A 137,823-nucleotide genomic window follows, 5' to 3' on the forward strand; every position below is an offset into this window, starting at 1 on the left:
TCCATTCCGGAGTTGCTGAAGGTATAGGAGTGGTAGAAAATTGTCGTCCACTTAATAAGCCAAAATCGTCCGGTCCCGATGTGGCCTTCTTCTTTCGTTTGAGACTAGATCAAATCAAATTTCAGGGCAGGTGATGGAGAGCCAGGTGAGTGTAGCTTCGTCCAGCGTTGCTATACCATGCGTTCCATTTGGTGCCTTATAGATCAAAGCGAGGACGACCGTATTGGAATAATGATATTAATTTGCAAAGTGTTTTGCGCATTCCGAAACGTTTGGGTCGCGAAGATTTCGAACGATTGCTTTTTGGGTCGCACCAAAAAGTATTTGCGGACCCCTGGTATAGGCTACTAAGTACTAACGACACTCCAGACTGAAAAGCACAAACTGAACTGAACGAGTGCAAAGTCAAATTTACCTTACAATTTTCATTTTATGTATATTGCAGCTATGTATTTCCTGATGAAGACACACGTAGCCTACGTGTCGAAAACGTTAGAGTTTATTTTTAATTATGTTAATTTTGTGTATGTAATGCAATATGTTGATGTCCCCAAGCCACCTGCCTACCAGAAGTGCTCGAAGTGACAGACCACTTCACCTACCTTGGTTCAACTGTCACCAGCAACCTGTCCTGAGATAAAGAAATCGACAGACGGATAGCCAGGGCTGCAGGAGTGATGACTCAACTCGGGGCGAGAGTGTGGGACAATAATCTTTTGACACTTAACACAAAACTCAAAGTGTACCGTGCGTGTGTTTTTAGTACTCTGCTGTACGGTAGTGAGTCCTGGACCACTTATGTCAGACAAGAAAACCGACTTGAAACCTTTCACCTTCGTTGCTTGAGGCGTATTCTTGGTATTTCCTGGAAGGACATAATACCCAACAGCAACACCACTGTTCTGGAACGTTCTTGCTCCCTGAGCATGCACCTTCTCCTCTGCCAGCGATGTCTACGCTGGTTGGGGCATGTATCCAGAATGAATGATGGGCGCATTCCAAAGGACATTCTGTACAGTGAACTTGCCACAGGGAAACGCCCAGTAGGACGACCTGAACTGCGTTACAGAGACGTTTGCAAACGCGACCTGAAGCTAACTGACATAGACCCTGCCAGCTGGGAACTGATCGCAGCAAACCGCAACAGATGGCGCTACGAAGTCAGTGCGGGTCTAGCAAAGGGTAAGTCGAGGCGGAGGAAGCAACTAGAGCAAAGAAGACAAAGAAGAAAAGACAGACAGCAGCCTCAGAACTCCTCTGATTTCATATGTCCAAACTGTGGACGAGACTGCAATGCCAGGATTGGACTTCAGAGCCACATGAGAAGCTGCCGTACCCAGAGTGCTACCATCATCTGAAAAGATGGAAGGATGCCTACTACTACTAATACAATACCGTATGTTAAACCCGCTGAAATGAAATATAACATGGTGAAAGAACAATAAAAACATTAATCAAACACAATGTTTATACATCGTCAATGAGAATCGTGAGTCTCAGTTATGGGAAGAAAACTGAGTGCAATGGAGCCAAATGTAGCCTACGTTGTAGCAATGGGCACAAGTGACAAAATAAAACATGATTGTTATTATTTACAAAATGAAATTGTTCATCAGGCATTTCAATTATAAACTTATGTTTTGCGTTAATAAATATTAACTATGCTATAATATTATTATTTATTAACTATGCTATTAACTATGCAGAAACTATGCTATTAACTATGCAGAACAGTAATATTTATTAATTATGCTCTGACTGTAGACTAGACCAGGTCTATCACAAGATATTAAAGTGATGACTAGCAACTAGCCCCGCGCCGTTAGCTCAGTGGTTACGAGCCCGGCTCAAGATCACGCGGCTCTGGTTCAACTCTCGGGGTGTGCGCTTGAGCAACGCATTTCAGGACGGCTCTCCATTCAGCGGCTCTATAAGTATGCGAAACTACCAGGAATAACCTATCAAGGCTTTGTCAATCCGAGGATAAAGATTCAAAACCAACCAATCAACCTAACTTTTTATATCCAACGTTTCGTCAGGCAGCACGGCAATCGACTGGCTTTATCAAGGGGCTGAAAGAAGTAAAACTACCTGCCGATTAGCAGCAAACATTAGCAAGCAAACGGCACAACACAGAAACATATTAAACAAAATGAAGAATTTTGTAGAATACAAAGTTTAAAACGCACAAAATTGCTGCCTAATGTGATATATTATATTCGGAAAACTTAGGCTACGGTACTGCTTTTGTAGTGCTGTGTCGCAATGAAACCTCTTGTATGGTTTTTAAAATATTACGACAATTTGCTTGGGCCGCAAGGTTTTACAAAACTGATTTTTTTTTAATTGGTCGCCTTAAAAACCACTGATCTAGACCGAGTGGCCCGCCACTGGTGGTAAAAGGCAGAGCCCCTTGACCCCTGGAGTGGCGAAGAAGGTTCACACGAGGAAGAAGAATCGAACTTCTAGCCCTATGCAAAGCAGCTGACGGGGAAACCATTACCGGTACTTAATTTGCTTTGTATCATCTGCTTTTCATGTCACAAAAACGTGGCTTACGATTGGCTGATTGGTTTGTGGTTTCAGTGGCTGGGGCAGAAATTTGCCATGAAGTGGCCACCTTATTTTTGCAGCGTTTGCCATCAGAGTTGCCAGTTCCACAATTTTCCAGCGGAATTGGGCTAGTTTTGTTTTGGAGTCTCGAGATTAGCAGTTAAGCTTTCTTTGTTTGGTTTTGTTCCATTTTCACCAAATTTTATTCAATTTTGACTATTGAATTTTTCTTCTTTTAGGCCACTCTTGTTTGCCAACTGCCTTGTTTTTGCATTTCTGAGAAGAGTTGTTAGATTGGCTTTTTTAAGGCCAAATTTCTCAAATTTGGCTTTTTTTAGAGTTTGTTGGCCTTAGAAATTATACATTTGGTCTTTTTCTAGATTTGGCTTTTTTAAAATTTATTCTTCAAAATGCATAATAATCAATATTTCTCATATATAATAAAATTAGTTTGCGTTCTTCTGGTGACTATATGCTAGGTTACCTCGTGATGTTAAAGATGATAACTAGCTTTTGTATTTCCGACGTTTCGTCAGTCAGCACGACTGACTTTATCAAGGTGGCTAAAACAGGTTAACACAACCTGTTCAGCAACGATGGCACAACACAAAAACATACTGATAAAATGAGTAAAGTAAGGGCGCGTTCACACTATAAGAAAACATCGCGGCAGCAACGCGAAGCAAACGTTTGACGAGAAAAAAAAGTGTCTACACTACAGTTATTTCAACGCAGGCAAAGCAAAACGAATGCTCATACCTTTATGACGCAACAATGCTTTTTTCAGCCACTGTAAAAATTGTTTGATCAGTGTCAATGGTGCCACTACTGGTGTTTTTCCACTAGATCTAGTGTTTTTTTTCGTTATCTAGTGTTTTTTAGCGATTTAGCGCTATGTTGATGTGCATAACTTTGGACAGTGTTCAAAGTAGCCCTACCTATTGTTTTGTTTGGCTGTATCAATGTGTTTTTAGTACTTTTCAAAATGGACTATGTTGCACCCAATGATGACCAAATTTGAGATATTTAGCATAAATACTTTAAAAAATACACGCAAATAACTGTGAAATGTGTTCGAAGTAGCCCACCTTATGGTACGCTTAGTCGCTTACATTTCGGGTGTGGATTATAATGGTAAAAGACGAGGGACCATTTTATTTTGCTCCTGCAACCTTTCCACTCGGGCTTTGAAAGTAAAACACAAGGGCCTTATCCAAACAGGTTATTTGTGCAGATTAAATTATAGCGACATAGCGATTCTATTATATTCGCGCAGTCTGAATTTGGAAAACTGTTAATCAGTGGGCAGCTTCGACTTCCAGCAGATAAACCGCTACACGGTAGGCTACAAACCAACTATCAATGCCGTTTGTATTTGTAGATGAAGCTTTTCCCCTTAGTCAAAACTTAATGTGACCCTACCCTGGTTCAGGCTTATCTCATGATAAAAAAATATTCAACTACAGGCTGTCGCGTGCGCAACGAATTGTAGAAAATGCTTTTGGCATATTAGCTTCAAAGTTTAGATGTTTTCGTCGTCCTCTTCTAGTTGCTCCTACTTCTTAAATTGTTAAGGCAGCCGTTGTTGTTCACAATTTTCTCCGACGTGAGTGTGGTACACAATATCAAAGTCCGAATTCTACTGACCATGAAGATAGCAATGGGACCGTGCACCTAGGTGAATGGAGAACGGAGGGCATTTCTCAAATGCGTCGCATCGGAAGACGAAGCTCATCTGAAGCCATGAATGTACGCGAATCTTTCAAAGATTATTTCAGTAACGTTGGAGCAGTTTCATGGCAAAATGAAAAAGCTCTGAGCACCACGTAGCTTAAGATGAATTGTAGCATGAAATAACCATTTTCAAGTTTGTTTCATCACAATGTATTTCAATGAAAAATGTAGAAACATCAGAAATGGCACACTAATATAATAGGCTACTAGTTACAATGTAATGATTCCACTTGTTGTGTGTACGTTTTAACCAGCTCCATCACTTCGTTTTGGAAATTCATCCTGATTAGTTTTGGCATTTGTCTGGCCTCTTTTGCTACAAAGTCAAAGAAAGAGCCGATGGAATCATGTTCTTGTTCTGCAAAAATGAAAACAGATACATTATAACATCATCATCAACCAATTTTGATTATACAGGCCATGAATTAATCCTCATGTCGAGGGTGTGGCCTGTCTGTCTGTCGAGAACGAAGTCTTCCCCTCCACACCTCGCGATTTATTGGGTTGGCAGAGTCCATGTTCAGGGCTACAAGGTCACGTTTTACAAGTTCTTCCCAAGAAAGTTTTGGTCTACCTTGACCCCGCTGTGCTGCGATGTTGACACATCTGACCTGTGAGATCCAGCTTGAGCTACGCTCAACGTGACCAAGCCATCTCAGTCAGCCTAATTGGAGGACTTCACTGATGTCTTTTAGTTTAAGCTTTGATAGAAGAGTCTCAAACTGAATGTTGTCTTCAGGCTTGACTAGGCAGGTCCATCTTACCATCGCTCTGTCATTACGTTGTAGGCGCTTGACGGTGCTTGCTAAAGTAGCCTACGTTTCAGAGCCATAGAGCATGACACTCCTCATACAACTGGAGTAAACTTGCCCTCTGGTTGCAGCAGGAAATTGCTTGCTTGTGAGGATAGGTGTTAACAAATATTGTTAACAATAGGTGTTAACAACAAATTGTGTTAAATTATTTCATGTGCTTTCAAACTTGTGTGGAGTTCTCGAGGTTGCAATGCCAGTTCAGTATATTTGTATTTCTGACCAACAAAGCGGAAAAATAAACTTCATGTTCATAGCCGGGGTCTAGCTAAAAGTTGAGTAGGCCTACTGAATAGAAATTAACTACTGAACATTTTGAAGTTTATTATGGCAAAGAAAGGTAGGCTATTGTAGTTTTAAAACAGCAGATAGTTTGGTTACCTGCTTCCTTCTGTATGTCTTTTAACTCCTTCATGCAAAAGCTAGCAATGGATGTCGTACAATCGCTTAATTTGCGTTTGCGACCGCCAGTTCTTTTCTTTTGCTTTGTACAAGTATCTGTGAAAGACGTAAAACAATATGAAGACGTGTTTGGTTGGTTTTTGAATCTTTATCCTCAGACTGACGAAGCCTCAATATGCCCGTTTCGCATACTTGTAGAGGCTTTTGAAACAGGACTGGTTACCGAGATTGACAGAGTGAAGTTTCCTATTCCTATAGTTGTTGGCGAAGAAATGTTCCATCCACTAGGTGCCGCTGAATGGTAAGCAGTCCTGAAATGCGTCGCTCAAACGCACACCCCAAAAACCGAACCGGCGCCGCTTGATCTTGAGTCGAGTGCTAAGCCACTGACATCTGTTAATAGGTCCATAAACACACACAACATAACCCACAAACGATTTGCGATGAATTCAGCATTTACAGGCCGCAAGGCGTAGCCTACTTCAGCTTATTTACCTGAACTCATACGCTGGTTCAATGAAATTGGCGATGATTCTACTGAAGCAAGCTCGCTGTCCTCAAGAGAAAGAGTGACATTTTCATTTGGAGCCTCCGATGATTGGCTGTTGTCAGGCAATGAATTAAAAACTGACTGAGCGTCAGCTTGTATGTCTCCAGCAATGTGGCAGTCAGCTTCATTTTCTGTAAGAGGTGATTTTTCTTGAAGATCCTCTGAGATTCCAAACGTCAGATTAGAAGTAGTTCTGTGAAAACATTTGTATACTTTCAGTGCCATGGGTATTTGGGTAAGGCTACTCGAAACAAAAATATTTCGTTTCGAAGCGAAATTCCTTTTCTTGATTTCGTTTCGAAATAATTTCTGAGTAAAGAAATTCGTTTCATTTCGAAGTCCAAGCCATTTCGTTTCGTTCTGTGTTCGAAACGAAATATACAAGAGTTTGGAAACATAAAAAGTGCCAAAAACTCATACATCAAAGTGAATTCGCATTAAGGCTGTTCGAAACAAAATTCCTTTTCTTGGTTTCGTTTCGGAGCAAAAATCTTTAAAAAGAATTTTGTTTCGAACAGCCTCAGTATTGGGTACGCAACAAAACATTTCAGTGACATAGCAGGCTTATCCTTGAGCAATTAACTTTCAGTTATGGCAACATACGTTTGTGTGAAATACATATTGATTGAGAGAAATGTAGACTACATACAGGTACAGATTGATTTATTTTGCACCACATAGGCTAAGCAATGCCTGAATATACTTACTTTCTATATGCCATGACTGGGTCAAGAAAACTCATAATGTTGAGCAAACTCCACGGCTTGCTAGTGGCAGCTGCATCGCCAGATCGAGGGATTTTTTTCCTTATTCGTCTGTATTTATCCCGAAGTGATTTCCACACTTTTAAACAGTCTGAAACTAAACAAGCATATTTTCATCTAACATGATACATATTAATGACTCATCCATACACTGACTTGTCCTGCATGTTCGGTCCTGTAATAGGCTATCATGAACTAGGGATGGTAGAAGAAGGGGATTGCTCACTCAAAAGTAAGGTGGACAACTGGAGGGTCATAATGTTATGACAAAATTTGATACAACTACAGCTTAAGGTCTACTGCCATATGTCGCATACTCAGGTGCAGTTTATATGATCTGCCCACGTGTGTACAGAGTGTGTATCGCCAAAATAAATGTAGGAAATGTGTGATATCATGTTTATTTAAGAAAGTCATGATAATGCAGGGTTAGAATTTACGCAACACCGGTAATGGTAGGTAGCCTTACATTGCTGCAGTAAGGTTTTGCAGATTTTCTAGCACCCAAAATTTTACCTAAACATAGCAATTCATTTGATGAGAATGAATTTACCTAAAAGCAAAGAAAACGTTGTGTAGTTCTGCTAATTTTTGAACTTCTTAATAACCCTCCAGCTGTTTATTTCGCAAGAAAAATCAGTAAAGTGAGTCGTCCCGATATTCCACTGTCCCTATCATGAACAGTTACATGGCTAAAAAACAAGTATCCTATCAAGCAAAACATTGAGTAATACGATGAATCTGATATGTCTCTTACGATGAATCTGATATGTCCTTAAACTTAACTAAAGTAACTGTGGTTACTCAATGTTAGGAGAAATGCAGATGATAAATTTTACTTGGATCCATGTATTGTAGGATGCAACCATAGAGGTCTGGTCTGGGTTATGTTGGTTTAGATCTCACATTGTTATTATGCACTTCAAATACAATAAACTACGAAAAGCAATAATAATACTCTAAATATACCCCAAAAAACACTTTTACACTATGTTATATTGGGTGGTCCTTATATGTAGTTATAATTCAAAAGTTAGCAAATAAGGACCACTCTAATATTACAGTATACCGGTACTAGGTACTACAAGACTCACCATCAGGGCAATTACATTGAGCCGCAACTTGCACCCAAGCGTTCTCACGGCTGTTGTGGTTGTGGTAGGACTGTGTCTTCAAATCCCAAAGACATGAAAAGTCTTGTACGGCCAAAATTAAAGTTTCCAATTTTTGGTCGTTGTTGAAAAATGTGCTCATTTTTTTACTGAGAGTACCGTAACAACTAGTAGGGCTAGCTACAATAATGTTATGATCTAAATGATACCCTTTCTAAGTTACTGTTCTAACTACAGATTCTAACTAAAATAATTTGGATATATTCCTGATTCACTGGTCATGAAACTGAGCACTTTGGGTACAAGCTTGCTGTCCTAGGTAGCCTTACCACACTCATTTTATAATAATTTTCCTTAACTACAGTCCTAGGTAAAGCCAAAATAACTTACTGAGACCCAGCAATTGCCTTATCTGCTACAGAAACTTTCCCAGGCTATTCAATATCCCTGTATAACTACCAACTTCAAACAGGGTAGTTGTCCAGACTCCAGCCTAAGCGAAGCAGACACCCGAGACTCAGAAAATCAACTTTCGAGCCAAAAACACGCATGACGTCACGCAGAAACCAAGCGCAGCTGAGCAGAAAAAACGCTCAGGATTGATCTTTGTCACACGCTCACTTTGTGAAACTGAAGCAAAGCAACTACAAGTGAGCGACACCAGGCGACAATAAAACAAACAAAAGGTTCGCTTTGCTGCGGCGAAAATAACTGTAGTGTGAACGCGCCTTAAAGCAGCAAGAATCAGAATTAAAACACGCAACGATACCTAGAGGTTAAACTAAATGCAGGGAATGCCTAAAACCAGTAGGCTACTTTCCAACAGCGTAAATTTATCTATCTATTGGGCCACTGTCAAGAAACGTTGAAAAAACATCAGACAAGACAGAAAACAATGGGATTAGCAATAACAATGGTAGAGAAAACGCACTGAGAATGGAAAAGGTGAAGCTAAAGTTAAAGTAATTTTTTGTACACAGAGGGGAAATTCTGACCATCTTTTTGGTTAAGAGCATGTTGTGCCTTCTGGTTTATGTACCATTTTTCTGTGAACAATCTTTTTGTATAATCCTTTTCAGTTTTAAGAATGGTGGCGTTGGTCCAAGTAATTTTATGGTCTGAATTTATAGAGTGTTTGCAAAGAGCGGAATGCTCTGGACGTTGAAATTTAATAGCTCTTTGGTGCTCGTTGATTCTAGTTGCTGAACAGGTTGTGTTAACCTGTTTTAGCCACCTTGATAAAGTCAGTCGTGCTGACTGACGAAACGTCGGAAATACAAAAGCTAGTTATCATCTTTAACATCACGAGGTAACCTAGCATATAGTCACCAGAAGAACGCAAACTAATTTTATTACCAAATGCCTGGTGAACAGTCTCTCTCTGTTTTTATTTCTCATATATCGTAACCTTACCAGATGAAAACCATATTCAGCATTGATCAATACATATTGTAGCCTATACTTGTTCAATAGGCTACTTGTAATGTGACGCCAGCGCCAAGTCAGATTACGCTCACCCTCTAAGTGCCAGATGTCACCACTGTATAGCGCTTCCACTTTGGTGGTAATTACCACAATTGTGGAATTTTCATCATGCTTGTGGTAAAAATGTGGTAATGAAAAATTTGTGGTAATTTAGTGGTAGTATGGAAATTTTGTGTGAAAATGTTGCGAAAATGTGGAAATTATAAATTTTATAAATTTGACATAAAATACTATCAATAAATAAGAGCATTTAAACAGTTTTCTTCTGAAAACAAACAGATATGCAAAAAACTACTTATAATACCATGCGACTAGCATGTTCCGCTGTTTTCGGTTTGATTTTGGAATGCGTCCTGAGTCCTGACTTTGAACGTAGGGTGACCATGTGATCATATTCATAGTCAAGATGTCTTTCAGATTCTAGCTGCGGTGTCAAGTACCTACAGTACTTTGCTTACTTATTTCGGGCGTTTTAATAACTGTTAATAACCGTTAGCCTACTGTTAATAAACTGAGCAGTTGTTTTAGACCTTATTTTACACTATGTATTGTAAATATAGCCAAATAATAGCGTTGCCAGATCAGGAATTTTGTCCCAATTTGAGAAAAGTTTAAAGCTGTTAAAAAACAAAAATTTGCATTTTGGAATTTTTTTTAGTTCTGGGTAAAGATCAAAACCCTAACCTTACTCCTAAGTCTAACCCTTACCTTAACCTTCCCTAACTTGATTGATTGAATCTTTATCTTCGGACTGGAAAAGCTTCTTGCAAAGCTTAATCCTGGCAGTTTCGTATACCTGTAGAGGCTTTGAATCACTGACGCAGGCCCGGTCGCGAATTTTTTTTTCCCACGAGCTTTCTGTCTCATTGATTCTAGTCACTCTAAAAGTAAGATTTTGCCGCTGAATGGCGAGCAGTCCTTAATGTGCGTTGCTCAAGCGCACACTCCAAGAGTCCAACCAGCGCCGCTTGATCTTGAAGCTTTTTTGTGCCAGAAGTGACGCGCTAACCAGTTGAGCTATCGGGGCGGACTATCTTTAATCCTAACCCTGGCAACACTTAATTGAAACCATGGCAACAAGTGGGTAAAAATAGCCACTTTGTTAGAGAGAGAGAGAAAACTTTTATTTTGTCTGTTGCAACAATAGCACGGTAACGGTACAATTATACACAACATGAATAGAATAGCACCATAGCCATCTAGGTACCACAACAGATAGGAAGCAGCGAAAGACTATATCAGTCATCGAGTCAGCTGCTTCCCTGTTCTTAATGTGACAAATGTCAAGCATCGGTAAATTACGTTTTAGTTATTTTTCCAGTTTCCCTTTTGTTAGTTTGCCGTTCACTACGTGTTTGCGCCAACAATTAAAAATAAAATTGAAAAAAAATTAAAAAAAAATTACAAGTTTCCTGAACTTTTTACTTTGAGTCTTCGTAGGCAAGTTAAAAAATGAATTGTGATGTCACAAAAGACCCCCGAAAGATAAAAAATTAAGGAAACCGGTTCAGCGTGACAGCACGACTTGTAGAAAAAACAAAGACACAATTGAGCGCAATAACATATAAAGTGATTAGTGAATATTAGCCTATCTGTAATTGATGTAGGCCTACTACTTTTTATTCAGACAAACTTTAATCATTTAATTTCAGTTTAAAACGGTGGTATTAAAACAAATGAATTAGGTTAAAAAATGCTACGCAATTAAACATATGCAGGTTTGAAAACAAAATGTGGTCTGTTGCAGTTAATGGATCAAGCAGCCTAATTAAGACATCAATTAGGCCTACTGTAACATGGGGAAGCAAAAATGCTTGCTTCTTGGAATTTTGTGTTTAGGCCTACGTTATCTTAAATATGTTTTTGTTTTTTTGGTGCGTATGTTGAAGCGCGGGAACGTTTTAACGTTTTATTTTTCTGTTGTAAGCTTATTTTAAATGGCAAAATCGTCATTTCCGTAGGGTGACAATTGACTTGTAGACCGTATGGTCGTTTCGTTGTCTCCCTGTCGGTATGGGAACTTGTGTAACTTTGCATTGTGTATATTAATTGCATATTTTAAACATGTACCTATGTTCCTGTTACTGACAAATAAAACATTGATTGATTGATTGATAGAAAAAACAAGAGAAGGAACAGCTCGAAAGATCAAATTTTCAAAAATATTATTGTTGCGTCATAAAATATGAAAATTAGGCAAAAATTATAAAATCAGTCAGACCGAGCTGATTACATTCCTATAAATTAAAAATTGCGCAGAACTACAAACTATTGGCCAACAAAACAAAATTAAACAAAAACAGGGTTGTAACATACGGTAGCCTAGGCTACAATGAACAGTCCAGATTCATTTCTTTAAAAATTTGATTTGGTAACCATAAACAACATTCTTTTGAGTCGATGATTGCAGCACCAAGCCTGGGTAGGGTTTGAACTTGGTTGAACTTGGTTTTCTTTGCCTGCCTTGCTCTTCTTTGCTATGAGCTAAACGCATCAAGACGTGTTCCCCTTACGACCATCAGCACTCTTGATAACGCACCATGGCCGATCTTCATAGCAACTGTCCATACAATTCTTAAATATATCAGCTAAAGCTATGTGGGCTAATAAAGCTATAGCCTAAATATATGTTGTTTATTTGTTTGTTTTTTTTTGTAACATTTTATTTTTTATTTTCCCTTTATAGGCTATCTTCAATTTTTCTGAAGGTGTTGCGACCGTGCCAAATTTCTTTCAAATCAATAACTTACTTCGGTCTCAAGCACGTTTTAACGTTCGCGTTTTGTCGCTTCTACCTTTTTCTCGACCTTTGCTATGTTGACGTGTATTGTTTTGATATGATGGTCAGAAATAAAAACAACTGAACTGAACTGAGTGAAAATGAAGGTTGACTAGGGTTGGGTGGAATATAAAAAGGACAAAAACATTTCTTGTGACTTCTCTTTACTTTGTCTTCAATATTCAATAATAAAAGTGGCTATCCATGAGCGATCCAACTCAGAATATGCAAATAGCAAAATGGCTGCTGAATTCACTGGTAGGCCTTTATACTGTAGCTACTAGCTAGGCTAAATCAAGGTTTCTTTGAATTGTCCCTTCTTCGCGAGTTCTTTATCGATTTTGAAATTTTTTTGACTAAAAGGACTACAATTAAGTTCCTTTCTCAATTTGTACAAATCTAGCTATTCTCCAGGCCTAATTTTTTCTTGATTCCAACTTATATATTTAGACCTGGAGAGCAAAAACTTTGCTGTTCACTTTGAAAAAGCTGGAGGAAAAAAAAAAGTAAAATGTTAATGTAAAAGTAAGTTGAAATACGGTTAAAATCGGTAAGAACATCACAGTAAAGATGTGGTAATCTGAGGACAAATGTGGTAATACAAGTGGTAATCTAGCTTTGTAAAAGTGGAAGCACTGCGGGCACTGTAGCGGATTAAAACTCATCCGCACAGTTCTTTTATACTTGTTATTCTTCGGGCTACGTTCAGAAAATATTTAAAATCCGCTACAAGTCATAAAATATCAATAAATATAAATATTAAAGACATTACTTTGATAGAAACAGGTACATATCCATTGGCCTTTTTCATCTAATACTTTCCTTGTTTGGCCTTTTTTGTATTATTTTGGCTGTAAGACCTTTTCGTAGCCTGGCAACATTGCTGCTTAATGCTGATATTCAACAAGAACAAATCCAAGTTCGGATTCTGGCACAACAATGCTTACTGTATTACATCTTGTTCGAGTTTGGCTTATTTTTGGCCTTTTTTCTACTTATTTGGTCTATTTTTTTGGTGAGTTTAGTCTGTTTTGCAAATTTCAGTCTGGCAATTTTGTTTCTGAGACTTACAAATTTAATTTATCCTTACTTATGCCAATCAAAGTAAAGTGGACAAAGTATATACACCGCAAGTTGCGTACAGTTCACAAACATGAAGAAACGCTCAGTGTTGAACAATTCCATCTGATTATAGCCAAAAGCAGCGAATCCATTTAATGATATTGTGGTAATGCATTGGGGATTTTTATCATGCTTTTGCTAGGCTATAAGCATAGATGCTATAAGCCAATGTGCGTATTTGTAAACATCAAAGTAATTGCGTCAACTTCACAAATTTGTAAATATTTTGCAATTGATTATAGAATATAGACTATACTGTAGTTGTAATGCCATATTTGCTGTTCCTGTTGGACTGTTGCTAAACTAGGGTATAAGATAGCTTTAGAAAGCAAAACAACCAAGGGTTTTCAGGCAGAGGCTGTGACCATCGTATGTCACTACTAATGTAATGCGCTTAAGCATATATTTTTGTGAAAAGTCAGATCATACACCAACTCAGCACCAACAAGAGAAAAAAAATGGAAAAACCGAAACACTAAAAATATATATACATTAATGAAAGGCTTTTTTTAAAGGCAGTGGCTATTTGACCGGCTCCGGTCTTTGAATCTGAAACACTATTTGACCGGTCATGACATCATTACACATGCACTTTTTTCTTTTTCTCTTTCAAAGCAAAAGACGAGAAGAAAAGAAAAAAGTCCCTATCGTATATAAGTTCTAAATTCGACAATTGTATTCAACTCAGTCAGTGGCGCTATCGATAGTCCTCGGGCTGGTGTACCAGAGGGAATGAGTTCGATACTACCGCAAGCGACATTTTTTTTTTAAACTAAATTTTGACCCGAAGTGACACAATTGTTAGGCTGCTATATACATTTTTATGGTCAATTTTTAATTTCAGTAGCCTACAGACCATTTTTTTATGTCTTTTCAAAATATGAGTAATAAAGTTAGAGTTTTTTTAATTAGTTGGAATTTGAGAATTTCTCTGGGTAATTTTCGTTTGTCGTAATAGGATGTGACCGTGTTTGCTGAACGGAACGACGCATTACATTTTTGCTCTCAATAAGTTAGAAATTGAATAGTTTTATTCAACTATATAAATCAGCGGCGCGTACGATGTTTCTCCCGCTGGTATCTTTTACTTTGAAAGAGAAAAAGAAAAAAGTGCATGTGTAATGATGTCATGACCGGTCAAATAGTGTTTCAGATTCAAAGACCGGAGCCGGTCAAATAGCCACTGCCTTTTTTAAACTCAGTAACTACCCGTATCGTTAGTATGACAGCCACCAATGCTATTCTACTCGTTTAACAATGACAATATATACACTACAGCCATTTTTCCTAACAGGACAAGTAAATTTCAACACCAAAACAAGTTTGGCTCAGTACATTTGAGCAAATATATAGTTATGCAATTAATTTAAGGTCGTATATAATTTTGTTTGGCAAACTGCCCTTTCAGCTCAATGGTTAAGCGCCTGACATTGTACACAAAGAAACCTCAAGTTTAAGCTGCGCTGGTTATGCTCTTGAGATTTCAGGACTGCTCTCCATTCAGCAGCACCTGGTAAATGGAATAATTCACAAACAATGTTCAAGCAAAAATTTCGCTTTGCCAAGTGCCAATCTCGGTAACTGGCCCTGTGTCAAAAGCTTCTACAAGTATGCAACACTTCCAAGAATAACTTATCAGAGGTGTTGTCAATCCAAGGATAAAGATTCCAACCTACCCAAAGGAATTCTGCCTTAATTGGAGAAAATTTTACGGTTGTTGAAAACAAAAACTTGTATTTTAGTCTTAGGCAAAGATCAATACCTTAACCTTATTCCTAACTCTTACCTTAACCCTTTTTAACTTTAATCCTAACTCTGGCAACACCTGATTTTAACCATGGCAACAAGTGTGTAAAAATAGCCACTTCCAAATTTTTATTGGCAAACAAAAATTCACCCAGGGGAATTCTTAAATTTCAACACAATTTTTACAGTCAGTATATACTAATTATACTATAATAAAACTTTAAAAATCCAGCTTTCTTACAATTGAAAATAGATAAAAAAAATTCTTCATTTGGAAAACGTAGAATGATATACAGACGAAATCAGCTAATCATATCACCTATTTGCCAGACCTTGTGATACAATTATCCGATTGATGCATTTAACCAAATTTTTCAAAAAAGGTTTATTGAGAACAACAGGTGTTAAATTATAAAATTGTTAGCAAATTTTACGTAGTAAAGTTAATGTTGACATATTATTCCATGTGATTTCACGAGCCGTACTGCTTCCATGCTGGCTCATGGCAGGTTGGAAGAGAGTGGTTTGATTTTGTGACACCATCACTAGGAGATAGTCTTACTGGACTAGAGGGCTCTCCTGCCCTGGTCGAGAGATTACGTTTTGTCTGGCCTCTACCTTTCGACCAACCTGGCATGGGTGACCCTACCAGGAGCAGATGCTCCTGCCAGTACAGCTCTAGAGGTCATCGAGCTGTACTCTTGGAAGCAAATAAGCCATGTTGATGCGCAATCTGCCGCAGGCGGAGATAACGACTGATGATGAAGTTAATGTTGCACCATGTGATAATGATGTATTTTTGCAGCAACAAGTAGGATATTTTAGTTTGTAGTTAAATTACCAACCTGCAATGAAAACACAGTTTCTGGGTCTTTCACGAGTCGCTTTCTCTTCAAAATCGTTATTACAAAAACCTTTTCTGGTTTTTAAAATACCTGGTTGCAGTGTTTATACTCCTCCATACAATAGAACTGTTGGAGAGAATGAAGCAAAGCAACCTATTTACAGATATGTCGGTAAAAATCATAAGAAGTACAAAAGACTTCATGTATGTGGACTTACAGTGACTGGGGCTCTTGGAGTATTGGAATTACCTATTCCTGAAAACCAGCTGCGCACTCCACCTCAATATAACCAACCTTATCCATATAGGTTAATGATGGACAGTATTAACAATATTGCTTGTGGATATGGTTACAGTTTATTTTCTAGTCGACATAAAGATTCCATTAAAGTTTGGGGTTGTGGAATTAATACGGACTCTCAATTGGGCTTCCATAGAAGTCGGAAAAAGACATACAAAGGTGCTAACCTGTCAAAAAAATCTTATCAATACCTTATGGAACCATCACCTATTCCGCTTCCGATACCAGATCCTCAGAAAACAAAAGTGATTGATATTGCATGTGGTCGTGCTCATTCCTTAGTTTTAACAGATAAAAATGGGGTTTTTGCAATGGGTAACAATGCATTTGGGCAATGTGGTCGGCCAGTTATAGATGGTGAACTCTATGAACACAGCTCTAAAATTAATTTAATATCTCATGAACAATTTTCAAGTCCTGTTGCAAAGATAGTTTGTGGCATGGATCATTCACTGTTTTTGACTGAAAGTGGTCAGGTTTATGCTTGTGGTTGGGGTGCAGATGGACAAACTGGCTTAGGAAGTTTGGAAACTACCGGTGAGCCAACTCGTCTCGGAGGAGACTTAGATGGAGTTCGAGTTAAAAATCTTAGTTCTTTTGCTGACACAACTTTAGCTGTCAGTGAAGATGGTGAAGTTTTTGGATGGGGAAGCTCTGAGCATGGCCAATTAGGTTGCATTACTGAATCTATTCAACTTCTTGAACCTACAAAACTACCATTGAAACAGAACAAGATACAACAAGTGGCTGTGGGTGCTACTGCTTGCATGATTTTAGATGAGGAAGGCAAAGTCTGGGTGTGGGGATACGGAATTTTGGGAAAAGGTCCAAACTTAAACAGCTCTCTTTGGCCCAATGTTATCCCCCCTAGTTTGTTTGGCCACTCTGACTTCAATGATCAAGTCAAAGTGGTTGATATCCGTTGTGGTCTTGGAAACATGGCTGCTATAACTAACTTTGGGGAAATGTATTCATGGGGTAAAAATCGCAATGGTTGTTTAGGTATAGGCAGTTATAGAGATCAGTATTTTCCTTGGAAAGTCATTCTTGGCTCAGAGGTTATTGATGTTCAATGTGGAGCTGATCACACAATCATTTTATCAAAAAGTTTGCTGTAATGGAAACGTATTCTAAAGTCAAAATATTGAATCGTATATCCTGCTCTCCAATCAGCTGCACCTGGTGAATGGAATAATTCACAGACAACAAGAAGCGAAAACTTCACTTAGCCAAGTGCTAATCTTGGCAGCTGGCCCTGCATCAAAAGCTTCTACAAGTATGCAAAACTGCCAGGAAGAACTTATCAGAGGCGTTGTCAATCCAAGGATAACGGTTCCAACCAACATTTGTGTATTTTTATTTTGTTTACTGTAGCTTGCAATACAGGAAACAAGAGACGTTAAATCATATTTATAGATAGATTTTACTTTCCATTTGTGCTAATCTTCTGGTTTTGATGCACACTACTAAACTTTGATTACATGAACTATATATATACTTTAAAAAAAATTCTTGTTTAAAGTATATATGTGATTTTTTCAAGTTAGTGTACCATACGTCATCTTACTGCTTTTCTATCCTTAAAACGATGTCCAATGCAAAATGTTATTGTTTTCATATTATATTATGAGCAGTTTCTTGGTTAATAGTTGTTTTGGACTGATTTTTTGTCTCTGCATTGCTAGAAGGTTGACTTGTTGAACCAGAGCTTCAAGTTTTATTGGAAACTTTCTAAGAAACAACAATTGCTAACCATGTGACCATGTTGTAAATTAATGAATACCGTAAATTATTGTTTCACATTAAAGTTGCAGAAGTTTAAATTTTCATCTCACATAAGAGACATCCCATCGCTGTTGAATCTATAGTTTCTCACTTTGTCTTGTGTATCAGCTAAAAGGGTTGTACCCTCACCATGGATTGTACACAGCAACAGGCTTGAGTAGAATTCTGGTTTTTGCCAACTTGTCAGTTATATACAATTTTTGTTTTTTATTTTAAGATTTTCAAACCCTTTATGTTATTTGTACTGTAATGGCAAAGTATGTCGCCACTATTCAACATGTCTGTCATTGGTAAGTGATTGATTTTATGTAATAAATGTCATTTCATCACGTATACTATTATCAACTAAACCCCTATGTTGCGGTAATTTAAACTGTTTTGCATTATAAATGCTCTGATACTGAACTCTTACAGTCTTAAATTAATACAAAAGATAGCCTATAATAGGGTAAGTTTGAATTCACGAGGCTCCAATAATTTGTAATTTAATTATGATCAAATATTTTATTATTTATGCCATGTAACTTTTTAAGTTTGTTAAACCTTGTTATTTATGCAGCTCGTTAAATGTATTCAAGCCGAAGTTAAACACAAGTTTTGCAAGCGTGTGGTTAGATCGGTCAGCGGCCAACAAAGCATCATGCATCGCAGTTCCAATAATGAATGTTACAACTTCAGCCGCATTGAATGCTGAGCGGGATAAAGAAGGACTGAATATAACAGAGACCTGTGTCAAAGTAAATTCTTGGCTGTTTTATTCATTTTAAAGCTAACTCAAGATTTTTGAATTATATATTATCTAATGCTTTACAATACATTGACTGGATTATATTGTCTAGAGCAGTGGTTCTCAACCTTTTTGTCTTTGCAGACCCCTAAATAAATTTTATCTGAAATTTTGGCCTGTATCGCACCTACTGATGGAATCAAATGTTTCAATGCGACACACTTAGAATAATTTGCTGAACTCGCGACGCACTTATGACGATTGAGGATATTGACGAAATTATGTTATGAGCTAATGTTGGCACACAGGATCAAAAATCAGTAACCAATATGTTGATCTAATATTTTTCTATAAATTTTATCAAAAATTAATAGAATTTTTGCGACCGTCACAAAGAATTTCTTCCTTTTTTCATTTGTAAACAATATTAATTCGTTATAATCACAGTCGTTGCAAAACGGTGAGTGGTGATAAACTGCTGACTAACGTTTACATTGTTAACTAAGTTAAGCAAATTAAGCATTGATCATAAATCTGCTGTCACGAAAGAATTAAGTTGAACATAGCCTTATTAAAAAATGTAATTCATTTATCTCAAATATAGTTACTATTCACTAAAAACCCCTACAGCCTGTTTTTAGTGAATGGTAACTATTTGATGTAATTCGCTCTGCTTGGCTTTTTGCTTGGCATTGAGCACTTTTTGTATTTTTATAGCATTTACTGTTTAATTCATTTATATGATATTTTTTTAGTTAGGAAACCAAACCTTCATGCGACGTCCTTTGAAATTTCAAACGACGCACCAGTTCATTGCAACGCAGCCTACATTTTGAGAACCACTGTAATACATAAATAAAGGCGCAGACGTTGAAGCACAACCAATTTTTAAATTTCGTAATTTATCAATCATGCTGCAAGCGCAGAATCTTCCATTGATCCTGGTTGAGAACTATTGGTTTATAACATATAGAATTTTTGTCTTATGCTTCGTGTATTCGAAAATAGCATTATTGTAGGACTTTTTACAAACTGTTTCAGAATTCAGTTAATTGAAATTATAAATGCGTATCAAGCACTACAGGAGAAAAATCAAAGTTTACATTTAAATGGCTCGGCACTGCAGTGTGGGTGCTGGAAAGTCCTGCTCCGCCTTGTTTACCCCCTAAGTTGGTCCTAGGTTTGTTTCAAGCTAATGAAAACTTTTATTTTTATCAGCAAATGAAAAAAGTTGCTTCGCCCGGTGAATTTTTGAGAGTATCTGTGGATGGTGGTGGTTGCTCTGGGTTTACTTATAAATTTGAACTTGACAAAGAAAAACAAGAAGATGACAGGTAAAAGCAAATAAGTACCGTATAGCAAGCGAACAAACGGAGACGAGAGCAGTCTCATTTGAAGGACTTTACAAATAAATAAAAATATGTCTGTTGTACTGATTGTCACCTTGTCCTCTGAATAAAATTATTGCTACTGCATCTTAAGTCCTGACAAAATCGCACTTCTGGATATGATTGCTTGACTCTTTATAGTCGCACCGAGAAAAGCTCCTGAATTGAATAGTTATTTTTGACAGTTCAGCATAGACAAATAATATATAAAGCTGGATATAGCTTACTAGAGTAGTTTTAAAAAATTGGATATTTATTGTCCAAAAATAACCGTTTTGGAGCAAGCAACATCTGTGTATATGCCATCAAATCAAACTGTTCTATATTACTCCGCAAGTTATTTTGTTCCGTTTGAGACAATTCTTTATTTCATGCTCAAAGTTTCATAGCTTGCTTTGAATATTTCTTGTTGCTCATCACACTTAAAATAGATTAAAACCTCATACTTTGAAGGGTTTTTTCTTGTGATGGTGTTCAAGTCGTGTCTGACGAAGCCTCGTTGGAACTCATCAAAGGTTCATCGGTTGACTACGAAGAGGAACTGATAAAAAGCGCATTCCGTTTAAAGGACAATCCCCAATCAAGTTCTAGTTGTTCTTGCGGTGTTTCGTTTTCTATTGATTTATAGCAGCCTGCGAAAATGTCAGTACCGGTCTACACAATGACTTCTTTACTGTTTCGACGTCACATTTATCATGAGACGTTCAGTTCGTACTCTCGTATATGACAACAATATAGTACGGGGTAGCCTACTTTCTGCAAACTCAGAATAATGTGACTACCAATTCTTCTAAATGTTTTAAACTGCTGCAGCCCAGAGCATCAAGCAAGCTCTTGCTCTATCGTTGAGCTCAGCCAGGTTTTGTGCAGAACAATTAGCTTTCTTACTTACTTCGAGCAGATATTGCTCTTTTCTGCATTAGCAACCTGTGTTTCCTAAGGAATACTCCTAGTGCTGCGATTAACCAGCTTGCAAATCAAGTTAAGAAAACATGCCCTGTATACATAGAAAATTCAAGCGCTTGTGTTTTAATGTCCCGGTATTTAACACAACGTGTTTGTTTACTGTGTGCAGAACAAGCTTCGATTTCCATGAAATATTGTAGTTTAATTGAAATGCATAACTTTTAAATATTATCAACTCTCATATCTGTCTTGAAAGGTTGTGGTATTTTATTTGTAGTACTAGCGTATCTGATTACAATTTATTTTCTGCTTCCTGATATTTTACCGTTGAAAATTAAGAGCTTGCGCATGTCACTGTATGGATAAGGATATAGATAGAACGAAGCAAACAGTTTGTGGCCCACAAGGTCCCATTAAACCGTTGCGTAGTGTGCAGCCTACTTCGGTCTTAAGTATCGCAAACCCTTTATGCACTTGCCATTGCTGATTTGAGTTCTCCCGACTTCAAGGGCTATTTATTTTTTTCTCTAATATTCAAATCTCATGTCATGGGAGGTGTCAGAACTACCACAGTGCTAATAAGTTTGCGTTACGCAGAAGTGAAAAGGAAGAAAAGTGCGTATCATATTTAAACAACCGAGCTATGGATTGTGTGAAGCAGGTAGCTTTTCAATTGGAAGATCGGATTTTTTTCTTCCGTATGATGGTTTTGATGCAACATCTTATAATATGTGATCAGTTCTTAAAGGGCGGGGAAACCCAAATTAACTTTTTGCGAGTTTTTTGTTTCAGCGTGATGTCATTATGTACAACATGCGTTTTAGCAAAAAAAAATCCAAATTTTGTTGCCCTCGTCTCGCTAAGGCCGCTTTTGTTTGATACCCGTTTGCGAGGTCTCGCGCGCATCCAGCCACTATATGTGCCTTGTGACGTTGCAGCGTCACGGCTGGATGCGCGCGAGACCTCGCAAACGGATATCAAACAAAAGCGGCCTTAGCGAGACGAGGGCAACAAAATTTGGATTTTTTTTTTGCTAAAACGCATGTTGTACATAATGACACCACGCTGAAACAAAAAACTCGCAAAAAGTTAATTTGGGTTTCCCTGCCCTTTAATGCACTGTTCTCCAGTCATGGCAAAGAAGATTTCTGTTCAGGGAAAGACCGAAGAAGAGATGGCTAGAGTTGGTAAGAGAAGACGTCAGTGTAAGGACTCTGGATACAATCCACCTCGACGACCGGAAGCATGAAGGGCTTCAAAATGCAAGCGGAGACAGACGCCAGGCCTCAGCTACTAAAGAAGGGACAAATGAATGCTGACCAGTTCTTAATGTCATGGAAGCAATCTATTGACGTTCTTGTCTTTCAATTCACTTCGATCTCATCTGGACTGTCCGGCTGCGCCTGACAAAACTGGATTGGTGAGTTGACTCAGGTTAAAAAAACGCGGCCGGCTGATTTTATTACTTCCACAGTGGAATCTGGTTTTCTTTGTAAGTCTGTGACCATCATATTACAGAATGTTATTCAAAAGCTAAAAACAGCAGCTAAAAATTTATTCAAATTTTGTAATCACGTTGAGAGTAAAACATTTAAATAAACGGGAGTAAAAATGTGCACATCGCGTCAGGACACTCGCTCATCTTGACCAGCGTACAGTGAGATGGACGTTGTTGGCTTCGTACGATTTGACATCTCCACTCGATTCACCTAGAACATGCCTGGCATTTGCATGAAGGAATTGGCATAGGCCATCGGCTTGACGTTAGGATGTGGCTGAAAAACAATATCTAAGTTGATATTTTGAGTTTATTTGATTTGGAAATGATGGCACCGTGTTAGAAATATTAGTAAGGGGAAGGAAAAATTCAAGAAATGAAAACCTCCGTGGTAATACATGGTATTGTTACGTAATATGACATTGTTACGTAATATAATATGACATATGACACACAACCGATTATTATTGTATACTTTTCATGTTTGTGTTTGTGACAAATAAATGAACTAAACTGTAACCTATGTTTTTATCACTGTTCTAAGAGACGGGTTAATCATCTATCATGTAAAATGCTGCTTCGAAGAATTGTTGCATCATGATTTGTAGTACCGCAGTTTACAAAAACTCACCACCGCGTCAAATTGAGTGAATTCCGGTTTCATATCTGGGGGTCTTAAGGTAATAAACGCTCCTTTGTTGCCCATTTGGTCGCAGTAGTTTGGAGCCGAAAAGATGGTCACCAGCCTCTTGTTATGCTGCTGCTCGTATCCTTCGGTCTGCAAGAGATCACCAAGACGATGAGTATTATCCTGATCATTTTATAATCCCTGGGATACAGGAAGCTTTCTTACCTTCACTTCATGGCTTCTGATTATGTAATCCAAGCCATTGTCTTGTAGAAATTGCTGAGTGACGTCTGGACCAAATTGAAAGCTTACACCTCGCTTGCTGGCTCCACGGCCTTTCTGCAAAAAAAAAATGTTCAACGTTAGTCCATTTCAGGTTTTCTATACTATTTAAGGTCTCTTGTTTCCCGTATTTCGAGGGTTGGCGCCAACGAATTTCTCTTTTGTCTGATGGCATTTCTCCATGATCATACAATTTAAAACGTACCACGATTTGTGGATCCGACCACAAGAGGTCACACATCGTCCCGCTATCAGGAGGTTGTCGGTTCCTGTCGATATTGCGAAGGTCGTTCAACGTGACGCCTTCCTGCTCACTGAGACCGCCATGCATGATCTACAAATACAAGTTGAAACTTCCGTTCAAGATAGGCACTGGGCAGTGTAAGCGAAAATATGGGCTGTTTAGAGTGTTTAGGTATCATGCAATCTTCTTACGCTATGTGATATTTAAACTGACTGCACATATGTATACCAGCAATTGCCGCATAGGTTGATGACAAACGTCATATTTGTCGTCGTGTGGGAGGATGCACAAGAAAATGGGGTTTCATTTAGATGCTTGAACACTCGAACAGTCTCTAGAATAGAAGCTAAAAACGCGCCAAGTTACAGCAATATGCCGGTAGACAATGAAAAACACGTTTTCTGTAAAAAAAGGGTAACCAGAGCAGAATTTACACAAGTTGTGTGTTCACAACTGCTTTTTTTGCGTCCAATGCTTCGATGGCTGTGTGCTCTCTAGATACAAATCAGTCAAAATAAAGCAACAAGTTAAGAATAATGACTCACTAGAACCTTCCCGTTGACGCAGTACGACAGAGGGAGCCAGTTGAACACTTCACTAAACAAGGCCATCATGTTTCCACCATATTTCTGTTTCACTTCACCTTCGAAGCCATACATTTGATTCATGTTGTCCGTCTCGTGGTTACCTGGCAAAGCAAGTTTGATGGGAAAGTGGTCACAAAAAGATTAAATATTTTTAGGCATTTTTGGAATCTACCCTGACTGAATCCATTCACAGTAGCGCCATATTTGATTTGCTGCTTTGAAAAATCGTTAATAAAAAATTATGATACTGTATAAAGCGCCCATTTTGAGATGTAATTATGATTCTTACGACGTCAAAAATATCTTGTGTGCTGGAGAGTGCTAATCTAAGAAGTTGTGAAGACACTGAAACTTTTGGTATGACAAGAGGTAGGGCGACTCTCATATTTTTTGTTTGAATCTGATTAGAAATGGTCCACATTTTTCAATGGCACACATTTGAATTTGAAAAGGAAAATGATCTGTCCCACTGAGCGCCATCCACATATGCTACGAAAAAACATGATGACCGAAAGGAATTCACAGTGGTGATGACGCAACAATTACTAACCTCTCACTAAGTGAAACTTGTTTGGATACAATATTTTAAAACCGAAAAGTACAAGAATAACCTCAACCGACCAAGAACCTCGGTCGACGAAGTCACCGTTGAATAACTGAAAGAAATGGGTCAAGGAATACTTGTGAGAACTGCGAAAATTTAACACGGATGATTTTTTAATATTTACTTCCTAAAAGCTTAAACGATCAATAAGAGGCACGTTTGCGATGCAGCTTTCATTTTCCACAGCAGTCTCTAATTGGAAAGTCATAAGTAAATTAAATTGAACTATGCAACAGTTAACCCTAGAGTAGTACATCGATCATAAAGCAAAAGGATACGTAAGGATTTTCTTCAGATGGAAGTGCATTCACGTCAAAAATGTGACATAAATCGAAGTACTGGCCGTGTATGTCACCACACACGGTTAGTTTTTCACCCTGCAAATAAAAAAAACAATCGATGAACAAGTAGCTCAAGAAAAAGAAGTTCTTATAATTACACTAATAATTTCCAAACAACCGCAAGTCTACGAATTTAATAAAAAGAATTTCCAAGAAACCCAAAGAAAAGTGACAATTCTTTGCCAAACAGCAAACCAGTCGTTTTTTACATTAATTTATCGTCTGCAGACGTTGAATTAATGTAAAAAACGACTGATTTGCTATATGGATTTGAAAAACGCCGTGTGCCGCTGCAATGTCTACAGACAGAAATCATTTTACCGCTGTGCTTTCGGCTTATATTACTCAGTGAAACGCAAAACATACTGCTTGTGTGCTATATTGGGTGTTGGCCAGACATACCTCTTCAATTGTGATATCCACTAACGAAGGCAGGCTAGACAGTATTTTCTTTACTTCAAGGAGTATTTGATACGCGTACCTAAGAACAAAGCAAACCTATTTACTGAACAAATATCACAGAGGAATATACAACATGTGCCCAAGCAGCAAATGCGCCGTCGCACGGCTATGCTTCAATCTCGTTTGTGTAATCTGAGTGAACCAATGCAATATTAATTTTTCTTGGAATCACAGGTGTAGTGAATGGAAGGTCAATGTCGGGCTTTGAACAGTTGGCGTCCCGTCCGATAAACACATGTTTAAAGGTTAAGGTTTAAAAAAACATAATAGAGAATTTTGTTTGTATTGGTAATAAAACCAGTTTTTTTTCTGTATTACGATGCATCACATGCAGATATCGCGCACCTTGTGGTGACAGCTGAATGCAGGGGCGCCGGAAGCGGGGGCGGAGCCCCCCCTGCCCTCAAATTTTCTGTGGATGGGGGGCAATGGTGCCCTTTTAAGGTCGTGTAAGCTACTGCACATTTGCAATATAACAATTTCTGCTATTCGCTTCTTTCATTTTTGCCTTAAAATAATATTCACGACACAAAATTCTGTATTACAGTAGGTTACATCATTATAACATAGTATGATGCCCTTCCGTGCCATTGTTCTTTGCATACCGGACACTTGTATGATTACTCGATAATGAGCTGATAGATGAGCATTATCGCTATATCTTATCTTAAAACTTAAAAAAAGGCCTTTCAGCAATAAAAGTGCCCTTTTTTCATAATCTTGCCCCCCAGTCAAGAATCGTTCCGGCGCCCCTGGCTGGATGAATAGGATTAAAGAAATCAGCATCATTTCTTTCCCATTACCGTACAGGAGGAAAGAAAGCACTGAATAGAACATGCGAATGGTGTACTGTATACCAGGAAGCAAATAAACCTGGAAGCGGAGAAAGAACCTTGCGATGTTTAAAACGTGTATGAAGGTTGGGTGAGTAATAACGATCAATGTCAGTAGCTAGCCAGCAGGCAACAAAATCAAAAAATGATTACAAAAAAATACCGTAACTGCGTTTAAACTCAAGCCAATTTACCGTTTATGCAACTTGTTCTGCTGCTTAAACGTGTCTATGAGGTCCGACATAAACTTTGGGGTGATTCCTTCATCTTCAATCTTTGGTCCGACATAGCTTGTCTCAACAGCTGCAATAAACAGTAAAAATTAAAAAAAGTGCAATTATAATTGTGGACATAAGAAATTTCACCAATTGTGATTGCTAGAAATACGGTACTTAAATTTGCTTACTTAAGGTTGCCAAAATGAAAACTGACATGAAATTTGACCAAATCAAACCAATAGGCCACCGAACAGATAGAGCAAGCTCTCAGACATCTAAAAAAAACTGCTGCAAGTGCAACTTCAAAAACACAATAACGATCTTCAGTCTAAAAAAATCCATTGAATGAAACCCGTTTTAACCATTACATTCCAACAATTGCACTGCTTGCTTACTCATGGAATCCAGATTGATCGTGTCTGCAATAATTATTTTGTCATTATCACCACAAGCAATGGCATTTTCAAATGCTTTTTGCTTGACGATTTTACTGCATTCTCTATATTTCAGCTTCGCATCCTTGTCTCCTGGTTTCACCTTGGTCACCTTTGAAAGAAATGCGCATAATAATAATATGCACATCCACGAACAACTTGAAGTGTGGCCTGATTTGCCACATTTTGAATACGGTTACCGTCAGGCTAACATTTTATGAGATTTTTGTAGTTTTTGCTGACTCGTAATGATGTAAAAGCTTTTTGTTGCCTTAAGGGAGCAGTACAAAATCAGAAAAAAGTAAGTTAAAATACGTTCAATTAGACCAGGGGGTCGGCAACCTAAGGCCCGCGGCCCCAGTAAACAAAGATTTTGATGTTGAAGAATTTGTTTAGCTGATTCCTGTCAAGGGTATTACTACAAGAACAGACATTTTGAAGCCATTACGTCAACGCCTTGAAGTCATCAGTCTGAATATATCAAAACTAGTATCAATATTCAATAGGCTACGGCCCGCCAAGACCATGTAAAGTTTGGCTTTGGCCCGCTGTTAGAAAAAGGCTGCCGACCGCTGAATTAGACTGTTAACAAGCGGTTAACAGTCTGATTTGAGATTTTCTGAATCAAATTGTGTTTGTGTTTCAAAGCTAGGTGAAGGAAAAACCAAATTTGTCACCTGGAAGAGACAGTAAAAAAGACGTTAAATTATTTTTAGAAAATTTGATTAAGACAGTTACCAAAGTCTGCAGAATGTAACAAACCGGACCATATCTCTAGGTAACAATTGCACATCTTACATATACCACATGAAAATAATAGACAACTTTGTTCCATAATTACACACAATCGTAAACCAAAAATATATACACATTTTAAATTTTAAAAACATATTTTTTCAAAGTGCTTATTTTTTATCGCATACTGTAGTAGGCGATATAGAAACAGCCCATAATCTTGCTTATAGACAAACAAGTATCATCGTCAGTAATTGAGAACTGAAAAAAATCATCAAAACTCTGCAAAAACTAAAATACAGATATCATAAACGTAAAATCTAAAGTATAACCTCACAAACAAAATACTACTATTTTGTTATACGAGCAGGCATTGCTGTACAATTGAACATAAATTACAATGACCAGTTGAAAACAAAAACAATGTAGAGAACTTATTATTTTAGTAAATAAATTTGCTTGTATATATACAACTTACAGCTTCAAAGTCACGTAAAGCCCGCTTAAACTTCCCAAGTGCCATGCTTGCAGATGCTCTTCGATAATATCCCTAAAATAAAGCATTTCCATTTTTAAAACAATAATTTTGCACAATATAATGCATATATATACTGGAATTTGCTAATGCAACACACACACATTGCCATGGGACAGATATAAAAATAAAACGTAAAAACAAGCTGCATTGCTGCAAGACCTTGACCGGATGCTTTTTCACTGTTTTTAACTGACCTACATGGAATCAGATACCAACAGAACATTGTAACAATGGTGGAGTGCGTTTTGATTAGTGATGGAACAACCTCCAGTTCCGGCCAAACTCCGGCCCTTTTTTCAACTCTGGCTCCGGAGGTGATAGTGGCTCCGGCCGGGAACCGGAGGTGATGTGCCAACTGTGTGTATGGCTGCAGTTAAGTTCATGACCTTGGATAAATGTAATGCTATGTTTCATTGTGGTACCGTATTGTAGTAATGCAAGAATACACAATTACACATGTTGGCTGTAACATTGGTCTTAAACGTATATGTAAGATTGAAAATAGGTTCAAAAAAGTGATTCAAAAATCTTCAAGATTTTAAAAACAATCCTACATCAAGTGGATAGAAAACATGGCCAAGTTTAAAATCTATCTAAATGTTTAGCCTACTTCCTAAATCAAGGGTCTCAAACACGCGGGCCGCATTCGGCCGGTGAAGACTTTTGGTGCGGCCCGCGATGTGGTTTTAAACTTTGAAACAATTAACAAATATATACAGTAAATATTCCTTATATAGATTTATAAAGACAAAATGCACTCTAAAATTGCTTAAAAAATCTGAAAAATGCCCAGAAGTCAAAAAAGGCAGTTGCTGGCTGGAAACAAACGGTACTTTTCATTGGCTGAAGTTGAAAACACAGCAGTGTGATGAAGGATGAACATAAAACTAACAAAAGCAACTCACAAAAATTCTAAGAAAATACCAACCGTTCCATTGGTTTGCACATACCTTAATGTACGTTTTATCATTTTCGATAGCTTTACTGGCATCTTCCAAAGCATAGCCATAATTTTCTAGACGCAGGTTAGCAAAACTTCTATTTGCATAAAAAACAGCAGACTCCGGGTTTAAATCGATGGCTTCAGTATATAACCGTATTGCTTCTTCATAGTTCTTTTCTGTAAAAAAATCAATACATTACCTTATATATATATATATATATATATTAAAACAATGAAAACTATCAATACTACAAAAAAGTGCTCAATGCTAAGCAAAAAAGCAAAGCAGAGCAAATTAAATCAAATATAGTTATTACTATCTGAAGCCTTTACAAATTGTTTCACCTAACGGATCATCAGAAGGTCTTATTCAAATAGAATCTAATAAAATCTAAAATTATCCAAATAGAATATATATATATTAAATTACAAGCAAGTCTTTATGATGCAATCCAAATGTTACAATCCTCATGCCACAATACCCAAAAGATGTAATAATAATAATAATCATGCTTTTATTTGCGTCCATTTATATAACATACAGTACACTGCGATCACAGATGCGATACAACAGACGACAGGAAGCAGCGAAGTGACATATAGTCTTCGAGTCAGCTGCTCCCCTTATTAAGTGTCTTTGCCAAGACACAGCCACATGCTCTAGAGCGGTGTCGAATCTACGTCTTTTCAAAAATCACGCAGACATTCTCACCACTCGGCTACACAGCCGACAGGCAAGACGTGGTTATTTTTGGAGTTGCAATGTTTAGACGCACCACCTATATACATACATTACTGAAATAGTAACATTAAATTTCTAAAGATTATTAAAATGCGCACCATGACAATGCGCTTCCGCAGAGCGAACAACACATATACTAAAAAAAATTTACAAAGTTATATATAATACTGTAGCGCGATTGAGGCAACAGAAAGTGAAACATAGAGTATTTCAAATAGTGAATAATCTGAGGATATGCATTGTCATGGAATGTCATGGTGCACGAATGTCAGTGAAGCGATCAAACTTTTGTTACAAAAGGAATGATTGTGTGTATCCAATGAGCAAAACACCAAGTAATTTATGCTAAAGGATCAGGGACGGTCTAAGTATAGGTTTAGAAGTCTCATGAGTTCTGATCTTAAGACCGATGATTAAATGTAAAACAACGCAATTGAAAAGTATCGCCTTAATTAATGGGTCGAAAGTAAACTTGTTACTAAAATGACTTTTTTCAACACTGGTTTAAATCAATTCTTAGAAATCTACTATATACTCAATTCTAAATGAAGTATATAAATGTATTATTTTCTCTTTCAAGATAATTGTGATCTGAATAAGCAAAATTAAACAAAAAATCAAGCATATTGACCTTTGAAAGATTTATTTGCTTCATCTTTTAGTTTTTCAGCTTTTATTTTTTCTTCATCATGACCATTTACTGTAGGTGTATCAACACTTGAACTTTCCATAAGAATTGAAAATCTTATAAGTAGCAAACAAAATCAACCTTACACTCTACAACAGGGGTAAGCAATATTGTTTAATGCAAAGTCACACGCAGAAACTAGAAATACCACAAAGCCACAAGATTGGTTTGCAATGTAAATTTAGAAAGCTTTCAATTGAAAATAAAATTAGTTGCTGAAAAGAAATGGAGAAACAAAATTTATTACACTTTGTGTGAAGTTTTTGTATGCTCAGTTAGCAACTGAATATTCAGTAATTTATATATATATGACGTATTTTTCTTGTGTGCTTCGTTATGTTCATAATTGACAGTAATCCATATAAAAGGCAGCATTAAAGATGGAAGTGGATGACACCGATGTCGTCCCCTCATACATCGCAATGCAAAATTATTTAAGCTGCCAGAAAAGACCTAATGTGCAACGGGCTCTTGGATTTCAACTCAAGCGTTAATGCCCATGTTGCAGAGATCAACATGGACTTAGATCTAAATCCTGCTGTATATGATTTCAGCAACAAGATTTGGATATAATGGATTTCTACTATTTTGGATATCACTTCAATGTCTTCCTAAAAACTATCAAAAAAGGATTGTTCTTCATTTTAATTGCAATTTGTTTTCAAACGAGCTTCTGTCTGAAAGATACTGAAATTTTTTTAAATGTTAGCTTATTATGGGATTTGGATTTTACAATGCTTAAAATTTGGACGTGGATTTTAAATTCTAAAATCCGTTCATTTCTGCCATGTTATGCCTCATCGGGTTGTGCAATTACTTACGTCGTCAAAAAAATTTGATACAATGCAATGATATAAAAAACTTTTTTCACTAAATCAGAACTTGAGGATAGGACGAGATCAAACAAATGAATTGAGATTTTGGATTTTAAAATGAGACGCTATCAAAAACAAGAATAAGCTCTTCGACAGTCATGTCTATTCGTACACTCTTCAAAGAGTATACTTTCTTCTGCCACATGAACTTGTTCAATTAGGAATAAAAAAGTTGTTTTGTCATGCCAAGGTGTAAGTCTCACAGTAGCACTTCCTTGTTTAAAAAAAATCCAATACCACACCACATGTCCACCCTGAGACGTTCGGGGCCACAAAAGCAGCAGTTGTCGCAAAGCAATCAAAGGCTAAAGGACAAATACGGCATTTCGACTCAACTGTACAAATAGTGAAAAATGTTACGGACAGTTGGACAAAGAAATCATCGATGCTTCAAAATGTTAAGCTTTACCTTCATTGACCAACTAGTCCATGTCCAAAGTGATTAACTACAACAGCCATAAGCAAAGAACAAGTATTGATGTCAGCAAACACGATTTATATAATATGTTGAATGTTGATGGGATGCTTTCTGCTGTAAAATACCTTTCTATTAATTGTTTTCTATATATACATGCTTTGGTACGAAAACACAGTGAAGTAATTCAGCTTCTCTCAGTGTTTGTAATAATGTCTTCACGCAGTGCAGCTGATTACCTGGCAATATTGCAGGCTGTAGCAGCAATATTTACAACACTGGAAAAGTAGTACGGTAACCAATGATGTGCTTGATTTTTGAAAGAGCGGCATGAAATGTTTTCTGCTGTACATTTGCATGGATGTTCAATTGTTCATTTCATTTCACACAGGCAATTTTTAGGAAAATCCAGACTTAGGGATTACAAAGCGAATATATGAAACAATTCTGCATAGAAGTATATTTGTAAGATCATGGCATTATGTTTCCTCCCGAAACGTAAGCAAAGAACAAGAGATCCCAATTCTAAACACTTTGGTTTGTTGGTTAAACACTTGCCAGACGACTTTTTTAAAATGATATTGTCCTCTGTGGGGAGAAACATATCATGTGTGCGACTAAAAAGCAGTTTAAGCTATTGAAGTCAGCAAAAACAAGGTATATATGTTGATGGGATGCTTTCTGCTGTAAAATACCTTTCCATTAATTATTTTCTACACATGCTTTGGTACGAAAACACAGTGAAGTAATTCAGCTTCTCTCAGTGTTTGTAATAATGTCTTCACGCAGTGCAGCTGATTACCTGGCAATATTGCAGGCTGTAGCAGCAATATTTACAACACTGGAAAAGTAGTACAGTAACCAATGATGTGCTTGATTTTTGAAAGAGCAGCATGAAATGTTTTCATCAATGTTTTCCGCTGTACATGTGCTTCGATGTTCATTTATTTGCTTCGATGTTCATACACGAAATACCAATCAGAACCAACAATGACAAATGACATTGAGGGTATAATAAGTTGAAGCTAAACTGCCAACCAAGCACATCGTTTTATTTGTTGATTTCCATTTTGCACTAAGAACCCTTGAAAATTCCCATAGGTTTAGAGTTACTTGATCAAGGAAAATTGAAAAGGCAGCAAAGAAAAGTATACATACAAACAGTTGCATGAGCACATATTCTACTTTCCACAGGACCAGTTCTGCTCGCCTTGGAGTGACTAGAGTACTTTAAAGTGAAGTAACCTTGTTTGCCCATTTTTTAGGTCCTACTGAGGCATGACTGTGCATTGGATAGATGGAGGCACTCTCCAAAGAAAGAAGGCTGTATTGGCTTGTCGTCGGCTGATGGGCGTCATACGCATGATGTCCTTGCAGAAGAAATGCAAGCCATACACTGGGGGTTCCAGATTGACGGGAAGGTGTCCATGACGACAACCGATAATAGATCTAACTTCGTCAAGGCGTTTAAGTAAGCTTTTAAACTGTACATATGTACATAGTGATAAGTGATGTAACTAACACATTGATTTAACAACATTGAAGCTTTGTATGATGAAACAGTGACTGAAAGTATGGTAGTACTATTCCATGATAAGTAAATATTTTTAAACAGGTCTTTCATTTTTTCAGTGAATTTTCCTCAATGGAAGATGCTGACGGTGCATGCAGTTCAGCTACAGAAGATGCAGTTCAACCGACATGCATCGCCAATGTGTTGGAGCAAGTTGTTGCCAATGCCAGCATTCTTTCAAAGCTAGCTGCGCACACGCTTAACCTTGTTGCGTCCTCGGATGCAAACAAGGCTTTAGCATGTGCTGTTTATAAGAAACATCATCGGCCTGCATTTGCAAAAGAAGTGTGGAATAAGCAATCAAGGTACACAACAGCTTTAAAAAATCTATCATTTAATCCGCTTGCTTGCTGCGTTGAAGCCGAGACCATCTTGTAACGTCAAATCCTATTTAGAAGCCCGCAAGTAGCCGACAACCTCAAGGAGGAGTTGAGAGTGTTGCTCGTCATCCAGGACCCAGGTGGTTACCAGATGGAACTCCGTCTATGACGCAGTAAGCCGCCTGGTGGCCTTGCTCAATGACCGAGAGAAGCGAGCTGAACTGGAGCATGTTTGTTGAAAGTTGCAACTTCCTGTCTTAATCCACGGTAAGTCTTCGCTTACTTTCTAACAAAACGCATCCCTGACAAAATGTTTCTTACTTTCAGCCATTCAATTTTCATCAGCCCTGCTTACAACTTAGAAGTTACAACATAGTTTATCTTATTTCTAAACAGCTCATTTATTTCTAGCTGACGTCAACTTCTTCGGCGAATATCTCCATGTGATGAAGCCTATCTGACAGACTTTAGACATTCTCCAGGGCGAGTCCAAGACGTATTACGGAGTCTTGCTTCCAACCATTACAATTTGCGTGAAGAAGTTGACCGAGATCAGTGATCTTGTGACCTTTGAGCAGTTGAGAGTGAAAGTCCTTGAAGGGGTAAAGAAACGATCCAACAATCAACAAGTGCTTCAACGACATGAAATGCGTTATGGCATCATATCTTCTTCCCTCCTTCAAGACGTCGTGGCTACAATTTCTGCACTACGTTTCCACATATGATGCTGACGCACTGCGAGATAAAGTCAAGACAGGTGTAATTCGACTGTTGCGGGAAACATCAAGCCAGGTTGATACCGAGAAGAGTGATACCAACACCAGTTACACAGATGCATAAATGGCGCATTGGCGTCGGCAATAAAAATGCCCAGGCCACAAGAACGCTTGTAAGGTTAGGGTTAGACATTCCTCCAAGTCGTTATGCCACAGCCATAATAGATTTGCTCCTTAGTCAACACCCTGATGGAGCTCTGCGAAAGAGGCGTGTGAATGGGTATCAAAGCACGAAAGGTATCAAAGCACAATGAGTATTTAGATTAGAGTTAACGATCCAAGTGGGTCAAATTTTACTTTTCCATTTTTCCAGTGGTGATCCAGTTTCCAGTCTTGTTTTGAAACTGTTCAGACAAGGTGCTGCAACAATTTTCTTGGGTATATAGCTTATAATTCCATTCCATTCATGAAGTTATTTCATATCCCAGTTTGTGCGCATTTGTTTTTCATGCAACAGCTCGAAAGGAGCAATAGCCTATCCGTAATTGCAAGCAAAGTGCTGCAATAAACATATAAAGTCTCAGATACCACCTTGCACCTCTCTGTCTTCAAGATTCATAGTTTGGACAGCATCCTTTATCACTTGGTTAAACCGTTTAACACCTTGCAAATAAGAATGACCATAAAGAACATGAAGAAAGGAAGTGCACCATTTTAAGCTTTGCAGCTTTCTGTAAAATATATATAGGAAAACAGCAACACAACTGCAAAATACAAATCTGGGTACCTTTGGTTCCAAAAATGATCAGTTACGGCACATCAACGTACTCCAATTTGCAAAGAAGTGATTGATTGAATTTTTATCCTCGGACTGGGAAAGCTTCTTGCAGAGCTTAATCCTTAAGTATAATTACAAAGACAACAAGTGGCAATTTAAATATGGCAGAGCGCTGAAAGCCTAACTTGTTGATCAGTTTAATTCACATTCTTTTGCTGCACCTAACCTGGCAACACATGCTACAGGCCTAACCTTTAAAGAACAGCATGCACATAGCAAGCTTAACTCACACAAATGCTAATCTAAGTCTTCGATACTTCGGTCCAGACTCCAGTTGAAAATAAAAATTTATTGAAAACAAACCCAAAATCCAAAGGTAAAAAATGCGTTGCCTACGTTCATAACTATTGAGGGGAATTATAATTTTAAAAGACTTTCAAGCAGTGCAAAATAAATAAAATAGACTAAAATAAAAAGACAAATACCGGTACCATTTTAGATTGATTAAAACTTAATAAGCTTGTGAAAAATATTTTTAAGTCAACCAAACTCGCCACAAAAATGGACTTGTAAGAGGAAGAACATCATTTATGTTTGGCAATTCGTCTAAAAATTAGAAATCTCCAATGAAGTCAAAGGAAATCTTATTCGATTCAATTTGATTTGTCCTTGCAAAAGAAACGAAGTTGTGAAAATAATATACAGAAACAAAACCATCAAAAATAAAAAGTGGCAAAACCATGATGAACCCAATTTCCAAATGTGTATGCAATGAAAATCGAAAAAAGCAGAGCCCCTCGACGCTACTTAGGCTATATCAGAGCCCCCAGGAAGATGATGACATTCTGTTGAGAGGATAATTTGGGCCTGGTACCAATGAGATCTCTCGCCCAAATACGTTTTTGTTTTAAATCTTCATTAAATTTGGACTGGCGAAGCCTTGATAAGTTATTCCTGGTAGTTTTGCATACTTGCAGAGGCTCCTGTCGCAGGGCCGGTTACCGAGATTGACAGAGTAAAGTTGCCGATTGTTGAAGTGTTGTTGCCGGGAAATTACTTGATGCACAAAGTGCGGGTGAAGCCGTCCTTAGAATGTATTGCTCAAACGCACACCCGCGTGATCTGGAGTCGGGCTCTTAACCACTGAGCTAACGTGGCAGACAAAATTAAGACACTTTTGGAAATACGCACGATTTGCAAAAATGTTTAGAAGTTTCTTCAAGTGCCGGGCTTTTTGGAAAAGTTCCGGGCCCACAAAATTATACCAATCCCAGGTCAAAAAGCAATACTGGACCTCCTATCAACGTTACTGGCACTGGGCACACTGGTCTCAAGAAGTAATCCAGACATGAGACCTTCGTTCGATCATCGACAGTGCAACTTTGCTTGGAACTAGATACCTAATGCAAGGAATGAAATTCACATTTTTTTTCTTATAGCTCATGCTTCTCTTTCTTTTTTCCTTGTAAATTGTGTAATCATTTACCTTTTCGAAACACATCGTTTTTTCTTGAAGCTTTTGTTTTTGTTTCTTTCGTGTTAATTAATGTGGTCATGTGTTATGATCAACCGAATGACACGGCTGTCTTTATCGGAGTGAGAAATACGAAGAATTAAGCGATCGATCGTCTTTAACTAAGCAAAAATTAGAAATGATACGATCGTCTGTAACAAAGCAAATGCGCTTGAGCAACGCACGTAAAGGACTGCTCTCCATTCAGCGGCATCTAATGGATGGAATAATTCACCAGCAACAAGACTTCAACAATCGGAAACTTCACTCTGTCAATCTCAGTGACCGGGCCTGCGTCAGTGATTCAAAGCCTCTACAAGTATGCGAAACTGCCAGGATTAAGCTCTGCAAGAAGCTTTCCCAGTCCGAGGATAAAGATTCAATCAATCAATCAAGTCAATATAAGAATGAAAAAAATCGTCTAGAAGCTGTTTGTTTGTTTGTTTGTTTATCTTTATCCTGCATTGCGGGAAAGCGGACTTGAGCGCTATGCATCGGTGTGCGCCTTCCGACATACACCTGACCCACGCTGCAGCCGACGGCAATGTCTGTATCCGGTTGTCTACTTTACTTATGACTTAAATTTGGTACTACCCATTACTCGAAATCGATCACTAGGTAGAGGCAATTATCGTAAAGTTTCTTGCCCAGAGAAACAACAGCAAGTGTGGGTGGCTGGAGTCGAACATGCAGGCTCTCGACTGCGAGCCCAACGCGCTAACCACTCGGCCACGGCTGCCACTGAACTGATGTCGAAACCCTTCAGTTTCTTTCAGCTGAAATGTAACACACCGCATGTCGGTTCAGGAATCCGAGTAATACACGGACGCAGCACTGGAAATACAACGCAGAACAACGCAATTCAAGTTTAAAGAATCCTGAAGGCCATAGCCTAAACCATTTTAAAATAATATACGTGGTTTATGTTTGATGTCAGAACTTGCGATAAAAACGTTTATAACTCTAAAAACGCTATTGATTTTCTGTGCAACCCCTCTGGTAGGCCACGTAGCGATATAGCCTACTACAGGGTTGGCGCGAAGTTATTTTTCACTTTATACAAGGTGTTCCATTCCAGACAATTGTTCACCTAATCAAACGTCATATAAAAACCGTTCAGGTCTACTGAATCTTAGCGTATTACGTCATGGAATTTTTCCTAAAAATGAGCCAAAATTGCACCATCGTTCGTAAGACTTGTGTCAAACCTGTTTAAACATGAAACATTGCATCATCACCTTTGAACACCTGTTTGAATTGCGTGACAATGTCTTTCACTATTGTGTCACAGTTACTGTTTACGTGAGTTTGAGATATCGCAAATTATTCTAGTCATTTTAAAATGGTTGCTTGAAAGTTAGTCGCATGTTTAACTGTTTTGCTTAGTGCTTGTCAGCTGGACGAAAATTTCCGTCTTTTATCCAAGTAATCTGTTCTGTAGTGACAAGTTTTTAGTGGTGTATCGCGTTGCATCCCATTTTCGACAGCTTTGAGGCTATTTTTACAGAAATACAATTCTCGAATAGACGTTTCCTGAAGAGTGTTTCTTTTCGGTCATTACATACAGACGAACGGATCTGGGAATCTTATGTTACAATTTTCCCACGAAGAGATTATGGTTTACCGCTGTGACCACAAGGATCAATATTTTACAAAAGTGCTCCTTTACTAAAGTTGTTTTACTAAAGTTTTTTACTCCACCAATAAGAACAGTAGGCCTAATTGGTTTATCAACGCTGGAGGACTCTACAATCAAGTGGCTGATCAAAGGTTTGATTTGGTTTTTGAATCTTTATCCTCAGACTGACAAAGCCTTGATAGGTTATTCCTAGTAGTTTCGCATACTTGTGTACCGACTGCTGTCTTATATTAAGACAGCAATCGGTACACTTGTAGAAGCTCTTGACGCAGGGCCGGTTACTGAAATTGGCAGAGTGAAGTTTTCCGATTGTTGAAGTGCTGTTGCCGAAGAATTATTTTATTCACTAGGTGCCGCTGAAGGAAGAGCAGTCTTGAAAGTGCGTTGCTCAAGCGCACACCCCGAGAGTCGAACCAGCTCCGCATGGTCTTGAGCCAGGCGCGTAACCACTGAGCTAACGGGATCGTAAAGAATGCCCAGACATTTTACCCCGATGTAATGTAGTCTAAAAACAACTTCTCATAAGAAAAAAGAAGAACATTTTACTAAAGTAAACAATAACCGTTATGGATTTTTTGGTTTCTGTCACTCAGATTAGCCTTAGTAGCAGTGCAAAATAAAATGATAGTGAAAATTTACCAATGCCACCAGACCCACCAGTCACTTTTACCTGTGTATCAGTGACTGGTGGCAGCTAACTTTGACGACCTATTGGTTTTTCGCATCCTTGTTGTACGAATTATTTGTGTTTGTTGTTTTCTGTATAGGCCTAATGTTATTTTTCTCTGATAAAACAAATTAACTCGAACAGCGAATGAACAGGACCGATCCAGTAGCGGCGCCACGGGGTGGACTGGGGTGGACATGTCCACCCCACTCCTATTTAGGGTCAATTCTGTAATTCGTCGAGATCCGATGAGAAAACTTGGAGGTGTATGCAGGGGGTTAGGGGTGCCTAGTGACTGCATCATAAATTAATTTCAACTTCTTACGTATGAATTACTTTTGCAGCATTGACATACCGTACGAAGAAATGAAGAATCTTCATTGTTATCGCTCTGTTGTATTGATTGATTGCAGGCTAGTCTAATTTTATCATTTTGAGGTGATGGCTTTTATCACAGCTGAGACATAAGCTTTGTAAGACTTAATAGGCAAAGGTTTTGATGGGGCCACCAACATGTCAGGAAAGGGTGAAGGTGTACAGCAACACCTAATTGCAGCGGGTGCCAAACTGTCGGTATATTGTTTTGCACGCCGATTAAATCTTGTGCTTGGGCACAGTGTTGAAAACGTAGCGACAGTCAAAACAATTTTTGAAACAATTGGTAGCCTGACATCTACCACTGTTCTCCCAAGAGACATTTTTTTCTTTAAAGAGCATTTGAAAAAGGAGGGAATCACATCTAGAAAAATTGCATTGCACTCGTTATCTGATAGGCTACTACAGTAGATGGTCTGCACGTTCAGATTATCTGGACGGGTTATTAATGTAGGCTATATCCAGCACTGCTGTCAATGTTCCAACAAATGTCAAAAAAAGGTAATGGTGTAGCTACTGGTTTGTTGTTCCGCATCAAGCAAACTGAATTTGCTACTGTTAGTCTTATTCCTCATAAATGCTTTTCGCTAAGTAAACAGGCTTCAGATTATTTAAAAAGTGAAGAAATGGATCTCACCACTGGGGTTACTGCTATTAACGACTTGAAAAGAGCATTTGACTCACTGCGTTCAGAGGAAGATATTAACAAATTGGTTTTCAACTCATCGCTGTTTGCGGATAGAAATCAAATTAGGCTACTAGTGAAACCACCACGCCGGCTCAGTGATGTCGCTACCCACCAAGCCATTTCCGAGATGGTCAGATATGATTGATAGGTTGCAACAGTCTTCCGTGGAGTGAATCTGAATCCATTACAGAAAAGTTAAGAAGAGATTTTTCTTTATCCTTTGACAGAATGCTAAATGAACTTAAAAAGCGTTACTCGGGTCAAGCATGTGAATTAATGTCAAATGCAACTGCATTTTATTTCACGCACATGTCTCCATCAAATTTGCCTAAAGTTGAATATTTAGTCAAATTCTATAACTTCGATGAAAATCAGGTTGGGCAGCAATAGGATCTTCTTTTCTTGAGGTCAGCTAATTGTCACAAGTGGAAACTAGAATTTAAAAAGCACCAAAGTGGATAGACCAAGACCGCGTGGTTGTGTTTGCCTTCACTTTTGAAATTGTGTGGACAAAACGATCTTAAATCATTTGTACAGCGAATTTTTTCAAATTATTGCTACTGTTGCTACTTTGCCCATGACTGTGGCATCTTGTGAACGTATCCACAGCAAAGTTAAGACAATAATTTATTATTATCTGCAACCTGCCATGTCATCACAAAGACTTGAACATCTGGTGCAGATCAGCAGTGAGCGAGACATTGCCGATGACACTGGTCCTCAAAAATTGGTGAAAGCTTTTAAACTGACCTGCGATCGCAAAATAAAACTTTTGTGACAGTGATTCTTAACCTATGGCTATGGGTATTATTGGGTAATAGCCAGGTTTTTTTAAATTCTCTTTAAAGGGCCACCCAATAAATTTTTATGAGGCCGCCTATCATTGCAGCTCCATGACATAAAATAACGACATGCTTGCTAACATCAAGATCGTAGTCGGCAATTCTATGGACTGCAAAGGAAATGTATGGGAGCGTTTGGCCCCATTCTATTCTTTTATTTATAATTTAGAGTGCGTTCAATGTAAAACGAGCTTTTGCCCCTTTTCATTTTCTTTTTGTTCATTTTTCAATAAACTTCACAACCGAGCTGCAGTGAGTCACATCGCAATCGGTAATCTTAGTGACCATACTTTACGGTAGTATATTACCTCGAAATATTTTTGTCCACCCCACTCATTTTTGGCTGGCGCCGCCCCTGGACCGATCTATATAAAAACGTCACAAAAAAAGCAGTGCTCACTTCTGAGTGCTGCAATTTTTTATAAATTGCCGTTGTGTCATCTATGGTTGAATCCGTGCCATTTTGTGGTTATATTTGGACGAGCAGGCAGATCGCAAAATAAAATCTCTTTTTTAATCCCAACACAAATTTGGCGGGGATGATGTTAATGGCGGCAAAACTCTGCAGTGTTGCCAGAAGCTTTGGTTTGGAACTTTGGAAGTAAGTGAAAAATTAATTTCAAAACTTATCAATAATTTTCATGTTTAAAACACCTGAAAAGTTTTTTTCAACCAACTATATGACTCAATAATTTTTTTTATAACATATTATTTGAATGAATAACTTATAAAAGTATGTCTATTCATACCTGTGCTTGGTTTAATTGTAGTGAGTTGCACAAGATTAAAACAACTTTCATTTTCATCATGCTATTGCTTAGTTTAGATCCTAACAACACAAAATTTTAATTCAACTAACTTCACGACATACACAAAACAATTCCAGAGTATTATGATTAAAATTTAAAACTTTCATCTTTGACTTGGAAAAACTCAATTACTTTCTATGTTGAAGACTTTCAGTTTACGATTTGCAAAATTCAATTGATATTTTTGAAGCCTGCAACTAAGTACACAAAAATTAGATTTCGACCAATCTTCAATTTAGGCCTACAATATGGTTATCAGAAACCTACAGTTACATTTTGATTTGGTGTTTTTATAGCGGTGTACGTAATTTTCTTAAATGTTCAAAAATTCAACTTTTACCTTTCATCAAATATGGCAACATTTTTTCTTGTGACCTTATTTCTGAATTGTGTTTGGGGCCTGGGGGTGTAGGGTCTCAGTGACAGACTGACAGTGTGTGGTTATGATTCTTTTTCAGCTAGTTTTCACTAAAAGACAAATGAAATTTTTATGGCTCACTTGCTACTAAAATGTTATTTATAGTGCAATTTTTAAAGTGAATGGTCCTGTCACCCTTTCGCATCGGTATGCATTTGAGGAGCTGGTGTACAAGTCCCCTTGGTAACTCATGACAAAGACAGGACTCGACCAAACATATAGGGTGAAACTACTTTACCTTTGCTTTACTGTTCACACACTTAAATCCACATGTTTTGGTCAATTCCTCTTTGTCATGAGTTACCAAGGGGGGGGGGGGGGGGACTTGTATACCAAGCTCCGCAATTGATTGATTGAATCTTTATCCTTGGACCTGGGAAAGCTTCTTGCAAGACTTTATCTTAATCCTGGTAGTTTCTCATACTTGTAGAGCCTTTGAATCACTGATCCAGGCCCGGTCACTGAGATTGACAGAGTAAAGTTTCCGCTTGTTCAATTTTTGTTGCCAGGAATTATTCCATCCATTAGATGCCTAGGAATGGAGAACAGTTCTTTACGCGCATTGCTCAAGCGCACACTCCGAGAGTTGAACCAGCGTCGCTTGATCTTGAAGCTTCTTTGTTCCAGAAGTCACGTGTTAACCGAAGAGCGATCAAGGCGCACTATCAAAATTGGCACTGCATTGTTATTTAATGGATAGTGTGCATTCAAATTTTAAAGGTTGGCCTGCGTGCTTATTTGTAAAAAAAATGGTATTTTTTTAAAACATTTTGTGACACTTGAGAATATCTCACTCTACACTGTTTGAGAAACACTTGTCTAAGTTGTTTGGTCAGTTACGGTACTGTAGATCAGGGGTCCGCAAATAGTGGGTCGCAACCCAAATTTGGGTCGTGAGACCATTCACAGTGGGTCGCAAAACGGTTTAAAATTACCATAAATATAACTTGTATGGCAAAAATAAATACAATCATATAGTTTTTGTTGTGCTGAGTTTCGTACAATTTGGTAGGTTACAAGAAAATTTATACTTTTGATTGCAGTACAGTAGTTAAGCCCACGGTTATATATATAGCCTGGAAGACAGCTTGAGCCAGGGCATAAAAACTCTTTCAGCTTATCTCCAGAACTGGCGACTGAAACTTAGCGAAAACCAAACTTTGGCGGCAGCTTTCCACCTATACAATTAGGTAGCTGATCATGAGCTACATGTTCAGAACAATGGAAAACCTCTGACCTTCTGCCCCGAACCAGAATATCTTGGGGTGACACTAGACAGATCGTACACATACCGCCACCATTTGATGTCACTGCGCAAGAAAATGACATTCCACGCTGCACTACTCAAGCGCCTGGCAGGCCACAGCTGGGGGGCGAGGGCTGACACTTTGCGTATAGCAGCCTTAGCCCTTGTCTACTTTTCAGCAGAGTACTGTGCACCTGTTTGGTGCTGCAGTGCACACTACCATAACATCGGCACTGCCATAAACAGCGCCCTGCGCACAGTTACCGGATGCCTGCGTCCCACACCATTGGATAATTTTGCCATTCTCGCTGGCATCCAACCTTCTGAGCTTCGTCACGAAGAAGCCACTCTGTTTCTTGGCCGACGGGCACTAAAGCCTAGCCTAACCATCTTCTCCACCACAAGATCTCTGCTTCCCCAAACCAGCACCCCAGTCGACTGAAGTCAAGACAACCATTCGTGCCAGCCACTCAACTTCTGATCAACGCAGCAGATGAACTTCATCTCTGCGGCTACTTGGGCGGGGCGTCTTTAAATGTAGCAAACCCCGCAAACGTAGCAAACCTCGCAAACCACAAGGTTGCCAGATGGTTTTTTTTTTTATTGTTTTTTTTTTTAATTTCTTGGCGTTTTATTTATCGGGTGCAAGTTTTTATTTATTTAGTGTTGATGTTCTATTTTCATCAATAAAAAGATATAAAAATCTCTGTTTTGTTGGTTATGGTTAGTTTTGATATAAATACGTTTAAAGCAATGCCTTTGCGATCAACATTTGTGAGATATTGAAGGCTAATATGAACGCAATATTTGGTAGTCAGACATTCAGGAATCAGTACTCAATCCCTTAGAATTAGACCATGGTAAGGTGAGTTCACTAATCACTGGTTCTCTAAACACCGAGCTGCAGACGATAGATAAAACTTAACTTTTGCAGGCGACCGTAGTTTTGCCCTGGGCTACGCCGTGTGACACACAACCAAGAAGTTCCTAATGACAAGTTTTTGTGTGTGTTTAGAAAGTAAGGGATATTTTGTGAACGAAACCGGTTTTTCCAAAAGTTTTGGTCATTTGAAGTAAGTTTAAAATATTTATATGCTTTGGATCCTTTTTGGGCTACTTGCAAAAAAATTGGTGTGTTTCTGGGGTTGTTCTGAAACGTGTTTTTGGCTGGGTATTTTTGTAGAATCTGGCAACTCTGCAAGGCTTGCTTCTTTAAATGTAGCAAACCCAGCAAACTTCGCAAATCTTGAGAAAGGTTTCTACAATTCATGGCCGATGAGGTTTTCAACTGTTCATAGTTTGCATAAAATAGATAGGCCTACTCTACAGACAACCCTACGATTACTTGCTGCAAGTCTAAATCTATCTTCGGAGCTGGTATACAAGTCACCCCCCTCGGCAACTCATGACAAAGAGGAATTGACCAAAACATGTGGATTGAAGTGTGTGAACACGAACAGTAAAGCAAAGGTAAAGTAGTTTCACCCTATATTATATGTTTGGTTGAGTCCTGTCTTTGTCATGAGTTACCAAGGGGGGTGGAGGGAGACTTGTATACCAGCTCCCTATCTTCTTTAGGGAGACTATGAAAACCTTTTGGGGAAGGCTTTCAAATGCAGAAACCTTTCTGTTTGCGAGGAATTCGGAGTTTGCGACATTTAAAGATGCCCGCTGAGAAAACCTCACAACTATCAATTGACAAATGCACAAACCTTCGTGAAAGTTGTAATTGTACAAGCCTTTTGAGGTTTGCTACATTTAAAGATGTAGGCCTTGCAGAGTTGCCAGATTCTACAAAATTACCCAGCCAAAACACGCTTCAAACCAATTTTTTTGCAAGTAGCCCAAAAAGGAGCTAAAGCATATAGGTACTTTAAACACACTTCAAATGACCAAAACTTGGAAAAACCGGTTTTGTTCACAAAATATCTCTTATTTTCTCAACACACACAAAAACTTGTCATTAGGAACTTCTTGGTTGTGTGTCACACGGCGTAGCCCAGGGCAGAACTACGGTCGCCTACAAAAGTTAAGTTTTATTTATCGCCTGCGCCCTGCAGCTCGTTTTTTAGAAAATCAGTGATTTGTGAACTCACCCCACCATGGTCTAAGCCCTAAGGGATTGAGTACTGACTCCCAAATGTCTGACTACCAAATATTGCGTTCATATTAATTTACAATATCTCACAAATATTGATCGCAAAAGCATTACTTTAAACGTATTTTTTCAAAACTAACCATAACCAAAGCAGTGATTTTGATATCTTTTTATAGATAAAAATAAAACATTAATACTAAACAAATACCATATTCAAAGGGGTTTTGAAAAACATACACCCGATAAATAAAGCGCCAAGAAAAAAAAATACAATAAAAAAATACCATCTGGCAACCTTGTGGTTTGCGAGGTTTGCGATGTTTGCTAGGTTTGCTACATTTAAAGACGCCCCTCTCTAGTAGCATTCCAGTGTAGTCCGGGAACATCTTGAGTTTGGGCTGGTAAAAGGATAGAGTAGACCCTCGGCTCCAGAGGCTTGCACGACGACGAACTGCACGGGTAATAGGTCCACCCGCTTATTAAGCCCAATTTGGTCCATTCCGGAGTTGCTGAAGGTATAGGAGTTGTAGAAAATTGTCTCCCGCAGCCAAAATCGTCCGGTCCCGATGTGGCCTTAATAAGTTGGGACGACCGTATTGGAATTGATATTAATTTGCAAAGTGTTTTGCGCAAAATTATATGCTTCCGAAACGTTTGGGTCGCGAAGACTTCGAAGGATTGCTTTTTGGGTCGCACCAAAAAGTATTTGCGGACCCCTGCTGTAGATAACGGTATCGCAGCGGGGCTTATTGGTAGGGGTGTTCAATTTCGATTATTTGAATATTCGAAATTCAATTTATTTTCGATTTCCAAATTTCGATTTCAAATATCACAACTATTCACCAAACTGCAAAATGTGATTTTATTGAAAGAAACGACATGAAAATTCGCTAGAAAACGCAAACAAAAGCCATGAAAATTTGCGAAAAAAGAACACAAAATAACGTCTACAGCTCCAGGCCCATGTTGGTGTTTATGAACACAAGCTGATCGACATGGTCACCGGTCAGTCGGGAACTCAGCTTCATGACGGCCAGGCCAGCTTTTGAAAATGATCGCTCCGCTGGAGCCGAGGTTGCTGGGATCCCAAACACTTCAAGTTCATTTTCACAGCGAGCGATTCACTGCCGCAACATTTTACTGCAGAGTGCAGAGGTTTCGACTCGAAAGTGACATCGAGTATGTTTGCAAGCGCATAAAGCTAAACGCACGCTCCGTCTACGTAGCAAATTATGTTGTTTTTGGGTGCATTCAACATCTGATGACATTGAATCGACACAAAATGGTTGATTTTTGCTATGTCCCAGGCAGCAAAATCCGTCATTTTTACATTGATTGAACGTTTGCCGACATTAAATCAATGTAAAAATGACAGATTTTGTTGTCTGGTGTTGGATTGTAGCATCGCGACTTGTTCTAGTGATTATTTATCGCGAAGCTGTTGCGGTTTGCATTCAAAAAGTGTTTTCCTACTGCCGATCGCTAGTTCATCTATTGTTTTATGTATCAATACAGCATAAAAAGTTGCCCTCACACAGAAATATGCGTAGGGGCCTGGCCCCCACGCAGGCTCGTAGCCAGGGGGGCCTCGCCCCCCCCTGAAAAAAATTTCGCCCCCTCTTGGCAAAATCTCAACATTCTCGGGCAACAGCTGCAATAATAATAATAATTTTGCCCATATCAATTTTTTCGCCCCCCCCCCTAAAAAAGTTGCCCCCCCCCCTTGCTCTGTGGTATGGCTACCCCTTGCTCTGCGGTCTGGCAACGGCCCTGCTCCCACGACACGGCTTAGGCGCCTATGGATTCGGTAAAAAATGGATAAAACTGCGACAAAGCTCAGCCTACACTTTCTGCTATTGCACAACCTAGCTATCTTCATTCTTGAGAGAAATTTGTGAAATTTGGCATTAGAAATGCCAACCTGGCATCCCTGGTGCAGGACTGGCCGTTGGACCCGCAAGAGCGTGTGATAGTTACGTGATAGACGATGCGCATGTGTCGAAGTCTTTTTTCCCTTGCAAAATCCGACAAGACAGCTTTCGCGCCATTCGCGTTACTTTCAACCTCGTTCAGCCGAAAAGGCGGCTATAATTTCGAATATGTCCGATACGAAAAACGAATTTCGAATATCACCTTAATTGAAACCGAATCGAAATTGAACACCCCTACTTATTGGTTTTTGATTGTGGTAATTGTTGTTTATCATAGATATACGGTAATACAATAAATTTCAGTTAAATAACTTCCTTCGTAGTAAGTCACTTTATTGGAATCAATTTGTTTTTTTAGTATTTTTTTGTTATTACCGGTAATTTTGCAAGAACTGGATTACCGGATTGTTAATCTAGTTGGTTTATTTTTCAAAAACAAGAACAACAGAAATACGATATAACGAAAATACACACAAGTGTTTGTTTATATGGTCTACAATTTAGTTACCACCCAAAAAATAATAATTGGAGTTATCGCAGCAGCCTACTGTACCTTTAGATACTCATTGTTAGGCATTGTCAGGCGTTGTCGAGCAACATCAGGCAATGTCAGGGTTTTCAGCTCCAATCAGATTAGTTTTGGAGGTTACAGTTAGGGTTACAATTATAGGTAGGGTTAAATTTATGATCTGAATACCCTTGTCAGTTTTTTAAAATGCTGATGCATGACAATGCCTAGTGTTGCCAGTTTTTCTTAGCTTTTACCTGTTAAACTGGGCAAGTTATATTTCCCAGTTGCCGAAAATTTTTAGGAATTTGAGAATTATGTTTTCATTAAATTTTCAGGTTTCCTTTGATTTCAAAGCAACTTTAATAAAACAAATCTTATTTCTAAATTACAATATAGGCTATTGCAATTCTCATAATGGGTACCGTATTTGAAGGGGATGCAACCTAATTCGTACCATGAACAATTTGTACCGTCAGTTCGTACCTTGAAAAGATCGAGAGAAAAAATTAAAAAAAGCCGAAGTCGCTGATTGCAGTTTTCGCAAACATTTTAAAATTTTTCGCATAAACAAAAACTTTTAGGATCATTACCAGAAATTTTAAAATGTTTACGGAAACTCCGATCAACCCTAACTCTTTTAAAATGTTTGCGGAAATTCTGATCAATCTTAACCCTAAACCTTTTAAAATGTTTGCAGAAACTGCGATCAGCGACTTCGGCAAACTCTTAGGATCATTACAGGAAATTTTAAAATGTTTGCGGACACTGCGATCAGCGACTTCGGCTTTGTTCTATTTTTTCTCTCGATCTTTTCAGTTTGTTTGTTTGCGGAAACACCCTAACCCTTTTGAAATGTTTGCAGAAACTGCGATCAGCGACTTCGGCAAACTCTTAGGATCATTACCAGAAATTTTTAAATGTTTGCGGAAAAACGGAAACTGCGATCAGCAATGTTCTATTTTTTTCTCTTGATCTTTTCAGTTTGGGTACCTTTTAAAATGTTTGCGAAAACTGCGATCAGCGACTTCGGCTTTTTTAAATTTTTTCTCTCAATCTTTTCATGGTATGAACTGACGGTACGAATTGTTCATGGTACGAATTAGATTGCACCCATTTGAAGGTATATACCGGTGTATGCAAAGTTACAGTATATATAAGTTTATTCAGTCTAACCTAATCTGTTACAACCAAAAACTAGTCGTCTTATTTATTATTTGTGTTGCTTCTTTTCAGTGGATACGGCATGGAAGAACAAACTGCTGACCATATCATTCTTGAATGTTCTGTTTACAAGGCACCAAATGGAATGCATGGTAACATGATGTAGCTGCACTAGATGAATCTACACTCACTCAGCTTTCCATCACTTGCCTTGAAAATCTGAACAATCTTGTCTAACTCGAAAGAAGAAGAAGCTTTGCTTGATGATTTAGCTGTTTACACTTTTAAGCTGTAGTAGATGGAACTGACTTGCATGAAAATAAATGTATTTTTATTGCATGCATTGCAACTGAGTCTACTCTTTGAAGCATTGTTGTGGTTTTGACATCTGTCTGAAGATATTTCTTTCCTTTTCAGGCCAACTTCACCCCCACGTAATTAATTTATTTACAGAAACTTTAATCAGACCATATAATATATTGTAATATAAAATATATGCTTTTTTTCAGGTTGTATTTCACATTCTTTTAAATTTGAATGTTAAATGATGAAAATTGGTTGAAACTTTACCTATAAATATGCCACTTTTGGGAAAGAAACTTTTTGATCCTGAAATTGAATCAAAAACAGAAGACTGCAATAAAAGCTTTTGTATACCACACACCAAAGAATTATTCCAGTCAGAAATGTATCCTTTTTAGTTACAACCAACAGTGCTGATAGCCGTTTCATGCACACATATTTATGTCGTTTTTATTGTGCAATCATGCACACAATAGCAACCACAATGTTCCACTTTAAAGTCAATTTTAGAAAAAGTTGAATATTGTGCCGTGAGGCCAGATAGTGAATTTTGTCCCAATTTAAGAAAACATTTAAAGTTGTTAAAAAGAAGAAATTGTGGTTTGAAATGCTTCATGTGGTTACACAATTTTGGGCACCCTAGACCTAGTTGCTTAAAAACACAGTCTATTAAAAACAATCTTCTAAATCGCTGTTGGTAGCGTACTTTATTTCCCTTAGCTATATTTTCGTATCAGTGAGTTCCAAAATCGATTGAAATTATATGAAAAGCACATTTGGACTTGCCAATGCACTGGTCACATAAATCTTACCCATGAAGAAGCAATGAAATCTGAAAAGGAATGCCGGGAACGGTAAAATAGTTTTTACTGACTATTCATATTATTTAATGTGAGCTACGGATATGGCTTGGTAAACCTGTGTAGTGTGTACGATAATTTCATCGTATATACCAGTTAGACAAAAGTTGTTAATTGACCTATGAAGTTAGATATGTTGCAATATTTGAGTTTTTAGCAGATAATGTTTGAATCATGGGCGCCGACTTTTATTTTTGCACGGGGTGGCGGATAGCACAATATGGCAACCTAAAAACTTTCAAACTGCATGTTTTTGTTTGATTTTTACTAAGCGTGTTTCGTAAATGCAATTGTCTTTTCATACCTGATTTGTAGCTCGATAATTTACAAAGCAACTTTAAAACAAAGCGCAGGAGGTACGTCGTAAATTTTATTGTTACGTTGCTGCTCTGACACTTAAAATTTGGCAAAAGTATTTTGCGAACAGCAGCTCTGTCAATCCAAGTGTTAATCAACTGGTCAAGTTGTAACCGTGAAGCTTCTGCTTGATAAACATTTAAAATTAGGACGTGGTTCAATCGCTGTTGCGTCATGGTAGATCGCAAGTAGGTTTTTATGGGGTCCACGTCTTTTAGGCGCAGACAGTTAGGCACCGGTCAGATAGGCGCGCACACTGTGGCGTCTGGATATTTAGGTGCGGAGCACTGTGGCGCCCGTTCAGTTAGGTGCTATTCCTAGTAAAGTCTGCAGATTGTATCAGCTTGGCAGGTAGGGCAATGCTTTTCACACAAAATGTTATATTGAACAGAAAAATAGATTGTTTTATTAATGCGCGTGTGGAGATGAGGTGCGAGACAATGCTCTACTACTCTTGATATTAGCACATCTCCACAGGACATTTGCTATTCATCCTGAACATAGGTTGCAGCCAGATGGAACTTTACTTAATCTGTTATCTTTCGCAATTACTTCTACTCGGGATGGATTGGTCGTGTGGCGAGTTCGTATGAGACAACGCTCTACTACATGAATACATTTCTATTTGCAATATGAACCCTGGCTACACGTTGCAAGCATAGTGGTGCGACTTTGCTCGTTATTAAACCTAGTCTGGGTTTTGACGGAAAACTAAGTTACTCTTCACTCTAGCCTACCACCTGCTTGAATATAGGCTACGGTACATTTTTTACTGATGTTTAGTGTAGTTGTTATTTGACTCACTATAAGTGATCTCGAATAATTTATTGATAAAACTGGACTAACAACAAATAAATGCCGAACACGCGCATTACAATACAATCTATTTTTCTGTTCAATATAACATTTTGTGTGAAAAGCATTGCCCTACCTGCCAAGCTGATACAAACTGCAGACTTTACTAGGGATAACACCTAAATGAACGGGCGCCTCTGTGCTCCGCACCTAAATATCCAGACGCCACAGTGTGCACGCCTATTTGACCGGCGCCTAACTGTCTGCGCCTAAAAGACTTGCTCCCTTTTTATGCGCCTGAGTGCACTAAACGATCGCTCCGCCTCGCAGGTGGTGGAAGGCAACGATAAGTATATTTTCACAATGCAGACCACGTTGGAAGCATTAGTAAAATTGTTTCATTGCTTGCAAATAGATCAAGCAGTTGCGACATAGTTGCAAATCGGACAGAATGCTCTATCTTTGCATCTATCGTATTCTAGCCACGGGAATTCGCTCTCCCACGATTTTTGATAGCTTCTCCCTTCAACAGCGATTATCCTGCTCGTGCTCGGTTCTGCCACCTCCCTGATCGTGCTAACGCCTTTTGGCAGTGGCACACTTTCGTTCAGGCGTTTGGTCACTTTCATGCTGGCTGAAATCCTGACTAGACGCAACAAAAAATGACCTGCAATTTTGAACGCTTTTTCGGTGGCATCTTTAAGCTGAATAAAACTGGAATGTCCGCGAAAACTTTTACTGGACGACTTTTTGTAATTTTTTCTATGATGTAACAAGCAACTCCTATGTCAGACCAATAAATTCCCGCCTCAGACTTTTACAGGACGACTTTTCGTGATTTTTTCTATGATGTAACAAGCAACTCCTATGTTAGACCAATAAATTCCCGCCTCACAGTTTGTCACGCATTGACACGCAATATTACTGCATGAAGTAGATAACAAAGTATAAATTAAAGCATGAAGTAGAAGTAGATAACAGTAGGCTACACTCCAATTAAAATCGGAAAATAATTCAAAATGCAAAATCTTGAGTATATAATTGAAAAAGTTTGCTTTTATTATTGGGAATGGGCAGGGAGTGTAGCTTTCCTCGAATAGAATCATGTAAACGTGTAAATTTGCAGAACATTTAAACTGCTACTTTACTGAGTGCACTTTTTAAATAAAACTCAAAAAGTTTCGAAAATTGCATTTTTTTAATGAAATTTGAAAATAGATATTCATTTACTTATTTAGGGGGTGGAGCCATCAATCATCGAGATAATTTTATATCCAAGTATTTTATAGCTGGCATAATTTATAGCGATATCATGAGCAGTTTAAAAATTTTCAAAAAAGATTTTTGAGGGAGGCAATGGAAAGATCGTATTTTATTGATTAATAAATCCCATTGTAAACCTAACAAATGGAACAATGACTTATGACAAGTAACAAATAAAACGATCGCAACAACAACAAGGAAAAAACTCGTAGCCACGTGTTGCGTAATCTTCACGTAGCTTGCTTGATGTTACGCGAGTATCATGCTTGTGACAAAAACAATCATTTTCTTCGCAATACTGTATTGGTTCACCTATTGCTTTACGTTGACTTGAAGCGAAAACCAATGATCAAAAAAAGATTTAAACGTCCGTTCAAATTACATTTATTTGCAGTAAGTAATGTAACCTAAACGGGGTGGATGCCGCCCCGTCACAGCGGTAACGGGGTGGAGTGGCCATCCCGTAAGTCGGCGCCAGTGGTTTGAATAATCTAACATAATTTTTTTGTAAGTTTGCTGTGGAGTAAAATTTGATGAAGCTTTGTTTTGATCAATTTTTAAAAAAACTTAAATTTTCAATTTTATAAATTAAGTTTATCAGTTAGATAAGACCAGGCACTTTTAGTCAAATTACTTCTCTGTTTTGCTGTTTCCACGTATGTCATATATATACTGTATATATACTGTATATATATACTGTATATATACTGTATATATATATAAAAGATGCTTTTCTTTTTCTTAGCTTGTTGAGTTGGAATGTGAGTTATGTCAGTGAATGGAGGAGCCTTTTATCAGTATTTTTATTAGTGATATGTCTGAGACTTTCTGCAACTTTGCGTGTTGTAAGAATGTGTTTCAATTTATGTTACAACTTAATGCACAGAAACCTTTGATTTTTTCTCAAACTCAAAAAAAGTACTGTCTGCAATTGAGGTTCCAAAGCAGCCGTTATAAAGTTGTATAAATTTTCATAGCGCGTTTAAGCTTTGTTACATGTTCATATTTACAGGTTAGTTCGGTTTGGTGAAGTATGGGAAAAGCCATTGTTTAGTCTTGTTCACCAATCTTTTTCTCCATTGGATAACATCGTTGCTGAAGCATATTCAATGTTTATGACAAAACTTATGCCTGATGAAAAAGTTACTTTTACGGTGGTGAGTAGCCTAGGCAACAAAAAGGCATACACTTCATTGCCATCTACCATAACCAGAGCTGTATTTATATATACGAGGGCAAGGGTTCCAAAGTAACCCTGCCCCTCTTTCTTCAATTCCTGATAAACAGTCAGCTGGCTATTTTTAGTTTGTTTTTGAATATGTTTTTTTATATTTGCTTAATGTAATTTATTTAAATATAAAGTTAAATGTATAACAATTTATTTCATTTTTGGTTCAGATCTTTGATAGAGTTTGAAATTACTTTAGTTCCTCGGTTGCTATCCAATTATTCATATATTGTGATTGTAGTTATTTTTGTACAAGATCCGTTTTTTTCTTATTATCTTAAGGTTTCTGTTTTGTTGCAAATTAGCCAATTAAATCATGCAATACCATTTTGATTGTGGAGTATTGATTTGATTCCAAACTGCCTCAGGCCTTACAGGGTTAATATCTGGTCCTGACATCAACATTGCATCATTTGATCATAAATGGCCCAAAAGGACTTTTTGTATTTTATAATTATTATTGGTGGGAATTTCCTTGTAAGTTAAACAAATGCTTGCCTTAGGCCAAAGCAAGGAAGGCATTTGAAGCTACGGTGGTAAAAGGATATGAAGCTAAAGAAGAAGATGATCAGAGTGCGCTTTCATCATCTGGTCCTTCTAAGGAGTCCACATCACCTTCTAGTGATAAAGAAAACAAAAGCCGGCAGGCATTGATAACAGACATTTTTAAGACCGGTGAGTTAAAGTGTTTTTATTAGTATTTCATCAGTTTGTAGGGTAACTACTACTAAAGTACGGTATAGCATAAATATATATAAATAGCTAATGCATAAAGAAGTTAGAACTACAGTATGGTATAAGTAGCTGATGCATACACATTACACAATGAAATATGAAGATTACATGCCGATTTAACTTGTAAACCGTTCTATTGCATTGCATTTATAATTTAATTTCCAGACCATAAGGTGATAGGATGATATGTTTTCGATAATTTGGTAAATTGTGGCTGACTCGGACCTTCACTAATTCTCCCGTATTTGTTTTTACTAGATATGAGGCGCTCACAGAGGTGCTCAACTTCTTTACCAAAATGTGATCCTTCAGCAAAAGGAAAGAAATTGAAACTTCTTCCTGCCAAATATGATATTTTACTTACTAATGAAAACAAGGTCAATCGTTTGTTGGGTTACCCAGGCGTCAAACTGCGCCTTTTTTTTACATTGATTCAACGTTGAACCAATATAATAATGTATTTTAATGCCTGGTTGATTGATATTTTCCCTTTTAGATGGATGAAAACGTTTCAGTTCAAATATCGAACTGAGTAATGAAAGCAAAAAAAAAAGAATATTGTCTGTTTGCACAGCCGTACGAGACCAAACCATTTTGGGGGGGCAGAACGTAAATTTGCCCAAATGTGCACGCTTTTATAGAAATTGCCCAAACATAATGTATGCAGTGCATGATAACAGTGAAAAACTGACATAACAAGATCACCAGCAGTGGCGTAGCCAGGAATTTTGAAAAGGGGGGGGGTTTGATGACGTGTTTCGCTTATGGCGACACCCATCGGCGGGGGGTCTGGGGGGCTTCCCCCAGAAAATTTTGAAAAATTACTTTGAATTTGGTGCATTCTGAGAATATTTTCAATAAAAATGTGGGTATGAATATTCCTGTAAAATGGTGCTGTCCGGTGGCATAGCAAAAGGATAAGATCATGTTTTCTTCGGCATTTTTCGGAAATAAAGCTACAAGTCTCTATGTTTTCTTGTTGCTAATTCCTGGCTGAGATATTTGAATGTTTGGTAATGGCAAAACTCGCTCTTTGCATATTTCATTTAAAATTAGGCAAACTTTGTTTTAGAGGCATAGACTGAAAGCATCATTCTCAATATCGTGACGTCACACACGTGCCAAAGGGGGGGGGGGGTGCAACCTCCAACCCCCCCCCCCTTTGGCTACGCCACCAGCTACCTAGAATTTCTTACCAAAGGAATCAAGATAGAAGAACTGAATTCCTCTTTGAAGATACCTTGCTTGTGCAATGTGCATGTGCATTGCTCGATGCTTCTGCACTTTGGCATGGTAGATAGGAGTAACAAATATTGTTTTACACACCACAAATATAAAATAACCCCACTTAAATATTCAGTTGTGATGTCATAAAAGACTCAGAAAAATAAACATTGCAGGAAACCTGCTCAGTGTGACCATACGGATTCAGAAAAAAGTACATAACAATAGAGAAATTTAATTAAATGTAATAAAACACAGACATACTACTTCTGTTCAAATAAACTTTGTTCTGAAATCAATTAAAGTAGTTTTGATGATACGAATTTTAGTACAAAAAATAAAAAGGTCTGGCAGCACTACTTCTAAAAATTTAGTTAGGCTAGGTAACTTGATGACAAAAATTAACTAATGTATTCTAAGGATGCATACAGACGGTGACGTAGGATTCAAAGATCCCAATTAGTCTAACAGTTCGTATTTACATTTTCAATGTCTGAATATTGAATAATATTGAATCGTCGGATTTGCAGAAGGCGTCTTTGGATTTTCAAAAAAATCGCCGAATAGTGCCGTAGCAGACCCTTTTATAAAAGTAACCAAACAAAGCTAAGCTACACCTTAACATTACTTTTAACAGGTAGGCTATAACATTTTTTTGTTAAATGTTGTGGTGTTGCTTAGCTAATAGCTATGTCTGTTTATGGTTGAAAAAGTACTGTAACCTCTCCACCCGAATTGTTTTATAAAAGTGTTCACCTGATTTATATAAATTCATATTTTGTAGTCGCCCAAATCAAGATGATGCATTTATAGATATTATAAAAAAAATCAAAGACTTTGTAAATTTTGATGCGAGGCAACTGTATCATGCCAATTGGGCAGTTTTATAAATAGACTATGATCAGATAATTTCATATTTTTTTGTTGCCCAAATCTAAACGATACAGTTATGTAAATGGGAAAAATTAAGGCAGTGGCTATTTGACCGGCGCCGGCCTTTTAATCTGAAACACTATTTAACCGGCTCCGGTCTTTTAATCTGAAACACTATTTAACCAGCTCTGGTCTTTTAATCTGAAACACTATTTAATCGGCTCCAGTCTTTCAATCTGAAACACTATATGACCGATATCATATATAACCTACATTACTGTGGTTGTTCACGAAAAAGCCACTGCCTTAAATTAATGAATTTGTTCATTTTGGGGAAATTGCCTCACGCTAATTTGGGCAGTTGCATAAACAGACTAATCAGTTTTATCAAATAATTTCATGTTTTGAGCTGCCCAAATCAACACGATGCATTTGTGAAAATTAATAAAATTAGCTATATATATAGCAAATTTTGCGTTTTGATTTGGGCAGTTTCACAAAAGTATTAGAGACATATTTTGGTGGCTGCCCAAATTGGCATGATGCTGTTGGTTAAATGCATTTCGTACTACAGTTTGATCACCATGCAATACAATACATCAATATTGTGTGGCCAAATGAAGATTTTGCGGCACATTTCTTGTGCAAATAAGAGGCTGTACTTAGTTTGATAGGTAAAAGATATTAATTTATAGTTTTTCTTAATTCATGCAATTTTGTAGCTTTTCATATAGCAATTTTTGCCCTAATAATTGCAAGATTTTGCCCGAATTCGCGACGTTTTGAAACAACAGGGGGGGCGGCTGCCCCCCCTGCCCCCCTGGCTCGTACGGCTATGTCTGTTTGCATTTTATAAATGAAAACAGTCAACGATAAATCGTGTAGACTTAAGACTTCACTGCTTTTCTATGCGATTGTGGCAGCTCAACTGCAGATGTTTTAACATCAAAATCTGTTTCATTAAGACATGTAATTTCGCAAATTTTACTCAAAACACAGTTTGACAACTCTTAACCTATGTATACGTCACGTGACACAGATTGTGAGCAGAGTTCCTTGCGAGCATCTGCAGCGTTTGAATAAACCGCCGAGTAGAGAACTCATTCGGCTGTTCATTCGAGCGAACGCTGTACGACTGTTTGGAGGAAGAGAAAAGTTGCCTTGGCTTGTTGACGAGATTATGGTAATTTTTTGTTGATTTATCATTGAATATAATGTATGTTGAACTCTTTCGAGTTCAACATAGTTTTTTAAACCTGAGTTTTTTAAAAGCGACTGCATTTTAACATTGCATTGATGTCGGAGATTTTCATGGAATTTTTCACTAAGACATGAACATTTTCGAGTCTCACTAGACTTTAATTTTGTCAACGTTCAAAACTGTTTTCAGGCCTTCCGTAGGTAGCCTATGTTTGCTCATTGCTCAATGCTCACGTCATGACACCACCATCCTGTAATGTGTCGATGGCGTAGTAACTAAGCTAACTCCATATCATTTTTGCGCACTTTTAAGTTATGCCTATTACGTATTAGAATCCACTGTACTAAGCGTTCAAATCCTTTTGCAAGAATGTGCGCGTTTCATGTTTCAGTTTGTTCTGTGGGTTTTAAAATTGTTTGACTGCTAGGTAATATGCTTGAAATTATTGGTTTAACCTATACCTGGAACTTCTATGGCTTGTGTTGTGGTAGTTTTCGTATTGTTTAGAGTTTTTACTATTCTACACAGCAGACAGTCCTTCAACATTAGGTATAAGATATATGCTTTTAGTTTATTAGTAAGATAATTATAAACTTTAAATAAATGTAAAAAAATTTGTAGGTTTTTCGTCATTCGTTAACTCCGCGGATTTCCTCCGAAGAAGAAAAGCGGATGATAAGAATTTCTACCCTGACATCAAACGAATATTATAAAGAGCAAGCGGAGGGAACAAGTTCCCCACGCGTCAATGATAATTTATTACCGAACGGGACAGTTCCTTCTGAAGACGAAACCATATCTGATGGCAAAGATGATAAGCCATTGTCTGCCTTTTTAAAAAATAAAGTCACAATCAAGTCGAACTCACGAAAACGAAAAAGCAATGACTCCAGTGATAAAATAAAACGACAAAAATCCAGCTCAAAACCGCACCTTTCCAAGGGAAAGGACGTTGCCGGAAAGCGAACACAGTCTGGCATGGACTTTTACTTGAAGAAGGCCAAAAAAACCACTGATGGTAATTCAAGTACCAACCCGAACACAAATCTTTCCCCTTGTATTGTCCTCAGTGATAATGATTATGTATCTGATCAAGCCTCCAATGATTGTGTTACTGTTTCTCCCTCTAAACAATCCAACTTCAAACCAACTGATAGATCATCAAGAAAAAGTTCTGTGCCTAAGAAAAAAAAGCAAGCAACCTTGCTAGAACTGACAAAGAAGGGTGGAGTCAAATTACTGGGCTCTCCGTCTTCTAAGCTGTCAAAGTCTACTCCGTCTAAGCCTCGCAAACCAAAGCAGCCTATCATTGTCTTACAACTCCTTGCCCTGAAGAAAGAAAAAAAACTTCGTGTACATAAATACAATCAAGGAATTTTAACGTAAGTTATCATTGTTTTTATTCTTTTGGCTTTATTCTCACGATGCGAGTTCGCCGATGCGGATTTATGCTTTTCACACTAGCCCATTGTGGGCAGCTTTTTCATTCTCACAGCTTTCATATTTTCTCTAATGCAGTTCCTCCATCTTCTTTTAAGTCTTCCTCACTCCCATGACTGATCACTGAGCATTTCCGCTTACGTAACCTTCAGCGTTGCTTGAAACGTGTCCTTTTTATCGCAGCTGTGTTTCTCTAAGTTTCCCCCACATAATAATAATTTATTTCACACCAGTTGGGTGAAAAATAGCGTCAATAAAAAGTCTCCATAATTGGCGATATTCAGCCCTGCCGCAGGTCTTCCTGGCTCTCCATTCCCCAATGTATACTTGCTACATTCATCGCAAAACATCATTTTCATGGTTTGTTCTTGATTTCTTGTAGTATATAACTAGTAACTGCGTTTTTTTAGACTTCTTTTCAATTTCCAGAGCTTGTAAAACTTTGACCGAAAAACAGCGCGCTAATCTCCCTACAGAAATTGAGCACGAGATTTTAAGCAAGTGGGAATTTTTGGAAAGAAAGAGAAAGTTCAAAACAATGACGGATGAAGAAAAACGTAAATATCTCATGGAGCAGAAAAAATTGAGAAGAAAGGCGAAAAAGGACAAGTTTGAAGATCAACATTTAGTGAGAACCGGCGTAGCTAAGTGAGTCTTAACTGTTTCCGCCTAAATTCTCTGAAGAGCATTCACATTAAATTAAAAAAGAGAGGGGTTTGCGATTCACATTAAGTACTGTTTTTATAAAGCAAAAGACTGAATAAATAAATGGAAATTGTGTTCTGCTCTGGACATGTCATGATGCAATATTACACCTTACACAATAATGTGTGATTGTGTGTGTTTTTGCGTTCATTGCATATGATTCTGTCCGCGTTTGTCAATACGCTTGAGCGCAACGACGCAAAGGACACACCGAATAATTGCCCAGATTTTATGTTCATAATGCCGAGTGCTAAGTATAACGAATTGCAATGCAACCTTGTATGACCTATTGATCTTACTAGATATCGAACTCATGTTCACAGACTCAAGAGGCGGACACTCGATACATTGGGCCACTGTATTTTCAGAATGTCAATCTGTCTTTAAATATTCATCTGCATATAGTTCAGTTTATTGTTTCGTCGGCGGTAAACAAACAAAAAGTGCATAGTCTAACAGCACAACAGGATGGCAACGAAAGACCTGTAAGGTCATCTATAGCTACTTTTTCTTGGCGATGCCGATCCCATCAAATCTTCAACATGTGCTTGTTTGTAATTATGTCGATACTAAAAGCTTCATGACAATCTTGCATCAACAGAAACTTACCTGAGATCGGTCTCGTGAGTCTCCCGGAAAGCTTGCCAAACACTTCATTCGGTGACGTTGCCATGCTTTGTGAGTTTCTCCATTCCTACCACACCCTCCTCAGTCCCAAAGATCCATATTTTCACAAGCAGTTCAACGTAGTGAGCGTATGTGACGCTGTCAGTGCAGGGAAAACTGGGTAAGCATGGCACTTGGAATGAGGTCCGTTGGATGAACCATGCATGATTACTATTTTTGCAGATGGAATAACTTCTTTAGAGTGCTCTGGGACCGAGTATGTATTGCGTGGGTTGTATTTTTCTGCGCTGTGTTGTCATTTCATTCCCATCATAACTTGCCTTCCTTTCAACAGATTTGGATTGACCAGAAAAATTTTAGAGTTATTTCTTCGAACACTGCTGGCTGATGACATAGCAAAAGATTATTGCGAAATCGAATATCCTTTGAATAAGGTAATGGATAGATTTTTTTGTAATAGGTTCAAGTGGAATAAATGACAAGTTGCAGTTTGTTGTAAAAACAGTATTAAAATAAGTAACTTCTGTTATTTTACTTAACTTCTTAAGCAACTTCTAAATTGCTATAATCGTTTTGTGTAACTTGTTTATTTTTTTCAACTGTTTCAACTTTTCTTCTGTGCAACTTGTTTCTATTTTCTTTGTTTTCTCCAGATCTCGGTGACTCCGGAAGTCTCTTGTGAGTTGGTGAGAGTTTGCCTCCGCCAGCATGATGAGGAGCCAGGTGATGTGAAAAGTGAATCAAGCTCCGACATCGATGTTGTGGAAACGGGTCTGCAGGACTCTGTGAGTTTTAGGGAAGAAAGTGATTCTTCTGAAAATGAAACTGTGGCATGGTTTATTAAGAATATTTTAGTTTTCAAAAAAAAAAAAAGAAACTTGATCGAAAAATAAAGAGCCCAAAATACAGGAATTGAATTCTTGTTGGCAAAGGTTTCGAAAACTAAATCAACTGTTTTGTAGACAATCAACTTGTTGCAACAAAGATAATACCAATTTGTTAGTTAATTGCTTTTTTGTGAAAAAGGCAGCTCAGAAGTTTCAATGCCCCACTGACGTTTCGTGCGTCGCATCAAATGCCATCCTTATGTACATGACTCCATGCCAGAAAGGCATCACACAAAACTATAGCAAACCAACGAAGCGAAGCTTGTTACTGTTCCATTGCAAAAACTTTCATATTACTGCTTTCACTGTTTATTTCTTTAGGGTTATTATATGTTACAAAAATTTATAAAAGAAAAACAAAGAAAAAGTTAAATGAAGAAACTTCGCTTTTCATCGCAGACTTCAAGACGCTTATTTGATATGGAGTTGTATGAAATGGAACCTATCGAGCAAGTGGAGGTTTTATCAACTCTTGCCTACCGTGTGATGAACACCTACGCTGTGCAAGCCCACATGGAAGATACGAAGGTGAAGGCAGCCAGTATATGGAACAAAGTGGCCAAGCAAAAAAAGGAAATAAAGCAAGAAATGAAAGAAAAAGAACTCGCCGAAGTAAGCAGCAACTTGTCTTGTTTGTGCAGGAATAGTAAAGTTAAAGTTCCCACCATATTTGATTTGGTAAAGTATCAGATAGTCGTTTTAATTTTCCGGTCATATGTCATACGCATCATCAACAGCATGGAATAGAATCAACAGAAATTTTTATTATCAGTATGTACTATGTTGTTTGAGCCCCGAGCAGGATGCGATGCCTCCCTTGTGTCCCCATAGCTCGTAGACCCTGTGGATAACTTGTTTCATCATTTATTGTCCTTGGGCTGTTCGAAACAAAATATTTTGATATATTTCGGTTCATTTCGGCGCTTGCTTGTCTTTATTTTATTATCTTTTGTCTTAATTTCTTTTCTGAAGAATTTTATCACATTTTAAACCGTTGTCGATACAGCAAAGCTTTATCTCATTTCCATTAAAAAATTCTTTTAACAGCTCGTTTCTGTGTTGGTAAACTGTCTTCAGCAAGCCAAATCTGTTCTTTTTACATTGATTCATCATTTGCAGACGTTGCAAGCTAGGTCGTTTGAGGAAGTGTTGTTCGATGAATGATGATATCTTATCATGATGTGTGCAAAATTTAAGATCTATACACATGTTTTTTTAATGTTTGAAAAACTCAAAAGTTAATACTGTAATCGTTTTTCTGCCCCACCCGATACATGAAAGCTTAGTCTTTTGTAGGTCTTAAATCGCCTTTCCAACGACGTTTTAACCATGCTCCAAATGATTTTTTGCGTTTTTTATGTTTTAACTGCAGACAACAAGAGTTTAGTGTCATTTTGATTTCTTAGTTTTTCTTTTATTTGAAGAAAAAAGACCAGGAACAACAAGCTGATCAATCGGTGGAAGCCAAGAGCCCAGATGCTGAACAAGTAAAAGAGTCATCTGATCTAGACATCGACCTAATTAGCAGGTTAGTACTGAGATCCAGTTTGTTTGAAAAATAAGCCATTAATGAAATAGCCACCTACATTTGATGTCATTTTATCTTGGATAAACCTTAGTTTTAATAAGAATTTTTTGTTTAGAGTCAAGAAGAGAAAAATGCTATCAGAGCAGCATCGCCGAGAGGAGGAAGAGAGAAAAGAAAGATACAGGAAAGAGCAAGATGAGATAATAGAGAAGCAACGCAATGAGCAGGAGCGTGAACGAGCCAGCCGACAACTCACTGAAACAAGAATGCTTGCCGATCACGTCAAACGACGCGTCGCTCTCGGAACCGATCGCAACCACAGCAGGTTTGGTCGATGTCTGCATAAAAGTTTTGTAACGTTTCATTAAAAAAAAGCTTTATATGAACAGGAATTAAAGTTTTTAAAGGATTTGTAACTGGTTTTGATGGATTAATTATTTAAATGTGATTAATGATTTTTTCAAGTGATTTTTCTTGCGATCATCTCACGTTTTTGAGACAGTACTGCTACGCATTGTCATTGGTATAGTTCAGGGATCGGCAACCTGCGGCTCTTTAGCTCCTCTGAAGCGGCTCTGCATTTGACAAAACTGGGAATTTAAATTTCATTTTACTAATAATTATAAATACGGCCTTGTGATGGCCCAAGCCCCATTGATAATGTATAAAAAATTTAACAGTTTCAAAGCATTGTTTACTAGTTCTTTTAGAATTTAGATGATGCAATTGTGAGCTTTCACTGAATTATACTGTCTGCAACAAAATAACAGATTTTTTTACCATCTTTGCACTTCAAGTTTCGACTTTATGAGATCAATCTGCAGCTTTTGCAGGAACAACACGAAACATTTTCTATCCAGCTGAGTAGCCGTGCACAAATCAAAACAGAAAAATGTTTTATATGAAAACCAAGGATTCAACTTTGCATGGACGGACACTGGACAGGCATCTTTGCATTCATTGCGAATAATATTGGCATATCTGTAGTCTGAAGTAATACTTTAAAAAAAAAAATCGAAAACAACAAAAATATGACTCACAGAGTTTCAAAATAGGCATAGAGCATTTGTTGCAAAGTGCCCCAATGAAGATGAACGACAGCAGTTTAAAAACTAATGCAAAAAAGCAGAGTGAACAAGCTTTCAATAAATAGAAAAGTCCCATGTCGTACCGTAGTGCTGCTTGTTTTGTGGCAAAGAGGTTGTTAAGCCTGGAAAGCCGTTTACCGACGGAGATTATATGAAGAAATCGTTCCTCAAAGTAACAAGAGAAACTGTTTTCTGATCTTTATTTCCAAAATAACACGAAATACGTAAATCACGTTTTGTGGTATTTTGCTTGTCATATTTATTATTTACGGTAAAATAAAGCAGAGTGGCTCTTTTGTTAAAAAAGTTTGCCGATCCCTGGTATAGTTACAGTAGCTCAATTTTTCTTACTGTTTTTTAAAGGAATTCTTTGTACTTTCAGAAATGTTTGAAATATTCTACATACCAGCGTTTACTTTATGCTTGAATGAGAACCACACAACTCTTGTGGTGTGTCATTCATGACCTAAGATGTTGTTAAATATTTTTTTTACAATGACATTGCTTTATGTTGCACCATACATCTTTTTCATGCTTGTCACATTCCACCCCAGGTTGCCATTCCACCCACACATTTCGTTTCATCCTTGATGTGCGTAGATTTTGATATGATTTGTCATTATGCTGTCCGTGTACCAGCAACGATTGCACTAAACTAAACAATCTCTATAACATGATTCTCATGCGATAAATTCGCTTATTTAATTAAGCAATATGGTGAATAAAACGTCATGTCGCAATATGAGCCACTACGTCATAGTACGTGGGGCACTCATTTCCCACCCAACCGATGTCTGGCCGACCTTCTAATTGTATTCTGACTCACCAAACTTCAATCGATGTTTTCAGGTACTGGATGTTTTGTGACGGTGTTCCTGGCCTCTACATTGAGAAAGGTTGGATCGGTGACCACATCAACTACCGCACCATGTCTGGTGGCGGGTTCGATTCTTCTCCATCTTCTCCTGTCAAATCGCCAAAGAAAAACAACACTTTTAACCTCAGTATGACTGAAATCTTTCTATTTCGTAGCAAAAAACTTATGTGTTGTTTCTCCCATTTTATGTTGATTCAACGTCTCCAGACGCCAATAAAGCCTCAACGTCAATGTAAAAGGGAAGAGTTTGCTAACTGGTTTGGGAAAGAATAAACTATGATTCTGATGAATCACAAAGGAATTGTTTATTGCAAATGTACAGCTTTTTGAATGTATATGTTCGTAAATCTACTCCACCATTCCCACACTTTCAAAGGCTCTAGTTTTCGTGTTGTTTACATTACTACACGTTGCCACTGACATACTTTTCATGGTTTTATTTAAACTTTGAGTCTCACGTCTCGTGCTTGTTTAATTTAAGCACAATCCAACAGCACGTTATTGTTTAACTGCACATTTATATGAAGCATTTGGTTGCAATTCACGCACCAAGGAGTGCAAGGACTTCCAGATACCAATACTTGATTTTTTCACAAAGCGTCAATTTTTTTTTAGCTTGCGATTTGTTGAAAACCCCAACCAAATGCCCACCTTCTAACAAAACCACAGGGTGTTCCTCCGATGAGGATGAGCTCCCCCTATCACGGCTCAGTACTCCCTCGAAGAAAAAACGTAAGTGTTCAACTGTTCAGACAAAAAACTACAAATTTATGTCAGTAGGCTAATGTTTCAAGCACAAACACCACATTTATTCCGTTTGTTATCCTTGCTGTCCTGTCAGGGTATTTATTAAATGCATCTCACCTAATCAATCATTTCTACCTTTAACATGGTTCCACGTACAATCCTTCCAATAGTCATATTTAAAGCGTGAAAGTAAACTACTGGTATAAGTTGTATCACAGAAAAAAATCACGGTTTATTTTTTATTGCAGGTGTAATTTTTATTAGACTATCCCAGTATTCCTAATAGGACCACAACGAAGTGTTGCAAACAAAATTTATCTGTATTTTTTCGCGTGAATGAAGTTTGTTAAAACCTTGTTGTTACTAAGTTTTGTATGTTTACGATACAGCAAAGCTCCATCAAACCATAAGTTTCTCTCCACAGCAAGATTTCGGAAATCTCGAGATGAGGCGACATGGCCGAAGCCAGGTCTAAACATGTGGATGTCGGTTGACTCACAAGAAGCCCTGGATGCACTCATGAAGATGCTGCTCCGGGATGGAGTCAGAGAAAGCAAACTCTTGAGCGTTCTCAAAAAGAATTATGACAATATCAACAGGTTCACTGCATTTCTGAGGAAGAGTTTCTTTTTGGCTCAAAATTTCATGATTTATCGGCGCTTTTGCGGCGAATTAAGTTTTTTTCAACGTCAGGCCTATTTGTTAATGAAGATATTTTGTTATTTTTTCTATTTTATTTGAAAAATAAGCTATAAGTTAAATAAATTTCTTCTTGTTTACTGAAAAGTTCACGAGATTCAAGATTTTTCTTTTCTTTTTTCTAATTCTGGTCAAATTGTATGTCAAGGTGAATCTCCTAATTATTAAAACAGTCAATAAATAAGAAAATGGCCAGGTTCTTGCAACGCACTTCCTTGTTCTGTGAACTATTTCTGATAATAATCGACGACTTGTGTTGGTTTAAAAAACAATTCTATCATATAGTCCAGTGGTTCCCAACCTTTTTGACCTTGCGGCATCCTATCAAAGAGATAAATAGTTTGCGGCACCCTGTCGAAACTGGATCAATTTTGTGAGGTTTCTGTATTTCAAATAGGCCTAATAGCGCGCGTAAATAAATGTATTTATTCAAAATTAGTCAGTGTGAAATTTGGGCTTGACTTCTTGCAGAAAGTTCCTTAATATCTGGGGGCACTATTCGATAAAGCCACCCGCATATCTTCCTCGACTATAAGCAGTCGTTCTCGTTTTTTAGTTTTTATGTTCGTTTATACGGAAGATCCACTCTCACATAGGTATGACGTGGAAAACTGTAGAAAAGGCACAATAGCTTTCTTTTCAACGCAAGGATATTCATTTTCAATTTTTATCCAGAACTCGTCGAGAGTCATCTGCTTGTGCATAAGCTTAAAATTTCTATCGTTACGAATGTCAATTAATTCTTCTTCTTTAACATTCAAAACAATACGAGAGTCCAGTAAAAGTGGATATCTCACCTATGCGTAATTTTCCGTGGACAAGCTGGGGAAATACTTCTAAATTTTTTCTTCCAAATGATTTTAGGTGCTGAGTTATTAATGAGACAACTTCTTTGTTCTTCATTTCAGAGAAATGTGAAAGCATGTCAAAGTTTTCGTTCTCCACTTTTAAGGACCACATTTGCAGTTTTTCTCTCAGTGCTTTCATTTTATCGGTTGAAGTTAAGAGAGTTTCATTTTTGCCCTGCATTTTCACATTTACGTTATTTAAATGGTCGAAGCTATCTACTAAATACGCTAATTTGGAGACCCAATTGTAATCGCAAAGCAATTCACAAAATTCCTTTTGCTTTTCAAGGCTGAAAAAAGAGAGCATTGCATCCTTCAACTCATATAGTCTAGTTGAGAAGGAGCGATTTTCCTGGCGTCAGCACTACCTGACTGCTCACTATATAGAACAGCGAGCATTGTGTTTCGCTAACCATACCGGTGCAGCCTCCACACTAGCCATCAAGATTTTCCCAAAAACATGTGTTTCTCTGCAGTCGAGTGTAGCAAGAACTCAGCGATAGACACGTGTTTCGCCATGAGGTTGGGCTCATCAGTACCGCACCACTTGTTCTTGCTACACTCGACTGCCGAGAAACTCATATAGCCTACTCGTGACAATGCTTTTCCTCGCGACAAACATCTTACTTCGGACGGTATGTAACAGAAGATTAACATAGTTTGCTGGCATTTCCTTACAAAGCTTGGCAAATAGTCGTGATTTAAGTGGTCTACTTTTGATGTAGTTGACCATTTTGACAACTTTGTTTAACACTTTTTTAGGTCTGAACCTAATGTTTTTCCGACAAGAACTTCGAGATGAAGAAAACAGTGTGTTGTTATAATATCACTATTTTGCCTGCTTGCTAACGATACGAATCCTTTAATTGACCTTGACCCAACCATCGGTTTACAATGGTTCACAAACAATCGTGCAACTTTATAATCGTGCTGGGCCACACAATCCAATAATCCATCACTGCAATTTGACTTTGTGCGCGTGAAACGCAAAATAAAATTGTGAAACCTGGCAATAATGATGCCTTTCAAACGTTTTTTGGGAAAGAAAAGCAACGAGTCAAAATCTCTTTCACGCTGTTTTTCCTGGGCGAGAAAACGAAGGCTTACCGCCAGCCCAGCGACTTCCCTACTAAGCGGAGCCGGGAATAACTGCGAGACGCGAAACTTAATACCCACTGAAACTCGGTTAGAAATAAATAAATTCCGCACTTAACGAGTTAAAGTTAAAATAAAGAGTGGGCCGCACTATTGCAATATCTCGCGGCACCCTTGAGCATTGCAATTGGCACCCCAGGGTGCCGCGGCACCCCGGTTGGGAACCACTGATATAGTCTAATACTTCTATCATTTAGAATGAATTTACACAGGGCGTAAAATAATTATCGATGTCAATCTACTATAACAGACTACTTTTTACAGGTCAATTAACAAAAGGATAACACTGTACGAACGTTCTACTGATCCCCCAGTGCGTCGCACCACACTGCCCTCTGACGGCGATGAATTGTTGAGAGCAAAGGCCACTAAAAACTTTCAGACGTTAATTCGTGAAGCTTGTCGCGGAGGACTTGCAAACATTAATGAACCAGACGTTTTCGAGCAACGTGTCGCAATGCTAGAGAATGTGTCCGAATTCGCTGCAATGCTTTTGGAATTCTTTGAAGCTATACCAAAGACGTAAGCATCATACTGCATTAGTTCTTCAAACTCCTGGCATAGATTCTGACTGCGGTTTATAATTGAATTTTCTTTGCTTGTAATTGTGTGACGAAATAGTACAGGACAGTATGACCAGGCGAGGTCTAACTGTTGCTGATGAAAATGATTAGAGACATGGGACGGTCATTATAGAAACTGCGCAGCCCTGATGATACGGGACGGTGTCCAGACTCTTTCCGGCAAATGCATGTTAACGATGTTTGCTCAAAAACCGTCTATCTTACTGAGCATGATTGTTGAATTGTCAGACTGGATTTATTATTTTGTTCGCGCGTACAGTTGCAAACGCTAGTTTCTCTGCAATCAGCATCGGTGACGTAACTGGAGGTTTAGAGTTTGTACCAGGAAGCGCAGCTGTAACTAAAATGGGTTTGCTGGTCCTTTCATAGGTGCCGTACTTTTAAATGAAGGCCCAGAGGCCCTCTTAAAGAGGAACTTTCTCCCCGCTTTTCTCTATGTGAGTTACGCCTCTGGTGGTGATCAATTATCCCATTGTACAGTTGCAAAATTCGTTGCATCTTTTTCAATCTTGAAAATTTTACATTTTCTTGGCTAAACCGCATTTGTGTTTTCTTTTTTTTGCAATATTACCACATTGTCTTTATTTCTTTTTCTTTGTAAAGATGTTTACTGAAGTACATGACCGGAGTCTCGGACAAGAAAAACAAAGACACCGACAATGCGGATGCGGAGCCACCATCATCCCGGGAGAGGGTGAGAATATCATGATTTTATCACTAAATGGAGTTCGCTTGATTGTCCACTGGAACAATGGTTACTAAACCATATTATCAAACCAGGATTTCGTTGTTAGCCTTCGGGCAACATGCACAATTACACATCCATTTCCACCTAAAGACTTTCTTTTATTGTCATTGAGATACGTGAAGTGCGCTGATGTCGCTGTGCGAACAAAACACGATTATGTCATCACAGAGTGAATAGAAAGTCCTTGAACTTTTTTAATAATTATGTTAAATATCTTGCTAAATTCTCCAAAATTTGGGTTTAATTATACGGTTGAAAATGAGCCAAAGAGAAGCCATCATTCAGCTGTATCGCGCGGGGAAACCAACTCTCAGGTCATATCCACTAGGGTGCCACAGGCGCCCCTCAAAAATTAAAATTGCGTCCAATACACCTGAACTTTTTTTTATATGTGACACTTGGTAAAAAAAGCATATGTGAGAAATTTCAATAAGTTTTGATAAAATTTGGACGTGCAGATTAAGTTTAAAGTTTTTAAAGGTAAATTTTCACAATTTCAATAGTAAAATCCTCTCTAAATCATCAAAACTCAGACATTTCTTCTCAGTTACGGAGTATTTGAACTTCGAATACTTTCTGGTGAACTTACTCACTAATTTACAATCGTACAGACCATGTGTCAATTGTATATGTTCAACAATTTATGAAAAATGCCTAAAAATATGAGGTTTCATGCATTAGACAATTCTTCCCGCTTGCTGGCAAGCAGATCAATTTCCTCGTGCGATTTTGATGTAACCTATGAAAACAACCTGATGCGCTATCAGAAAGAGTTTGAAAATTGCTTTTAAAGCGTTGAAATATGGAAATGTTGGGTCCACTGCTGCTTTCTATTTTGAGTTCTTCCCAAACATGCGTCAGTATTATCTACCCAATATGATGCCTGCATGCTGCCCAAAGTAGGTCTTTTCCAAGATGATCTTGTGTTTGGATACAGGCCGCAGTTTTGTGGCCCGTATTGCTACTTGTGGTGTCAAACACCATTGCAGCAAGACATGCAGTACAGTTCTAATTGCTTAACAATTCCATGCTTGCATTGGCTATTTGCTTTCCTTTTGGATCGGATGTTTGTGCAGGCAAATAAGGAACACCAAGCAGTTTTGAGCCTCCAATACCTGATAGTAATATCGGAAGCTTATCAACTTGCTTATTAGGGTTTGTTAGTGACTCCATCATTTTACCATCCCAATGAATGGTTCCAACTTCAGGAGGTATCCAACCTTTTTTAACTGCTTCAAAAATATTGAAAATCGTTTCAACTCTATACCTTTGAGCCGTCATGTGGTTTAAGTTTACGCGAATAGATTCACCAGAACAACTCTTGATTAACGAGTGTAGTGTTGCAGATAATGCAGTTGGTGTTATTCTGTTTAGTAAACTTGTGGCCACTAAACCAGGTGATCGTAAAATGTCGTGTGGTACAAATATTGTGGTACCGGTTTTTACAACTCGACGGTGACTCCTTTTACTTCCTGTGGATGTAGAAGGCTTGGCAGTGTTAACTGCAGTCACTTCATCACTGGTATCATCGCTAGAAGAAAGTAAAATGTTACTTTTGCTGCTGGATTCAGCCTCTTGACGTTTTATTTCTTTTTCTTTCCTTTGCACTTCTGCTTCTTTTCTAGAATGTTTTCGTTTCAACATTTTACGCAAAGCATTGTCTCTCCCTGCCATTGACGCCTCTCTGGTAGTTTGCATGCTCCACAAAAATTCTTTATCTTCCTCAATTGACATCTTCTTCATTACATCGCGAGGCCAGAAAGGAAAGGTCAATTGAATTTCTTTTTAAATTCCTTAATCCTTTCCGATTGCTTTCCATCACTCCTATGGAAGTATTCGATCTGAATTTTGAAGATAAGACTCATTTCATCTCGAAAACATTGAATTTTTTTGAGGCATTTTTTTTTGGATGAATTGTTGGAATATTAGCTTTGTAGTAAAACGTTAAGATGTCCTTCACTGTCTCGTTTGCTGCATCTACTGATATTTGGATTTTCCTTTTCGTGGGATTTTGAGATTCAAGCTCCTGCAGGCAAGAAAGCTTAAAATCACTTGATGATAAGTTGGCAGTTTACTTTCCTTGATTTTCTGATCATCTTTCGTTGGAATAGTAGAAAGAAGAAGATACTGTTTCTCAGCATTCTGAGACTGGCTGTTCATTATTGTAATACTAACCAGACCAATTTGTAAAAGCACTACCGTATCAATTATCATTAGTAGAATAACCTAAAAAACAATACAACCATAGGTTTTGCAACATTATTAGCCTTTCCTGCAAGAAGCGAAGGTAACATAATCCCTTTCTTACAGTAGGCTACCTGCCTTATCTTTGCTGTCTGCTATATTCTCCCAGATTAAGTCACAACTTGTATGGGTTTAATACTAAGCTTTCCTGGGCGCTGCAATACTGATTCAACAGAAGAAGAAATACTAAAGCCATTATTCCAAGACCCTGAGTGAGGTCAAGCCAGCTATGTTGATTCAATGTTGCAAGATGGTGAATCAATGTAACAGGCGCGGAGCTGTCATGCTTGACCTCAATTGAGATCTTGACATACTGGCACTGGTCTCCTAACCTAATTCTTGAATTTACCTTGTTTCAATGTTGAGAAAAAGATGAGAAATAGCAAAAAAACTGATGTTCAAACTAGGGAAATCCCCTAATTTTACTGTATTTCAGTTTAGACTTTCGTTTTCAATCTGCACATCCAATTTTTGTCCAATCTCAATCAAACTTTGCAAAGTGCCTTAATATGTGAAATGTCACACCAGAAAAAAAGTTCAGGTGATTTCGGCCACATGAGGGCGCCTGTGGCACCCTAATATCCACCGTTTACCAAGTTGTGAATAGATTTAAGGAACTTGATACATCTGAAGATCGTCCTAGGTGTGGAAAATCTGGCATTGCTCAAACAAAGAAAGTGGTTAAGGCTGTCCGAGAAAGGGTGAGGAGAAATCCAAACAAATTCATCCGTCAAATGGCCAAAGACGTGAATGTGACCAACACTTGAAATGTTGACCAACACAATGAGAACCATTGTGCAAAGGATCTTCAGTTGTCTCCTTACAAGATGAGAACACGGCAGTTCCTTACACCTCTCCAAAAGCAAATGCTTGAAAGAGCACAGATTCTTCTCAAAGAACTGAAGGCAGGCATGGCAAGGGATCATTTCATCAGACGAAAAACTCTTCACAATTGAAGCTCAGTTCAATAATCAAAATGACAGAATTTATGCAAAGTCTTCAGCAGATATTAAAGATTCTGTGAGAATAGTTTACTGCCGTCAAAAACCGTTTTCGGTCATGGTGTGGGCTGCCATCTCCAAAACTTAGAAGTCTTCTCTGATTTTCGTGGAACAAGTAGTTAAAATGAATTCAGATCGCTACATCAACGATATTTTGGTTCCAGCCCTTGAAGAGATGAAGAAACACTACAAAGATCAGCCCTTCGCATTCCAGCAAGACGGTGCACCATTCCACACCTCAAAGATTCAGGACTGGTGCTCACGTCAACTTTCAAGATTCTAGAATCTAGATCAAGGAAATGTTGCCTTCCTCATCGCCTTATTTGAACCTCATGAACTTTTGTATGTGGTCGTTATTGGAAGTAAAGGCCTATTCCATTGCTCACCCAACTGTTGATGCTCAGAAGCAATTACTCCTGCGGGAATGGGCCAAAATACTACAGGATGAGCTACGTGCCTCGGTCGAAAACTTCCAACAAAGAATTGAGAGAGTTATCCAAGTGAAGGACGGCAACATTGAAAATAAATAAATTTATTCCTAGTATTGTAAGCTCTCATTGTAATACCTTTTTGATGAAATTTTATTTATTTCCTATTAATAAATCGTTTATAAGTTGGTCCAAGTACTTTCTGTTCACCCTGTAATTCTTGACGAATAAAAAGCTTCATTTCTATGTAGATTCGCGCCGAGCGTCATGTCGCGCAGTGGAGGCAAGCTGTCGAGGAGACAACGTTGTTTTCCCGCTTCTCGCTGCTCCTGGCCATCCTCAACAACTCCATCAATTGGAACATGTACCACTACCGCCGAGTGTAAGCGATTCAATAACTTAATCTGCTGTTTGACGTATGAACGTTTGGTGTACGCATGGCCTTTGGTAAACCGAATGTTGTGTCTGTTCTTAGTTTACTACCTGTGATGTTGAGCGTTTCCAGGCCCTTGTATTGAATTCATGTTTGGAGATGGGCTGACAGTCAAAGCTCGCTATGCCGAACCAACGGGTTGTTTTGGTACTGCAGTGTCTCTAGGCAGAGCTGAGTTAATGTTTTTTTTTGTATTGTGAGTGCGTGGCCGGGTCAAAAGATAGAAAACCTGTATTTTACCGAAGCAGCTTATTTGAGAAAATAAAATTGAAAAAGTCGTAAAGCGCGGGATACAAAGTTCCACCCTGCTTTAAGCTCAGTTTTGCATCTTGGCTTGAAGCGATATTTTTCCTTTTTTTGAAATGTACTTGCGTACTTGCATTTTAGTTGCTTGTGAAGTAAAGATCATAGTCATACTGAATGAATCAACAAGTGAATAAAAAAATAACAGTTAACCTCTCAAGTACATGTAGCTCCACACAAAGTGAAATTTACATGCCTTTTGACTCTTTTTTATTTCTTTAAAGGGGCAGTAAACCCCAAACCATACTTTTCGATTTTTTTCTTTGTAAGTGCTCTAGAGATGTATAATAAGTGGTTGTCGTTGAAATTTTTCCTTAATTTCATTGCGTTTCCTTTGTAGGGCCGTTTTAGTTAGCCCTTAGTTTCAGAGCGACGCGTGCTCACTGAACCGTGCCATAATCGGACGTGACGTCATAACGGTACAAGCTGCTCGTATGTTCATGCAAGATGCATTTGAAATGCAGAGTAAGAGATCGCTTATGGTGTCGTTTCCAGCAAATGCAATGAACTATTTATGTCGATTTTAAGCAGCTTAGTAGTTGATAAAATGAACACCGAAAGCAACTAGCTTCAGGCAAGCACAATATTAGTTTATAAAGAACTAGGAACCTTTTCTCAAGAACTCTGATAGGTATACTTTAGTGTACAAGTACAAAAATCACTCTCTCTATGCACACGGCAAAGCTTTTCTTGAAGCAGACTTTGAATTGTGACTTCTTTTTATTTCAAATCAGGATAATTTAAATCCAACATATTTTCTATGTTCACTTGAAAATTTCGACCTAACAGCCGAAACAACGCATGACGGCAGAGGCACACGGATTGAATGACAAAGGTAACCCCAGATCCACCGAACAAATTGTCTGTAGACAATGTGCCTATAACGTATTTAAAAGCAACTTTTGGTTACATGAATATAATACAACATGATTGCCCACGTTTAGGTATTGCATTTGCTACATCATTTAAGACGGGTTTTGGTTAGAAAACCGTGAAAAATAAGATGCAATTGCATCAGAAACATCTGGATGCAAACGTCTAAGCATAAATGCATGGAAAGAGGTGTGCTTTCCCATTCTTCTCGGTGTTCTGCCAATGTTTCCCTTTCACACAATGCAATCTTCAAAAGGCTCTTGGCATGATCTTTAAAAAAGATAATGCATTTTAAATCAATAAAAATGTATGGTAGTCACAATGATTGCTGCACACATTTCACTTTACCGCACATGCTTATCCAGTCAACGAAATCAGTCCTTTTTACATTGATTCAACGTTTTGCAAACGTTGAATCAATGTAAAAATGACGAATTTTGCGTCAAATAAATGAATAATAAAATGACAAAATTTGCGTCAAATCCGTCATTTTTACATTGTTTCAACGTCTGCAAAACGTTGAATCAATGTAAAAATGATTGATTTTGCTGACTGGGTAATCACATACTACAACTACACAGTACACATATTATAAAGTAGCAGTTTTGGAATATTGCTAATTTCATAAAATTATGGTGTATAGATAACTTATGGTAAGTGGGGTTTTCTTTGATCGTTTTTAGAGAATAGCCTCATTCCTTATGCTTTGCTTTCGGATAGCTAACCCGAAACCTAGCGGTAGACCTGCTGCTATTCTTGTTGGAATGAATAGCAGTTACAAGTTGTCTATGCATAGTATTATATAAAAGAAATGCAGTTACAAGTTGTCTATGCATAGTATAAAAGAAATGCAGACCAAAATGATGTTTGCACTTACAAGCCAATAAAAACTTATCTTTTATTACATCTATTATAACAAATCCGTAACAAAAATGTTGACCAATAATAGGCCTTCCCATCCCGCCCCGTTAGCTCAGTGGTTACGCGCCCGGCTCAAGTTCGACTCTCGGAGTGTGCGCTTGAGCAACGCACTTTCAGGACTGCTTCCCATTCAGTGGCACCTAGTGAATTCTCCAGCAACAACACTTCAACAATCGAAAAACTTCAACTTTGCTAATCTCGGTAACCAGCCCTGTGTCAAGAGCCTCCACAAGTATGCGAAACTACCAGGAATAACCAATCAAGGCTTTGCCAGTCCGAGGATAAAGATTCAAAACCAACCAAGACACAAGCAGTTTTACAAATGAAACTCATTTTGGCAGCATGATTCTCAAAAGCAGCAAGCAATGTATGATGTATGAGGGGACGACATCATCGCCACCCGTTATTTCATATGTTAGTTTATTATAGAGTTAAAATTTCTTACCTTTTGCCACACTCCTTGGCTTCATGGCATCCTTTTGACAAACAAACACGAAAATCCGATATGTTGTATTGTGTTGCGGCATAACAAATAACGATTTTTGTTTGGCTTGACCCATCAGTATACCAGGACAACTATGAACACAAAAAGCACATTACAAAACAGCACAATACAACTCAAGATTACAAGACAGTAGGCTAATAAAGAAAACTCACATTTATGTACTGTTACATTACCGTTGCATATCGTGCTAGCCAGTAAATGAATAAACACCAGTTTGTCAAGGACTTGTTTTTGTTAATATACTTGGTGAGTTATAGATAGGTCATTTTAAAATTACATGTAGCTAGGATAGGAATCGCTATGCCAGCAACTAAAATGTAATAGGCTTAGCCGGAAGGTATTCTAAATTATCATATATGAAAAACAATTTCTCAAGGATGGTACAGTACTCCCCATTCCCCAATTTATGTACGGTACTTTATAACAAACATGTAGTAACATTATTGTTAACTCAAAATTACTTCAAGAACTTGACGTTTCCTGACAGCCGGTCGTATGGATGGATTGGAATTTTGTTGTGGAGTTGTCTCCCCACTGGACCTTGACTCCAAAGGTTGCAGAGTTGTTGAAATGGATTTTTTTGAAAATAATTGAAGGGCATGCATTGCGGTTTAATGCTGTGTGGCAAGTCCCATGTTAAATTGAAGATTTTGAAAATCTGTTTCCTTGAAATGGAGTCGGCATTATTATGCTGGTCTCTGTTGCTCCTGGCCATACTCTTGTGGTGTTTACAAACTTGTCCCATTTCAATTTTCTTGTATGAAGAACCACCAGATGAACACTGAACAGTCATACACAACACATCGACTTGTCATGATGAGTATAAAACTGTAACAGGTTTAGCTTAATCTATTCAAGTAAGGTATGGCACTGGGAAAGCATGTACCGTATATTGAGGTAGGCATATTAGTTTAGCCTGTCTGATAGGCCTACAAACATGTCTGATAGTACACAAACATGACTAAAGATGAAAAATAAATAAATTTAAGCCCCTACAACCCTTGACTGTCTAAACCTCTTGTTACTAAATCCCATCAAAACCATTCTGTAGCACTGAAGCAAAATAATCGCATTTGCTTGTTTCCTGCAAACAGTGCAAGGCCTAGTGTAAATGTGTAGTATGGTCTCTAAAATGATGTAATCTAGTATCAAAGCTACAATAAACTAAATCTGAGCTAAAATTTTTACTTGTGATAATCTTATCGAAACATTTAAATACATGCATGGCTTGTATGATGTCAATGTCAACAATCTATTCACACTGGACCTGAAAAACATTGCTACAAGAGGACACAGCCTTAAGCTGGAAAAGCCAAGGCCCAAGACCAGAAAATTTAGTAACTTTTTTACTTGCCGTGTGATCAATGGGTGGAACAGTCTCCCTGAACATGTGGTTACTTCGCCAAGTGTAAATTCGTTCAAAGCTTCGTTAGATAAATTTTTCCAAAACCGGGATATTGTGTACACCCCACAATGTTTCTAATTTTTATGTTGTGTTTTGTGTAAGCTTACCACAGTAAGTTTTGTTTCCAACATTTTTAACGTTACCTTCTATTTATACTGTTGTTGCCAATATCTAATACTGTAGTGTACTATTTATTGTTGTGATTGTGTAGCCTACTGTTATTACTGTACCAACACTAGTGTTCAATTACACTGTTAGCATTAGGCATTCCAGTAGTCACTGCCTAATTGATGCATACCAATATTGCTTTAGTACAATAACAAAAATTTTGGTATTGTTTTTGTGTGTCTTTTTACCTTATATAGCTGTTTACTTTTGCGTGTGTATCACTGTTGATACCTCTGTTAATCTTAATATTGTTATTATCCTTATTAGTTGTTTACTGTACGTGATTGAAAGATGAATAAGCACTCTGCTTTACAACATCTCATATATTATTATTATTATTATTATCTACTGCTGCAACGCTTCAAACCTTATCTGCAGCTGCACTCAACACCTTAAACCAGCAAAATGTTTTTGCCAAAGTCTGGTTATGACGTCACGTAAGCAAATATTTTATTTTGACAACAGTTGAGGCGGCGTGTGTTCGAATTGCAAAACCAAAACTTTGTTTTAAGATTGCGCGAGAACAAATGGGTACTTTTTCATAAAAACAAGTGCAACGTGTTTTTGAATATCCCCTTTATGTATTTCAACTCTCAATTTGCATTTGAAAATGGGGTTGTCTGCCCCTTTAAAAGTAATGTCTAAAAAGACATTATTGTCCAAAAAGAATGTCTAAAAAGACATTATTAAAAGTAACTACGGACAAAGGCCAGTGTTTCGATCTTCCGATCAATTCGGATATATCAGTTTGTATTCTCTGTGGATCCTTCTCTAGTACCATGGGCCAATCCTACAGATGTTTGCTGGTACACCCCTTCATTTTCTTTGAATTTTAGAACTGAATGAAGTCCATTAGCCCATTATAAATTGCCCAGTATATGACGTCATAGTTTAAATTGTGACGTTACAGACAGATTATGAATACTTTTGGTTTCTTGAATTTTGCAGTTACTCTCAAAGGCGAGGAACACGGAATAGGAACTATGCCGATATGAATGTGGGTGAAGATATTAAAGAGGACCAGGTGGACTCAGAGGGGGAGGGTAAGAGATGAGTTTCATTGTTACGCATCTTAATTAAATCAAGGTTTTGTTTTCATGAAAAGCTTATCTTGTTTTTGCTTGTCTTTGAACAGAAGACGAGGATGAATCGGACATTTCAGACGAGGACTCAGAAGAAGAGTCTGAGGAAGAAGACGATGGACAAAGAAGATCTTCCCGGATCCAACAAAAAAAGAAACTAACCAAATATAAAGAAGACGGTAACATATATACTCGCGTATTTTAACCCAACATCTATCTATTAAACAATTTCTAGCTCTTTCTGAAACTAATTTTAAGCGGTATGTTGACAAAGACTTACAAATATAGGCCAACTTTAAGCTAGGAAGTGAAGACCTCAACAAAAATAGAAGTGAAAAAAAGAATTATTATGTAAATGCTAGTTAAAATGACTCTCTTAAGCATCTGGAACAAAATTCCTTCTAGATTAAATTGTGTATGCGTAAATTTTGTGTTCTCATATAGCGCTGTATTCATCGCAGCTCTCAGCGCTTTTCAAAGCAGACAGTGTCAGTGCAGCCGTATAGAGGCGCAGCCGAGTATATTATTGTTCTGAATTTATTCCTTTTGCTAAGTGCCGACTGCCAAGCAGAAACTAGATTCAGTACCACTTTTGAAAACTCTTTGGTATGACCTGACAGGTCATCGAACTCATGTCTGCCGATTCAGAGCCGGCCACACTAACCACTAAGTCATCGAGTCGATGGGTGATGGTATTTTTCTAATGTAGCTACTAACCTCAAGTTCAGCAAACGTTTCGAAAACTATTTAATACCATTGAAGATGAAGACAGTTTAGTTTTCGAAACGTATGCTCAACATGAGTTTAGCATCCACATTTTGAGCTCTTTGTTTTTTTGATGAGATTAACCAGGCGTTTTTACCATTTTGCTCCCAAGTTTTGTTGCTTTCAAGAAAATCTTTTTTTTTTCAGAAATTCCTGCGACTCGAGCCGGCGCCAAACGAAATCGAAAAGTCAAGTTCAAGGCCGAAACCTCCGATGAGGAATCGGATGAAGAGTCGGACATGGATGATGATAGCGACGATGATGATGACATGGACGATCGGTCGTCTGGAGAAGAAAAAGAGGATGACGATGACATGGATATGGACGAAGAGGAGGAAGCTTATTGCTGTCGTGATATTGTCAAGAAATTAATGAAATACCAGTACACGGAACTGTTCAGGTGAAGCTTTAATGTAATGTAGCTTCAACCTCATTGAATCGTCTTATAAAACCTTTCTGTTACTGATCACCTAACCCAAGCAAACTGTCAGCTTGAAGCGGTTGACTGTCTCATAATCAATAGTATAATATAAAATGCCTTGTTATCCACGCAGCAACAGTTTACCAGCATTTTTATTAATCAGAAATTGATTACGCTATATCCCGACTCATCAGTCTAACAACGTCAAGGTTTGGCGTTGTTAGACTGATGATGCTATAACAGTTTTGATTAATAAAAATGAAGCCAGCAAACCGTTGCTGCGTGAATAACAAGGCACTTTAATAATTAAATATTCATCTCATTTCGGAATTTTTTTCACCGTGTGTTAGCAACTACTGGGTCGCGGTCTAGTCCGCGAGGCGTTCGACACTAGCCAAGAACGATTGTATTATGTTATGTGAATGCAAAATACTTCGTGTTCTACTATCCGCTTGAAACAAAGGAATGTGGTTTTGCATGAAAGTTCCTGTGGCGCTGGCTTCCTGATATGAGAACTTTACTTGGCCTTTGTTTTTACCAATATTTTACTAACTCTTCTTGTTTTCTCTTTAAGGGATCCTGTTGATGAGGAAGAGGTTCCAGATTATTATGAAATCATTCGCAAGCCGATGTGTCTTCAAAAGATACTTGAGAAAATCGATCTTTCCCAAGATGAGGACCTCACAGTCGTTATGACACGTACGGCAGAGGACAGCGTTTACACGTTCAAGCACCTCATAGACGACATGCGCCTTATTCTAGACAACGCGGCCAACTATAACGCCCAGGACTCGTATGTCGTGAAGCAGGCCAGCAAACTAGAGGCCGGTTTCATTCGAATGTGCGAGAACAAATTGAACGAAGACCAGCATGATTACTTGGCGAGTCGCTTCAAGAACGCAGTGAGCGGATGAATATCCGGAGATCCTTCCGTCGGTAGCAAGGTTGTTCCTTTTTTGCCTCAATCCAACGTTCCTAACGTTGTTTTGATGTCAAATGAACGTTTGTTTGTGTTCGGATACTGTTCACCAAGTCACGGCGTGTCTGCGCACTGACGTCTTTTTTTTAGGAAATTGTTTCTTCGTGGTTGATGAGAGTTCTGTTCCACCACTTGTGCCGTTTTTTACATCAACTCTATGTGTTCTATTGTTGTATAAACAAACAAAAATAGCTAAAACATTAAAAAAAAACTTATAGAAACCAACAGCTTTGCGAAAAACTGCCACTCTCGTTTCTGTTTCCTTTCCGTAACCTGTTTGGTTTTACCGATTACTGGATTGTGTTTTTTACGTTTGATCAACGTGAAATATTCTCTTTTTGATTCACACTGAATATTATACGTTTATAACATTTAGTTGTAGTGTAGTGTTGCTTTGTACATAGTGTACGTTCATATTGTATTGTACCAACTTTGACCTTTCATCATCTCCATCGAAGTTGGTGTATGTTGTATTACGTCAAATAGACGCAAATTAAGTTGTCCTCTGGTGTTTCTTGGGACTGCGCATGCGCTGTTTTTTTATGGAATTGCACTGTTTGATCTGAGTCAGACACAGAAACCAAAATGCTAACTGTACAATGGACATGAGTTTAAATTCCACGTTTTGGACTCTGTATTTCAGATGGACTGAGCACTACGACTATCTTGCTCTTAAATTGCACCTTTAAGTTTCAATACTGGGAGAGTAGTCCATGTCGTCTGCTGGATTATTCCAGGTGTAAACGCCACGTTGATGTGACATTATTCACACGATCAATCGACGTAGCAAGTGTTTGAACTGGATTGTCGACCCACATGAAGTACCATCTCCTCTACTATTCTGCAACATATACCAGTAATTGTTTGATTTACTAAAAGACGGAAAAACAATCGACGTTAAAATCTTTTTGTTAATTTTTAAATGCTTGTTGAAAACATGTGTATTTTTAGTTTAATTTGTTGAAGATGTAACTCTAAATTTGCGTGACTTTCTCTGCTGTATGCAGACGTCGCAAGACAAATAATTAGAACTATCAATATCCGTTTTGCAAAATAAAGGTGAGCACTGCTCGTGTTTTATGTCAAAATTTACGCAAGTTGAATCAAAAATGTGGCCAGTGAGGATCATTTAACTGTACTTACGTTATTGTATCAGTCTATTCCAGTTAGCCAAGCGGATGTCATTCAATTTTATTTGAATGCGACTGCGTGTATTACTTGACTCAAGATAATGTCATTGAACAGATTAGGTATAGCTTACTTTACCAGACCCCAACTTTACCAAAGCAATCGAAAGTGTGCAGTGTGACTTTACGCAAAACATTCTTTGCATTTTAACGACACTCTTTCACTATCGTTGTCAGAAATTTTGAAAGTTTCCATTTTTTGTTAATAGAATTATTTATGTGATTTTTTTTTTTTTTTTTTTAATTAAATAGTCCAAACGAAACTTGGATTGTAAGCGTCGTAAATCAATTTTTGATGCTCAATTGCAGCCATTCTCTGCATTGCTGTCTGCCCATCGCTCAATAATATGTAGCCTAAGCAGTAGTAGCCTAATGGTACCCAATCGAAATATCTTTGTTATTCCAGCCTACTAAATGCGTACAAGCAAGCATTAAATCTGACGAAAGGTATTTCTGTGCTATCGTCATTTTTTTATGATGCACCAAAATTTATGGTAATAAAATACGATGACATTGTCATCGCTACTTTTAGTTGTCTAGTGTTGAAAGATGCCAACGATAGAAAGAAGTGGAGGAGCCACTTCCGCTCCGTGAGCTCAGTGGTTACGCACCCGGCTCAAGTTCACGGGGTGCTTGTTCGGCTTTCTGGGTGTGCGCTTGAGTAACGCATTTCAGGACCGCTCTTCATTCAGGGGCACCTAGTGAATGAAATAATTTCCCTGCAACAACACTTCAACAATCTGAAAACTTCACTCTGCCAATCTCGGTAACCGGCGTGTGTCAAGAGCCTCTGCAAGTATGCGAAACTACCAGAAATAACCGATCAAGGCTTTGTCAGTCGGAAGATAAAGATTCAAAAACCAAACCAACCACTGCAAACAACTGGTCGACCCTAACGTGTTGGAATGAAGTCCAGGCTTCTTTGAAGCAAACGTGAGAGAGAGTTGTCTGCCGTTCAATAAATTTTGACAATCAAGACAGGGTAAGGCTCTGTATCAGCAAGACTTTAGTGGGGTTGAGATTATGCCCCAAAGTGTCCATGCGAATGTGACTGCCACGTGATTAACAAACCATCACACAATTACTGTGATTTCCAGTTTAACATAGCCTATCCCTTAGCCTAGTATTCGACGTGTGAGCTTCTGGGGCCGAGGGTCTATCTTCTTACCACCGTAGATTCACAATGTTACCGAACTACACACAGGAAGGCTACTAGAAAGCAGCCACTATTTTATTTCAATCATCCAAGACGCGCAGACCTTCCACTTCGTTAGGTGACGTGAAGATGGTACAGCCGTCGATGATCTGCGGTCTATTCCTCGGCACCACATTTACAGGAAGAGGCCATCCTGGATCTGACTGGTATTCATAGCCTACCCCTTACAAAAGTTTATTGATTTGGGACCATGGTTGTTTGTATAGCCTTGTCATTGGGTAGCCACTTTAACATAACAACTTTTGTAAGAGCCAATAAAGCTTTGAAGCAGTTAACCAATCATAAGTACATGTAGAATAGCGTTTCAACCGTCGTCGTGTGAGCCTCTGGGGCCGAGGGTCTATCCTTTTACCACTCCAGATTCACGATGCTCCCGGACTACACTGGAAGGCTACTAGAGAGCAGCCAGTCTTTGGTTTCATCATCCACGACACGCAGACCTTCCACTCCGTTAGGTGGCTTGAAGATGGAGCAGTTATTGATGATGTGGTCTGCGGTCTGTTCCTTCGGCACCACATTCACAGGAGGAGGAAGAGGCCATTCCCCATTGGTGCATAGTTGAGCGGACAAGCCCGACGCCCGTACGAAGACGGTTGTGGCGCACCCATGCTTGTCTTGGTAGTGTTAGACCGATGGGGCGTGTGTCGGGGATGAGCGAATAGAGTCTGGTGGCGGTTGACTTCCATTCAGAACTCCATTCTTGGTTTGCCCAAGCAGCCGCAGAGATGTCCTGTACATCATCTTCGTTGATAAGAAGTTGAGCGGCTGGCACGAATGGGTGTCTTGATTTCGGTTGACGGGGGTGCTCGTTTGGGAGAGCAGAGATCTTGTGGTAGAGAAGGTGGTTAGGCTCCAGTGCCCGTCGACCGAGGGACAGAGTGGCTTCTTCGCGACGAAGCTCAGCGGGTTGGATGCCAGCGAGAATGGAGAGATTGTCCAATGGTCTGGGAGTGGGACGCAGGCATCCGGTCACTGTTTCAACTAATCAGAAGTGAGAAGTACAACAAAAGAACGCAAGCAGTTCTGATAGAAAGTAAATTAAGTGAACGTTCTGCCGTAGCCATAGTAACCTAAATTTCGATGACGTAGGTTCGATTCCCACCTCTGTCAAAACTCTTTTTTCTTCTGTAATCACCAAACAAAGTTCAAAGGGGTAGGCACTTTTACATCACCCACTCGTCGAAGACTGCCTGCTTTTCAATGTGAAATTGCTTTGTGTTTTAGTCACAATTTCGACTTGTTAAAGTGGCTACCATTAAGATCCTTTTTGCACTCAGTTCAGTTGCAGAAGAAAAAATAGTATTAGCAGAGGGTGGAAATCGAACCCACGAAATCGAAATTACTACTCCTCTGCCCTAACCATTAGGCAACGGTGGTTGTGGTGAAGCGTTCAGTTAAATTTTTTTGTATCAAAAGTTTTCGATCAGAATATCACGTGTCGAGTCACATGACTGAAATCAGCTGAATCGCGAATGAACATGTCACGCATGATTGCGTACCTTTTCGACGAGTGGATAATGTTAAAGTACCTACCGTGCAAAGGACGGATCAATCCTGAGTGTCAGCTAAGTGCTAGAAAGGTCACAATTGGACGGTAGCCACTTAAACATGTTCTGATTGGTTGGTGGTTTCATTGGGTCTTACTGAGAATTGACATGTTAAAGTGGCTACCTATAGTCACTGCAACCGGATAATTCAAACGGTAAAAGGCTCAAAGTTCCAGACAGTTAGGCTACATTTAATCGTGATGACGAATCCATAGTAAACGTTCCTGAGAATCCACGTTATGATGGCATTGGCTTGTATCGTCAATTCAGAAAGGTTAAGATGTTTTCGTTTTCCGGACCACAAGCATTATTATTGTTACTTTAGAGGACCTTGTAGGCTAGTTTGGGAACCACTGATTTAGCCCATTCATTGCCATCACTTTTTTTTTAAACCAACTCAGCTTTTAGACGTTTATCATCATCAAGTTCCTTCTCTCGCCGAAGGTCTGAGGAAATGAAACGCCAAGTCCTGACCACTGACCAGCCTTTAATAATATCAAAAGTTCAAATTCTTGGTGGTTTGCCCCCTATTTCGTTTTCCATTCATGTCTCCTTTAGACGTTAAATTGATGTAAATAACTTTAAAAGTCAAACGTTACTTTCTGGATCCGCCTGACGCAATTTTTTTTACAACGAATCGCAAAAGATCTCAACCTTCCACTATAAAAAAAAAAAAAAAAACGATTTCCCAGCCATCAAAACCAGCTTTTTCATATTGAATCAACGCCTGTAGCATCAACACAAGATAACTTTTCAATAGAAAAAAAAAACAGATCATGAAACTGAAAGCTGGTTTTTGTTGATTTGATGCCACCAGAACTGGAGGAGTATAAAAACAAGAAGTGTAACAATCAAGAAATCATCCCGGTTTTACACTGATTCAACGTATGCTTGCGAAAAAACGAATACTTTGCCGGCCATAAGATTGAGTGTCTGAAGCAAAAGTCATGACTGAGCAGTGAGTCACGCTTTCATTGTGCCGCCTCGATCTTTCCTACAATCATGAAAGCGCTATCAATGCTTTCATATTTCATCGCCCCGGTAGGCTACATAGCTTAATCTCTACGCCGTTCATCTCACATAAAATTACGCTATGTTTTGGCAGAAGAAAATGCTACCAATATTTTATTGATTTTTCGCCAACCACAGAAGAATTTTTGAAATATTAAGTGTTGGAATTTATAGAAATTAAATTAAACACAAGAGTAAACATCAGCGTTGTTCAACCTTTTGTGTGCGACGGAGTTCAGAAAAAAACGCTTCACACGTATTGAAAACTAAGCTTGAAAAACACTAAACGAAAAAATACATGGCTTAAGTTGCAAACAATAGCCTACCAGGCAATAGCTAGTTTACACAGAAAAACCAAACGGAAGTTGGGCAAGCAAACGTGTCAATTTCTTTTATAATATTATTGGGCAGTAGACTATATCGCTGCCCAGATGACAACGGTGTCTCGTGTGAGAATCAAGAATTTTGGGAAAGCACTTAATGGTTTTCAGCGAAACATTTGCTTTATTGTCCTATCTCTTTGGCTTACAATTAACAGGCTTTTTGAAACAAGGACAATTCATCATTTTGAACTCAACCATTTTGATGCAAAATTTGTTGTTGATACAAATAGTTCGGTTTCAAAATAAAAGCAATTTCTTTTCGTTGTAAAGTTAACGCACAAGAATTAAAAAAAAACGTTTCCAACATGGCAAGGGCTGTTCAAACATCATGTGACTTTTCTTGACTCCTCTTCTATTAGGAAATGGTATGGATTTCGAAAAAAAGTTGGTGAATTTTTTAATTGTTGCCAATGCCAACAACTACCTGAAACTTGCCAACAACTACCTAAACTTTGGCGATAGAATAATCATTTTGAACTTTGGGTTAGCTGGCTGAGGTGAGCCTATCTGGAGCTTTTACAGTCCGCACATTTCCAAAGTGAAGCTGTCATCTTTGGTGCAAACTTGACAAATTAAGAGGTTTCTCAAATCACTATCGGGTAAGTTGAGCGTTTCCAATTCTATATTAGTGGATGTCGAACGCATTGCGGGAGTGACGCAACTATAAGAGACCAGTTCAACATTACACATTCCATGCTACATTATGTTACAATCTTCAAGCGATGAGCGAATTAAAAGTTGCCTTTGATATTCCCCGTCTACTCAACGGCAGCTAACCACAAGGCAATTTGAAGTCTTTTCGCATCTTGAACTATTAGCCTGGGCCTGCTTTGAGAACCCTTGGGAAAACAAGGCTAATTCGATTTAAGATCACAGCAGTCATATTGAATTCCACACTACCTTAGTAAACAAACGCAGCTACATCAACGTTAATTTGATGTATAAGCACAATTGTTAGACGTATAAGCAAAGGATTTTCGTGATGGGTGTTTTATTAATATTACAAGGGTGCAACGAAAGATAGTGTGTTTATGAGCGTTTCTTAAGTTACAAACATAGCCTACTGAGTAAAAAACAAAACAAAAACGGGCAGGACACCACAGAAGTGGTTCACCATTATCAGATCGGTATAAAAATAAGTTTGATGTTGACGGCAATGCGCGAACCGAAACGGAAAACAAGCACAAGTTTCAATTTCATTTCAAAACAAAGTGATAACATAAAAATGACTTGTGTAAATTATTATGAGCATTCAGGCTTAGGGGTTGGTCGGTCGTAGAAGCAATGGCTGAGATGAAGCTGAAACAAGTCATTGCTGACCCGGAGCAAAAGTGGAAATAATTGACAGGTTATGAATGCACTTTAAGTCAATAGTCGTAAGTAATCCTAACGCATAAAAAATCTGAGAAAAAATAGACAAATTTTCTCACTCAAGATATTAACTTATAAGATTATACGGCCCAAAGACAGGCGAAGCCGCAAAAGGTCAACAATTATTTAATTGCTTGCAGAGCATATTGATAACACAAAATCCAGACATGAAGTTCATTTACATTTCAACGCGAACACTGGACAGCGAAGTCGGAAAAATTCTTTTTTGGTTTATCATTCCAAGTAGCAAAATCCGTTCGTTTTACATCGATTCAACATCGGCAGACCTCGAATCGATGTAAAACGTATGGTCTTGATTTAGTGAGGTAACCACAATTCCCAAAACAACTCAGCGATGAGAACCACTTAACAAGGATCTGAAACTGCTTTCACTGATGTTCACATATTTATTACAATTTTCAAGAAAAGGCTACTGTTATATCGACTGTGCTGAGGTCAAAGGTCGAGAATAATAAGGCAGAACCTTACTGCATCTTTAGATTAAATTAAAAACGTTTAAAAATTGTCTTGAAAAAACCCAGCAAAATGGGCTGTTTTAACTTCCGACCACAGCCATTCCATTGTTTTGTGATTTGTACAACGTCAATACATTTAGAAAAAAAAATCAATCTTAACGAACTGCATGTTACCGTTGACATAAGGAGAAAACGTCATCATTTTTATGATATGATAATCAGGAGAAATATAAGTTATTGGTACCCCTAAGCACATAATAAACAATAATACTCATCAGAAGCGTTAGAATACACAACTTGAAACTGTGAAATAAATATACGAATACTGCGCGCTTTGTTGTTGCGTTCTTTCATCACCGCTAAGAAAGCAAGGTTTTATTTGAATTAAAGCAACGTTTTTGATCAAGCGAAGGCCAAGTGTTGGCTTTTGCTGATTTATTATTGGCTGGCCTGGAAATGCTAATTGATTGCGCCTTCGTCACCGCTTTGAAGAGATCTGAAAGAGACTTAAGCCTCGTTGGAGTTCGCTCACAGTTGGCGCTTTTATCGTCATTTCTTTGATGATATCTGCGGAAAGAGATTACAGCGAATGCCATTAAGTTCCAGGTTAAATGGACAAACAAATAACTCTGAAGAGAAATTCTAGTTCAAGTTTTATCATCATCATGTTGAATAACGTTGTTTGGAAAAGAAAACTCAACAAAGCAATTTTTTGTGAACTTGCTTGGAATAGGAAAATAACAGCACCAGCGGCAGCAATTAGTGCACCTGGGTCAAATCACTGAACTGTAAGGCAAGGATAGCGATACTTCAAATCCGCATCAACCCTACACATGATGCGAATGCGTTTCAAATGTAAGCTGCGTAAAGCAAGCTCCGTTTATTTAGGAAGTCATCAAAGAAAACACAATCATTCCTTTGAAAATAAATTGAAAGTCAAATCCTTGTGTGGGAGTGGACTAACCAAGATAGATCCGTTTTATCCGATGGATCCAAGTAAAACAGTGTTTCTCAAACAGAAAGTCATTAACACCCAAAGGGCCAATAAGAGTTAAGAAAAAACACAAAATATTCGTTCCGACCAATGGGGTCCATGCAAACAAGTACCGAGCCGTGCCGTCATGCTGTATAACTTAAACTTGATTTGAGTTAGAAAAAAATTAAAATACAATCGTTCCATCAATAGACACGATGGAATCACTTGTTGGCACGACTGTATTATATTTTTTTCTTGTAAACAATGTTACGCTAAAATGGTAGGCCCATACTTAAGGAAGGACAAGAAAATAATGGGCTATGGCAGTATTCGATGGAGTTCTCCAACAGACAAAGCCACATCAGAACGAATAAACCAATGCTGAACCAGCCCTTCATATGCAAAGAAATACTTATTTCCACAAAAAGTTGAACGTGCAATAATGACTGCTCTGCTGCCATGGACGTTGATAAGGACTCAATGTTCATTGCTTTATTATATCATAGATCTTATAGCTTTCAAGAAACTGAATAATCAAATGTCTTTCCTTTTTTGCACAGGACTAAAACTTACTTTTCGGCGTCTGACGATACAAATTGATCACAATCTGTCAGCACAGGGACTGCCATCGATTCAAATATTCCTTCCAATGAAGAATCACTGGCAGGGACGAACCCCTCTGCGCCGTCTGACGAGCTGTAGCCAATGTAGGGGGTAGGTGAGCGGCTTCGGTGCTGTAAAAATGAAAAGAACTTTAATATGAAACTGAACTGGTAAAGACTTACCGCTTAGTTTTTTGAAAAAGGTTAAGATTCGCTTTTAAGAATAGTGGTGTTTATTGTATTGTTCAAGGTGTGTTAGTGTTGTTCAGGGCGCTAAATTTGATAGATCTTAGTTTCAGATACAACTAGCAAAAATTTGAATGGTTTACGCGAGCAGTCCACCCAAGACAAAAACCTCTGAGCGATTTTACCACTTCAAATAAACAAGAGTTTTAAAACACAAAATAGAAAAATTAACACGCTTCCACGAATCTAGCCTTTTCTGTAACAAAAAGAGCGGTACCTAGTCTGATCTATTGTAAGGTGTATTACTTACACCACAAAAAGTCCTAAGTATATCATGGATCCCATTCAAAGTTTTGTAGTTCTCATTACAATGCATGAAAGTTTCCACACAGACAAGGCAAGGTAATAAGATAATTTCATGCGTCACAGAACTAACCGTTCATAGATAGAATGATCGATAATTCTTTCGAGGGAGGCCTCGAGAGGAATTGATACAACACAAATAAGATTTAGTACAGATAGATTTTATTGAGTAATTCTATTTCAACATCAAATGATTTCACAATAAAAGGTAGAAAGTGGAAGTAATGTTATTTGACAGCAACCAATCCCACAACAATGCATGATATAAACGTCTCAGTTGTGTGCCTAGTAGTTACAAAACAAATCATACCAGCTCGAGCAAGTTAACCATGTAATTAAAAAGTTAAAGCTTAATAAGCATGATTAAATTGACAAAGAGAGCACAAACCATTTTAATATCACAGCTGCTGCAATAACTGCTGCATAGAAGCTATGACTGGTCTAGTAGACTGGTACAAGTCAAACAGAAATACACCCTACAAAAAAGGTAAAGGGTCCTGTAGAAAAATGAATTGCAGTCCAGCAAATATTGTGAAGTAGAGGGCCAACGAGCTGCTGAGCAGTGTAGTATTAAATTTGCTTTTGAACTACGTTCAAAAAGCTTGTTAGTGACAAAAAGCATGTAACTACTATCTAGAAATTAACATCAAATAGAAACAAATCAACGTGAGTTAAACTAACCTGCTGCGATGAATACATGGCTTCTCGACTTGACATGAGAAGACCGGTGTGGCAACATGATGACGACGACCCGAATATAGACCGTGTGCTTGTGTCTGTTAGGTTCCCTGTGTAAAGAGTAGGGGAATGCACGGTTGATATGATACAATCCCTTGGTTGCGAAGGCAGTTCTTGGTTTTTTTCAATGTCTTCAAAACTGTTTTCGTCACTGTTATCTGGTGAATCGGGTAGGTATCCACTGGCCAATGAAAGTAAACTCGATTTTATGTTCGAGTGAGGCTTTATTGTTCTTTGATAATCAAGGCTGGTGTGTTTCTTGTGAATGCCACGTGCTGGGTGACTCTGTTGTCTGACAGTTTGGGGTAGTACAGTTCTAAAAGTACCGTTCTCGTTTAATTTAACAATAGTAGAAGCTGCGGAAAAAGTCATGCCGCAACTCGGTCGCGGCTTGGTCTGTACCCCGATAGAGACTGTGGTCTTTTCTAGAGTTTCGTAAGCTGGCGGTAGGTCACCGCGACCTCGAAGGTACGCAGTGGTAGTCAATGCACAATCACCCATGGCTTGATGTGCAGTCATGCAGTCTTGATATTTGGTTTGGGCTGATGAACTAAAATAACTGGGTGTGACTGACAATGCGGAACAGGCATTGCAAAATCGCTGCGAGTCGATGCCTTGCTTCATGCTGATCGTTCGTGTTGGTAAAGGTAGCGCGCTTCTCGTAACAAAATGGCGATTTTTAAGAGAATCACGGTTTGAAACAAACGGCTGAGCGACTGTGTCGACGTGGTTTGGGCTTGTCACAGCGGACAACCTGTCCACATCTGCGCAGAAACGCTGCGAAGTTTGCGATGAAGACTGGCGGCAATCACAATGACCGAACGGAATATGGGCAGAGTCACATGACACTTCGCCAGATTTACTGTTCTGCGACGGAAAACCGTAGGAAGAGATGTCACAAAAAAGTTCTGGATATTGCAAACGATCAGAAGGTTCATCGTATCTGGCACACCCCAGTGCAGTGGGGCTATGTACATATTGATGTCCCATAAAGTTTTTGTATGCGTATGCTGATGTGTATGGCGAAGCGGCGTCATATGAAGTGAAGTACTGCCGATGGTTAGAGGAGGAATGGTGTGTGGCACGTGGAACAGAGAAGCCAGGGGGGCTCGGAGTGCTCCTTGTTTGGTGTCTGCTGTTGCGTGAAGGGGACCCTGTAAGAAAATGTTTTTGTAACAAACAGGTGTGTTCCACTCAGTAAATCGTTGTTTTTATATTGATTGAACGTCTACAAACGTTAAATGAGTGTAAAAATATGACTTACGAGCTTCAGTCAAAGTTTGCAGACGTTGAATTAATGCAAAAACAATAATTCACTTGCTGGGGTTTTAAATGAAAACATTTTAATGGGCTAACAGTATTTCACAAATGTTGTATATTTGCTGAACCATAAAACAATGAAATACACTTTTCTACAAATTCAAATTTTGAAAATGTTCCATCACTCCTTAAAAATCAATTATTATTAAACGCCTCTTTATGGGCGTATCAAACAAACATTGAAAGTAAGATCACTTCTCATATTTCCAAACAAAATATCAAAGATTTGAGTTAAGAGAGTCTTGAAATTTTCTTGAATTAAAACCGAAAATGATGTCGGAGTGTCATAGTGCCTACACCATCATGGAAACAATGCCACGCCACAGTAGTACAGTGTCATAACACAGAAACACATGTTTGTAAAATTAATATACAATCTAACGTTTACTGGTGAGTGAAAACCTTGTAGGGTAATAAAACAACCTTATTTCTAAACATCAAATAAACCCTTACTTAAAATATTAAAGTTGCAGAGAGGGCATGTCAGCTTGTCTTTCAGCCAAGGATCGACACAACGCTTGTGGAACTCGTGGCCACATGGGATGATCCGCAATTCCTTTGTAACAAATATAGTTGAAAGTGTCACTCACCGCTGGCAGTGAAGGCAAAACCGATTAAGCAAAAACAGTTCTAGTGCGATCGTTTGACCTTGGACTGAATAAGTTTATTATTTTAGAGAAATGCAGTGATTTTTACCCATACAATTTATAAAGCGCAAGTAAGCAAAGGTCTTTTAATAATATTGTAATTACTTTAACTTTGCTGAGCATCGTTAACTCCAGGAAGTTTGTTCGCTGCGACTTTGTGGTTGTGTTGCTGAGCATTAAAAACACAAACAACTTGCTCGATTTTTCTTGAAACAATCCAACCGTGGTTAAATTGGGAGGGGTGAATATCAATCCACGTGTTACTAGTATCACCATAAGAAACAAAACATATGTAAACGTTTAAAAAGATCTTACTTGTCCTTCACCAAATTCTTCAAGACAAACCGCACACAACGGTCCCTCGGATGACAAGCTCGTGACGTCATTTTCAAAGGGCCAATCACGTGTTTTCGAGCGGGTCTTGGTGTACCGGCGAGAGCGCATGTGTTGTAAGGCGTCCACAGCCAACTCGTGGACTGAAGGTCTCAGCTGCGGGGTGAAGAATTCAGTTTAGTAGCATTAAAATTTCACGAAGAAACAAAAATATTCACTATTTTCTCGGACGTTTTTGAATGCAAAATGGGGAGAAAATTGGTCACAATGTTAAATATACAATCAGAATTTTTGTCTATTTTTGATTGATACAAACGTAAAATTGTTATCAAATTTTGTATCAGCTTACCTCGACGTTTCTTCTTGAACACTTGCGCTGTAAAAACATTTCTGAATTACGTTTCAAAGCAAAGACAACGTAACTAAATAAATTTGAACGCAGAAAATGCAACAGTTCTGTAAAATTTAAAAAAATTGAGAACAATGAATTGCGACGCTATGCCTACTTCATTAGGTATCAACAAAGTAAGATCTTCAGGCGCAATGGTAAAAGCTTTACAAGCTAAACAGTTCAGATTACGGCTCTGACTTGATGAAGCTTATAAGTCCGCAATTTAGCATTCCATGAGAGCAACCCAAGTAGCAAAACATCACATCGGTTCAACGTGTGCAGAGGTTGGATCGACATAAAAAAAAAACGGATGTTGTTAGCTGGTTAGTTACCAAACGTACGACCGAGATGCCTTCCCAGCTACATATGTGAGCAATGAATTGATTCATATATACTATACACTATTCTATTGGTTTAGTACCTGGGCAACGATCATTAAAATGATGACCAGAACGACAAACATACACCCAAGAAACATGGCAATAGTAAAAGAAAAGGTTGATTGATCTTCCTGCAAGTCAAAATAATGGTGGCTTATTGAAATATTAAGATCACCATTAGGGTGCATCATTTCCTCTTCTTTTTGGAAATTCAACTTGTGCCATTGACAAATGGTGACTACTGACTATTTCAGGTTAGATTCAACCAAAAAAAATATGTGGGTCACCGGACCTCTCCTACCACCTCTTCACCCCTCTAAGTCTGGTTTAGTAAAATCGCTATAACTTAAAAATGAAACAAGATAACTGTGATAGTGTTTAGTACTAAATTTATTGTAACTAATAGATTTAACTGAACTACAGAATATATGCAAAAAAAACGTTTTAAAAAATGTCTACATACTTTGTAAGAAAAGCCATAGAAAGCACTAAGCAGGGACAAATAACGAAATTAAAACTTCGCCACACCAAAATAACAAAAATTACTACAAACTGCATTAATAACTTATTACGGTAAGTGGTCTTTTTTGTAGCTTGGGCAATGGGCATGTTACATTTGCTTCTTTTCACTAACTGAGAGTATTCTTCCAGTTTTTCTATATATTTTGATAATTGATAGCTATTAATCTGTAGCCAACTTTATTCCTCACTCAAAACAGTTATAAACAACAGTCATGATTTTATTTTTTATCTATTATTGATTTTTGTTTTTATTTTATTGTTTCTATATATATACTACATGTTTACATTCTTGGTGGTGCATGTTCTTTTTTTGCAGCAATTCTTTTCCACTGTTTTTCATTGCATCTTCCGTCTTTAGCCGATCTTGTCTGCCTCATCTTTCACCTGTTTTCCATGTCAATTTTTGACATCCTCGTTTCTTCTTTCCACCAACCTACAAGTCTGAAGCCTTTTAGAGAAAACGGTGGAAACCGTAATCGTGCCTCTTCACTAAATCCTGTTCTTTATTATATTTATCAGAAATAAAATTAAACACTTGCCAATCTTGTTACATCTTGCATGTGACCACTTTTTACACTCCTTGCATTGCAATAAATTTCGCATCGCTATTTCACAATGTGATGTACAATTGTAGTAAGTACATGGATCCACGTTGTTCTTTACAACTGTTTCTTCTGTTCCGCTTACTATCGCTTTTGGGTGATTTTAAGATTTACTTCCATACCCTTGACCTCGAATGCTTTCTTCTAGTTTCAATAATTTTTTTCGTTCCTCCATTCTATACTTGCCAAGACAAGATCATCTGCATATAAAATTTCACAGTATGCCATCCTTTAATCTTCCACTCACATCAACAACGATAACAAATATGAGAGGTCATAGTTCATATATCCTTGGTATAGGGGTATACCCCAGGTTGGATTTTACAAAAATCTCATCTGAATAATCTGATCCTACTCTCACCTTTGTTTGTGCACCCTCATACATCAACATTTCCTTAAGAATACATCATCAATATCACCACCGGCTCTTTCCAGCACCTTTAATATAGGATTAGGCTACCTCTTTTTTCATTGCCCATTCCAGAACTTTTCTAAGGACTCTGTAAAAGCCCTCTCCAAAACCCAAAAAACATATACAATTATACATTATATACAAAAAATTTTCACCACAAGAAAAACTAAAATCATTAATGCTGTTAATAACTGTTCTCAGCGAGGAATCGCTATACTGTTGTACAAGTGTACACAGAAAACCTAAAGAATACTTTCCAGGAGATAAAAAGAAGCGAATGTGACATACCCAACCGCCCAGGTTAAAAAAAAGTTTATGTGCGTAGTTGTTAATACAGTTTGTAGTTATCTTCACTTATTACTTGGGTCTGCTACTATTCGGGGAGTTCGATTCGGTGAGAGCCTTTTTCGGAGAGTTATCTATTCAGTAATTTTTTGAAATTTTTTTTGAAAATTATCGGGTGCCGCAGCCTAATTATCATTGCCGCTTTTACATCGTTTTAACATCGCTAAACGTTGAAATAAGAACCTAACCCTAAAACGGCAATGATATCATAATTAGGCTACGGTACCCGATAATTTAAAAAAAAATTCAAAAAATCACCGAATAGGGAACTCTCCAAAAAAGGCTCTCACCGAATAGGGAACTCACCATTTGAATCGGACTCACGGAAACGGGCCATTCCGTATCACTTTGGTATGGCAAAGTTTTAATTTCGTTATTTGTGTCTGCTTTCAATTGCTTTTCTTATACCTTTTGTCCATAAAGTATTGCTTAAAATATTATATATAATATTTGAACTAAATCCAGCAGTTGTAATGAATTCAGTACCAAACACTTAGTGGTTAGGGGGTGAGGAGGTGGTGCGTTCAGTGACCTCCATATATTTTTGATTGAATCTGACCTGGAATGGACACCATTTCTCAATGGCACAAGTTAAATTTCCAAAATGAGAGGGAAAAAATGGTGCACCCTAGTCATCATGCAACTGCAAGAGATTATCTAGTTTTAAAATACATACCACATACCCTCCTTCGAGTTTTGTTCACGCAATCACTGTTTAAACCAGTGCTGCAGAAAACAAATGATATTGCAACAATAGGCTAGCCTACAAACGCCTTAAAAATTTCAGAATACATTCACAAGAATAAGATATTGCATAAGCTATATATTTCAACTGGAACATGTTGGTGATAGTCTTAATTACACATAATGTCAATTCAGCACAGATGCACTGTAAGGTTTTACAGTGCGACCCACTGAAACCCAAGTAGATACAGGGTGCAAAGCCGACCGTTGCATTATGGAAAAAAATTAAATAGGCTACAAGTTTTATAAAATTTTAACAATTATAATAAAATTATAAAAATTTAAACCCTTACAATCCTATTCTTGTTCCTTGATATCACTTATTATTGGTAATAGATAAATTCAGTACGGTAGTGACAAAAAAAGTGTAAACAAATAGCATAGTTATTAAAAATAATTCAGAAAAGTTACTTCTAGTGACGTCACATCGTTTTCAATTTTCACACGCGCCAAGACGCCATCTTTTAGAAAGTTGATCAGTTTTGAAGCTTTGGGGCCTTTGATCAATATAACAGGCTGTTCAAGCAAACCATGATAATCTCTGTTCAACTAAAACAACAAAAATATTTTTAACGTATGCTGGGGTGGTCTATACATGCAGAAATTAATCAACAAAGGCTTAGTTACATCCGTTAATTCACTCAAAAAAAATATTAAAAGTATTGCAACACTTCATCTGGTATTACTACAGCTATTAGCAAGTTCAATGTAATGCAGACAATGGTTCGCTTACGACAAGGTTTCGAATTCCATTAAATTGTTTTAGAACTAGAGTACGGTACGTGAGAGTGGGGTTGCAATATTTAAAAATGGTACCCGGTCATTTGGTCGACAGGACGTTTGGTCGACAGACATTTGGTCGACAAGACATTTGGTCAACAGGACGTTAGGTCGACAGAACGATTCATTTTAGGGTTAGTTAACTAGGGTCTGCTACTATTCGGCGAGTCCGATTCGGCAAGTCCAATTCGGCTAGTCCGATTCAGCGAGTGCCCTATTCGGCGAGAGCCCTTTTTGGCGAGTTCACTATTCGGCAATTTTTTGAATTTTTTTTTTTGAATTATCGAATACCGTAGCCCAAGCCTTAAAGCAGCCGGTGGCCTTGGCCGCTAAGTAGTGCTTGAATGACCGCCAGTGCTACCTCCTCAGTCGCCCAAGTTTGGCCGCCGGTTTCTTCTAGCCAATCATTTAATTTCGCAATAGAATGATCGTGGATTAAATTTCGAAAATATGTAGTATTAAAGAGTGACGCAGAATTAGGTCAGCGCGTCATAATCACCACTGTTGTATTGCGCGAACATTTGCTATTGTATTGGATATATCCAGCTGCGATCACCAGCGCTGTAAGTCTTGTTTGCAATTTCCCATGTTTATTTTAACAAAGTGTTAATCCGAAGTACTAATTTACATCGGCTGACAATATTGTCGTTTTTATATCGATTCAATGTTGTTGGACATTGAATCGATGTTAAAAAGGAGAATTAGGTTAGTTGACATCCGAGGGGAAAACACGTGTCTTCATAGTTGAGAACGCTGTGGACTAGTGACTTCACACCCTCAATGGTGACATCATAACGGAATATATGGTCAGGTTTTATGAAAGGCGGTATGCAGTTGAAACAATTTATTGAGCTGCGAGCAGTTAAAACAATTTAGGGTCGTTAGGTGGTCCCGCAATACCGGATTACAATCCCGATAAAGCAGTTATTGCTTGGTACAACAATTCTATTGCAGGACGTCGCCCAAACTTCAACAACGCTAAGTGATCATTTTAACATTGTTGCAAGTTTAATTCTATTTACTTCTTCTTCTTTCGTTTGAGACTAGATCAAATTTCAGGGCAGGTGGTGGAGAGCCAGGTGAGTGTAGCTTCGTCCAGCGTTGCTATACCATGCGTTCCATTTGGTGCCTTGTAGATGGGACATTCGAGAACGACATGGTCAGCAGTTTGTTCCTCCGCGCCGCATTCGCAGGCCGATGAGGGAGCCAGACCCCACTTGTGCATGTTGGAATGGAAGCGACCGACTCCGGTTCGGATTCTGTTGAGCTTGACCCAAGTCGGCCGAGGAAGGTCCATACCAGGGGGGCGCGCCACCGGGTGGGGCATAAAACCATGTAGTTTGGTGTCGGTGGCGCACCATGCTGCATTCCAATTTTACTTGTGCTATCATTCCAATTTTACTTCTATTTACTTGTGCTATCGTTATTGTACTTTGGCCTCCAAGCACGCAGATTTGGCCGCCAAGAAGGAGCTCTCGGTAGGCCACGATAGCTGCCGGAAAAAAACACGAGTTTTAAGACCTGGTAGCCTAATTGACATTGCCGCATTTACATCGTTTTAACGTCGCTAAACTTTGAAATAAGACCCTAACCTCTAACCCCAACCCCTAACCCTAAAATGGCAATGCTAACTAGGCTACGGTACCCGTTAATTTAAAAAAATTCAAAAAACCACCGATTAGGGAACTCGCCGAAAAGGGCTCTCGTCGAATAGGGCACTCGCCAAATCGAACCAGCCGAATTGGACTCGCCTAATCGGACTCGCCGAAACGGGCCATTATGAGTTAACTAACCTTAACACTAACCTAACCCTAACAACTCTAACCCTAACCTAACCCAAATGTCCTGTCGACCAAATGTCTTGTCGACCAAATGTCCTGTCGACCAAACGACCGGCTACGTTTAAAAATGGATATGCAACCATTGTTATAGCAACAGTCCTTCATCATGAAATGTGTTTCAGTTTTAAATGAAAAAGTGTTCCAGGTTCTCAAGTCAAAACTGACTGTTGATGGAAAAAAAACTTGGTTGTCATTCTCAAGGTTACAAAGTGAAGTCAAAAGCATGTTTTAAAGGGCTTTTTAGTTTTTTATATACATTTTCAAATATACCAAAGCAGTTTGCAATTAAATAAAATCAGAGCGAAATGCCCTCTTCTTATGTCAAACAGAGTAAAAACGAGTGTGGAATTTAGCATTTAGTTGAAACTATCTTCAAAAAGATGCTGAAAGTGTTGAAAATACACTTTGAAACGGCTAGGAAATAGTCTGGGGGAGTGTCAATGTTTAATTGCTTATTAACTGGCAACCGACAACATTGTAATTAAAGCACAATGGTATAATATACTAACATACTATTACTGCAATTTTAGATATAAAGCTTCAAGCACTACACTGTTGATACAAAAAATATGCAACATAAACATTATTAGTACATACCTGATGTATCGCATTGGGATATTTCGTAACATCAAATATAACAGCAATAGCCCCTCTCTTAACCATCGTTTGTGCCTGCAAACATTTAAATGTGTAAAGATTTTTATGCATTTCATTCTAGCCTTCAATCAGGAATGTTAAAGGCACAATATACTGTACATTAGGGAGGGCCGTCGGAAACAGATCGCTTAGCAACTCGAGTTTCTTAGGAGGTTTGTCGAGTAAATGGCGAAATCGAAAACCATTTTTTAATTGAACGCCAGGAAGACGGCGCACAACAGGGACCTAATCGGTAAATCACCCCATTCCAGGGGTATTGACAGGGTTGCCATACTGTCCTTATTTCTAAGATTTGTCCTTATTTTGAAGAACTCTATCTTAGAAAATATTACTGTCCTTATTGCTAGGAAATGTCCTTCTTTTTGACTTGAGGCCTTATTTTGTCTTATTTTTAACAATTAGTGAATAAACTTAGTGGAATGACAGCCAAATCCCTACTACAGTAAAAGTAAACCTAGACCTGAGTTGTCTTGAGATGCACAAAGTATTTTATTACGAACAATGAGTTGCTGGAACACATTGTTTCTGGCAAACAATATGGCATGTGATATATAATGGCTCGTATAAATGCTGAGATTTGTTCAAAATCGTTTGTTTTACTTTTTATGAAAATTTAATTTTTCTGTTGTCCTTATTTTGGGGTTCATGTCGATGGCAACCCTAGATATTGCAGTGGCGTATATTCAGAGTTTGTGCGCCGCACACCCATCAAACATGGTTGATTCATCAATCATCATACAGTTAAACATGCAAGTAGGCTACTTGGTAGCCTATATAAATGGTGAAGGCAGGGTATACAAGTAGCCTAAGTACTTGGTAGCCTATATAAAAGGTGATGGCAGGGTATGCAAGTAAGTAGGCTGCTTGGTAGCCTATATAAAAGGTGAAGGTTTGGTATGCAAGTAACTAGGCTCTTGGTAGCCTATAAAAAAGGTGAAGGCATGGTATGTAAGTAAGTAGGCTACTTGGTAGCCTACATAAAAGGTGAAGGCATGGTATGCAAGTAAGTAGGCTACTTGGTAGCCTATATAAATGATGAAGGCAGGGTATACAAGTACGGTAGCCTAAGTACTTGGTAGCCTACATAAAAGGTGATGGCAGGGTATGCAAGTAAGTAGGCTACTTGGTAGCCTATATCAAAGGTGAAGGCATGGTATGCAAGTAAGTAGGCTACTTGGTGGCCTACATAAAAGGTGAAGGCATGGTATGCAAGTAAGTAGGCTACTTCGTAGCCTATATAAATGATGAAGGCAGGGTATACAAGTACGGTAGCCTAAGTACTTGGTAGCCTACATAAAAGGTGATGGCAGAGTATGCAAGTAAGTAGGCTACTTGGTAGCCTATATAAAAGGTGAAGGCATGGTATGCAAGTAAGTAGGCTACTTGGTAGCCTATATAAAAGGTGAAAGCATGGTATGTAAGTAAGTAGGCTACTTGGTAGCCTATATAAAAGGTGAAGGCATGGTATGTAAGTAAGTAGGCTACTTGGTAGCCCATATAAAAGGTGAAGGCATGGTATGTCAGTAAGTAGGCCACTGGTAGCCTATGGAATTGGTAAAGGCATGGTATGCAAGTAGGCTACTTTGTAGCCTATTTAAAAGGTGAAGGCATGGTATGTAAATAAGTAGGCCACTTGGTGGCTTATATAAATGGTGAAGGCAGGGTATGCAAGTAGCCTAAGTACTTGGTAGCATATATAAAAGGTGATGAAAGGGTAGCCTATGCAAGTAAGTAGGCTACTTGATAGCTACTTGGTAGCCTATATAAAAGGCGGGCATGATATGCACGCAAGTCGGTTTCTTGGTAGCCTATATAAAAGGTGAAGGAACAGTATGTAAGTAAGTAGGCTACTTAGTAGCCTATAGGGCCTATAAAAAGTGAAGTCAGGGTATATGGACGACACAGGTATCAGAATCATAAGTATCAGTGCTCAGTGAAGGCAGAACAGGTAGGGTGTTACCCTACTGACTGAAGCAAGTACCATAATTGGGTTCTGTTTCAGTAAAACATATAATCATAATAGTGAAGTGAAGGGATATTTAAAACACAATTCGCAATTTATTACAAGTATCTCGGACAGTAATTCGTAATAGTGCTAGTGTGGTAGCCTACCAGTCGTATTTTACAACCAGTCGTAAAGCAATTGAAACCAGTCGTAATGACAACATACTAGTTGCTCCGGTAGAGTCAGCAGAAACTCACTGAGCCATCAATTCTACGCGATTTCAGCATCCAACAGCTCACAGAGCTTTTCGTCGAGACCGATGCTCCTACATCGATTGACAGTTTTCCATGCTGCACACAAGCAGTTGAGCGCGCAGTCAAACTCGCCACCGAAGTGAGCGATGGAGTCATCGGCCATGATAGTAGTCATATTTTACGTCGTAGACATGAACTTATTCTGACGCGAACTGCTGCTCGTTCACAGCGTCCACGTTTTTGCGTCAAAGAAAGATTACGTTCTGTGATTGTTTCTGACTGTTTACGTCGTTTTGTGTATTTTTTATTTTTTTAATTAAGCTACTTTTTTTTTGTAAAAACAATATTTTTTATTTTTATTTGGGTGATATTAATTTTTTTGTGCGGCGTCTTCCCGCGGCCCGATCTAAAAAAGGTTTTCAGATTATTTGTTTGTGACCTAAGCCTCCTATCTGAGCCGAGTTGCTAAGGGATTTGACAAAAAAGTGCATTGACGGCCCTCCCTACTGTACATTGTACAACACCAAGTCAATAGAACTGCACTCCCAAAACAATCTGGTAAAGGACGCTTTAAAGACATACACAAGACGCATGTGTTCATAAAAGCTGTCAATGAATTGCAGCTGTTTTTTAGAAATACCGTTTCATGCATATCTGCAGCAACATGCAATATGTCAACAAATTGCTGTCCAATGGTAGGCCAATAATTGATATTGCAATCGGCAATTACTTATATCTTAACCGTAGTTACTTAACAAAAGCTTATAACAATACAGGGAGTTTCAACTGCATAAAAGACTTCCTTCGCTGTAGAAAAGACCCTAGAGTTAGGCTAGTCAATGTAATCAGCTACATATTATATATTATTATGTTCTCCGTTCCATGCAAGTCTTAACAGTATATTATATATATATATATGTAAACAAGTTAATTTGTGCACCACTGAGCACAAATTTTTTAATAGCTTTAGCAAGACATAAAATCAGACATTAGCAAAAAGGTTACATAAAACTTATTTTAGAATTTTAAAATACAAAAAATGAAATCAAATCAGCCATATGTCATATGCCAGTAAATTTAGTAAACTCACTGAAAGTGTAAAATATTTGTTAACAAAACAAACACAGATTTTATGGTTGTTACTCGGTTATATACTTAACCAACACGACGATGATTCAATAGTTGTTGCTCAAATAAAATTGACCTTTGAAATCATGCTGACAAATTTACTTTATGATGGCAAAACACTAACTAGAATACTAGATCATAGGACAATTATATACTAAACTTTTCTGATTTGTATTGAAATTTTTATTGGGTATCCCAGACAGCAAAATCTATCATTTTTACATTGACTGTGCTGTGCTATCTGGATAAGTACACACTACACAATATTATTCTCTGGATCCAGCATAAAGGATACCATATGGGATCACTGACAGCTAATTAATATACCATATTATTGCACTTAAGAATGTTTTCAACATGAAAATTGCATGGTTATCATTATCACTAACTAGTTTGATGGAAAGTGACCCAGACAACAAAAAACGTTGAATCAATGTAAAAATGACAGATTTTGCTGTCTGGGATATATAACTAATGGAACCATCTATCAAGCCAACAAAACAGTGAATAAAAAATGTCACTTACTATATTAAAGACATTAAGGCAAGGAACTCCCTTGGGATCTTCAAGTTGAACCAAGCCAACTTTTCCTTGCTCTTCTGATAAATTAAACTCATTTCCACTGCAAAAACTCAAAACTTGTATCTGAAAAGCAAAACATGTTGCTTAACAATGCGAAGTAGAAATAAACTAAATTTGCCTTGCTTGCTATTTCTTTAAATGCTGAAATTCAACAGAAGATAGTAAATTTAAAACAAAATTCTAACAGGCAATCTTCAGAACATTGGCAACACAATAAAGTTTGAAATATACAAAACTTTTGAAGACAAGCAACATGAATGCAAGAGCAAATACTACAATCATAATTAAAATAGTAACCAAACTTTTGATACATACCTTATATATATCACCTTCAGCAGCGATAGCTGGACCAACAGTAGAAAATCTTCCACTTATAATAACTCTCTTTGTATTGTACTTCACTCTGTTTCTGTCTGATTCATACAAGGTTACTTGCAAGGACGTTTCTTTACAGAAAACTATAGGTATCAACATAAATCCCAATATGAATAATCCAAAACCATTCATGGCTTCCAAGCGTTACAGAATATGATTTGACCATTTGTAATCAACATTATTCCAATACTGTGTGTTCTTGGTCAATGATAAATTGTATAAAGAGCACAGGTTTCTATAAAATGCAAACTACAAACAAACTTATCTACAAAATAACAGTCAGAAATGAGATTTTTTGATTTAAAACAAAATGTTTTAGCAAACCACAGCTAAAATAAAGAGTAGCCAACTATGGTTTTGCAAAAATAGAAAAGTTAAAGAAAAGTATTACTTTAATAACAATAATGAAACACACTGTTACAAAAATGTACATCTTGCTGATTTTATGTGGTCTTAACGGGTCTGCTACTATTCGGTAAGTCCGATTGGGTGAGTTCCTAACCTCTAGGCTCTAACCCCTAACCCTAAAACGGCAATGATAATTAGGCTACGGTACCCAATAATTTAAAAAAAAAAATTGAAAAAATCCCCCGTTAAGGGATCGGACTCACCGAAACGGGCCATTCCGGTCTTAACAATGAATTGAACCAAACTAAGAAAATCTGAATACCCTAGTTGGTGTTTAAACAAAACTCAAAATTTTGGCTGTGAAAGGAAATCAATGTGACTAGAAATAAGCTACAAACAGGGCAATGGCATGTCATAGAAAAGAAATCAATTCCTCAGTGACATAATCCGGTAAAAGCAAATATGTTGTAGGAGTTATTCTATATTGTATTGATTATTGTACAATTCTTTAAAAAACATTTATTATATAATATATTTAAAAGTACCGTATTGCAAGATGTTTCTTTTATTTCTTTTGATATTTGATTTTATAGTAACACTCCATTAAAACATCGCATCTTCTTACCAAACTTTGGTGTTGCATATGGCAAATATAAATCATTATTTTTGTTTAATATTTCAATTTGTTAACATTCCTGGCAACTGATTCTTTTACTTATTTTTTACATCAAATTGAATTGATCCTTTATGGACATAAAATACATGTAGCAATTTTTGTAGCATATTAAATTTATTGGCTGCTTGGGGTAGACTATATTATAATATTGGCATAACCTTTGACCTGGTTAGATATTTCAACTGAACTATGTATGCCTTGTCAAAGAAACAATATACATCAAAAGAATACTCCTGTGAGTGTGACCTGGTATATTTAACAGGCTATTGTTACAAGAAATTGGCTACATTCTACTTTAGTGAAATGAACTTATGAAAACAAGTATGGCTGCTATATGGTTACTAAGGAAAATATCACCAAAGAAAACACCATAAAGGACTTCTCTTGGTATGAAATATTCTACACAATGACGGTGATTGCACTATAGTACGATATTTCCAATTGGTGGATATTGTTGTAAACAACGTACTCGCTTTTGCATGCAGTGAAACTAATACTTTAACTACGTTTGAGATCGTCTACTATAATACAACTATATTCTTTATAATTATCCATTTAAACATCATCATTAATCTACAATTATATACAATAAAAAAAATGTGAAAATGTCACAACTCACTCATCTGCAGTCGTCATGTGTATCAAAGCCAATAGCATTTTATAAACTAGATGCTGATCTCATACATTTTGCCAGCGGAACATCGGATGATGTTCTCTTTTAATTCCTAATTTTATTTCATAGAAAATCTAATTTTTATGGTATGATTAAATTTCATATGTTTGAGGAATTTATTGATTTTTGGTATTTACAAACAGGGCTGCGATTTTTGCCTTTTTCGGTGACGAGGTCACTCGACACGCGCCATCACTATTCGACAAACGCCGCGCCTTGCGCAAAAAAAAAAAAAAAGGAAAAAAAAAAAGGAAAAAAAACTGAGAGAGGACTAAACATCGTCAGGTCCAGGAACAATCGGAGGGGGGGGCATCACGTGATGGGGGTGCAATCATAAGGGTGCTGACTTACGTAAACTTTCCTTCGCCAGGTACTTCAAAGCAAGGTCTAAAAGCGATGCTTCACACGAGAAACTCCCAAGGCGTCAGTGCCGCCATTTTGAACACTGCAGGAGAATGCTTTGATCGAAGTTCCAACGCCTGGCATCAAACATTTCGCAACACACGTTTCGTGCTATTCGACACAACGGGTTTCTTTTATAGATGAAATAACCTAGGCTACGTTGAGTTGTCAACGTCTATGCCAGTTTGTATTGCCGCCTATCGCCGTTTGAGCTAATCAACAATATTGCTCTGGTAAAATGATTGTTGGATACTTGCTATGAAAGTTTTTCAAATGTAGAAAACAGCCTAGTTTCCGACCAGACGTTCAGAAATACAGAGGAAAAAAGCCGCTATTTTTATAGAAAGGAACATTTTGAACACTGCGGGATAATGCTTTGATCGAAGTTCTAACGCCTGGCATCAAATATTTCGCCACACACGTTTCGTGCTATTCGACATAACGGGTTTCTAACTTTCTTCGAAGTAGGCTACTTTTACTTGTCAACGTTTATGCAAGTTTGTATTTATGTCTGACTTATGCACTTGTTGTTCCAAGAATGGAGATTTTTTTTGCAATGTGAATAAAGAATAGTAGACAGATAAACACGGTTGCAACTCGACTTCCTTCCACTAAAAGTGTTTCTGTGATTAGTGATTACGTAATGGGCGATTTTACACTTGCATTCACAAAAGCACACAACCCAGCTAGCAAAACCCGTCGTTTTTACGTTGATTCAACGTCTGCAGACCTTGAATCGAAAAAACGAGAAGCGAAAAATATACTAGAGTAGTCTATCACGACCGCACTGTTTGATTTGTTGTGATGTAATACCAAAAGTAGCGATACGCACGCTGTTACGTTAATTCACCTTAAATAACGCAAGGGGGAAAGTAAGTTAATTTTGGGTTACCTTTAAAGTAAGTTAACAGCACAAATCGATTTAGGCTAAATTTCCTGGAGGGTTATATTGCGTAGGCTACCCAGACAGCAAAAATCATCATTTTACATTGATTTAACGTCTACAGACGTAAAGTCAATGCAAAAATAACGAATTTTGATGCCTGCGTATCAATGCCCAAGAAAAAATTTACGTTTGTTTTACGTTAATTCGACATCTAGCGACGTTGAATTATCATAAAATAACGTTAATTGTTCAACCAGGTACCGGTAACAAATTAATAGCTCACTGCGAGATGATTGCCTTGATTTACGTTTACACTAACATAATTTCGGCACAATTGAGATACTGCGAGCAAACACGAGTCTGTTTGATAAAGAACTAGCTGTCAGAATCGGAATTATCAGATGCTGTATCGGAGGATGAGGTTGTCGGGTCGTCACTAGAATACTTAGACGCAAACTTAAAGACGCAAAACTGCCTGTTCATGAACGCGCGATGCCATATGATTGGAAGCATTACTTTACTGCCAAAAAAACATTTATCGAATTTCGTACTACTTTTTTAACTTGACCCCGTAGCTTTTCTAATTCCAATTTGTTTCCGTCATAAAATTCTTTACAAATTTTGCAAAATACCACACTAACTTTTCCTTCTGTTTGATAATAATCTATAGCAGGTAAATTCTACTTTTTAACTGCATCTTCTTTCACCATAATTTATATTCGCAACGACATCGGTAAACAATAAGCATTCGATGAAAAAATAACTTTTGCGTAACAATAAGCCGGTATTTATTAGGTTGCAAACTTTTTACAGTTCACAAGAGCATTGTCAGCGCATAAAATAGCTTGCGTGATGCTCTGGGCTATCGCCATGTGACACGCGATGAAGAAACGCATAAAATTTTGTTTGATTAAACATTAAAGCATACGGCAATTGCCGCCGTAATCCAAGGTTTGTTGATTTGGCGACGGCAATGTTTTTGCCGTCGTAGATACAAGCTAATTTCGAGGGCTGTATACATGTCCGGTAGGTACATAACTTAGCGCTTGATACTCCTTTGCAATCACTCAACCAGCGTGCGATTAAAAGCTTAAGTAAGTGACTCTGATACCACACAACTTGTGCGGTAACTCGCGGCCAAACGCTTATAATCTGACTCTTTTGACGTCATATTACTATTCGACAAACAAACGCAGAATTTTTGGTCGTTCGACAAGAAAGAAAAAATCGCAGCCCTGTTTACAAAGAACAATTGATAACACTAAACACGAACTTGAATCAAGAGAAAAACAAGCTCCATTTTTTCTCAATCTTCTCAAAGAACAAATTGGTTGTCATCCTGACAGGAGTAAACAATTTAGGATAGGCCTACCGTATCAGATACAAATCTACATACCATACTACAAACCGTTTCAAAGTGAAGGCAATGGAAAAATCATGCTCATCACATTACAAAGTCAAATGTACTGGCAATCTAACAAATTACAGTATATAATTGTTGCGATACTGAATGCCGGCCAGTGCAACAGAATGAATGCTTTAGCATGTGAATAAAACTGGCCACTAAAAGTTCCATGGATCAAACACTAAAAACCATACAATTTTTTTAAAGAATGAAAAACCAGCCTTTATGAACGTTAGAGCTGACAATAGTGGCTTATCAATTAGGAGTGTCACATGACATTCTGTCATGACTGATATGTCGCAGGACAACCGACCATGGCCACTAGGGTGTTTTTAATTTTCTCATATCGTAAGTTTGATTTGTACAGGGCACCAGGTTGTTACAATTGGTAAGAAAACAGTGTCTTTCAAATTTCAAGAAATTATTTCAACATTTACAACTTGCGCAAGGAGGTTGAAAAATTCGCAAATCAATAAAACAAGCAGGGCAGTTCCATCGTGACGGACGTAACATTCAGAGAGTTATAGTAGTCCGTAATTTTTGATGAAATAGAAATCTTGGCAATTTTACTACATAGCATGAAAGGGTGCCCTATCACTATGAAATCACCCCAAAAATTTTTTCGTAGCTGCTTCCTACAAAATAGATACAGCTCGTTTATCATGCGTGACGGACGTACGCAGAGAAACAAGAAATCATGAGTAACTTTCGTAAGATACGAAACGCTCTGATTTGTACATAGGTAACTGCAATTTTTTAACTTGATCAGTTTAATGAATGAATAAACTAACTCACAAAAGTTGTTGCACAAATTTATTGTGTGAATTGAATACACTGTGCCCCAGAATGTAACGTGACGGACGTACAAAACTTTCGTGACGGACGTACGGCTCTGAATTTAAGCAGGAATAGTGCAAGAAATCTACTATAAAAGAAGTGAAAAATTGCATACATAATACAAAACTTAATAGATGGGTTAAAATTTCCAATATATATGCTTTAATTGAAACCAGCCTATACAAATAATTACAATTACGGTATAGTTGAAAAGTAGTGCCGTACACACACAGTTATAAGTCATGTATCTTATAAGTATACTAGTTATAAGCCATCGCCACACACTGCCACTTTTGTGCATCACTAAAATTTCGTAGTTTGTGCTCGCTACTTGTTGAACTTCACCAGGGTAAAATTCACTATCATATTCAACAAGTACCCAATCACTTTTTTGATAGCAAGCACTTTCTTCTACTTCAGACGTTCATGTCTTCATTAGATTCTCCATAGTTAAAAAGATATAATAACAACAGTGTGCTGCTTATCATCGGATGTGTAAGCCACAGCGATGATGTTGCTGTCTATGACTGAAACGTTATGTGGCATATTATCAAAAGTTTTGATGTCTTGAGATCGCAGCTGGCAAAACTTGGATAAACCAACTTTCTCAAAATGCATTTCATTTTCTGTCAAAAACAATTGATATGCTTCCTTCAGAGACATGGTCATTGGTCATATACCGTATTTGTTGTGTTTGCTTTTCCATCGTATTTCCATCATCTCCTTTCTTTCTAATAATGATCCTATCTTTTCTTCCAGGAGCCTGCCATGATCTATCATTTTTGTCATAAAACTCTTGAACTTTCATGATGGTGTCCAGCGACAAGCCTTTGCGTTTTTTCCTAGTGTCGACAGGAAGATTTAATCCTTCTGCTTGAGCAGCTTTTAAAATTAAGAATCTTTTGTTTCCTTGGTGAATGTGGCAAACACCTGGACATTTTGCGCCAAGCCTTTCCAGTTGCTTGATTTGGCCCATATAGAGACAGAATTCGCGATGTACTAGATTCAGCAGAAGCAATTTTTTTTTTTTTTTTCTTTTTGATATTTCAGATGCGATTTCTTTCCTTAATTCTGTGTTCTTCAATTTCTTGCTGTGTCATTCGTTCTTTCATGGTTTTTCTTTCTTTCTCTTTTCTGAGACGATCCTTGTTTAAATGGTTCAAGTATAGCTGTAGATTTTCCTTCAATTTCTTATTTCTCTTTTCTTGCCACTGCTTGACCTATCAGTTTTAGCCATTGCTAATCACCAAAGATGAAAAAATATCTATTCAGCTACTGTAGTGAACACAAATTCCTGCATGACTTACTGGCATCAAGTGCTGGAAAGAGTACAAAACCAGTAACATAATTTATAATTATGTTCTACACTGAAAGTTAAAAGCCATGTTTCTATCTAACTTACAAAGGTATCATTTGCTTGAAACTTTAATTTTTTGCTATCACATCCTTCAACTCCTATCATACTATGTAGATATTCACTTCTCTTCTTCCTCAAAGATAATCCTACCCTTGTGCTTCTGTTCCCTTATTGTTGTGCTCATCCTATCCTTTTTCTTTTGAAGACTTCACAGCCCTCTTGTGGACCATTGTTGTAACAAAAGTTCAGTAATCAGTAGGTTACACTTATGAGCTCATAAGATGTAGAAAGTGTAATTGAAAACTATGGGGTTATAATAACTAAGATTTATGGTACCTGGGATAATAACTTTTTAAATCAGTGACAATATAAACAATTAAACATGAGCATGATCCCTGCATTATTAAGCACCACAAAATGACTAAGTTAAAGTTAGTTAAACAGTATTAGTATCTGTAATGGACGTATGTGACGGACGTACGTGATGGACGTTCCATTATGGTGTACATCCGTCACGCATTTTTACTTAGTTAAACAAAAAAATTTTGAAAACCATTTGGGATGTAGGTTGGTATGTAGGAACTAAAAGAAAAAATGAAGTTTCAAAATTTTAATTCATCTAATAATTTAATAAAATAAAATAAAGGAAAAAATTTGTGACGGACGTACAGGACCCCCAGGTCGAAGTCCCACATGCTATAAGTCCAATGTGACACCTTGTTCAAAAAAAAAATTTTAGAGATTAATCTTACACTCATTTCTGATTGTACAACAGCAGTATTGACGAAGTTACTTGAAATATCAATCAGAAACTTCAGAATTCAGTATATGAGTATTTTTCATGATTTTTTTGGCATTTGAAATGATGTTCGCTTACTGAAGCATAACTTCCACCCATTTTGTGTGGGGGCCGAATATATTTTTTTTCTGAAAACTAGAAAGAATAAGCTTTCCAGGGATACCATTTTTATTGTTATCAGATAAAAAATATGTTTTGATGGGTTGGTTGTCCTTATCATGGAACTGCCCAGCAACTTTACAATACGCAACCAAATAACTAGCTTTATTCAGTACTTTTAATATGCACGCATTTCAGGCACGTTTATAGGACAACAAAGCAACTATTCCTCTAACAACCTTGTTTCACCCATTGTGTTTCACCCATAACCGAGATGATCAGAAGCAGTGGCGTATTTAGAAAGCTTATTAGGGGGGGAGGGGGCAATACATTGTGTCAGTCAGACGTGTAGCGGTCCAGAATTGCCAAAAATAACGTCATATGATATTTGAACGGCCCCATACTTTAAATCAAGAGCGATTCCGCAGAAGTAAGTTACTGTTCCAATCAATGAACCAACAAAAGATAGCAAACACTTCAGAACATAAACAATAATGGAACATAAACAATAAGTTAGTCCTTCCGACCTTGAATACTTTTGAATATTCTCGACGATTCGCAATGACAGCCATCGCATTAAACTTAGAGTTTGCGCTTGGCAAATATGTCAATGACTGCATCATACTCGAGTACAATATCCTTGTTTAAATACATCTGAGCTAGACCATCCAAACATGGCTTTTAATTTTTTTTGACTACGGGAAATTTTCTTCGATGATGCTCCATTACCTGCAGAACGTACTGTTTCTGCTGACTGCTCCTCATCTCTGGTCAATGTCGAATTGAACTCTGTCATAAGCGCCACTCCTCGTTCTGCCAAATCGTTTGTCACCCTCAGGGCAGAAACTGTTTCCTTGGCACTTTGGTACGCCTCATTTTCAGCCAAGTATTTAGGATCAAGGGTTAAGAAGCTTTTGTCTAGACCAAGTATTGTGAATAATTGTTCAGTTGCAGTAGTGCAGAAATCAGACAGTTTTCTCTCAGCAATATCGGTAGCGGTAGGTACCACGGCCGGTTTGGCGGATCTTCGGATCCATGACTGTTTGCCATACTACGAACCATTTCCCTCTTATCAATGTCAGTGACTCTGCTGTCAAACAGTGCAAAGGCAACGAGACCTTCCGACAAGTACCACACTACCACAGGTGTCTGGAGTAAGCCTTGAAGGCTAATTGAGATACTTCTCCATCAGCATACGTTGTTAAGTTCTTCATAAAATTCAGGTCGTTGAGAGGTGCCTGTATGGCTGAATCACAGCTGTACCAGTGGCCTATGTAAACACTCACAATAAATAAGCACATGCGTAGCAATTGACTGGACGTTTTGGGCTGCGTCTGTCTTCGGCCAGTGGTACGAAGGAGCCAGTGGTACGAAGGTACGAAATTGCTTCCTGAACAGCCATATTTTAAGGGAATATATTGCTCGTGCCATCCATCTGGCTCGATGAAGTGCACCAGGGTAACGAAATTTGACACCTCTCTTCGGCACTCCTTCGAGAAATATGATACTGAGTTCTAATAATTCAGCGTAATCGTCCCGAGGATGATTGAGATCCAGCTTGTCAGCCGCTAACTTCAGGATTTCTGCGCGGACAGGTTGTAACTGATCAGAAACAGCAGGATCGTCCAGAGATGTGCTGAAGCTTGCTTGATCTATATTTGGCCAGAAGTCGCGGAACCGAGCGAATAAGTCGATGACTGGGGACTTAGAAACAGCATCTACCAGAGAGAAAACTTTTTCAAGGACAATCTCCGACATGTGATGTCGACAGGCTAAATTCAAGAGTTGTTTCTTGAGAGAAGCTTTGATCAAAACACAGACTCCGTTCTGCCAGCCAGTGTTGACACTGGTTGTGTCGAAACACATTGCACGTACAAGATCCGCTATGCCCCAACTATATATTTCGGAGACCACTGCATGCTTCAGCTTCGACGATTGATTTTCCCGATTCTAGTTTTGGTACAGCCAGAAGTTTGGTAACGTCTTTGCCAGACACTAAAATTGGCAAACGGTCTACTTTGATGTGATTGTATTGCTCATCATCACCCATGATCTTCCCATCCCAATGTATGGTCAGTGGGGTGCAAGGGTCAAAAGCCTCCCTAATTTCGTCCGACAGCTTTTGGCGAGCTTTGTGAATTGAACTTGGGCTAATCATCAGATCACCGGTTGGATGGAGCAACTGCTTGGACACCGCCAGTGCATTGAAAATATGAACGGCCTTCCTCGAGGTAGTATTGGTCCTGTCCAATGCTGCTGCTATCTCGGGGGTTACTACAGCAATTGTGACGTAACAATGCTTTATTTGTTCTGTGAAGTGACGTAGCCTACAAGTACCTGTGATTGCTTTACTCCGCTGCTAGATTATAGGCTAAACAACCTAAACTTTAGCTTCCTTGCGCAAGTAGTAAATGTCGACGGATTTCAACAAAAATTTGCCAAAAGGATTTTTTTACTGAAAGGAAATAAACACCACCCTGTACATTAATATCAACAATGGTTAGAAGTTTGCGTATTACGCTAAAAACACTCTAATGACCACCCTGTCGCAAAGACATCTCACCACTAGACACAAATTCCTTACCAGGCCTCGAAATTCATGACGGACACGGCGTTACAGCATGTGATGTCCGCGGGAAGTACCATCTAGATCGGTCATATTTGTCTGAGAAATAGCACAGGAACTAGCGATACAAATCGTCATTGCATAGCATGAACAATTGTTGCAAGAATATAATTTCCTGCGCATCTAGAAAATGTGAATACTGTATCCCTTAGCTTCCATTCAAGCAGGAAAACTTTCGATTTTTACGTTGCTTTAACGATTGATGACATTGAATCAGCGTAACAAAGGTGAATTCTTCGCTAAGAATCGATGGGAGTACGGGTACTTCTACACTAATCAGCGCAACTTAGTTCAAATTAATTAAACTCCTTTACGGCGTAGCTCAGCGGGTTGGATGCCTGCTAGGAGTGGGGCGCAGGTATCCAATCACAGTACGCAGTGCGTCGTTGATGGCGGTATCAATGTGGTGGGTGTGAGAATGTGTTTTTTCTGGCAGCTATCGTGGCCTACCGGGAGCTCCTTCTCGGCGGCCAAATCTGAGCGCATGGAGGCCAAAATACAAATAATGATAGCACAAGTTATCAAGTATATAAATAGAATTAAACTTGCAACAATATTAAAATGATCGCTTAGCGTTGTTGAAGTTTGGGCGACGTCCTGCAATAGAATCGTTGTACCACGCAATAACTGCTTTATCGGGATAGTAATCCGGTATTGCGGGACCATCTAACGACACTAAATTGTTTTAACTGCTCGCTGCTCAGTAAATTGTTTCAACTGCATACCGCCTTTCATAAAACCTGACCATTACCGTTATGATGTCACCATTCAGGGTGTGAAGTCACTAACCCACAGCGGGAACATTTCTCAAGTATGAAGACACGTGTTTCCCCGCGGATGTCAACTAACCTAGTTCTCCTTTTTAACAATGATTCAATGTCCGACAACATTGAATCGACATAAAAACAACAATAACGCCAGCCGATGTAAATTAGCACTTCGGATTAACACTTTGTTAAAATAAACGTCGGGAATTACAAACAAGGCTTCCAGCGCTGGTGATCGCAGCCAGATATATTCCATACAATAGCAAATGTTCCCGCACAATGCAACAGTGGTGATTATGACGCACTGACCTAATTCTGCGTCACTCTTTGATACTACAGATTTTCGACAGTTAATCCACAATCGTTCTATTGCGAAATTAAATAATTGGCTAGACAAAACCGGCGGCCAAACTTGGGCGACTGAGGAGGTAGCACAAGCGGTCATTCAAGCACTACTTAGCGGCCATGGCGGCCGGCTGCTTTAAGGTTTGGACTGGTGCGCAGTACTCAGCGGTGGAATGAACAAGGGCTAGGGTAGGCGGTAGCTGTACGAAGAGTTTTAGCACCAGCTCCCCAGCCGGAACCCACCAATCGCCTCAAAAGTGCGACGCGTGTAGATAGTTTTATGCGCAGTGACTCCAAGTGCCGGCGGTACGTGAGTGACCTGTCCAGGGTTATGCTGTGGTATGTAGGTTCGGCACAGTAGGGCAGGCGTTCCCCATCAATGTTGAATGTTGATGTTTATCTCACGCTGTACCTCCTGGTTGTTAAGGTGGAAAGCCGTCAACACGGTCTTTGACTTGCTGAGCTGTAGCTTCCATTTCTGAAGGTATGCTGATAGTGTTTGCATGTTTTGGCTGAGGTTCCTCTCCACTGCCTGCCAATTTCCTGCTGAGTGCAGGAGTGCCAGGTCGTCTGAGTCAGCATATTTCCTGGAAATGGTAAGGGGCAAGTCGTAAGTGTATATGTTGAACAGGAGAGGAGCCAAGACTGAGCCCTGTGGGATGCCGTTTTTAAGTCGGCATAGTCTGCTTCGACGACCGCTACCGGTTGTGAGGGTAAAACTGCAGTTTTGCACTAGTTCCATCATCACATGGACCCTGTGTCTGTCAGGGAGCAGACGGAGTAACTTGCAGGTAAGGCCGCTATGCCATACGGTATCATAGGCAGCCGTGAGATCAACAAACACGGCGCCAACCTTCTTCTTAGCCGAGAAGCTCTCCTCAATGTCTTGAGTCAACTCATTTGTGTGACCTGATCTACAGTTGATTGTCCGTGTCGGAAACCAGCTTGTTCACGGGCAGCTGCAGATCTATTACACTGTCCGACAAAAAAAAAATTTTTTTTGGTGCCAAAGATATTTCAACTGTTTTTAGCTAATTTGGGATCGCTGATTTTTAAAATGCAGTCAGTTTTTGTCTATCAGGTCTAGTTTTCTAGTTACGGTGATTCCACTGCATGAGTGCACTTATGCATAATTGCTCATGTAAAGTCTACTCACGAGTCAAATATATTGTTAAAAGACACAAATCAATTTCAGCAAGCCAACAAAGAACTTAAAAACGTACACACAAACATAGAATTAATAGGTATGGTAGCTTTTTATTATTCACCTTGCTTAAGTGTCTGCCATAAACTTGCGCTTAAGAGATCTACGAGAGTGAACTGCAAAAGCATCATCGCGTTTAATAGACCAGTAATAGTCAGCTTGTAGCGATCCATTATTGCGCCAAACAGGTTTTCCTTTCTTTAACTTGAAATCGTTCCCCTTGCTCGTCACTCAAATCGCCAAGAATATCAGGAAAGTAGTCTAGATTTATTATCACCATCATTATTATTATATTAATGTGAAGAGGAGGTAAGACAATTTTTGATCGTTCTACCAGAGTATGAGCTTGAACATTTTTCTCGCCAGGAATCATTTCACTTCTCATAGGCCAATGTTTCTTTTTCGAATGCTGATCTCTTGCTCTGCTTTAGGCTACCACAAACAGAGAAAACAAGAAATTAGGAAACTTTGCGTATCCACCTTCAAGCAGAAATCCAACCATTTTCAAATCAACGCAAAAGTTCAATTGTGTTCATAATATGAAATTTTTTCCAAAACAAATTTGACTTTGTTATACTTTTCTTTGAGAGTTGTTGAATGTCCAAGTGGTACAGATCCATAAACATTTCCATTATGCAGTAAAACACATTTTAGACTTCGTTTACAGCTATCAATAAAAAGTCGCCAATCTTGAGGATTGTATTATATTGTGCTACACCAAACTTTTTAAGACCTTCCACATCGATACAGTATACAATATCATTTTCCCGAGAAAAATAGGGCAAAAATTCGACATGGCGTTTCTGACAGAAAGTGATTACAGTACCTGGTTCAAAAATATTTTTTTCTTTGAGTCTTGAAGCCAGTAACTCAGAAGATTCCTTTGATAAATTTAAATCCCTCGTCAAGTCATTGAGTTCTCCCTGAGAAAAAAGTTGACAAGATAAAATAGCAGGAGGAAATTCAATTTTTGCAAGGGTGGAATCGCTGTGAGTGGAAGCTTGCTCGTATTCGCTGTCAGGAAGTAAATCCAATTGTGGCAACCCTTCAAAATCAGGAACAGAAAGTTTTTCTCTGTGTAGCACTGGCCTGTATGATGGCTGAAGCTAGGTTTGGATATTGCATGGAAGTCCTATTTTTCCTGTTTATGCCTTTTATGTTTACTGCACAAAAATAGTAGTTGCTATTATGATCTTTTGGTTCACGCCATTGGAATAGCTTCTTTTGTTTAATGTTCTTAGCAAGGTTTGCAAACAATGTATAGAGCCCAAGACTTATCTTGATTCCCCAACTTCACTTTAAAGTAAGCAAAATAAGCATGCTTTACAAAATCATTGATTAGTTTTCTGTTAGGCTCTAGTGTGTAATCATCACAGACGTAGCAGAAAATATTTGTGTTATTGAGACAACGTCTTCTGAATGTTGTAGCCATAAGCGCGCTAGATAACAGTAACAAATTAATAGCTCCCTGCAAGAAGATTGCTTCGATTTACGTATAAGCTAACATAATTTCAGCACAATTGGGACACTGCGAGCAACACAAAGTCTGTTTGATAAAGAACTAGTCAGAATCAGTATCATCAGATGCTGCATCAGCTGGACGAGATAACAGAAAGCGAGGCGCAACAAGTAGATGCTTACAATAATTGGACGTCTACTGGCGTTAAATCAATGCAAATAGGCTGATACATAAAAGATTCAATTCTTCCAGCTGGGCATGTGTCTAAGCGATGGCGAAGTAGGAAGTAACCCAAATAAAACATCCAGCAATAGTAAGATTGAATCAATATCCTAGTCTGGTGTAGTCTAAAAAAATTATTTTTTTTGTAATCTTGTGGTCCTTACAAGCGCTCGTGTGGCTTCAGCATTTGTATTGCCGACGCTAATGCGCTATTTATGCACCTGCGTCAGCAATCACCTCGGCAATTGCCGACGCTAATTTCGAAGACTGAATATCAACTATATACAACTCAGAAAAGCAGTTTACTTTTGCAAGTTAGTCTGCCATTAAGCGTAAACAAGTCTGCCTTAAATCAAACTGAAAGCTTGCACGATGTATTGTTGAGATACACATGATAATGATGTAGTAGTAGTCCAGTTTTAATCCGGTGGTGTTACTGAGGGTGGCCGGATTCACCTCAAAGTGCCGCAATCGCCTTCATACCCTGCCTTCACATCAATCTGTCTAATGCGTCCTCTCTTGTCAAGCCCACCTTGCTGCTTTCCGCCTCAACTTACCTTTTCCTCGTTTTCTTGCGTCTTCCTTGTTTTCTACAACCCTCCACTTGTAACTCCAGCGCTCTTCTCAAAACATGCCTATACCACCTCACTCCATTCGCTTTCGCCAATTTATCAACATTTTCATTCAATCTAAGGAAGTTCATAAGTTCTTCGATATTCCTTTTGTCCATCAGCTTCACACCACACATTGCTCTCAGCCTCTCACCATCGCTCTCTCAGTTCTTCTTAAAATCGCCAATTTGTTTTCCCATAAGCACCATGTCTCACTTCCGTAGTCCGTACAGCATTGCAGATCTCACAGCTGGTATAAATTTTTCCTCTTATTTTCAACGAAAATGTTCTACCACATAACAACTCTCGACACTCTCTGAATTTCACCCAACCAAACCTTACTCTTGCAGTCACTGCCGCTTCACAACCACCACTGGCATTCAATCTATCTCCTAGATAGCAAAAGGCATTCACTAAATCACTAATTCAACTTCATCATTCAGCTTTTCAACAGGACCAACCAATCCTTCTTCAATCTTCTTGCATCTTTCACATTCAAAACCATCTCCGGATCTGCATGTCACTCTCTTCATCTTTGCACATCTTCCGTGCACCCACTTTCTGCATGTCGCACACTTACCAAAATTTGCCATCACTCTTCCACATACACCACATGGGTTAGTTTTGCTTATTGTGATTTCCCCTTCCGTTCCACTTATTACAACCTTTGTCTTTTTGATGTTGACACCCATACCTTTACATTGAAGCAATTCCTTCTACTTTTCAAATCTCTTTCTCAGATTTTTCATTGTGTCACTCAACAAATCCAAATCATCCGCGTATAGTATCTCCATCAATGAATCTTCTCTTACACATTCGATAATCACATCAACCACAATCGCAAAAATAAGAGGAGAGAGGACCGAACCCTAGTGTACTACACCCACCTTCACTGAAAACTCGTCTGAGAGGGCAGATTCAACTTCAACTCTTGTCCTTGCACCGTCATACAGACTCATTGTTCCTTGCACGAGTGCCTCTGGTACTTCTTTCTTTCTCATTGCCCATTCCATCACTCTTCATGGAACTCTATCGAACGCCTTTCCATGTCCACAAAACACATGCATAAGTTCTTTCCCTTATCCCGATATTCCTCTTGCAATCTTCTCAAAGTAAAACTAGCATCTGTCGCTCCCTTCCCAGGCATAAATCCACACTGCATCACGTCCAGCTTCACCACAGCTGCACCAGTGAAATCTGGCAACCTTTGTTTGGTCACTTGGTCTGGATTGGAAGTTATGGTAATTTACTAATTTCCAAACCGCAGTAACTCTTGGACAGTTACACCGGATGGGTGAACTTACATGTTGCAAAACTAGCACATTTACGGTACAATGTAAGCACATGTACCGTACATCATACTCAACTAATGAAGGAACCATAGCAGCAAAGGCCATGGTTCCATTATACAGTAACAATTGGGTCATTCCATGCCAAACGTCCTGAAATTTTGAAACTTCCCAGTTTGACCCTCTCCGAATTTGCTGAAAATCAGACAAAAGGTTGGATAACATGATTGAGCTAAAAATTGAAAATTTTAGCTCAAAATCTATTGTACTTTTCAAATTATGACATTTTTAAATTGGGTACACCCCTGCGCTGATGAGCGCTCGGTCATTTTCGGCCATTTTTAAACAAGCACAAATCTCTCAATGCAAATTTAATCTACTTCATTTGTGGCAAAATGAGACCCTTGTAGGTATATTACATGAATCCAGTTTCAAAATTATATTGTCTCAAAGCATTTTGAAAATATGGAGGCCCAAAGTGTCCCCATTTTGATGCGAAGACAAATTTTGGACCATATTAAAAATGCTGTAGCTTCCATACAAAACATAGCATTGGTCTCAAATTTATCCTGAAGGCTCCCCTCCTACTGGATAACAACTAACAACTACATTAAATTTGAAAGGAAACACTGCTTTCATTAAAAAGTTATTTCATGTCAAAATATGGACCAGCAGCAAATTTTGCTAAAATACGCCATCTTGTGGTGAAAAAATGACCCCGTCAGACACTGTTTTCAAAAAAAAATTTTTTCATCTCAGAGATATTCATGAGGAACTCATCTTCTGAGTTTCAACTTTGTTCCGCAACTGGCAACCTTTGTAAGTTTGTAAGTTTGTAAAGTTTGTAGGGTAGAAACATATCTTTAATCAATATAATTTAGTGCGACCGGTGTCAGAAGAGCGACATTCCCCAGTCGTGAATTTTACCTTCTTGTTCTAAAATCCAGTCCGTTCGTTTTGCTAGTCAAATTTCGAATGCCTCCCTTTTCAATTCCCCGCTTACTTCATAATATACCGGTAGAGCATTTTCATCAATAACAGCTATCGTAAGAATCAAGGGAAAAGCTATACCGGTTTCATAGTTATGTCGCATTAGAAATACAGATGTGTTGAGCTAGATTCTGTATGAGTGGCGTTTGTTACAGGAAGCTTGACTTATGTTCTGTGAGAACGATAGGTTTTGAATTTGCAGCATTGAAATGCATTTTACAATAATGATAAATTTCGGTTAAATGTTAAAATATAAATTTGTTAGTTAAAAACATGGTACATGTTACAAGTTAAATTGATTGGACAAATCAGTACAGCTCTTCTAACTGCACAAAATCATTTGCATGACTTTCTTAATGATATAGCCAAGCACCGTTGTTAGGTGACCCTCTACCTAATTGGCTCCTCCTTAAGAACTTGGAAATCAATCAAGAAGTTAATGCGACATGACTGCATTACAGCAAATATCATTAGTAGGCTAACCACAGGTTTGACAAGGCCATTTGATTTAACATCTTCACCTAACAAACTTACCGACTCCGCTGCTGCACTAAGTACAACCGAACTCGGCAATCCTTCCAAACTAGACCAGGCTCCAACCTCCCAGCTAACTTGCCTAACCCATGCCTAACTCAACTTACCCAAGCCTCAAGGTTCAAGCGCGAAGCGGCCAAGACGAAAAAAAACTAATTCAATAAATTAGTGTTGCCAGACTCCACGGAATAAATTTCCCCAAAGCTGTCTCGCCAGTTCCCTCAAAGCAACTGCGTTTCATCAATATTTTTGAGTTTATTTTATTTCTGACCTGTACAACAAAAATAATACATGCTTCTTCTTCTTCGTTTGAGCCTTGTTCTTTGCCACTTCAAGGGTCGAGGGGCTCTGCCTTTTACCACCCTTGGGCAGTGGCGGCGACGCGGTCTAGATGTTTGGGCAGGTGTCGAGCAGCCATTGAATTGATTCGTCATCCAATTCACGCAGACCACGCACACCATTTGGCGCATGGTAGATGGCGCAGTTACAGATGGTGTGGTCTACGGTTTGTTCCTCCATGCCACACTCACAGATCGCGGATGGAGCCATCCCCCAATACATGCTAATTGCTAAACATAGAAAAGGTCCTGAAAAAGGTAGATGTGACAAAACTGGAAAGATAAACAAGAAAGATAAAGAAAGGAAAAAGGTAGATGTGACAAAACTGGATAAATATGTCAAAGAGGTTCACAGCCTGTCTACAAGAAACCATGATAATGATTCTCTAAACATTCCATACTTCTCAAAAACGCTTACTCAGCATTCAATAAAATTCACAGGTGCAAAAACAACAAATTTCCTTCTTCAATTAGAAAGACTGATACAAAGTCACTTTTTATTCACAAACTAAAACAACATTTAAGCAAAACGGACACGCAATGGAAGACAACGTAGAAAGGCTTTCTTGCATTCTTGTGCAAATTTTAGTGGAAATCCGAAATTATTTACAAAAGATTAGGCTTACCTAACAATAATATCGATTGCTTGTGCTGTACTTTTATGTTTGTAGATATTAACAGCAAACGCAACACTCCATAATTAACACGACACGTCGCAAACGGGGATGAGAGCTTCATCAACACCATCAGGACATCATCATCTACCAGCTCATCTATTCCATCACCCACCACGACAAGAAACAAGAACTTAAACTGGATATCAAATTTCAATCGTCTTAGGCTACTGTGTGATGTGCAGTCTAACCATAGAAAGAGCTAAACACCTGCTCTCCTGGGCCACATCGAAACGGGCTTTTGCCTGAGGATGGGTTTCTTTTATGTCCGGTTTTCTTTCTCCGTCCTATTATTATTATGATTGCTCATCCACATCAATATTGGCACTGGCAAATTTAATCCACAACACTTTTCATTAGGCTGTCATTCATTACTACATGTGTGCTTCTCGCTGTTTTTGTTTTATTTTTTGCTATTTGTTTTTTGGGTTTTGTGGCCGTGCTAACTACTGATATAGCCTATAGCTAATTTTTCATTCAGACACGTTTTAAACCTTTCAAGGTTTTGCCACCTTTTCCCGTTCGTTAACGTGCTGGTAGGTTTATATCGATTTTTATACAGTAGTTAGTATCTTTTTCGTCCCGGACACGTTAATGACGAAAAATAAAATGACTGATGATTGATTAATTGATATAACATGCTTAAGACAATAGCGCATCTATAAAAACTTCTGGGGGATACCAGAATCTCAAAGACTAAAATCACCTAATTCAAGCAAAATTAACAATTTAATCTTGAGATTACAAAAAAGAGAAAAGGCTGACAGGAAGTCTGTGGAGCTTGCCATCCTAATTTGGATAAACCCATGCCACAATCAATATGCGTAGTCCCGCGGCAGGCTACATTTTTGTTCTGGAATGGCTAAACTATTTTATTGTGTATTTCTGTTGTGGTGTGTAGCGCCTGCGGCTTTTCTTAGATTTTCTTGCGTCTTATCGCCGCTGTGAAACCTGCGTTTGTTTGGAATTTGAAACGCTGGCTAGAATGCGAGTGTTTCCTTTGTAGGCCTACCGTTTAGTAGGGTTTGACACACACATATAGCCTACGTAGTTTTACGTCCTTTTAGCGTTGTGCATCTGCAGGTTACTGCATTGCTTGGAGCATTCTAATCACACCAAGTTTCCTTTAAATCAACCGTCTAGCGTGAAACAGATATTGGTATCAGTACCGGTAGCCTATGGTTTTTCTCAGTCAATTGGGTGGTGTGTCATTTTCAGTCAGTTCACAACGGATTCTTTTCTTGAAAGTCACGGTGTCAGTTTGTAGCAATCCAATATCATGCCAAACACGTTTTCCTTCCTAACAAGTGAACCATTTTAACCCATGCACAATTTCCTAAAGATTTTGTATTTTTTCATCTAAAAGCTGATCCAAATAAAAAAACAGGTAACAGAAAATTAAACTGTTCACACTCACTCTTTGATGGGAGAGACGTGGAGAAACGAACAGCGAAACGAGAGAAATTAGAACGTAGGCCTAGGCCTATGCAATTTGGATGATTGCTAAAAAGTGATAATTCGTAACCTCTTATTGGGCTTCGTTATTCTGTAATGTCTAAATTCATTTTTGTTATAGACCTACAATATTATACAAACAGTCGAACACCTTCTGATAATTTAAAGTTGTAACTGGAGTAACAATTGTGTGGAAAGAGTTTATTGGAGTCAGATAGCTAAATTAGATAGATAGAATTTTCATCAGGTAATCAGACAGTCTTGATACTAATTAAAAACATAAACAATCATTCTTATACTTAAAGATAAATATAATAATTACAACAAGTTCAGTTGTGATTATAGTTTAATTTTATGGTCTGAATCATGATTTCGATTCAGTCCAATTCGTTCTGTTTTTAATCAAGTTAGGCATTATTTGGCTGCAACGTTTAAATCTGAAAGTTTCTTTTCTTTGCAATAAACTCACATTTGCAGAAAACCAAGGTATCATTCTCAGATCAACCCCACTACCATGCTGGTAGGCTACTCGAGATGTTGCTGCAGTAATTACAGTTAGGTATGGGCGGATGCTCCAGACATTGAACGTCCGCTACATAAATTGGTGACCCCGACTTGATGCGATGTTCTGTAACTACCAACCTTTAAAGAGATCCCGTCGCGCTCACATAAATTGGTGACCCCGACATGATTTTCTGTGGCTGTGAACTAAATTGTTGGACTACTGCACTTGATTACGTTGGATTTACATTGGATTATTTTCTTCACTTGACGCTCCTCTGGCGAAGACGACTTAACGACGACAATTTTCACATCAACGTCATAGGCTACCTGTTCGATCCGTGCCGTCATTGGACCCGAGTTAAGAGTTAAGTAGGGTAAAGTTAATTGTGGATTGTAATGATTGTCAGTCCCCGTCCTGGCAAGACGTGAAACTGCATCCATTCTTCCAATCTTTTTTTTATACATATTCATCAATATTTTCGTGAATTTGCTGAATCGGATTTCAACTACTGCTTCCATTGGACTTAAATTAAGTGTTATAGTTATTTGTAGGTAGCCATGTTTAATTACCTTTTGCCTGTGGCCTCGGTGCCGAAGCGTTGTGGTCGTTAGATATCGTTCTATTATAGGGTTTTATTACGGACTTCTGACATTTTGTATTGATGTAAGCCGGCATGTTACTTGCATTTTATAGTCCGTCGTTTTCTGCCATATTGGCATCGCTCATTACCCTGCTGCCTTGTTTCCCTTAGTGGTCACAGCGGTAAACCATAATCTCTTCTTGGGAAAATTTTAACATAAAGTTCCCGAATCCGTTCGTCTGTATATAATGACCGAAGAAACACACACTTGAACTTCTTTTCAAACAGTGTATTTCTGTAAAATTAGCCCACGGCTACCGAAAACGAGGGGGTGCAACGCCTTACACCACTGAAAAACTGTCACTACAGAACAGATTACTTGGATAAAAGACGGAACCTTTGTCCAGCTAGCAAGCACTAAGCCAACAGTTAAATGTGCGGCCAACTTTCAAACAATCATTTTACGAATGACCAGAATAGATAGCAATATCTCAAATTCACGTATGCAGTACTGTGACGCAATAATGAAAGACAATTATGAAGTCATTCCAACAGGTGTTTAAAGCTGATGTAATATTTCCTGTTTAAACAGGCCCAAACAGGTTTGACACAATTCTTATGAACGCTGGTGCAATTTTGGCACATGCTTTAGGAATTTCCATGACGTAATATTCAGTAGACTTGAACGGTTTTTATATGACGTTTGATTTGGTGAAAATTGTCGGGAACATAGCGGCCCCTAGTTATGACAGTCTGACACGGCATAACTAAAAAGAAATGACGACAATTGTGAGCCAATGAATAAAAACACATGATACACAAATTGTTTGAATCACTCACGTTTAAGTTAATACGCAAATACAAAGGGCATGCAAAGAATGAACAGCAATAAGAATAAACACGACGATACATGAAATTGGTACCATAGGTACACGCTAAAATGACGCTATATACAATAGTTGCGATAATAACCGACTGTTCCGGGCTCAGACAAGGGTCGGCCACCGCAGACAAAACCAGGCTCAAACCCTAACACTTAGGTGTTCTTTACGGGGGCGAGGCACGAAATATCCCTCAACACGTAGTCTACTTTTACTTTCCCCGTACTCTCATCATAGTTGCAGACGGCAACTTTGGCTCTACGAACCACAGGCTTCCCTTTCCTAATTTGTGGAACTACCTCATGCACCCTCCCAAGTTGATACTTCCCACGTTTACCAATGTCTTGGAGAGAACCTACCACTACAAGTTGACCAGGCTCCAAATTCTCGGCCATTTTTAGCCATTTTTTCCGGCCCTGAAGACCTGGCAAGTAAAAATCGATCCATTTACTCCAAAACTGCTGAGAAAGTGACAAATTGAACCGATAATCCCTTCTTAATTGGTCACGATCATGTGGTTGCCCAACAGCACAGTATGGGTCTAAGTATGGGGTCAAAAGTGAGGCAGGGGTGATGACAGTAAAATCCCTAGGGTCGTCACTCAAAGGTACCAAAGGGCGTTCGTTCACGATCCGAACGGCACTACCTGTGTACGTAAGCAGTTCAATAAAACTGGGCTTACGTATTGAAGAGTCCAAAATGTGAAAAAATGCAATTTTAAATTGTTTAACCATTGCCTCCCAGGCGCCACCTTGCGCCGGAGCATACGGAGGTATAAATTCCCAGTTTATCTCTCTCTGTCTCAGGGCGTTGTGAAATTCAGCTGATTCTATCAACTCGGGTAACTTCTTAGATGCTGCCTGAAAGGTACTTCCATTATCGGAATAGATAGCATTAACCTGCCCACGTAAATCTGTAAACCTTGTAAAGGCAAGTAAAAAATCACTCAGCGACAATGACGTAACCAGCTCAACATGAATAGCGCGAGATGCCATACATGTGAATAAGAGTCCCCAAGCTTTTTTGTGACTCCTACCTTCAACAAAGGTCAATGGTCCAAGATAGTCTAAGCCGCAATCAAAAAAGGGTTTCCTATGTGCAGTTGTGCGAGACAAAGGTAAATCAGACATGAGCTGCCTTATAGGCCGAGCTTTCTCAATCGCACATACACCACAATCATTAAGATACCTCTTCACGGAAGCATTACCATGAGCGATCCAAAACTTCTGTCGCGTAGACAACAAAGTGTGCTGTAGCCTACTCCACAGTGCGCATTTCGATTATGATGCGACAGTACAACAAGCCTAGTGAAGGGGTGTTTCGAAGGCAAAACAATCGGATGCTTTGCTTCTAGAGAAATCTCGGGAGAATTACTTAAGCGCCCTTCAATGCGGATTACACCAGCATCATCTACACAAGGTCTGTACTTTTTAAGTGAACGCAATCCTTTCAAGCGTTCCTTCTCACGTTGCGAAGCGCCAACACTACCCCGCTTTATCACTTCCTCAAGTGCATCCGGCGATCGTTTGGTCATTAAATGTAACACATCGCCATACACGCTTTTCTGAACAAACTTCACAGTTAAGTCTAAGGCTCTATCAAGATAAGAGGCGTCCAGTTTTGGCTTCATAAAGCTACGCTTTTTCGTTTTAAAGCACAAAAATTCAACAAAAGCAACCAAATAAGCAATTCTCTTTTTCATAACATACAAAGAAGGTGCGGCCTCGATCAATCTGTGAAGGCCACCCTGTCCAACGTCAAGCGACCCCTCTTCGTCACGAAGATATAGGCTATGGACAGGTACTGGAGTGGGGTTTTCTACAGATGGAATTTCTTCACACTGATAGAGAAGACTAGAACCATTTAACCACAACTCTCGAAACTCTTTCTTTGTAATAAGATTTGGCCTTGTGCCAACATCAGCTGGGTTCATATCGGTAGGGCAAAAACGCCAATCCTGGGCTCCAGATAACAATAAAATATGCTCAACTCGACGCGTAATAAACTTATTCAAACGTAAATCAGGGTTTTTAACCCACTGCAACACAGTCCGAGAATCACACCAAAAATACTTACTGCAGTCGGGCATCTTCAATGCCTCGTAGGCCTGCTTCACGAGTCTTGCTGTATTTAAAGCGGCAACAAGCTCTTTCCTAGCTATCGGCCAAGAAAACTGATTTTTTACAACAATGGTAGATTTACCCAGAACGAAAGACACACTCGGAACTCCGTTAACCAGTCTACGTAAGTAAACAACAGAAGAGAAAGCTTGATTCGAAGCATCACTAAACCCATGCAATTGATATGAAACAATATCATCCGGACTGCACACACCAGAGTTTGCAAAATACCATCTCGGTAACGAAAAATCCTTAAGCAGGTCCAAAGAGCGAAGCCACGACTCCCACTCTTTAACAAAGCTATCAGGGACCTCGGTGTCCCAATCAAACTTGTCTATCGCCAATTGCTGAAGTATAAGGCGTGCTTTTAGAAAAAATGGCGCTCCAAAGCCTAGCGGATCAAAATTTTGTCCAAGCTGACTGAGCATACTTCGGCGCGTGTGTTTAGCTAAGGGCTTTAAGGAACATGCGATACGCATCTCGTCAGACTCGGTTTGCCACACACAACCCAATGTCTTCGCTGATGGCAAAGTCATATTTTCAGTCTGAAAGTCAATGTCACGAATCAAAGGTGAAAGCATCTCATTATCCAAATTTGACAAGACAATCATAGCCTCCTTGTTAGCACTCCACTTAACAAGTTTAAACCCACGGCTATCAAACAAAGCAATTGATTCATGAGTGATTTGCTGAGCTTCCTCTAAGCTATCAGCCGAAAATATAAAATCATCCATGTACATATTATTTGCAATATTGCAGAGAGTCAATTCACCAGCACTGCTGGGATTCTGCTCGATCATTTTCTTTATAGCCAAGCAAGCGATATACGGGCTACTCTTTATTCCCCAAGGGTGTACACAAAAACGAAATGGTACCATCCTACCATTTTCAAGGTCATCATCTTCAAACCACAATATACGAAACAAATCCCTTTGCGACTCAGGTAACTTTATTTGAAAGAAGCATTTAGTCACATCAGCCATGAGACCAAATCTACCAAGCCGAAATCTAGCCAAGACATCTACCAGAGGGTTTAACAAGTCAGGACCCGAAAACATTACATCATTAACACAAGTTCCTCGAAATTCAGACTTGCCATCGTAAACAATGCGCTTTTTTAATTGTGACGTCACAAAGTATGGTAAATACCATTCAAATCCCTTGACATTTCCTGCTTTACCCGCGCGCTCAATATAGCCATTAGATTTAAGATCTTTCATGGTGTCAGTAAGGAAATCACGAAGTTCAGGTTGTTTCAAAGCTTTCTTTCTTAAAGCAGCAGCTCTATCTGACGCCAACACAAAATTGTTAGGTAGATCAATATCTTCCTTCAACGGAACAGGTATCTCAAATCGACCATCTTTCAACTCAATATTCGGTTCGACAAGTTCTCTAGCCAAAATATCATTGCGAGACAATTCACAGGTTTCATTTTGCAAAGTCAAATCCTGAATGACTTTATTCAGGTCTGCTATTTCCATATCACGAGACTCAATTTTACGCTGAAAGCCAGAGATGACATCCGACTCTGAAGACGTCTGCACTCTGCACACTTTAGCAACGCTTTCAACTAAGGGTGACTTACCACCACAAGCCAACCAACCGAGAGGAGTGAGTAAAGCATGCGGTTCACTGCGATTTTCACCAACACGTTCTTCTTTTGCCCACATCAAATAAGCGTTGTCATTGCCAATCAGTACATCTACAGTACTACAATCATTCAAATGAAACATATTCACGTCATGAAAATGACGGAAACCACTTAAATCTTGTTTATGAGGTAAAGTTTTAACATCGTCAGCCCAAGCTGGGTTAACCACCGAGGTTATATCACAAAACAGTTCATCAGTCTCTAACGACTGGATGTTGAGTTTAACAAGGTCAGCACAAGTAGGTTTCTGACCAGCCAGAGTATCTATTTTAAACGACGCTTTATCATACGGTTTAAGACCAAGTTCGCACACCAAGTCACTCGAAACAAAGGTCAACTGCGAACCAGGATCATGCTGACAATACACCAACTTCGATTTGCCAGTCATTGGATTCAAAACACGAGCAGCAGTAACGCGGTTAAAGGCTGCTTTAACATTTCCAATCTTAACATTACGCACAGGAACTCTGGCACCAGCATCATCTTTACCGACCGAATCCAGAGAATCACGTGACGTCACATAAAAATCATGCAGAAGAAAATAGTGTTTCCTATCGTTGTTAGGCCCACACTGACGACAGTTGTTTGCATGATTACAGTCCTTAACCATATGCTGGCGCAAACAGTTCAAGCATTTTCCAGCTTTCACAATGACATCTCTCCGACCTTTAGGTGTCAAGCGCAAAAATTCTTTACAATTAGACAAAAAATGATATTCAACTTGACCACGTGACGAACAACAAAAACATGCCGGTATGTCACTACGTCTGGCCACACCGCCGCGCGGTGCGCCAACAGCAGTCGAGTACTGCGAACTCCCTGAAATCACATTATCATGGGGTTTTACCGACGTCTGCCTAACCGGACATGAAGGCAATTTTCCTTTGCCAAACTTTTTAAAATGCTGCGACTCACCAGAATCGCCCATTAGCATAATGCTAAAATCAGTCGACTTGCGCGTTTCCTCCCGTACTACAAAATCAAACAAACTCTGAAAGGTAGGTTCCTCAGTGCTACCATACTGATCACCTAAAAAGTCAAGATAACGCTGCTTAGCGTCAAACGGGAGTCGCTTAGCCAAATCCAAAACAAAACGTCCTTCTAATTTATCACGCTGACCATAAGCTTTCGCGTAAAGCAAACACTGCGACAATTCATCTTTAAACTCTTTCAAATCACTGGAAGAGACAGAAGTCAATTTGCTACCATAGCGATACTTTCTAATTTCTGGTTCTGCGAAAAGACCTCCACGAACCCCAAAACGTTGGGACAAGCGAGCTAACGACATTTCTATCCTGTCTTCCTCTGACAAGCCAGGAGTGTCAGAAACCAAATTAGCAATCGTTTGTGCAGCTGTTCTAACACAAGCTGCTTGCAACAAAGTCAAACGAGTTCCCTTAAAGGGCGAAGCTGCCATCAAGGCCATAACACGATTTTTAAAGAAGACAAATGGCATATTATTACCATCGTAACCAATCAAGGCCGCCTTATCGAAGAACGTCCTACTATTTTGGTATTCAAAAAAGCAATCCTGCTGTTGAGAACTCGATTTAGCGGGAGAAGACAAGCTATATCCCTTAATGGGCTGAGTGGGCTCAGTCACATGCACAGCCCGATCACGATCCTCACATACGTTAAAATCAGGAGACACGATACGCCTCTCACAACCACCCAAATTACGTGTAGCTGGGCGATCAAAAACTAGCGGCGCTGAAAACTGTGAAGGGGGCAAAGCATTACTGCTAATGGCGGCCCCGTGACCTGTACGCTCTGGGGGAGGAGTTCGGTTGTAATTTGCAGACCTTGGCTCTACAGCCTTTGGAAGACCCTTAGCCGCGGCCCTGACACCTCCTGAAACAGCTGGAAAACATGTGGATTGTACAGGTCCACTTACAGATTGAACAGGCGTCTGGAAAAGGTTAGGTAAATTAAACTGCGATTGATGTTCACTTCTGGAATGCCTAGAAGAGCCCTTCCTAGAGCTACGCCGGGAGCCCAACTCAGAACGATATTCAGCTAAAACTACCTCTTTACGTTGTTCGGCCCTCAACTGAGCGTCTTTGAGTGCGTACTCAGCAGCTCTAGCTTCGGCTCTCGCGGCGGCCTCAGCAGCTCTCGCGGCAGCCTCTGCTCGTTCGGCCTCAGCTCTCGCGGCAGCCTCTGCTCGTGTGGCTTCAGCTCGTATGGCCTCAGCTCTTGCGATGGCCTCAGCAGCTCTAGCTTCGGCCTCAGCTTGGATCTGGAGCTCCTCTCGTCTTAACTGTAGGTTAATTTGTGCAACTATCCGTGACGAGCTCTCAGACATCCTAGTGCTTACATTTGAGGCGCTATCCTCAGGATGTATGTCAGCATCCAACCTATCTGAGAACTCACTTTCTTTTTGTTCGAAGTTATTTTTTAACGAGTTAAATTCGGGATCTACCCTATCACGAAGTTCTGCTAAGATTGCAGAGTTAAAAATTTTACTCAAGAGAGCATGGAAATGCCGTAATTCCTCTTCTAAAGTAGATAACTTAGATCTAAAAATTAACAGTTCCTGCTTATCACTCAAAGAACCTAGGGCTACAGAAAGTTTCCCAATTTGAGTCAAAATATCCCGTCTAAGATGCCGGGCCTCTCGAACTGACTTAGCCTCATCGTTAATAGGTCCCTCCCCAGAATGGCCTGCCCGACCGCAAAGAACATCATCAGGCTTAAACTCAGTCAAGTCTACGGCGGTCGAGTCCTTGTCGCCACCGAGTGTAGACATATTAAATGTTAGGGCTAAATTTAACAATTAAAAAATTAAGTTACACAAACACACAAAATTACAGTAGTTATAAAAAACTTAACTGCAAAGACCGTAAAAATACAAAAAAGAATTTAAATGCACGATACCGTAGCTGTACGAGTATGAAGTCCTAAAGTCCACAAAACTTGCTTGGATTCTTCCACTTGAATCTTCAAGCACAGATGGATTGCCTTTAATCTTCTTTCTTGCCAATGAATGTCAAAGTTATTTTTCTTCTGTACCAAACTGAGAAGAAATGTCTTTACTTTTCTTTACTTCTTTAGACTACCAACCAATAAGATCTTCTTTTATTATTTCTTTGCTTCTAAGTGCTTCTTAGCCTACCAACTAACCAACTTCGTCTTTTATTTTTTATGGTCACAGCGGTAAACCATAATCTCTTCTTGGGAAAATTTTAACATAAAGTTCCCGAATCCGTTCGTCTGTATATAATGACCGAAGAAACACACACTTGAACTTCTTTTCAAACAGTGTATTTCTGTAAAATTAGCCCACGGCTACCGAAAACGAGGGGGTGCAACGCCTTACACCACTGAAAAACTGTCACTACAGAACAGATTACTTGGATAAAAGACGGAACCTTTGTCCAGCTAGCAAGCACTAAGCCAACAGTTAAATGTGCGGCCAACTTTCAAACAATCATTTTACGAATGACCAGAATAGATAGCAATATCTCAAATTCACGTATGCAGTACTGTGACGCAATAATGAAAGACAATTATGAAGTCATTCCAACAGGTGTTTAAAGCTGATGTAATATTTCCTGTTTAAACAGGCCCAAACAGGTTTGACACAATTCTTATGAACGCTGGTGCAATTTTGGCACATGCTTTAGGAATTTCCATGACGTAATATTCAGTAGACTTGAACGGTTTTTATATGACGTTTGATTTGGTGAAAATTGTCGGGAACACTTAGTAATTGACATGTGTCTTACATCCCTTCATTTTTGTTGTAATTTGTCTAGTTGATTGCAGCCTACATAGGCGTAGTTTACTGAATAAGGCAAATAGGCTACATTAACAACGAATTTACAGCAACAAGTCATTATGAAATTCCAAAGCATTCGTAAAGATAACCAGGTGAGTCGGCAGCAGTAAGATTGCAAAACAGCAAGACGATAGAGCCTAGTGAGGGACTTCTACCCTTTTCTCTACCTTTGCTGTGTTGACGTGTATTGTTTTTGCTGTGACTGTCAGAAATAAAAACAACTGAACTGAACTGAACCTTAACTTTCATTCAAATAATGAAATAAAAAGATATAGTGTTTTTAGAATAGAGCCGTTGATCATAACCTACAGTAGGCCTATAATGTATTAAACTCAATATTAAAACAAGCTGATTGTTAGATTTTCAACAGGTCCTTGATAGGCCTGCCTTTCGTTTTACCGCATTACTCCCGTTAATTTGTGTATTCGCCACCTAGCGTCGTTTCCCCTTCATTGTTATGTTATCGCTCTTTGCAAATGGCAACACTCACCACGAGATTGTCTATGGAACTTTCGAGACGTTTTCGTTTTTGCTGCTAGTTTGCCAGCTAGCCGAACTTGTTAGTTACTGTAGTTTGTGACTGAAAGTTGATTGATTGATGTTTATGCTTTGTTAGCTGCTTCTCTGTTATGTACTTCTACAGGACTTAAGTTTGACAACTGCTATGGTAATACTTATTTGCGTGTAGGCTGAATTCCATATTTGCAGCTTGCTATCTCTCAAAGTTCAACTTACTGGTGAGCCTATTTGTGTTGTAATAATGTTTTTGGTAGCTGAATGTTGACTTTCTACCGTAAACAAACGTAACATATCTCTGATGTGCGTAAATTGTTGTTAGGCTAATACTTCAAACTTAAATATTGCAGAGTCAATCACTATAGAATCCTTCGCGTACAAGTGCATCATTTGGCATTACTGATCCGGTCATACTACCGGTACGTTCATTATTCTGAATTGTATGATTGATTGATTTGTGTCGTGAATTGTGGATTTATGTTTACTACTGAATTATTGACCAATAATTTGTCAGCCTAATGGAAATTAATTCTCGTAAACCGATCTTAACTAGGCCAAGTGAATTGCCACGTTTCTTTGTTTTTTAATGATTATTGGCCTAGCGTTATGGTTGTACGGTACGGTAGCCTACGTAATAATTGTGTAAGGTAACATCGCGAATTTATTTATTCAGTGCGTCATTGGCCAACCTGTGGAACTTGTGTACCGTACAGTGGATTGAGAACTGTTTGTCAACAAATTTGGTACGTTTATCAGTTCGACTGTTGTGCTTGCTGAATTGTGACTAGTGTCTTATGTTGTGTTATTTCTTGACAGAAAAACCGTATAAACTTCATTGCTGCGAAGCAGTCATTGGAAACCGAGTGATTTCTTCAAGTTGGCGTGCTTTAACAGTTGCTCAGTCCTGCCGGGTGGATTAGGAAAATCGTGACGTCACCGGCGCAATTAACTACCGCACCTGTTGTGTTCGCGTCGCACACAACACTGATAGTAGGCTACTGTAGGCCTAACTGGTTAGCCCAACAAACAGCATTTCACCGGTAGCGATTACCATCGAGTAACCTAAATAAATAAAATACGAAAATAAATTAAAAACATTGTCCAGGCGAGATGTAGTAGGCTATAACGTCGTGGAAGGAATGGAAAATTGTTTTTGAATGAGCTTTGGGTAGGCTAGTAGGCTAACAGAGGTTCTCAACCTTTTGAGATTCAAGGACCACTTAAAAAAATTGTGTCTCAGTCACGGATCACTACTCCCCTTCCTCCTCCCCTCCCCTTCCTCCTCCCCTTATAACGAACAAATGTCACTTATTGCTTGCTAAGTCATAAACAGTAGTTGGTTTTAGAAAGATTGCTACGGTACATTTAGTGCGAACCTTGAGCTTGCACATTTTTGAGCATAGCATATGTTGTGTGCGACGCGAACACAACAGGTGCGGTAGTTAATTGCGCCGGTGACGTCACGATTTTCCTAATCCACCCGGCAGGACTGAGCAACTGTTAAAGCACGCCAACTTGAAGAAATCACTCGGTTTCCAATGACTGCTTCGCAGCAATGAAGTTTATACGGTTTTTCTGTCAAGAAATAACACAACATAAGACACTAGTCACAATTCAGCAAGCACAACAGTCGAACTGATAAACGTACCAAATTTGTTGACAAACAGTTCTCAATCCACTGTACAGTACACAAGTTCCACAGGTTGGCCAATGACGCACTGAATAAATAAATTCGCGATGTTACCTTACACAATTATTACGTAGGCTACCGTACCGTACAACCATAACGCTAGGTCAATAATCATTAAAAAACAAAGAAACGTGGCAATTCACTTGGCCTAGTTAAGATCGGTTTACGAGAATTAATTTCCATTAGGCTGACAAATTATTGGTCAATAATTCAGTAGTAAACATAAATCCACAATTCACGACACAAATCAATCAATCATACAATTCAGAATAATGAACGTACCGGTAGTATGACCGGATCAGTAATGCCAAATGATGCACTTGTACGCGAAGGATTCTATAGTGATTGACTCTGCAATATTTAAGTTTGAAGTATTAGCCTAACAACAATTTACGCACATCAGAGATACGTTACGTTTGTTTACGGTAGACAGTCAACATTCAGCTACAAAAAACATTATTACATCACAAGTACGCTCACCAGTAAGTTGAACTTTGAGATGGCAAGCTGCAAATATGGAATTCAGCCTACACGCAAATAAGTATTACCATAGCAGTTGTCAAACTTAAGTCCTGTAGAAGTACATAACAGAGAAGCAGCTAACAAAGCATAAACATCAATCAATCAACTTTCAGTCACAAACTACAGTAACTAACAAGTTCGGCTAGCTGGCAAACTAGCAGCAAAAACGAAAACGTCTCGAAAGTTCCATAGACAATCTTGTGGTGAGTGTTGCCATTTGCAAAGAGCGATAACATAACAATGAAGGGGAAACGACGCTAGGTGGCGAATACACAAATTAACGGGAGTAATGCGGTAAAACGAAAGGCAGGCCTATCAAGGACCTGTTGAAAATCTAACAGCATAGCCAAACGAGGTGTAATACTTGTAGGGACGGTAGATAGCCTACCGGGACGCGCAACTCCGTTGTTCCGCCAACATTAGAAGGGTCAATTGCCAATTTGACATTTTTTTCACGCTTTGTTGCTCGCTTGTTTTCAACTAAAAACCTTAAATTACTTTAAAACCAACTTCATTCTTCTTATATAACCTATAAAATGTACATTATTTTGTAAATCAGAAAAAATCGTAACCCTTCTAGTGTTGCGGATAACCCAAAAGCGGAT

At 38.5% G+C, this 137,823-nt stretch overlaps 7 protein-coding genes across 7 annotated transcripts; 3 read left to right on the forward strand and 4 right to left on the reverse strand.

Annotated features, from left to right (window-relative positions):
- Positions 1–4,435: 4,435 nt before the first annotated feature.
- Positions 4,436–7,013, reverse strand: LOC145772838 (uncharacterized). Its single transcript, XM_082584721.1, has 4 exons — positions 6,759–7,013; positions 5,997–6,244; positions 5,481–5,597; positions 4,436–4,645 (listed from the first exon to the last, which is right to left on the reverse strand). Exons 1-4 carry the CDS (start codon positions 6,791–6,793, stop codon positions 4,494–4,496), a joined length of 552 nt encoding a protein of 183 aa, XP_082440847.1. The 5' UTR covers positions 6,794–7,013; the 3' UTR covers positions 4,436–4,493.
- Positions 7,014–15,899: 8,886 nt separating this feature from the next.
- LOC145772112 (RCC1-like G exchanging factor-like protein) lies at positions 15,900–18,207 on the forward strand. Its single transcript, XM_082583948.1, has one exon. It carries the CDS (start codon positions 15,910–15,912, stop codon positions 17,320–17,322), a length of 1,413 nt encoding a protein of 470 aa, XP_082440074.1. The 5' UTR covers positions 15,900–15,909; the 3' UTR covers positions 17,323–18,207.
- Positions 17,376–21,327, forward strand: LOC145772113 (iron-sulfur cluster assembly 2 homolog, mitochondrial-like). Its single transcript, XM_082583949.1, has 4 exons — positions 17,376–18,279; positions 18,549–18,726; positions 19,935–20,050; positions 20,558–21,327. Exons 1-4 carry the CDS (start codon positions 18,239–18,241, stop codon positions 20,730–20,732), a joined length of 510 nt encoding a protein of 169 aa, XP_082440075.1. The 5' UTR covers positions 17,376–18,238; the 3' UTR covers positions 20,733–21,327.
- A 1,221-nt stretch (positions 21,328–22,548) lies between these two features.
- Positions 22,549–30,872, reverse strand: LOC145771569 (serine/threonine-protein phosphatase 5-like). The gene is made up of 13 exons (XM_082583274.1): positions 30,731–30,872; positions 29,365–29,534; positions 28,355–28,426; positions 27,103–27,253; positions 26,684–26,792; positions 25,597–25,675; positions 25,132–25,230; positions 24,800–24,905; positions 24,208–24,350; positions 23,624–23,752; positions 23,362–23,475; positions 23,140–23,286; positions 22,549–22,785 (listed from the first exon to the last, which is right to left on the reverse strand). Exons 1-13 carry the CDS (start codon positions 30,828–30,830, stop codon positions 22,720–22,722), a joined length of 1,485 nt encoding a protein of 494 aa, XP_082439400.1. The 5' UTR covers positions 30,831–30,872; the 3' UTR covers positions 22,549–22,719.
- Positions 30,873–49,908: 19,036 nt separating this feature from the next.
- On the forward strand, positions 49,909–82,163 carry LOC145771523 (tyrosine-protein kinase BAZ1B-like). The gene is made up of 24 exons (XM_082583219.1): positions 49,909–50,050; positions 50,403–50,519; positions 53,953–54,097; positions 54,672–54,843; positions 55,162–55,280; positions 58,040–58,183; positions 58,823–59,583; positions 60,071–60,289; positions 60,948–61,133; positions 61,308–61,407; positions 61,627–61,758; positions 62,260–62,472; positions 63,285–63,388; positions 63,504–63,713; positions 65,326–65,480; positions 65,969–66,085; positions 66,525–66,699; positions 69,067–69,324; positions 69,990–70,080; positions 74,059–74,189; positions 79,364–79,458; positions 79,551–79,676; positions 80,410–80,662; positions 81,258–82,163. Exons 1-24 carry the CDS (start codon positions 49,941–49,943, stop codon positions 81,595–81,597), a joined length of 4,473 nt encoding a protein of 1,490 aa, XP_082439345.1. The 5' UTR covers positions 49,909–49,940; the 3' UTR covers positions 81,598–82,163.
- Positions 75,252–78,036, reverse strand: LOC145771524 (uncharacterized). Its single transcript, XM_082583220.1, has 3 exons — positions 77,304–78,036; positions 76,783–76,913; positions 75,252–75,686 (listed from the first exon to the last, which is right to left on the reverse strand). The coding sequence occupies exons 1-3, from the start codon at positions 77,633–77,635 to the stop codon at positions 75,505–75,507; spliced, it is 645 nt and encodes a 214-aa protein (XP_082439346.1). The 5' UTR covers positions 77,636–78,036; the 3' UTR covers positions 75,252–75,504.
- Positions 82,164–87,986: 5,823 nt separating the features above from the next.
- LOC145772057 (uncharacterized) lies at positions 87,987–105,136 on the reverse strand. Its single transcript, XM_082583867.1, has 11 exons — positions 104,917–105,136; positions 104,545–104,664; positions 100,633–100,707; positions 97,826–97,963; positions 94,831–94,920; positions 94,368–94,394; positions 94,001–94,174; positions 93,492–93,594; positions 91,662–92,872; positions 90,403–90,563; positions 87,987–89,420 (listed from the first exon to the last, which is right to left on the reverse strand). The coding sequence occupies exons 1-11, from the start codon at positions 105,106–105,108 to the stop codon at positions 89,213–89,215; spliced, it is 2,499 nt and encodes an 832-aa protein (XP_082439993.1). The 5' UTR covers positions 105,109–105,136; the 3' UTR covers positions 87,987–89,212.
- Positions 105,137–137,823: the final 32,687 nt, after the last annotated feature.

The sequence above is a fragment of the Aplidium turbinatum genome, chromosome 6 (assembly GCF_918807975.1).
Source record: "Aplidium turbinatum chromosome 6, kaAplTurb1.1, whole genome shotgun sequence".
NCBI classification, from domain to species: domain Eukaryota; kingdom Metazoa; phylum Chordata; class Ascidiacea; order Aplousobranchia; family Polyclinidae; genus Aplidium; species Aplidium turbinatum.

Excerpts from the sequence above, each read along its gene's own strand:
- LOC145772838 (XM_082584721.1), bottom strand. The coding sequence starts at position 6,793 with ATGAGTTTTCTTGACCCAGTCATGGCATATAGAAA. Across the intron at positions 5,598-5,996 it reads GAACCAGCGTATGAGTTCAG|ATACTTGTACAAAGCAAAAG; the intron begins GTAAATAAGCTG and ends CGTCTTTCACAG. Across the intron at positions 4,646-5,480 it reads AGACATACAGAAGGAAGCAG|AACAAGAACATGATTCCATC; the intron begins GTAACCAAACTA and ends TCATTTTTGCAG.
- LOC145771524 (XM_082583220.1), bottom strand. The coding sequence starts at position 77,635 with ATGACTGTTCAGTGTTCATCTGGTGGTTCTTCATACAAGAAAATTGAA. Across the intron at positions 76,914-77,303 it reads GGAAACGTCAAGTTCTTGAA|TTGTCCTGGTATACTGATGG; the intron begins GTAATTTTGAGT and ends TTGTGTTCATAG. Across the intron at positions 75,687-76,782 it reads GCCAAGGAGTGTGGCAAAAG|ATCATGCCAAGAGCCTTTTG; the intron begins GTAAGAAATTTT and ends TCTTTTTTAAAG.
- LOC145771569 (XM_082583274.1), bottom strand. The coding sequence starts at position 30,830 with ATGGAAAGTTCAAGTGTTGATACACCTACAGTAAATGGTCATGATGAA. Across the intron at positions 28,427-29,364 it reads ATGATAAAACGTACATTAAG|GGATATTATCGAAGAGCATC; the intron begins GTATGTGCAAAC and ends GCTTTATTTTAG. Across the intron at positions 26,793-27,102 it reads GATCAATCTGGATTCCATGA|CTGTTGAGACAAGCTATGTC; the intron begins GTAAGCAAGCAG and ends TGTTTATTGCAG.
- LOC145771523 (XM_082583219.1), top strand. The coding sequence starts at position 49,941 with ATGCCACTTTTGGGAAAGAAACTTTTTGATCCTGAAATTGAATCAAAA. Across the intron at positions 61,759-62,259 it reads AAACGGGTCTGCAGGACTCT|ACTTCAAGACGCTTATTTGA; the intron begins GTGAGTTTTAGG and ends TTTTCATCGCAG. Across the intron at positions 79,459-79,550 it reads GGTGGACTCAGAGGGGGAGG|AAGACGAGGATGAATCGGAC; the intron begins GTAAGAGATGAG and ends GTCTTTGAACAG.
- LOC145772057 (XM_082583867.1), bottom strand. The coding sequence starts at position 105,108 with ATGAATGGTTTTGGATTATTCATATTGGGATTTATGTTGATACCTATA. Across the intron at positions 94,921-97,825 it reads ACGATGTGACGTCACTAGAA|GAAGATCAATCAACCTTTTC; the intron begins GTAACTTTTCTG and ends TTTGACTTGCAG. Across the intron at positions 92,873-93,491 it reads CTGCAACTTTAATATTTTAA|GGTCCCCTTCACGCAACAGC; the intron begins GTAAGGGTTTAT and ends ATTTTCTTACAG.
- LOC145772113 (XM_082583949.1), top strand. The coding sequence starts at position 18,239 with ATGGCAAAGTATGTCGCCACTATTCAACATGTCTGTCATTG. Across the intron at positions 18,727-19,934 it reads TAACAGAGACCTGTGTCAAA|CAAATGAAAAAAGTTGCTTC; the intron begins GTAAATTCTTGG and ends TATTTTTATCAG. Across the intron at positions 20,051-20,557 it reads GAAAAACAAGAAGATGACAG|GGTTTTTTCTTGTGATGGTG; the intron begins GTAAAAGCAAAT and ends CATACTTTGAAG.
- LOC145772112 (XM_082583948.1), top strand. The coding sequence starts at position 15,910 with ATGAAAACACAGTTTCTGGGTCTTTCACGAGTCGCTTTCTCTTCAAAA.